This window comes from Equus asinus, chromosome 8, assembly GCF_041296235.1.
Source record: "Equus asinus isolate D_3611 breed Donkey chromosome 8, EquAss-T2T_v2, whole genome shotgun sequence".
NCBI lineage: Eukaryota > Metazoa > Chordata > Mammalia > Perissodactyla > Equidae > Equus > Equus asinus.
In genome coordinates this window covers 30,335,238-30,472,818 of record NC_091797.1, presented here as the reverse complement: position 1 = coordinate 30,472,818, position 137,581 = coordinate 30,335,238, and the positions used below count along the sequence as shown (strand labels likewise).

Genomic DNA, 137,581 nt, shown 5'->3' with positions numbered 1-137,581 from the left:
TTTAAGGGGCCACCCCCGTGGCGCAGTGGTTAAGTTCGAACGTTCCTCTTCTCGGCGGCCTGGGTTTGGCGGTTCGGATCCCAGGTTCGGACATGGCACTGCTTGGCAAGCCATGCTGTGGTAGCCATTCCACATACAAAATAGAGGAAGATGGGCACGGATATGAGCTCAGGGCCAGGATTCCTCAGTAAAAAGAGGAGGACTGGCAGTAGTTAGCTCAGGGCTAATCTTCCTCAACAACAACAACAAAATAATAATTTTAAAACATCTTAACTTGGGCTGCTAAATAAGTAAACAACTAAAAGTATCATAAATGATAACTCTCCATTGGCCAAATAGATACGGCCCATCCACACAGTGAAACACCGCGAGCTATAGAGAGAACGTAGTAAATCCACATGGAAAGATTTGGAGACACTTTCATGACGCCATAAGTGGAAAAACAAGTCAGTTGCCGTAAGTGGAAAAACAAGATTCAGCTTGATCCTTTTAAAAAATAGGTATTCATACATAAAATCTGGACGAATTCACTCTAAATTCTTGAAGAAAAGTATTCAGGTAATCACTTTCCACAATTTTTTTTTTACACAAAGAACTTGTATTTCATAATAAAAAAAACAAGTTTTCTTCCAAAAGTTTTTGTTATGGTAAAATATAAACATAAATGCATGCACGCATGTATTTTTTTTTCTTTAGCAACAGCACGTTAAAGAAACGTGAGGGCTGCAGTCAGCTAGTCTTTGCTCCCCAGCACCCAGGCTAAAAGGACAATCCCAAACGAGACTTCCTCATTGCCCAGCCCAGCCAGCAGCCACTCTTTCTTCAAATGCTGTGCTAAAATGTAGATAGCACAAAATTGATCGTTTTAATAATTTTTAAGTGTACAGCTCAGCGGCATTAAGTACATTCACACTGCTGTGCAACCATCACCACCATCCATCTCTTTCCATTTTCTCAAACTGAAACTCTGTATCCATTAAACAATAACTTCTCATTTCCCCCTCCGCCCACGCCTGGCGACCACCAGTCTACTACTCTCTGTCTCTATGATTTTGACTCCTCTGGGTACCGCATGTAAGTGGAATCAAACAGTAGCTGTCCTTTTGTGACTGTCTTATTTCACCAGCATAATGTCCTCAAGGTTCATCCATGTTGTAGCCTGTCAGAATTTCCTTCATTTTTAAGGCCAAATAACATTCCAGTGTGTGCGTGTGTGTGTACATATACACCATATTTTGTTTGTTTATCCATATATACCATATTTTGTTTATCCACTGATGGATACCTGGGCTGCTTCCACCTCTTGGTTATTGCGAATAAAGCTGCTATAACACGGCTGTGCCCATATCTACTGGAGTCTCTGTTTTCAATTCTTTTGGGTGTACACCAAGAAGTGGAATTGCTGGATCATATGGTAATTCTGTCTTTAATTTTTTTTTGAGGAACTGCCATATCATTTTCCACCGTGGCTGCACCATTTTACATTCTCATCAGCAATGCACAAGGGATCCAATCTCTCCATAGCCTAACACTTGTTATTTTCATTTTTTTTTAATAATAGCCATCCTGATTGGCGTGAAGTGGTATCTCATTGTAGTTTTGATTTGCATTTCCCCAATGATTAGTGATACTGAGCATCTTTTCATGTGCTTATTAGCCATTTGCATATCTTCTTTTGGAGAAATGTCCTTTGCCCGTTTTTTAATGGAGTTGTTTGTTTTCCTGTTGTTGAATTGTAGGAGTACTTTATATATTCTGGATATCTTTCAGGTTTTAAAAAAACTTTCTGAAAAAGCTTTCTGCATGGAAAATTTCTAAGATTCACAAAAGCAGAGAAAGTAAAGTGCAGTCAAAAACACTCTGCTATTCTTGTTTCATCTACTTGCTCTCGACAACCAAGAATGTCTCAAAAATATCTTTTTACAGCTGGATCAGGATCTTGGAGATTTTTAGTTTTTTATTTTGAAAAAACAATGTATTTACAGGATCTTACATATTTGTATGTGGCGTTCTATCAGAAATGAACTGCAGGGCCGGCCAGTGGCACAGCAGTTAGGTTCACGTGCTCCGCTTCTGCGGCCCAGGGTTCGGTGCTTCAGATCCCGGGTGTGGACCTGCCCACTGCTTATCAAGCCATGCTGTGGCAGGTGTCGCATATAGAGAATAGAGGAAGATGGGCACAGATGTTAGCTCAGGGCCAATCTTCCTCAGCAAAAAGAGAAGGATTGGCAGCAGATGTTAGCTCAGAGCTAATCTTCCTCAAAAAAAAAAAAAAAAAAGGAAATGAACTGTGACTATTAAAGGGACAGTTTTTTGGGGGTGAGGAACTGAGCTAACATCTGTTGCCAATCTTCCTCTTTTTGCTTAAGGAAGACTGTCCCTGAGCTAACATCTGTGCCAATCTTCCTCTATTTTTTGTAAAATGGGACACCATCACAGCATGGCTTGATGAGTGGTGTGCAGGTCTGTGGCCAGGATCCAAACCCACGAACCCTGGGCTGCCAAAGTAGTGTGTGTGAACTTAACCACTACGCCACCGGGCCAGCCTCTAAAGGGACAGATTTTTAAAAAAGCTCTTCCTATGTGATCTGAGCACCCTGTCAGAAGCTGCTAGTCACCAACCAACAACACCCTCTTCTTTCCTACTCACAGAAACACATTTGCATTCAGGGTGACAAAGTGCTTAGCTTAAAAGTCCACCTCTCCCAGCCTCCCCACAGTCAGGGCTGCTTACATGATACAGTTCTGGCCGAGAAAAACGAAAGCAGGAGTCACTGGACAGGGCTTCCAGAAAGCTCTTTACAGCCCTGTTATTAAAAAGTGAGATACTTTGTTAGAAAGGCAGAATTTGGGGCCCCAGTCCAGACCTACAGAACCGGAACGTGCATTTTAACAAGAGCCCCTGTTGACTCACAGGTGCATTTGAAGTTTTGAGAAGTGCTGCCTTAAGGAGAGTTGACGTAGTTACCTTCCTCTTTCCTCCCGCCTGGAATGTGAATGTGGTGGCTGGAGCTACAGTGGCCGTCTTTTGACCATGATGTGACCTTGAAGAGGCCATATGCTAAGGATGGCAGTGGACAAAACAGATGGAGCCTGAGGCCCTGATGGCATCCTAGAGCCACTATGCTGCCTGGGAGTGCCTACCTCCAGACCTCTTTAAGGTGACAGAACAACCTCTACCACATGCATTTACTACAGAGAAGGAGCCACTCCAGATGTACAGACTGGAAGAGAAACCAGAGGGCCCTGGGCAAGAAAGAGCACAGACGACCATTACCTGACTACAAACTATATATAATCATTTCATTTTAAGTTAACATATGTTGGCACATATACGTGTATAAAAATGTCTGGAGGACAGAAGTATACACATCAAAATGCTCATAGTGTAGGTGGTAGGGTTATGAATAAATTTGAATTTCTTCTTTATACTTTTCTTTATTGACTGAATTTTTTACATTTGCATGAGTTTTATTTTACAATAAAATTTTTTTTTAAAAAAAGATATGTGTACCCCACACAAAAGTACACCTTTCTTAAGAAGACAAAAAAAAAAAGGCACATGTCGAATGAGACAAAGAATTGCCTACCCTCTGGGGTGGGAGAGGGCTAAGGAGGAAAGAGGGAATAAAGTGAGAGGGACCTTGCTCCACCCGTGATGACAACGAGCCCCGAACTGAGTATAAACTGCACACCCTCTACTCTTAAGGTCCAGAAACTTCCCGCTCACATCACATAATTGCTGACTATGTATCTACTCACAGGGTCAGCAGTCCCTTGGTTTCCAGACTCCACTAAGTCGCTTTTAGCTACATTTAAATTAATATAATAAATAATAATAATATAAATAAATTAATGTAATAAAATGATCCTCAGGAAGTAAGGACTTGGCACGTCTGAGGCCTACATGTATCTATCAGCTTCCAAGGCAAGTCCAAACACACTGCAAGCCAGCCCAGCAAAACGAAACCAAGTACAGCTCCCCAGGTGCCCACACTTAGGGGGAAACGCTGAAACACACACACACACTTAAGACACACTGCAGGGTCCCGGTGCGCACACTGCCTTCTCTCCTTTTCCTTCTTGCTCTACTCTCCACACTCTTTATATATAAGAACACTACAAAAAAATTTTTAGACAACACTATTTAAGCTGTCTTTTGAACGTAGCTAAGTTAAAATGTCTACACAACAATTCAAACTGGCAAAACTCACACTAAACGAACACTGTAACAAGAGAGTGGCTAAGCAGATACTACCACGCAGTGAAATTCACAACACCTAAGCCCCACCCCACAGTATACAAACTCGTGAGGGAAGGGGTCTTGTCTTTTTTTTGTTCACTGATGATGCCAAGCATCTAGAACAGTACCTGGCACATACTAGGTGTGCCAAAAAAAAAAAAAAGTTGAATGACTAGAGATAGCAATGAACAAAGTCTTTGCTTGAATTAAAAAGTTACACACAGACACACATTAAATCAATCTGCAAATGTCCACAAGAGAAAAGGACACTGAATAGGTTCCCAGTAATCTACGCATTCATCTAATAGAGGAGGACGTTAAGACACGTGCTGTCAACCAAATACAGAGCTGTTACAAAGATATGGATTCTCCGCACACAAGACAATGAGACGTAAGTCACGGAGGAACAGATGACAAGATGTATGTGTCCATGGACAGCCACGTAAGATGTTCATGTGTCAGTCCACAGGGATGATGGTGACAGGCACTCAGGACCCTGAGAGAGGCAGGAGAGACGAGATTAATCCCAGGCAGAACCCATTGACCTCAGGGCACCTCTAAAGGTGTGGATAGGGGGACCCCGACACACACGATTCGGGAATCGTCTTTGATGTAACTCGGAAAGCTGCAACGGACGCAACCTTATTCAAACACGTCCAACTGGGTCTCAGCAGGCCATCACACGGCTTGCCGACCCAGTTATTAAGATCAACACCCCTTTTTGAGTTCTATGATATAGTTTGATTTTCTACCTACTTTCTTACAGGGAAAAGATGCGTGACCAACTCGCAGAAATAGTCTTGTTTGCTTGCCAGATATATTTCTCATTGTGAATTTGCATGTTGGTTCATTCCAACAGCTTGGAAGTTACATAAATGTCCAACAATAGGAAATTGGTTAAGAACAAAATTCATTATAGCGCCTGTGTATAAGACTACGCGGCCATGAAAAGCACGGTGTAGAAGAGTAGATACTGCCAAGGGAAAATGTTCACAACAGAGGACGTTTAAAACACCAGGCTATAAAACAGATGCAGCAAATGATCCCAGCTGTGCTTTAAAAAATATATACTCAGGGGAAAAAAAAAAAAAACCTGACAGAAACTTACAAAGCAAGAGGCTATGTCTCAGGGTGCAATTAGAGATGACTTGTTTTATTTTGTAATTTTGTAAATTTATGTCATAATTTTTCTCTATTTTCCATAATGAACAATAATTACTTCTATAATCAGAAAATAAGTGGCAGTAATTTTTGTAAAAATTATCATTCATTAAACAAATATATGGACCAAGAGAACAGATAAGTGGTTACCAGAGGGGAAGGGGGTTGGCGGTGGGCATAAGGGGTGAAATGACACATATATACAGTGACCAATAAATAATAAGGTAAAACTGAAAGTTCACAATGTTAGAAACTATTATGACCTCAATAAAATAAAAAATAGAATAAAAGTTATCATTTAGATGACCTTAGGCAAGCTAATCACCCTCTCCGTGCTGGGTTCTTTACATACAAAGTGGGAATAAAACCACCTCCCCATTAAGGTCACCAGGACAGGTAAACCCTTAGAACAGTCCCTGGCAGGTGGCAGTTGCTCAGTAAAGGTTGGCTATTAGCATGGAAATTTTTGCAAATATGGTGGTGTGAGGCGGTCACCCGTGGTGACCCCACTTGTAAAGCCAGCCTGAGGGGCCAGCAGACTTCTCCATCCCATTCCAGTGTGCACAACAGGTAACAAAGACGGAAGGGGAAACTTAGAACTGAGGTCACAAACTCACAAGTCCTTAGGCCCCAGACAGGAAACATAAATGTGAGCGAAGCAGCTGGGAGTTGGGTGGGGTGGGGCGGCTCTGGCTCCCTGAAGAGGGTGGACCCCCCAGAAGTACCTCAACTCAGCTCATTTTAAAGCCCTGCATGGGCCTGACAGCCCACACCTGCCCTGCCACTGCCCTGACTTGTGCATTCAAGTATTCACGGAAAACAACAATTTAAAGTGGTGTGAACTTTACGGGTTGTGGCACAGGACACCCCAGTCAACGCTCCATTTTCTTCAGGGTGTTTACAACCGGGTTTCAAACACTTCTCAGTGCTCCTTCAGGCAGGCTGTTGTCAAAGCAGAGAGCAATGAACAGTTTCACCCTCGCCCAGTGTGAGTGGCCACAGGGATGACAGAAACCAACTGCGTGACCAACCTGTAGCAACAGAGGGGTTCCTGGTTAGACAGTTGAGGGGCCTGTAGGCAAGTTAGTCCTACCGGTTCCAGTAAGAAAGAATGACTGGGGAGGGAATTCAGAGAGTAGGAGCTGATACTGGAGCAAATACGACCTGTCCTAGAACTCCAGGGACCGTATGATTTATTGTCACAATAAGGATACTTCTTATTTCTGGGAGTGAAAGGGAATGCTATTAATAACCACACTGGGACATGGGATCTCGACTGGAAGTGCCTCAAACAAATTGGGACATACCGCCACCCGGCCACCCGACTAAAATGAAAGTGTTCCCTACGGCCTAGGGTAAACTCCAGCTCCTCGCCTGAGAACTATCTATGGATGTGGCAGGAAACCTCTTCAAACCACTGTCCTAGTAAATAATCCAGAAGACCTATTGCAAGGGCTTACTACACACCAAGGTTTGGCATCTTCCTCTCTGGAATCCTGGAGAGGAAGCCGAGGGCCTCCATGGCCCGGGGGAGGGCCCTGGGAGTGGGGGCCCTGATCCCCAGGGCCCAGACGTGAAAAGTGCTTCAGGAGGAGGGGCAGTAGATGAGTTCATCTGACTCTCAGCCCCCTGGTCCCTCCCATGATACCACACAGGCTCCGGGGGTTGGGGCTCCACCTGGACTCAGTGGGGTCAGGTTCTCCCTCAGCCAGCCTCTGCTCCCGTTTTCTCACTGGACCCCAGGGGTTACAGGTCAGCCACTGGCTCAAAAACCGGCCGTGCAGTGACAGGAGAGGCCGTGATTACTGGCCCAAGACCCTGTGAGAGGCCGGGACCGGCTGGGCCTTCAATCTGATGTGAGTTCTGCCTAACAAGTACCCTCCAGATTCTGCAGCTGGAAAACAGGACCCCAGCACATTCCCACATTCTGCTGGACAATCACTCTCTTCAGCCCTTTTCCTTCCCACGCTGTGAGTTTTGAGCTCCTCAGATTTGCCTCTTTTCCCTCCTCCTGTACTAACAGGATTCCAAGTCCAGCCTTGAAACTGCAGACCTTCCCAACCGCTAGACGAAAAAGTCCCAGCGAGATCAGGAGAGGAAAAAGCTCTCTGTTCCCCCACAGCGGCAGAAGGGCAAGTGCTCTCCAACGTCATACGACCGCTCTCGCTGAGGGTGTTTTTAAGGAGTCTTTCAGGACTCCTGGACTTCAGAGTTTGTTTTTACATCATGGGAAAGTGATCTTTAACTTGAACTTTTAAAGTCTATAATTCTGACTCAATACCTAATAATTTGCAGTCCTGGTAGCACTATTCAAATAGATATGCTACGTTTTCTAGAAGGTGTGATTTCCCATTCTTAAGCCAGGAGAGGGTCATTATGAGCACTCTCTTCTACTCATAAGAGCATAGTGGAGCCCCGTGGCTGACAGGTTAAATTCACGCGCTCTGCTTCGGCGGCCCGGGGTTTCGCCGGTTCGGATCCTGGGCACAGACACGGCACCACTCGTCAAGCCATGCTGAGGTGGCATCCCGCGTGCCACAACTAGAAGGACCCACAACTAAAATACACAACTATGTACTGGGGGGATTTGGGGAGGGAAAAAAAACAGAATAAATAAACGAATAAAATGAATAGAAACAATGACTTTATTGGATTGAGTCTTTAAACAGAATTTGACAGTGTATATGTTTAAGTTAACCTTGTCTGTAATAAAGCTCCAACTGTTTAAATGTCTGGTAGTTGAAGTTATTCTTCTGCCTTTAGGAAACCAGGGAGAGTGTGCCCCAACTGTCTGGATGGCAAGGAGGGCATCAATCCTGTGCCAGGGCCAGGGCCCCGGCCCTCAGCAGCCAGGAGAGCATGGAGCAGGCAGGGGCTCTCGGCCCTCCCCAGCCAGGGAAGGTCTCGTCCTCAAGGGGGAAACAGCTCTTCCTGTCGAGACATCTCTCAGGTCCTCTTCCTATTCCCCTGGGTGAGAAGTCCCTACGATTTCACTAAGAGGACAGAGGTGAGGAGGGAGGGTTGGAGGTCTCATTGCCATCACCCAGACACCTTTTCTCATCCAATGTCAGCATACGGGCCACCGGCTTCAGCGTGGTGCTTATTTGAACAGGAGGGTTCTGAGAGTTTGGGGGTTCCAGATCCAAAGGCCCAGTCTCTGTTCTGCTTCCATTTCCAAAGAAAAAGGAAGATGCTGATTCTAAATAGGGCACATTATTTCTGTAAATGCTCCTCTGCCCACTTAGAAATCCTAAATCCACTGGGAACTGATGAGGGGCAAAGAAACCCATCTTTAGCCTCCCCTCACAGTAACTCTGAACCAGAGCAAGAGCTGAGAGAAAAAGGCTGCATAATCATGGGCAGTAGTAAAATCAACCAGGAGAAAACTAATTAGGATGAGCCTATATCTTGACCAACAGAACCCACAAGCCCTTAGAATTACTTACTATAATCAGTATGAGTCGAAGGCAGAGCAGGACAGGGGCCCCAAAGGCATTCCTGCACCCACCGTGTGGCTGTGGTTTTTTGTCCAGCACAGACACACGAGGCCTCCTCCCTTTCCAAAAGGCTCATCGCCTCAGGTTTATAAACTGAAAAGCCTACTAGTGGGCAAGGAAAAGGGTCAGCATGTTAAGGAATCAGAGTATCAGGGCACCTCTCCGCTGGTGAGCCCGCTAATCTCATGGCCCCAGGCAGGCTAACTCTCCTCTTGCTCCACCCTTGGCTCCTTCCCTCTGGTTCTAGATACTCCATCCGCTTCCTTCTTTCCTTTCTCCCCATGACTAGCTGTAGACCTCCCAGTTTTCTGCCTTCATGCTGTCCACTCTAACCTTAAAAAGCTTCGCAGATAAAGATTTTTCTGCTGATCACTAAACAAATACAGGCAACGGGCAGTTAAAGCCTGGTCCATAGTTCCGGTTTTCCTTTTTAGATGATATTCTGGGGATCTTTTTTCTATCACACTCTCATATCAAGGGTGGAGTTCAGCTCCATCCCATTCTTACACACTTTCTCCAACACTTGAGGTGGGAACTCCTTTTCTAACTACAAAGTATGAGGGGCTGGCAAACTCTAGGTGAGAGCCTTCCACCTTAATATCCCCCTGAACCAAATCTCACTAAATCGTTGATACAGAATTACAGGGACAAAAGGAGCTAAAGACTCATTTCATATATTTGGGGAAGTTGGAGAAATATGCTCTTTCTGGGGTCAGAATATATTCTCAGGCCTGGAAAGCAACGTGGCCCTTTTTGTGTGTCTGGGATGCCCTGAAAGGCAGTGGCAGAGGGCAGCTACCCTAGAAACCTACCAGTCAGTCCATCCCAGGCCTGGGATCCTGCTGTGGGGAACTCCAGGTATGAGAAAGGCAGTCATTGAGAACACTTAGAAAACTGCCCGCTTTTCACAGGTAAGAATCGGAAGACATGAGTCTAGAAGTGGAAATACCTTGCCTCAAGGCCCAGTAGCACCTCCAGGCTCTCCCTGTCAATATAGGGGGGATCAGGGACCGTAAACCTGGATTCAGCAACACTCTCACCATACCAATAAGGGACACAGCGAAATTCCAAGCCTTTTGTGTGACACACAAATAAGTAATATAAAGAAGAAATAAAGTAATACTAAGAAAACAAAAACAAACAAAAAACAGAAGAAACTTGAGCTCAGAGGTGTATTCGGACACATTCTGGAAGCTCTCCAGTCCCTGACACGTTCCACGACTCACGAGAGGGGGAATGCGGAGGAGGACCCCAGTAAGAAGCCGCAGTTAAGCCTTCCAGTCAGACCGACTGTGGGTCCCAGGAAAGGCCTTACTCAGTGCGACGACGTTTCCAGAAATCTTCGGCATCACGTCCGCGCAGAGCTTTCCCAGGGCGGACAGGCGCCTCCACTCTTATCTGAAGCCCACGTCCGCATCCTCGCAGGGCACCGGCTCCAGGAACAGGAGGTTTGTCCACTCTGGCCCGGGGTCATCCCACCCCTGCTCCTACAAGAGGAGCAGGGCTGGAAACTTGAGCAGCGCGGGACGGACGGCCTGAGAAGAGGAGGGCGCGGGGACCGAGGGTGGCGGGGCCCCAACGACCCCGGGCACCCGGCGATGCACAGCGGCGTCGACCCCGCCGGGGGATTCGGGACCCGCGCCCACTCTCCTCGGCCGCCAGGGGCATGGCTCGGCGAGGGAAACGGAAGGAGAGAGTGGCAAAGTGCACGGCATCGCCCCTCCACCGCTCGCTTCCGACCGACTCTCTGGCAGCCGCGGGGCCGCACCCAGCCGGCAGACGCGGAGTCTGCAGGGGCCTCGGACCCCGCCCCCAGCCCACTTCCGCGTCCTCTCTAGGCTCCGCGGAGGACCCGCATCTCTGTGGACGGCTGCCTAGACGCCTGGGTACCGCCTGTCCAGGCTTTTACCTGGCGCCCTCCGCTCCGCGTTAGAATGCGCAGGGGAGCTGGCCTCATCACTGTTCAGATTTTATGTGAATCATCTTTAAGAATACTTTCTTCCCATTGTATTCCCGTTGGACAGCTAAAAAAAAAAAAATAGAAGAAGAAAAGCAATCCTACTCCTAATATATGGAAATAACTACCGTTAACATTTTAGTGAATTCCCCCCATAATTTTATACACATAGTTTGATATTTTAGTGTTTTTGTCACCTTCAATTTCCCCACTTAAGTTTGTCATGTAAGCGCTCTCTTCTCCCCCCATACTGCTGCAAGCATTGTGATAGTCCATTAACTGGATTATCATCATTTATTTATTCATTTTGTATCAAAGCACCTAGAATGAGCCCGGGAATATCGGCCTTCGGGGAAGTGCTGTGAAGCTGTCGCTGTGTTTTCTCTCCAAGAAGCCGTTGAGGATGGTGCTCCTTCATTACACAGCCCCTCTATAATTACTCAACGGAGGACGTTCTTATGGTCTCGCTGTCAAGAAGAGTTTAACTTTTCTAGAGCAATTGCTTAGTTTTGGGCATATGGACCCTGCGGGTTTTGAATTTGGCTTGAGTTGGCTGCCACAAAGCTTAGGGCAAATCTTAAGGGGCAAGGACATATGACGTCAGAATGTGTATATTTTTATACTGCTAAAGCCACTCCTGGCCCCCTCCCAGTCTGCTATCTTGTTTTCCCTTTGCCTTATCTGTCTTGTGTTTTAAATGTATTTTATCTTGCTTTGGTTTAGGCCTCCGTAAGGCAGCTTAAATCCTTTTTAAGCAAGGTAGTCTACACGGGATAAATAAAATTGCTCAACCATTTTCCTACTGTTGAATAAGCAATCCTAATTTTTAGCTATTTGAAATATTGTTGCTTTTTATATTTAGGCTTTTCTGTAAGCTAAACTCCTAGAAAATACGGGATCAAGAGAAAGTATATTCAATGAGTATTGAGGCTAGTAGATGCTGTGGGATACAGGGATGACAGGGGAGGGGAATAGCTAACATTTATTGAGGGTTTACTTCACGCCAGGTACTTGCTAAGCCCTTCACGTGAATCCTGCCTTCAAAAGGCTCAGACAAAATGTGCATTCTCATAAAAGTTAAATAACCATAAAAATCAGGGCCCAGTAAAGAGTTGCCAGGAACGAGGGCTGTCGGAGCCCAGAGAAAGGAGAACACTGAGAAGAAGGTGTTCAGCTGCCAAGGAGGTAAAGATCCTAGAGACACATTTGAGAACAGAAAGGACTATTTGCAGTTGCTTATGTTTTAATCAATTTTCAATTAATTAAAGTTGTAAATTTACAAACAGATTTTCTTGAGTTTTTAAGTTCAACTTGCATAACTTTGATGTTCTATTTAGAAATCTTGTTAACTTTTGTATAAAAATAAGAGCAATAACTTGTTCCTTGATTAACGTTCACTTCGCCCATGGGCTTGACATATTAAATTTGCTTGAACATTACTCATGCCATTTACAAAGTTAGTTAATTAAATTCTCTTAAATATTTAAACTACATTTACAAATTTAATATACTTGATTTTTTCAAGGACTTCAAATTCCTCATAGGGCAGATTTACAAGTCAAACAAGAAAAAAATCTTCTTAAGCATATAAATAACTCTCATAAACCTGATAACTTAAACTTCTAAATGTGGCAAATCAAGTTATCTTAAAGATTTCAATACTGTTTACAAACGTAATCAAATTATCTTATACCTTACAGCTCCAAATCACAAGTCTAAAATAAATTATACAATTTAATTTGAAATCACAAGACTAATCTGTCAGATTCTCTAATATGCCAAATGCTCTTAAATATTATAGACACATTAAAAAACAAAAACACACAGATTATCTCAAGCTTCCAAAATCTTTTCCCTAACCTTTACACAAAGGAAGCAACATTATGGATTTGTTTTTATTTAGTCATTTCTATTTTCCTTCCCAAGGTGGTAGAAAAAAAATACTTTCTGTTCATATTTTTCTTGCCACAAATCTACAATCATTTTACTGATTTGCCCCTACAACTAAAGAAAAGTCTGATAATTACTCTTCTAAACGTAAACTTAGAGTTAAAAAAAAAACTAATATATTTATTAACGTATATTGTTTAGCTATGCAAAGAAACAAAATTAACACTTATGACAGAGTGAATGATGCAAGTAACGTTATACTGTATACAAACCTTCTACTATCATGTTTTCTTTTCTTTAGTATACTTTTTTCCTGCTTTTACTTAGATCTCTTTTTTTGCTTCATCTATAATTTGGGCATAACAATTTCTGCCTTAGACAGATGCACAGCCAAAATGACATGTCTGTCATAAGCATAATAACACATGTTCATTCCCTCTTTTCTCCTTTCCTTGTGCCACAATCTTTCCCCAAAACTCAGATTAATTTTGAGAAATGCCAGTGTCTCTTCTTCTCTTAGGAGGGGCCACATCCGGGAGGCAGTTTTGTGAAAACAAACAAAAATGTCTTTCTCAGAGAGGTACCCTTCTCCTTACTCTGATTCCTCCACTATTCACAGTGGGGTTTCAAGACAATATACCATTTTTTAAAAATAGAAATAGTGTGGGGGCCGGCCCTGTGGCCTAGTGGTGAGGTTCAGCATGCTCCACTTTGGTGGCCCTGTGGGCGGCCATGCTGTGGTGGTGACCCACATACAAAGTAGAGGAAGACTGGCACAGATGTTAGCTCAGGACAAATCTTCCTCAAGCAAAGAAAAAAAAGAAAGAAAGAAATAGTGTGCATATTTGTGTCTTTGGTTTAAAAGCTATGTTAAGAATTCTAAGAAAAACAAACTTTTAAAGAAGAAAATCTGCTTAAATTATTAGATTGATGATTTAAATCAAAATGGTTTAGAGCAATCTAGTTTCTCAAAGAAAAGAAAAATTGGCCAATAATTCGTGATAGATTAATTGCATTAACAATTCCAATTCTTCACCTCTGCCTATATCCACATCCTCTGCCATGTGACTTTGATTCCTCTCACAAAAGAAGCACAGGCCATTTCCCTGCCCCTTAAATCTGAACTTGGCCATGTAACGTGTGCTGGCAAATAGCCAGTTGGCAGGCCTGAGGCCAGACGGCAGACTGTGGTAGACTGATTGTATTGATGGCTCCATTTCTTCGCCCTTCCCTATATCCGTGTCCTTTGTCCTGTGAATTTGCAATTCCTTTCATAACAGAAGCTGAATGTATCTCTCCACTCTCTTGAAGAATCTGAGCTTGGCCGTGTGACTTCCTTTGGCCATTACAATGACGATGACGTTAGAAGACTTGACACAAATAGAGGTTTGAACAAGTGTCTATGTGTTTCTATTTCTTCTGTTACTTCTCTGTGATCACCATGACAATATGCTTAAAACATGGCCAGGTTAACCTGCTGGAGGGATGTGAATGACACATGAAGGAAAGGTGAGTTGTCCCAGTTGAGGTTATCCTAGACAAGCCAGCCCTCAGCTGTCCTGCCATCTGACTACAAACACATGAGTGAACCCAACCAACAGCAGCCACGCCTGGCCAATATCAGCAGAATTGCCCAGTTGAGCCATTGACTGTAAGGAACAATAAATGGTTGCTGTTTTAAGTTGTTAAGTTTTAAGATAGTTTGTTACACAGTGATAACTAACTGATACATAGTTATTGAATATGTATGTACAGTTTTAAAAGATTAGAAAAGGACTATACAAAATGTTGAGAAAAGTATGTTATAGTGATTTTTTTTTAAGATTTTATTTTTTTCCTTTTTCTCCCCAAAGCCCCCCAGTACATAGTTGTATCTTCTTCGTTATGGGTCCTTCTAGTTGTGGCATGTGGGACGCTGCCTCAGCGTGGTTTGATGAGCAGTGCCATGTCCGCACCCAGGATTCGAACCAATGAAACCCTGGGCCGCCTGCAGTGGAGCGCGCGAACTTAACCACTCGGCCATGGGGCCAACACCTGTTATAGTGATTTTTAATTTTTTCTCTATTTTCCCCAATAAATATGTTTCCCAATTATAATAAAAAGAAAGCAGAATAGTATAATGATAAAGATCATAGACTTCAAAAGAATCACAAGCACTAAAGAGATTTGGGTTCAAATCCTGGCTCATCCCTCGCACTCTGGGAGAGTAACTTAGCCCCTCTAAACCTCAGTTTATTGATTTGCGAAATGGGCATACTCACTAAACTTGTGAAAATTAAACAAGATAAAGTATGTAAAGGGGACAATAAGTACTAGGTACATAGTAAAAACTCAACAAGTCCTAGCTATTTTGTAAATAAAATATTTTTGAAGATTATAATGAGGGCCTATTATTTGATTAGCAGTATTGATAAGCAAAATACAATAGATAAAACTCAGAATTCCTACCCTCAAATCATATATATGACAAGCACAAATACTATAGCTCATTCCTAAGACCTTCTATTTGATTTCGCTTTATAGAGCCTTCCAGGTACTCAAGAAATGTTGAATGAATGAAAGGAAGTATGAATTCTCATTTGGTTTCATATTTAGAGGGACTGACCCAACAGCTATATAAGAGGCAGATCTAAGACTTATACTCAGGTCCCAAAATTTAAAGTGAAATGTTCTTCCTACCTGGACAAGGCCATTGCCTGTCAAGGGAGTAGATCAGATCCCAAGGGGCACTGGAGGTGAGAGGACAGAGAGACTGACCCAGAATTGGAGAGGTGGTCACAGAAGGCTTCCTGGCAGAGAAGGAAGTCGCAGTGGACACACAGGGGAGGAAAGATCCTTTTCCCTCTCCTCTTCTGCGTTCTTGGCTGAGATCCCTGTAATAAAAGACAGATTAAGCAGAGGAAAACAAACAGAAGTTTATTAACATGTATCCCTCGTGTGTACGTGGGAGATCCCCAGGGAAAAATGAGTAACTTCCTGCTGTGCCTTCAAATTCAGGATTTAATACCATCTTAATAGGGAAAGGGAAGGCATTATTAGCGGAAAGTAAATGATTTTTAGGAAAGATGAATGGGCCCTTAGAAGAAGAGATGAAAGACATGGTAGTTTGTGACAGTCTGTCTGGGTGTGATGTGGACTTCTAGTCTCCTCTAGGGGATAAGGGTCAACCTTCCCTGGTTGATGAAACTCCTGGGTGGGGGGATATATGACCATTGAGTTCCTTTTGGAAGATCTGTCTTTAGGCAGATACAGGAATTCAGAGAAAGCCTCTCCCTGCATTTGCTATTTTTCAAGTGCCTACAGCTCAAAATATACCGAAGTGGCATATTTGGGGACGGTATATCCTGCTGCCCTTTGGATGTTAAGGGATGAAGTAACTATGTTTAAACAAACAAAGGAGATGGGTGAGGGGAGACATTCCTGGTTAATGTGGGTTGGGGAATGGGGAAGAAGTGGGAAGAACTCTGAAGACGCCAGAGTGGTACGTGGACCATTTGTTAGGAGTAAGAAAAAAGGCTGGAAGCCATTGAGAAGGGCTCAAGGGCGTGTCTGACATGATGAGTTTGTTCCTTCCTCTGAGAAGTCTCCCTGGGTCAACCCCAGACCAGGCTTGGTGCATCTCCCTTGGTACCCCATGGCCCCCGGGCTTCCCTGACACTGCTCCCTGGGTCATCATCACTGCCTGACGCTCCTCCATTGAAGTGTAAGCTCCCTGAGGATAGAGCCCTTTTTTTTTTTTTTGAGGAAGATTAGCCCTGAGCTAACTACCGCCAATCCTCCTCTTTTTGCTAAGGAAACCTGGCCCTGAGCTAACATCCATGCCCATCTTCCTCTACTTTATACGTGGGACGCCTGCCACAGCATGGCTTTTGCCAAGCGCTGCCATGTCCGCACCTGGGATCCGAACGGGCAGACCCCAGGCCACCAAGCAGCAGAACGTGCGAACTTAACTGCTGTGCCACCGGGCCAGCCCCAGGATAGAGCCTTTGACTCTCCAGCGCCTCCACTGGGGACCAGCGAAGAGGAGGTGAGTGTAATGAGTAGAAGGAATCCCCTAGATTTTAAGTGGAAATGCGACATGATGAAGACAATGTTTTGTGAAGCCAGTTTGGCAGTGGTGGGGTGGTGGGAATGATCTGAGCAGGGCAGGACCCGAGGAAGGACTGTTAGCAAAACCTAGAACATTGAGAACCCACCCAAGGGCCTTGGTAGTGGGAATGGGAAATCAGAGATGGGGAGAGGAGGAGTGAACAGTGTACAGAGAAGAGTCTGACTCAGGGCAGCCGTGACAGAGGGAGGCACGGTGGTGTGAAGCCATGGTGGGCCCTGAGCAGCAAGGAAGAGACGTTCATTGAGACACAGACTGGGGTTCTCCTTCCCAAACCCCTCTGCCTCCTGCTTTCCCTCCTCCACCCTCTCCAAATTGCCTCTCCCATTGGACAAAACCATTCAGGCACTTGGGTTCGAGACCAATTCCACAGCATCATGCAGCACGGGAATAGGCTCTCCTGATATTGTGATTTATAGAAGAAATATATATTTGGTCTTCATCCCTGTTCCTGGCACAGACTTCCTAAAACCCTTGGAATTTCCTAAGTGATAAAAGTGGTATTTAGGGGCCGGTCCTGTGGCCGAATGGTTAAGTTCGCATGCTCTGCTTCGGCTGCTGGGCACAGACCTAGCACCGTTCATCAAGCCATGCTGAGGTGCCGTCCCACGTGCCACAACTGGAAGGACCCACAACTAAAATATACAACTATGTACTGGGGGGCTTTTGGGGAAAAGAAGGAAAAAAAAAGGTATTTAAAGGTGTCTTTAGTTCATCCCAACAAGCCCCTTGCAACCATACCTGAGTTTATGTTAATGATGTGACATTTGGAAAGCCCCTAAGGATGGGGGCTGGTTGCCAGGGGAACCTACCTTGATTAGAGGATTGGGTATTCCAGTGTCCTGCCCCCTCACCTCTGGGAAGGAGACGCTGGAGGTGAAATCAGCCACCAGTGGCCAATGATTTAATCAACCGTGTCTATGTAATGGAACCTCCCCAAGAATCTCTGAACTAGAGGGTTCGGGGGAGCTTCTGGGTTGGTGAACAAGAATGCATCCACTTGCCAGGGGGGTGACACACCCCAAAGTCCATGGGGACAGGAGCTCCTGTGCGCTGGACCCTTCCAGACCTCGCCCTAAGTATCTCTAAGTCTGGTTGTTCATTCGTATCCTTTAATATCCTTTGTAGTAAACTGGTGATCTAGTGAGTAAACTGTTTTCCCGAGTGCTATGAGTGGCTCTAGCAAACTAATCGAACCCGAAGAGGGAGCCGTTGGCACCTCCAAGCCAGTGGGTCAGAAGCACAGGTGACAACCTGGACTTGAGATTGGTGTCTGAGGAGGGTGGGTGGGGAGCAGTCTTGAGGGACTGGGCCCTTAACCTGTGGGATCTGACGGTATGTCCAGGAAGATAGTGTCGGAATTGAGTTAAATTGTAGGGCACCCAGCTGCTGTCACAGAATTGCTTGGTGTGGGAAAAACCCCATACATTGGTGGCCAGAAGTGACAGTAGTGCTGTGAGTAGATAGAAAACAGGAGTGTGTTTTTCCTTTACAGCTTTACTGAGGAAAGAGAAAACAAGGAGGTCAATAAGAAGAGAGGCAGCCGTGGGTCCCCTGACTCACCTCTCATCCCCGGGGAGGGGAGCCAGGGCAGCAGTAACTGGGCCTGCTTTCCAGTGTGCGTCCCCGAAGAAGGGTCTCCCCGCCATCACCCCGCCTTTGTATGCAACTGGCATGAGAGAGCAGCCTTGTCAACAGAGGCTGCTTGGCACCATGCAGTCTGGATTTGGGGTGCCAGCCCATTACAGGAGTTGTTGAGTTGAGGATGCCAGTAACTGGACACCTCGGGCCTGTGGATAGTACCGTGTCCCCAGCTGGCCAGGGAGCGGGGGGCACAGAATACTCAGAATACGGGAATAGCCCCCAGTCCCAAGATAAGCTGAGCTTGGGTGTGGGCCCTCTCACTGGGAGAAGGAAGGGGGGCCACTCCTGGCAAGCCCATTGTTCAGGCCACCCAGAATGAAAGTCCACTGTCATGTGAAGACAATCTTGTCCATCACAACTAGGGACATTCCCCCACCCCCTTACCAGGTAGCACTTGGCTTTCATGCTGCACACAGCCCTTCTCTCACAGCCTGGTACTAAATGTTACTCACGTTCCTGGAAACCTCATTCTTTCTCAGCAGACATGGGAACCCGCGGCCCTAAGTCTAGCCCAGCCCCTCCCTTGCACTCTGATTCACAACAAACACAATTCAGAGGCTCTGGACGTGCCAAATTCCCCCTGCCTTTCCCTGGCGTGGTCCTCCTGAGAATTTAGCAAGAAAATGTTCTCACTCTTGAGGAAGCCTAACCATCTGCGGGAAGTGAATTGGAGAAGCTGCTCTCAGTAGGGTCAGAGGTCAGGTCAGAGAGGGGTCAGGTGAAAACATGAGGAGGTTGGTGAGCCCAGCTCCCTAATTAGCCCAGCAGCTAATCCTCACAAAAGCCTGTGCCGTGAAGTCTGTAAAGTAGGTTCACCGCGTGATGTGATGGAGCAGACAACTTTGACGAACTGTTTTCATGCTGTGTTCTTAGCCAAATCTGGAAAAAGCTGAGGCACTGGGCACCAGGAATGATTCCAAAATTGCAAAGGGAGAATTGAGATAAGGGGAGAGGAACACTGATTTCCATGTTGATTTCAACAGGCGATGCCAACTCAGATGCACCTCTCCTGATGCCACGCACATGCACATCCTCACAGGCAGCCATGTGGTGCCCGCCGGCATCCACTGCCAAATCCCACATGCCATGTGGAAGGAGATTCTGTGGCTTTAGTCCCTTCAGGTATTAAGGGACTTTTCTCAGAAAAGTCCAGTTTCTGCCCACATTAGTCCATTACCTGATCTTGGGCTTGTGAGGCTGCCCCTCTACCGGATCATTCAGACAATTTGCCAGAGATCTGCTTCCGGTCATGTGCTCAACAGCCACATCACTGCTTTTCATCCTCTTATCTGGCGGGCTGAGTCCCTCCTTCCCATCTTTCATATCCGAGTCGTCTGGTGTTCACCTTTTTAACATGTCCGGCAATTGGTGAACATGCCCCAATTAGTTGATTTTCTGCTCCCTGACCTTTGGACACCTCCAGCAATCTTTGGTAGCTCCATTTCTCTCTCTCTCTCTCACAGAGGATTATAAACATCTGTTCTGCTTAGATTGAACTAAATCCCTAAATCCATATTTTGCAAGCGTCTTCGTCAGGGTCTTTACATCTGAGGTGTGTACAAGTGGGGCAGGGTATGCTGGTTTCATTTATTTTAATTAACAAATTAATTTTAATTTATTTTAATGGCATTCAGATAGTTAAGTCATTAAAAACTTGTTCAAACAACTTACTGAGGGTTCGGGCGAAGGAAGGATTTTCTCATTTGGATGGACACCCAGTGACCTAAAATAAACTCTCTTATAAGGGGTAAAACAGCAAACACATGAAGGTGAGCTGCAGGGTGGGGGCGAGGACGCGCTGGGTACAAGGCAGGGCAGGTGTTTATACTGACACGGCACAAAACTGAGCAGATGCCACCTGAACGCGCTCCTTTCCCCGGGCTGGTCTCCCGAACTCAGTGGCTCCATAGACTGAGGAATCTAGACCTCTTCGGTGGAAACGAAGCTTCAATTTCAGAACCACAAATTTTGAGAATTTGATTTAACTTCCTTAATACCTGCAGAACCCATGTGCTCCCTGTACACCCACAGCCCCAGCCTTATTCTGTCCCTCCTAAATTCTCACGCCCTGGTTTAGCCCTGGTTTAGGCAACTCCAGAATGCGCTTAGAGTTCAGTTTTATTTTTTTATTTTTTTTACTTTTTTGAGGAAGATTAGCCCTGAGCTAACATCTGCTGCCAATCCTCCTCTTTTTGCTGAGGAAGAGGGGCCCTGAGCTAACATCCGTGCCCATCTTCCTCTGTTTTACATTTGGGACGCCTACCACAACATGGCTTGCCAAGCGGCGCCATGTCCGCACCTGGGATCCGAACTGGCGAACCCCGCGCCACCTAAGCGGAACCTACGAACTTAACTGCTGCACCACCGGGTTGGCCCAGATTTCGGTTTTAGAAACTTCATCTTGGCAGAATAGAGGGTGGAAAGGAGGGGGCTGGGCTAGGCACAGGCCAAAACCTTTTGGGGCTCCCCAGGCCTTCCAGCATAGCGTTCCAATTCCTTTCTTTCAGGGGCCGAGAAGACCGCACCTCCCGCCACCACTCCCCCTCCTTTCCTCCAGCCTTGGAGGTATCTGCTCTTGTGCGTGGGCCTCCTCCTCCAAACCCTGTGGGAGGGAGAGGGAGGTGCGCTCGGAGGCCCCGCCCACAAGAGGGCACGCTTGCGTGCGCGACGCGGCGGCCGCCATCTTGGACTCGGGCAGCCCGCTCACTTCCTGCCGTCTTGGGGAGGGTTGCGTCTTCGAGCTGCGACTGCACCCGGGGCCGCAGAGGCGACCTTACACTTCCTACTCAGCTAACCCCTCGGCAGGCTTGTGCTTGAGACCAGTGGCGCCAGCTCCCATCCTTCCAGCCTCCACGTAAAACGTGGAACCAGCATCCTGATGGCGAGTGCCAGCTCCCTGCCCTTTCCTACCTGTGACTCTGGGCAGGTACCTCAGTTTCCCTATCTGTAAAGTAGGAGTTTGTTCCCCACCCCAGGTCACCAGCTGTATTACCTACTGATGGGGCTTGGATGTATGTTCTCAGCATGAAGCCGGTGCGTAGTGCGAGTTCCACAAATGTCTATGAACTTTTCCTGCAGGAGATTGCGAGGTGCCTCGTAGGCACCACCGTTCCGGCCACCACTGCTGCGAGGACCACTCTCCATGACTACATTTGTGCGCTGACTCTTTGAAGACCAAGTCGGAGGGGCGAGGGGATTGGCAAGACGCCCTCAGAGGAGTGAAAGTGAAGTCGAGTCCTTTAGGACTTCCATGTGACCGTTTAGGAAGGGTGTCAGAACAGAGACCAGGATGCCCGGGCCTGGAAAGACTTTGTAAATTTTGGAACATTTCAACGCCCCCACACTTGTTATTTTTATCACCCCTGGCTGCGTCCCCATAGGGACTCCCATGCAGCACAAAACTAGAATGAAAAGCCCTGTGTGTGTGCTAGCTGTGGGGGACATCCAGAAGAGGGAGCTGGGACAGTGTGTCCCAGGCAGAGCCAAGTGTGGGGGAGAAGAGCTTTTTGGGCTAGCGTGGGTGATGGCCCAAGGAAGGGAGAGGAAATCAGGCCAGGCCTAAGGTGGCCTGTGGGGGTCCCCAGGCATGTGCAGCTGCTCTACCACTCTGCAGCCGGAGTCCAACAGTTTGGGGTCCCCCGACTTCCTAAGGGAGTGGAAAACTTGCCTGGAACCCTAAGAGATGAGGGAAGTGCCTGGAGAAGGGGCTAGAGATTGGGGAGGAGCCAAGACCTTCTAGGGGTCTGGAGACCACACCCAGCTCTCCACAGGACTCTGCAGGCCCAAGATGAGACATTATTCAGTAATAAACCAGGTGAATGTCAGGCATGCCCAGGTTCCCCCATCCAGCCTGATGGAGAGGCGGGGGCGGGGGGGCGGGCAGAAGACAGAAAAATTAGCAAGCGGTTGTGGGGGGACTGCAGTTTATTTTCAGGCATAGAGGGTTGAGGGGTGGCAGTAGGCTCCATCTGCAGCCCCTCCATGCATTTGGCTTAATCAGTACTCTCTCTCCCCTTCCCCTAGGCTGTGCAAGATAGACAAGGCACCCCCACCCTGGCCCACAGGAGGGGCTTAGGGCAGGTGGGGGTGTAGAGGGTGGGGGGATTGGGGGTAGAGTTCAAGTATTCACAGTTCCCCATCCATTCCCCCTGATTACACTGTGCCCGGGCCATGAGGGAGGATCCCAACCCTGGGGTTCCTAGTGGTGTTACTAGCCCTTCTCTCATTCAGAAACCTCAAGATGGGCTCCCTACCCTCGTTCCCTGACAATCACACACCACAGTCCTAAACCCTGTAGTCTGGGCAAGGAGGGGGCCTGAGCCCTCCACTCATCCAAGGCCCCTGCTTCCTCATCTGGAGGGGGAGGGGTGGGGTAGGCTTCACTTGTAGTGAATGGGCTGGAAGCAAGGGGTAATAGGTGAGGGGAAGGCAGAGAACGGCGGCCCTCAGGAGGCAGGCTGGAGGGTGCTGGATAAGTTCACACAGCTCCAGTCTCCATCCCCACCCCAGCCCCCAGGCCCAGAATCCCTGAGAGTCCAACTGCAAAGGCAACATGGGGTGGGGGGAGTGGGAGCAGGGGCAGCTGAGCAGAACCTTGAGCCCCAGCCCCGGGCAGTCCTCTTCCTGGGGGACATGGGCTTAGGAAGGGTCAGGACTGGGCTCTGGGCTCAGGTCTCATCTCTGACCTTCCAGAGCAGCTGAGTCCCAGGGAATACAAGGTACGCCTGCTAATCCCCACAGCCCAGACATCCTGGCTTGGGCAGAGTGGTGGGGCTGGGGGAGGGTCCTCCCAAGGGTATTATAAAAAGCTAAAACCATTAACAACTTCTTTGGGAGAAGTGGCTCCCAGCCTCTTGCTTCCCCAAGTTATCAGTCTCCCCAACACCCAGCAGCCAGGGCTGAGGGGCTCCCAGAGAGCTGAGGGAGGAGGCTACAGCCCCTGTCTGACAGGATGGGGCCCAATAGCACCATGCAATGTTGGGGCACCCCTATAGCCTGACTGACCCCTGGGCAGGGACCCTCCAAGGTGGGAGTGCCACTTGCTAAAGCTTCTGTACACTTGAGGGGGGGACCCCTGCAGGGGAGGGGGTGAAGGGAGAAGGATTGGCTGAAGTCCAGGCAGGGGTCTCAGTTGGGACCCCAAAGGGCCCCTCCAGGAGTCATGACTTGAAGAATCTTCGTACCACATACTGGCCCAACAGAACCACAGCCAGAACTATCAGCACATTCCGGATGGGGCCATTTCCCAAGTCCAGAGCCGCCACCTGCCAGGAGAGACAGAGTGGTCATCGAGGGGCTGACAGTATCTGCAGGCTCCCAGGACCCAGATGGGGCCGAGAGAGGGGCAGCCTCAGCACAGGAAGGGGGCTGCCGATGCTTGGGCACTCACCCAGCCGCCCCTCTGTGCGATCCACCGGGCAATGCAGTGATGCAGCATGAATTCAGCCACGAAGCGGGTCAACTGGCTCAGGAAGCCGGTCAGGCCGCGCTGGTAGACATGCAGGGCCAGGCGGTAGCCGAACCCCAGGAGAGCCACCACTCGGCCCCAGTTGATGCCGCTCTCAAACAGGCTGTGGGCAGAGCATCAGATGCCATCAGTAGAGACCCCCGGGAGGCCCTTCAGCCTGCTCTCCCTCTCCCACCCCCTTCTACTCCCACCTCTCTCACAGCTCGAAAGCAAAATGGCTTAGCTGTGAATCGAGGCGGCAGAGGCTGCCCCAGCCTGGCCTCGATTCGGGAAGAGCCTGGGTCTCTGTGAAAGGAGAAAGCTCAAGGGGCACATAAGCGGGATGTTGCCGCTGGGGGTGGCCCCAGTGCTGTGGGCGCAAAGGGGCACAGAGAGGGCAGAGGGCAGAGGGCAGAGCGAGCAGGCAGAGGCAGCAGGAGATTACCTGTGGGTGTTGCTGCTGGCCTGGCAGCCCGAGGGACAGCAGAGAGAAAAGGACAGAAGAGGAGATTAGGACAGGTCCTGGAATCACAGCGGGGTGGGGGTGGCCTCTACGGACAAGGGGCAGGAGGTTGCAGCTGTGAGCACTAATTCTGCATCTGGTGCCTGCTCCTTCCTTCATGCCCAGCTTCAAATCTCCCTCGCCCAGATGGTAACAACAGCTAACACCTTGAAGCAAGGACACCGTCCTCGGCATGTTTCCCCTCTTTTATGGATGGAGGAGATTGAAGGCTAGAAAGTTTCACAAAAACAGTAAGTGGTAAAGCTGAGACTGGGCCCAGGCATTTGGTCTCTTTAAACACCATCCCAGATCGCCTTTCGGATGCCAGATAATAGCATCTGGAAGCCATTTCCAGGCCCTGGTAGAGGGTAGCAACCTTATCATCTTTGGTATGAAATGTAGTCCCAAATTGGAAGGACAGCTGAGTCCCAACTGGGCTGGGCAGCTCTGGGGACATCCCCACACAGACCCCGCTACCGTCCTGATCTAACCCGAGTCGGGTCCTCAGTGCCAGAGCTCACAAGAGCTGGGAGCCTATGCACAAACAATGAGGAGTCTTGGACCCAGAGAGAGAAAGATGGGGGCCAAGACCGCGTGTGAGTTAACCAGACACAGGGACAGCAAACATGTCTCCTGACACTGACAGAGAGAAGCGCGTGTCTCCCATCCCACGGGCAGGGCGCGGCGTGGTGACTGCACAGCAGAGAGGCCGTGGCCAGGGCTACCTCGAGGCGATCTTGGTGAACAGCTCATAGGCGTTCTCTGCTGTCGGCTGCAGGTGCTTCAGCATGGTCTGGAACTCCGAGTCGTAGCGCCGATTGATGTCGTCCCCGATGACGGCGAGCTGCCGCCCCACCTGCCCCATGGTGCTGGAGGAACGGGAGGCAGGTGAGGAAGCAGACAGGCGGGCGGTCAGGGCTGGGCCCGAGACCACAGCGAAGGGGTTCTGCCTGAGATGCCCCTGGCCTTGGGCACTCCTCCTTGGAGGTCCTGACAGTGTTCTCAGACGTGAGGGCTGGGCCCAGGGTCAAGGGGCAGGCATGTGCTAAAAAGGATCAAGGTCCCACATGGGGGTGGGAGCCCACAGTGAAAAGGGAGCAACAGTGGGAGAAGGACAAGACCCCCCAGGCTTCCCCAGCTCCCAGACCTGCCCAGCAACCCTGTGTCAGCCTCAGCCTCCCCGGAGCGGGGCTCGGGGGCTGCTGTCACCTGTTAGGTTCCAGGGGCAGGGTGTCCATCTCTGGGTCGGCGGGCGCAGCCGCCCCCTCGGCCTCCTGCTCCTGCTGGTGGCGGTAATAAACGTAGCTGCGGAAAACCTCCTCCGTGTCCCGGGCTACCTGCTCCTCTGAGGATCAAAGCCGGGGGTCAGGGAGGAAGGACAGCTCAAGGTCACAGCTGTCCTTGCCCGGGGACAGAAGCGTCCCTCTCTAACCCTCGGTTAACACCTGGTGCTTCCTCTGTGCAGGGCACTCTTCTGGCACTTTTCATTTAATCCTCACAACGGCCTTGTGAAGTAGGTGATCCCCATTTTACAGCTGGGGAAACCGAGGCACGGGGTATTTATGGAACTTGCACAAGATCATACAGCTAGAACGAGCAGTGGAGCCAGGATATAACCCCAGGCACCTGGGCCCCCGAGTTTGTTTTAGTGCGTACAACGGACCCGGCTCTGACGGCTTAGGGAATGTGGAGCCATAAAAGTCACATAGGGAAATAGGGACAGACCTGGGACCCGACCCCAAAGTCCAGGGAACAATACAAGGTGGGCTGTGGGCTGCAGGCCTCCCCGATGGTCCCCTTGGAAGAGGGAAGAAGGGCAGCCATCTTACTTCCTCCCCAAAGCCGTAAAACAATCCCACTCCCTGTTTAGCAGACCTGATTGGTGATAAGCCACCTTACTTCCTTATTCTCCTCCGGCAGGGATAGGCCACCCAGCCCAGTGCTTCTGCCCCCTCCCCCATCCTGCCCTGTTGCCCTGGGATGGCGCTGTGCCTGCCTCATGTTCACTCCCCAGCCGCTCCCAGCCTCGGTACCCTCCAGGGACCAGACTCCTCCCCACTCCCAGGGCATAACCTTGACCGAACTCCAGCTTCTGAGGCCACCGGGCCACCTGCGTTGGGTGGGGAGATACTTTTCTCCTTTATCCAAGGTGAGTAAACTGAGGCAGGAGAGTCTGCCCATAGGTCCTGCCTGACCCTGTCCACGTCTGCTCTCTGCACCCTCACAGAGGGCCCTGGTGGCTATGGGATGGGTGAGGGGCTGGAAGACCCTTACCAGAAGTGGAGGACGGGGCAGGCTCTCCGCACTCCTTCCCCGGAGGACCTGGGCCTTGCCCGGACGCCATTTTTCAGGTCCCGGTGGAGGACAGTGTTAGCCTGTGGGGATGGGTGAGAAAAAGCAGAGATGGGGACGCGCAGGGGTCACCAAAAAGAGGTTCCCACAGCCACACAGGAGGGAGGGGGGCCTCATGCCCAAAAGACCCCACAGTCCTAGCTCCAGCCTTATTTCACCACTCTTATTTCGCCACCTTGGTTCCTCATGCAGTCTGCTGACCAAATCGGAACTCAGAGAGTGTCACACTGGCAACCCGTCAAAGGAGACTGGGCAAGAGACAGCGAGGCAGCCAAGAGACACACCCAGGGATCTGCAGCCAGCAGCCAGGCCTCTGGGGCCACTGAGTGCCTAGTGCGTCTCAAGTCCCATTTCATCTCACTCCTGGGCGAGGGAGGCGAGTTTCAGAGGCTGGGGGTTCTTTCAGCTGCTCCTGGGGCCTCCTGCACCCCACCCAGCACACACTTACCGCAGGCTTGCTACCTTCCAGCCAATGACCCATGAAGGCCGTCCTCGAAGGTCCCACTTCCCCTTGGCTGGTCAGAGCACACCTGTTTTCCAACTCAGGCCTCTTAGCCGCAAACATTTCCTGAGCGCCTATGGTATACTTCTGCCATGTGTGAGCCCTCTCCGGGGGGTGCTGGACACTGAGAATACCCATTAACCCAGGAAGGTAAGCATCACCAGACCCACTTTACAGGTGGGAAAAGTGAGGCACAAAGGTTAGTGCCCGAGGCCACCTCGCTGGTCAGGGAGTCAGAATGGCTATCTGAATTTCCATGAGTCCATGTACTCAACACTCATTTAAGACTTATTTTCCAGTTTGTGGACCTCAGAGGGTGTCCTATCCAGGGCAACTTCCCCTGTTTACGCCTGGCCTGTGCTCTTCCCGTTCCTGCCCGGCAGTGAGCTGAGGAAGGCCTCAAGAGCCAGGGCCTTCTTCACAGCCCCCCAGCCTGCCTCACCCATGTACCCCCACCACCCGCCTGCTCGCCTGTCCCAGCCCCAGATTTCCTCTTCGCCCAGTCCCGGCCGCAGCCACGATCTGCCCTGTGAACCCTTGACAGAAGGAGTGTTTCCTGGACATAAGCTGTTTCACTTTCAATTTGCACCCCCTTCATTTCCCCTCCACCCCAAAGCTGCCTCCATCACCCAGGCAAGAAGTGCCCCTCCTCCCATCCCTGGGGAGGGCACAGCCCCACCCTGGCCAGCACCTCGCCCCTCCTCCCTGGGAGGCACAGTACCCTCCCTGGCCCACTTGCCTCCCACTCAGGCTTGGGGCCATTTCCGAAAGTGCCCCCAGAGAAGGCGGGGGGGGGGGGGGGGGCAGGACCACCTGTGCACTCAGCTCTCCACCCCTCCACCCTCTTGGGGCAGGACGGGGAGAGGGCAGATCCCCCTCCGCCCCGGGGTGCTCGGCCTGTGTAAAACAGACCTTTGCCTGGCACACCCCCATCCAGGCAGCTCCTTCCAGATCAAGCTGCCCTTCCCTCTCCCTGGTCCCTGAAACCCGGCACCCCAGGACAGCAGGGCCCCAGGATGCTGACTGTACTCCAGCTCCCTCCACCAGCACCCCAGGGGCTCAGTGCCGGGGAGCAGGTGGAACCTCAGAACGGCCCCCAGGGCCAGAGGCCTGATGCTGCCCTGGGCTCACCCCTGCCCAGCCCAAGTGGCCTCACTTCCTGGTAAAGGGAGTCCACTGCACCCCACTTGCTGGGCCCAGGATGTTCTTAGGGGTAGGTGACTGCCCGGGCTACCCACCCAGGCTAGGGGTCCTGGGGCGGCAGGAAGCGCCATCAAAGTTCTTCCCTGCCCTTGACCTTGGGTCTGACCTCCACTCCCATCTCCCGGACTGCTAAGGGACCCGGTTCTTTGGCACTCCATTCTCTGGCACCCAGGGCCAGGGCGAGAGGGGAAGCCGTCTGAGGGGCAGCCAGAGGGAGCCCTGGCTGGATCAGGCCCCCAGCAGGGGTTGGCAGCGCTGCCCAGGCAAGCCGCAAGGCCTCCCCCTCCTCACCCTACTGCCTGCGGGCTCCCTGCCCCACCCTGGGCCTGGGACTGCCGAGAGCGGGGTGGATGGGCAAGATCCTCCAGCTTACCTGCCCGGACCCTGGCCCAGGCCAGGATGGCTCAGCGGGGCCGAGGCCGGAGGTCCCGAGTGGCCAGCGGCTGCTCCCTGGGGTATGGTGCCCAGGGCTGGCTTCCAGGAACGGGCGTCAGTGAATTTCTGGTGCCTGGATGCAGCCTCTGCTTGTCCTGGCGCGCACGGCCCCAGGGACCCGCGAGGCTGCGCCGATCATAGAGGTGCCGGCTGCTCCCGGCTCCAATCAGCTCCCTCTAGAGGAAGTTGCTCTGTGGCCGCCGGATACGGATGCACCGGCCTGCAGCCTAGGGGGCGGTCTGGGCTGCCCGGCCCTGGGAGCCGCTCCCGCCCCCTACCCACGGGTCCAGGCCGGCGGAGCGGCTCCCTCTCCCCCGCTGCTTTTCCTACCCCTGATTCCCAGCCCTCCTCCTTGATCTTGCCCTCTCTTCCTTTGATCAATACATACCAATAAAACAATCAGGGTGGTGACACTTTTTAAGCACTGCCTGTGCCCTGCCCTTTAGCAACCATTGTCTCACTATATCTCACAACCCTGGGAAGTAGGTGCTGTGGACTACACCCATTTTACAGAGGAACAAAACTGAGGCTCCGCTGGTTTAAGGAACTCTCCCAGGGTCCCTGAGCTGGGTTTATAATCAGGTCTGTAGGTGCCCTGGGGAATAATAATGCTAAATTGAGATTCAACGTGTGGTTAAGACGCGTGCACCAGGCACCTCGTGTCTCTGGAGAGACGAGATCCTGAAGGTGATAGGCAGCTAAACAGAGGTGAAAACACAGTGGGGTCTGTGCTACCACCTGGGCGCCGGCAAGCTGGATGCTGAGAGGAGAGAAGAGTGAGGTCAAAGACTATCTGGGCGTGGGGAAGGTTCTCAAGGACAGCAGCAGCCTCAGCCAGAGGACAAGCCAGGTGGAGAGAGGAGTGTGCACGTCCTTAAGAGCCCCTGCCCCATTCTCGGGGCCCTGGTCCCCCCCAGCCTCCTCTGCCTGCCCCCCACCCCCACATCTCCTGGAGCCTCCCAAGCCACCCTCAGTCTGGCTCCCCATACCTCCTGCCCCTGCCTCATCAAACCCTGCCCTCTCTGCCCACAACTAAGCCCCACCACCAGGTCCTCCCCCACCCCCCAACATTCCCCTCGCCTGCCTGACCTTTGCCTTCTAGAACTCCTGGAAGTTTCCAACTGGAGGTTTTAATTTGAAAACTCCTCCTGTTCTTAAGCAGTTGGTCCTGGGGGTGGCTGCTGCGGCCCCTCCCTCTGAGTCAGGGTCCCCCTCAGGATGGAGGCCCCAGCTCCAACGCCTCGACCTCGAATTTTGGGCCGCTCCTCCATGTTGCGCTTTTTCCGTAGCCTGGTGGGGAGAAAGAGCAGCCCCAAAAGCTCCGCCAAGGCCCTGTCACGGGGTCGGGCGTGCCCGTCGCAAGAGCAGGACGCCATGCCCCTGATGACAGATCGCAAGGGAGGAGTGGGGAAGAAGCAGCCCAGGTCACCCGCCACACTGCCCTACGTCCTCTCTGTGGCCGTGCCACGGCACAGTCCCTCGGGGCTGGGGGACATGGGGACCCAGACCCCCACCCCCGTGGAGGTCCTGAGGGTTGCGGCCCAGGGTGTGGAGGTGAAGTCATTCCTGCCCAGAGGAAGCCAGGAGGTGCTGGACAACCTGTCTGAGAAGGAGGGGAGGGAAGAGGAGGAGGCAGCAGGCGAGGCCTCCGGGGACCCAGGGACCTCCAGCAGGTGAGGGGCTGGGCTGTGGTGGGAAGGGGCTTGGGATGGAGGTGCTGGGGCCGGTGAGGCCGGGATGTAAGCTGGGGGAAAGATATGGGCCTAAGATGCGAGGACCCAGATTGGAGAGGGTCCAGGAATGTGAGTCCTCGGATGGGCAGAGGACTGGAACCGGATACCTGGCTGGGGAGGAGCCCAGAGATGGGGGTGGTGGGGAGGAGGCAGAGACAGGTGGATGGAGGCACCAGAGATGGAAGGGGGACAGGCTGGGGACTGGGAAGGGAGCATGCCAGGGCCGACTGGGCTCCCATTGCTTCCAGCTCCTTTCTGGGCCCCGCCCCACCCTGCCTTCCCTCCCCACTCTCTCCCTCCTGGTTCCCACTCCCATTTGGACCTGGTGCCCACTCCCTGTGAGGAAGGGGGCCCACCTCTCCCTCTGCTCCCCACCCTACCTTCGGGGAGCGATAGCCCTCATCTATGATGAAGACCCCAGAGGGCAGAGCAGGGAGCTGTTGGGAGCAGGAAGGTGGAGGGGGCTGAGCAGGGCCTGGCGGAGAGCCTTGGGAGGGGTTGGGGGCTCAGGGGCCTTTGTTGCATCTCTGGGCCCCATGTGACTATGCTTTGGGATCAGAAGCCACTTTGCCAGAGCCCTGGAGGCGGAGCGAGGATGCCTGCGGAGGGCCACTGGGCCGCTGGAGGTCAGCCCCGAGGCCTTCACCAGGGAGGAGAAGGAGTGTCTGCTTGATGGTGAGTGTGGTGGCCACAGGCCTGGGGCAGGCGCCAGACACAGACCCTCTTCCTCTAGGTCTGGCAGGGTGTGGGTCCTGGGAGGACACAGGACAGTCTGAGGGAATGCTGGAGGCAGACTGCCTGGGTTTGAATCCCAGCTCCACTGTGCCGAGCTGTGTGACAGTGGCAAGTTGCTCAGCCTTTCTGTGTCTCAATTTGCTCGTCCATGAAATGGGAGTATAATAGTACCTATCTCAGAGGGTAGTTGAAAGGATTAAATGAACTGTTCTTTGTAAAGTGCCTATGCCTGGGCCTGGCACATAGTAGGTGTTTGCTAAAGAAAACAAGGAAACCCCACCTCAGTCCAGCCTTCCCGATGTCCCTGCCCACCTGGGCCTGGGCCGCCCCCCCATTGCTATCAGCCTGTCTGTGACACTGCCCCTTCACAGGAGACCTCAGGCTAGCCTCTTCGAAGGAGGGGGCCACCCCTTGGAACCGCCTCCTCACCTTGTACAAGCAGCTTCAGAAGTCAGCGGTGGTCAAGGTCTGTGGGGGGATGGGGGGAGCCTGGGTGGGCCCTGCTCCCTCCCCACGTCCGGCTGGCCTCAGGATGTGTGGCCCAGGCCTAGGGGGAGCGGTCCCCTTTCTTAACCTTTGGGAGCTGCTCCCTCCTGCGCTCTGTTGTAGGGGGTGCAGGCGGGTGGGGGCTGCAGGCTTGGGGCCCGCCCTTCTCACCTGCCCGGTGACCCCTCCCCCCCACGCCCTCAGTTGCCTCTCAAGGAAGGCTTGACCCCTGAGGAGAAAGGGGAGGAAGAGGAAACGGAGGAAGAGGACAGCTCATTCAAGTTCTGTGTCCCAGGCACCGTCACCCTCCAGTCCCCGCTGCATAAGACCTTTAGGTCGACAGACACCGTGGGTAAGTGCTGCGCCCCCACCTCGCCTCCTGCAGGCCCGGGAGCCCCACTGTGGCTAGCGGCTCACGGGTGCGATATCAGTTCTCACCAGCAGGTGGAGCCAGAGGACCTAAGATGACCACCGGGGATGGGGGACCAGCGTGTGGCTGGGCTGGGCACCACGTGAGGTCTCGCAGGGGTCCTCCTCCCTCAGAGTTTGGGAGGCAGCGAGGTGGCGGTTGTGACTGGGGCTGTGGTCTCCTGAGCACCACCTTTTCCCAGCCCGGAATTCTACCTCCTTCGCTGGCCACCTCCATCCCTGGTTTTCCCATCACACACTGTTGTGACAGGGCCCCAGGAGTCCGCTCTCCCAGTGCAGCCCCTGTGCTGCCCAGACAGGGTGAGCAGATGGCTCAGTGGTAATACCATAATATGGTAAAATCATTGTTGACATCACCATTCCCATGGGCCAGACTCTCTTCTAAGCACTTTTCATGAAATACTGCATCACAACTCTGAGGGAGGTCCTCTTATCATCTCCACTTCACAGTGAGGAAACTGAGGCACAGAGAGGTTAAGTAACCTGTCTGAGGCCACACAGTAAGGGGGCAGAGCTGGGACTTGGACTCAAGCAGTTTGGGTGGTTCCAGATCCTTGCTCCTGAGTTGGTGGCTACAGGGGGGCAGATGTCTGCTCCTCACATGCTCTGGCCAGGAGGTAGAGACTCATACTCATTGTGGAGCCCAAGGAAAGTGAGATTCCTGGGGATGGCAGGGTGGTGGGCAGGTGGTGTCTGGCTGGCTCCAGGTAATGGAAGAAGAAAGGGCTGTGCTGGGGGTGACCAGAGACTGCACAGGGCTGGCATGAGGTCCCGAGGCACCACCTTCTCCTTTGGTCCCTAGCAGGTTGCTGCTGCCTTCTCCCACATGTCCCGTGCCCATTTCTCTGGCTCTCAGGTTTCGTGGAGTCGGAGTTAAAGAAGCTTCTGATAGTACAGCGGGAGTCCCGCCTCTGGAAGATGGGCAGCCACGAGGGCCGGGAGCTGCTCACCCAGCCAGAGATCACCCTGGAGGAGGCGGGCATTGTGGATGGCCAGGTATGCCTGGCCCATCCCCCACATCCCCCACTGCCTAAGGGCCCTGGAGAGAGTGGGCTGGAGGCCTCCACCTCCACAGGCCTCACTGTCTGGGCAGGAAGGCACAATCTCTCCTTGGTGGGGGTATTTCAGAGAGTAGGACCCTGAGCCCCTGAACACACACACTTCTCCATCAGTCCCTCTGTCTCCTACTTGACCCAGAGTCCAAATGTCCATTTTTAAGTCTTAAGTTTGCCATTCGCTTGCTGTGTGGCCTTGGGCAATCCCTTTCCCTCTCTGGACCTCAGTTTTCTCATCTGTACAAGAGGATTTGTCTAGGCAGCTCTAAGGTTTTCCTGGGCATCTGTAATTCACACAGTGTTGCTCTTTTTCTCTCCAATTCACACCCACACCTACTCCCACAAGCACACACAGGCATGGGGGAGTTACCCCGCTGCCACCCCCCTTGACACTGGCCTTCAAGGTTAGGCCTGTCCCAGCTTCTCTGAGTGCACATTGATGGAGCTGTTGTTGAAAACCATGTCGATGTCCTTTTTGAGTTCATTTCCATTCCTTCATCAGCTCATTCATTCCTTCAGTGGCTATCTGCCCCTGACCGTCCGTGCGGTTCACAAAAGGAAGAGCACAGGGTTCCAAGGACTCCAGTCCTCTCCCTTCCCTCCAGAACGACTCCCTGAGCGCACTTGCCCTTGACCCAGGGGTCACAGTCCTGGAGTAGCCTGAGCAATACTGGGGGGCCCCAGGGGGTTTCTGGTGACAAGTGGGGGCCCAGCTCAGTCCTCACTTGGGGGACAGCAGCCTCAGGAATGCCTTCCTCCTCTGGGTGTTTCAAGGATCCTGTCCTTCTCACCACCCCACATCTCTCCTTATCTACCCTCAGGGACACCAAGCTTGGGGGGAAGGAAGCCGCCACCCCAGCCTTTGGGGAATGCTGGGGACTTGGGGGAGGGGCGCAGAGGCAGCTGCCATACCACCCTAGGCTGGAGGGAAGGGTACAGAGGCCCCTTGGTGTGGTGTTCAGCACAGAGGTGAGGGAAGGCAGGGGTTGGCTAGGGTGCCTGACTCCTGGGGCTTGCAAGGAACCCCCCAAGCTGGAGACAGAAGGGTCCCTCCATTTTATGGGAGGGAGATGGCTCAGGGTTGGTGGACCTGGACAAGCTGTGCGGATGTGGGGGAGGGTCTGAAAAAGGTGGCCTCGGGGTGCTTGTCTCTGGGGGATAGGTGGGAAGTTCTGGGGGTGCAGAGGAGGGAGGGGAGAGCCCGAAGATGCTGAGGCGTCTTCCTTCACTCACTCCTGCCCCCAGCACCTGCTCCTGGAGGAGATGGACGAGATGGGAAACTGGCCTCCGGAGTGACCCCGGTGCTGGCCGAGTCTGCCCCACCCCAGGGCCCTGGAACTTGCACAGGAATGTATCCCCCCTTCTAGGGCACAGCCAAGGAACCCCTGGGGCCAGGGGTCTTGGGATAAACAGTGTCCACCTGTCTGCAGGGTGGGCCTGCCCGGCAGACTGTCCCCACCCATCAGACTCAGGCCTCCGATGTTGTTAATAAAACCCAGTTTGACTCCGACCTCCTCGGCTGTGTGTGTGTGGACCTGCCGCTCATCCTCAACTCCAGAACAAGCTCATTGTGTCTGGGTCTGTCGTTTTATCTGTCTAGTCCCCAGTCTGTGCCCACGTAATGCCAGGACTGCCCCTGCTGCAGAGTCCTGGGTTCCAGCGGAGGGGCCGCGGGGTATCTGAGTGCGAGGACTAGGCGGGTTGATGCACCTGACCCTGGGTGGGGAAGGACCCCGCGGCCCAGAGCGCTATGGGAGGCCCTGCTGCCACAGGCCTGGCCCTGGTGAGGAGGAGTGTCCCCGACTTCCCTCCCTCCCTCCTAAGTTCCCAGGCCAGGCCTGCGGCCTCCCGGGGAGGATCCGGGAATTCTCCAGCAGGAAGTTCCTGCCCAGCCAGCACAGGGACAAAGCCAGGAAAGCAGCCCTGGGATGGGGGGACGTGCTGGGTGCCTGGGCTGGGGGAAGGTGAGGGGTCCCTGAGGGTGATGCTCGAGGGCCCGTGCTACAGGGGTGGGGCCAGGGCCCCATCCTGCTGCCACTGGTCATGGCCCGCTAGGTGCCATGCTCAGCACCGGGTGCCCCTGGGATCCGGGCAGAGGGAGTTCCAGACACCCAGAATGCCCAACTCTACCTAATCCCGGAAGCAAGGATGGGCTTGAGTTGGGGGCACACATGCTGTGCCCTTCCTGTCATGGAACGGGGCACCCTCACACCTGGCTTTGTGAGGATGCGATGGGAGGGAGGGCCAGGTCTGATGTGGACACCAGGAGGTGCTGTTCACCAGGAGGTCCTGCTGGCTCTGGTGGTGGCACCCCTGGTTCCTTCCCTTCTGGGTGGGTCCAGGCTCTGAGCATCCAGCATGCAAATGAGAAAGAGAGCTCACATGGCGCCCAAGTCCTCTCTACACAGCTGCTATTTGCAGAAGCTTGTCTGCTGTTCTCCACGAGCCCCCACTGTGTCTAGCCTGAGGCCGGTTGCCGAGCTGAAGTTCACTGTCGGAACAGAGGCATCCACTCTTAATGATCATTGTGATTGATAACAGCTGTCTGTTTGGACCCGTGGCTCGTGCTTGGGGTGGGGGTGGGGAAATGGCAGCAGCCTGGTCCCCCGCCCCAGCCCAGCAGGTCCAGTGGAGGTGGGAGTCTGCCGGGGTTGGGGGGGGTGTGGTGAGGGGGCGAGTCTGGAGAGGGTGGGTGGTTCACAGCAGTCCGGGGCCTTCTCCTGGGCTTCCCGGCTATGCCCCTGGAATCCTTGACTCAGGCTCTGAGCTGGGGGCTGGTGGAAGGGCCCATCTGGACTGACCCCTGAGTCAGCGGGGAAGCAGCCTGTGACCGTATGACTCACCTGTGCCTTAATTATGTCCTCCCAGAGTGCTGGCCGTTGGGAAGGGTGGGGCCTTGGAGGGCGGACTATGGGTTCGGGGGTTGCACCTAGACCCCCCTGACACCCCTACATGGACATAGCACTCCTCATGGACCGGACACCTGGCCTCCTTCCCCCTTCCTGATAGGCCCCGAAGCCTCATGCTGGCCAGGCGCAGGCTGGAGCGGGGACTCGCTGGGCCCAGAGCGCTCGAGGACAGAGCTTCTGCCCTGCCCCGTTGCCCTCTGGGTGGGGCCAACCAGTGGCTGCTGGGCACAGGCAGGCACCACAGTGGGTCGGGCCAGCCCAGGCCCCCGCTGCCAGCTCAGGCTCATAGGGCCCCTCATAGGCCACCTTAGCTCCTGGGGACAGGAGCGTCTCATCCTTGGACCCCAAAAGAGTGGGGCTGCTGGGGCGTGAGGGGGGCAGAAACCTTGGTTCAGTCTGTAGGACTCTGTGCTGACCACTCCCGTCTCTGCTCCTCGCTTTCCCTTTCTGGCACGTGAGGACCATGGCACCTCCTCGTCCACTCCCAGGGTTCCTATGAGCCACAGAGAGGAAGGGCTGGAGGCTGGGACATGTGGCTGCTGGTGCTGCGCTGGAGCAGGAAGGGGGGCTGTGGGCTGACACATGCGTGAGGACCCCTTCCCAGCCCCGCAGGGCCCTGGGTTGGTTTCTGTGGATGGGCCTGGCTCGACACTGCTGAGGGGCGAAGGCGGGGGTGACATGGCCCAAGGACCTACTGTGGAGGAAGGCCCAACGGGCAAGTCCAGAGGGCTGGGCTCAGGCTCATGGCCCACACCGAGCGAGCCCAGGCATTTCTGGAAGCCTTCAAGGGAACAACCCACACTCATCTGTGGGGCAGACCTGAGGACTGGGTGGCATTTAAAGTTGCCCTCCCATCCTGGGTATGCAGGATGCACGGGGGAGGGCTGCGTGCACTGCTGTGCAGGTCGGGTCCTGCACCAGGGTGCTTGGCTCAAGGGCGAGAGGGCTCTGAAACCCAGCCAGCGTGCCTCTCTCTAATTTGCTCAAAAGGGCCAACTGGGCTGGCAGTGGCCCTGGTCAGGCCTGCGGGTTTGAGTTGAGCCATTAGGCCAGAACTTGGCAAGTCTCTGCTGCTCTTCAGGTTTCTCTCTTCTCTCGCGTCTTCCTCCGTCTCTCTCTGTTGGTGTCTGCTGAATGTCTCTGTTTCTGCTGCTCTCTCTCTCTCTCTTTCCCCCTGTGCTTCTCTCTCTGTCTCTATGTCTCTCTCTTTCTCACTGTATCTCTGGTGGGACAGAGGTGAGAAAAGCAGCCTCTAGATCTGGCTGAGGGTATTTCGGGGCCAGTGATGGCTGAAAGGAAGGAGGTAGGTGGTGGGGGTGGGACTGGGGGTAGGGGGTGGGGAGCAGGCTGGGTGGCTCTGGGGAAAGGTGGGCAGGGTCAAAGCTGGGCCTGCCTGCTAGGGAGACAGTGGTATCTCCCTCCCCGTGGGCTCCTGGGCAGGACCTTCGAGGAAGATACCAGCTCGCACCCTGTCTAGAGTCACTGGTTGTCAGTCTTGCCCATCCCGGGTGAGGGAAGGGAAAAACCACCTGTATTCTCTTCCAGGCGGGACATGAGATGGAGAGCAGAGAGGCAGAGGGAGGGACCTGTCTTGGTTGGAGCCCCAGCTCCAACTCTGACAAGCTCATGTGTCTGCAGACAGGTCCCATACCGCTCTGAGTCTCAGTTTCCACATCCATGAAATGGGCGAATGATGGTCTTCTCGTGTGGGCTGAATGAAGTGCTGTTTGGCATGGAACAAATATTTATTAAGCACCTACTACATCTTGTTCCTGTTCTCGGCACTGGGGAACAGAGCAGTGAACAAGACATACAAAACCTTCACTTTTTTGAGCATTTATTATTGCTAGTAGGATAGACAACTGATAACATAGGGAGTGATGAGTACTTTGAAGAAAGATGAAGCTGGGTAATGGGATGCCGTTTTAGACACTGCTGGGATGGGAAAGGCCTCTCTGAGGAGGTCAAAGGTAAGCAGGGACCACCAGGAAGTGAGAGAGGGAGCCAGGGAGGTGCTGGGGAAAGGGCATTCCAGCAGAGGGAACAGCAGTGCAAATGTCCTGATGCCAGAGCAGGCCTGGGGTGTTTGAGGAACAGGAGGAAGACCTGTGTGGCTGGAGGGGAGTGAGTGGCAGCTGGCGTAATAGGAGGTGAGGTCAGGAAGGAAGATCAGGCACTTTGCGGATCTGGGGTTTTGGGGGGTTATTTTATCAGAGTGAAGAGTGACGTGATTTACATTTAAAAGTCTTTCTTGGCTGCTCAGTCGGGAAGAGACTGTAGGGGGCGGGGGCTGAAACAGGGAGGCCACGCAGGAGGCTGCTGGGGTCCTGGGGCGAGGTGGCCTCACTGGCCCTGTTCTTATGATGAAAAGGGTGCTGGGGGGGCGGTCTTTACCACTAGGGGGCGCCCCTTAGGCCGCACCTCCGTGCAGTCGGCAACCAGGCCCTCCCCCACCAGAGCGCGGAGAGGGGCGGCCTCGGGGCGTGGAGTCCGGGCCGGGCGTGCCGACGGCGAGCGGGCGCCGGCTCACGCGTGGGCCCCCGCGGCGGGGCGGCGGGAGGAGGCGGTTGGCGCCGGCTGGGCGTGTGCGCACCGAGGCGCAGCAAGTGCGTCCCGACCGCGACGGCGGCGCCACCCGAGGCTCGGCCAGCCCGGCATCCGTGCGCACCCTGGCGCGCGGCGGGGCCCGCGGAGCCGTAGGGTGCTACCGCTCTCCGCGGCCCTCGGAGGGCCCGGGGCCTCCTCTGTGAAGGCAGCTTGGCTTAATGTCAGTGGCCCAAGGACAGAAGACCCCTCCAGGCCCTCATGAGACTCACAGTCGGGGCTGTGGGGTAACCACAGACCCCCGCAATAAAGATCAGGTGATGACGTCGCTACGGGTTTGGAAGGCACAGAGGAGGGAGCAAGTGATTCCAGCAGGGAGGGACCCGGAAGGCTCCCAGGAGGAGGCACCATTTGTGATTTGGGGTCGCAGGAGGTGGAGGAATTTGACACAGGGAGTCAGGGGAGAAGGGCCTGCCTGCCGGGGGACCCCATGGTGAGGGACAGTGTCCCGTCTGCACCATGCCCCGACTCTGCGCCTCTCTGACCAGGCCAGAGCCGCCTGACCGCCTCTCTCCGGGCCTCCTTGTTCAGTCCTGCAGTTGATGTTTATTTAGTCCTTCGCTCCCTGCCATCCCTCCCTCTTCACACATGCTCTCTTGCCGCCTTTGCTGGGGCCCCGAATCACAGCCACAACTGCCGATCCTCCCAAAGCTTCTGCCCCACGGCCAGGTCTCCCCTGCTCCCCTCTCTAACCCCTGCCCCGCCTCTGTAGCTCATCCCGGGCACCGCCCTCCCCTTCTCCTGGGGTCCTCACAGCTCCCAGGCTTGGGATCCACATGGTTACCCGCTCTCACCTGGCCTGGACAGACATGGCTTCCCCTGGGGCTTTGTCTCCATGCCCGCAGAGTCCAGCACCATGACTGGCACAGAGCAGGCTCCATGCATGGTGCTGGGCTGACTGAGCAGGGGAGGGCAGGTGGGACGAGGGGGCCCAGGGGTGGAGCTGGAGAGGTGGTGGGGCGAGGTTGCACAGGGTTGTGTATGCCAGCCTGAGGGGCTGCATTTATCCTCCACTATCCACCATCCTCCATGGGCAGTGGGAGCCACAGAGGGCTGTAGAGCTGGGAGAGTGACATGGGAAGATGTACAGTGGAGGATGGAGGGGAGAGGGAGGGGGCCAATTTGGAGACTGTGACAGTTGTCCCAGTGAGCGGCTGTGGGCCTGAGCTGGGACAGTGGCAGATGGGGTGGACAGGAGGACCCTTGGCAGTGGTTCTCAACTAGAGCAATTCTGTCTGCCTGGAGACATCTTTGGTTTGTCACGACTTGGTGTGTTGGGGGGGGGTGCTACCCACATCCCCTGGACCCCTCTGGTGTCAGATTCCTCATCTTTAATAAAGGTTATTGGGAGGATTAAATGGGTTAATACATGTTTAGTGTTTAGAAAAGTGGCAGATAAATATGAAGCCCTAGGTAACATGAGCTACTGTTATTTTAAATATAAATCCTCTGTTCGAAGCCCTGCACTGGCTCCCCATCACTTGAGAGCCAAATCCTTCCCAGGGCTGACAAGGCCCTCACCATCTGGTTCCCTCTCCGTCTCCAACCCCTCTCCTGCAGCTCTTCTTCTTGCTCTCTGTGCTCTGGCCACACTGGCCTCTTTGCTGTTGCTCAGACACATTCAGCCCCCTCCTGCCTTAGGGCCTTTGCACTTGCTCTTCCCTTTGCCTGGAGGTTCTGCCCCTAGGAATTTCTGGGACTCACTTCCTTGAGGTCTTTACTTAGCTCTCACCTTCTCAGGGTATTTATTAACCACCCTATGTAAAAAAAAAAAAAGCATCTATCACCCCCCACAACCAGCTCTCTTCCTGTGCCCCTGCCCTGTTTTATTTTTCTTCAGAGCACTTTCATCATATCATATATAAATTATCGAACTTTTCATTTATGCAGGTGCTTATTGTCTCTCAACTGGAATGTCAGCTTCCCGAGGGCAGCACTGTTGTTTGCTGCTGTGTCCTTGGGGCCTAGAACCTCAGCGGCACACACCAAGTGTTCCTTAAATATTGCTCAAGTGAATGAATGAATGAATGGAGAGAGTGAGAAACTCCACCAGGAGTCAGGAGGTAGAAGGAGCATGGAGAGATGGTGAACTGTGGAGGAGAAGGGAGGTCTGAGTGGACCTCTGAGAGGGGCCAGGTCTTGGCACGGCCTGGGGCACAGAGCCTTGCTCATCTGCCTTCCCCAAACCTGCCATCCCCATCTGCCGCCGGGATCCTCCTGCAGGTAGCTTTGCATGCCCGGCCCTGGATGTGGCACCCCCGTCCAGGCGGACGGCCAGGCCTGAACAAAGTGTCCCTTCCCCTCTGATAAGCTGCCTCCTTCAGGGGCACATGGGGCAGCACATGTCCTGCTGCTCAGGAAGTGCCCAAGGCCTGGCGGGTCTCTGGAGTGGGTACCGGCTGGCCGGCTGCGGCAGCCACCGTGCGTGGAGGCCGAGCGGAGAAGCCAGGGCAGCGGCCAGAGCAGCCCCCTGCCCACCCCCAACCCCAGCATGCGCCCACCCCTCATTCATGACAGAGACCCCTGCTGGTCGGGAGGACAGCTGTGAACAGGACCCTGCCCGGGGATGGGGAGCCTGGGTTGACAGGTGGCCACGCTGGGGCGCTGGCCTGCCTTGGGCACTTGGTTCTGGGCTGCCACGGGACGAGGTTGGGCTGGAGGCCCAGGCAGCTTCAGGGACAGTGGGGACAGGCTAGGTACTGAAGGGGCGCCTCATCTCTTGGCCTCAGGGTAGGGGCTGAGGACCCTGGGTTTATCCAGGCTTCCCTGACCCCACCCTGTTCCCGCCCCATCCCCCTCCATCCTCTGGTCTCTCTGCCTGTGTTTCTGGATTGACTGTGCTGCCAGGAAGCTGTCACTGGTTTCTCATGATTCTCAAGAGCCCTGAACCCTGAGACCCCAGGACCAGAGTCCCAGCCCCTCCCACCCCCACAGCCTCCCTCTTTCTCCACACATACTCTTGACTCGGCCCCTCCCTCTGGAAGCCCCTTCCTCCCCACGGTCCTGCCTGGACTTTCCCATTGTACCTGCAAAACCTGGGTCCTGGGGAGGGGAGTTTGGTGATGGAGCACAGTATCTCCTAGTGGGCAGAGTAACCCTCCCATGTCCATCCACACGTGCGAGTGCTTGTACACACACGTGCACATGCTTAAACACCCCTTGGGCACTCGCGCCCCCACATGCCTGCCCAGCTTGCTGACCTGCCCTGGGCCTTGGGGCCTAGGAGCCCTTGGCCTTCCCCGTGGTGGACAGGCAGGATGGGGCAGAGGCAGGTGCTGAGGGCCCAGCTCTGCGCTTTTGGGGCCCTGGTCTTTGAATCTGTAGGATGGATGCTGGCTTCAGGTCTCTTGGTGTCCCCCAGGGCCTGTCACCTGTGAAGTCCCAGTTAGCACAGGGAGAGAGATCTGTTCTGAGATGTTCTCTGTGATAGTTTTAAAACACGGCCCTGACATCCTTTGGCACCCTTCTTGGGGAGAGGAGGCCTCTATGTCCTCCTCCCCTCGAACCTGGGAGGGCTGTGACGGCTTCCAGCAATAAAGTACGGTGGAAGTGATGCTGTGTGGCCGCGGAAGCGAAGTTATAAAAGGCCGCACAGGTTCCACCTGCTTCTCTTCCGATGCTTGCTCTGGGATGGGCCAGCCCCCGCCCAGGAAGTCAGACTACCCTGAGATTGCCCAGCTGGGGAGGCCACGTGGAGCTGGTCTCACCCACAGCCCCAGCGCCACCTGCCAGCCGTGGGAGGAGCCGCCTTGCACGTCCAGCCCAGCGGAGCCTTTCAGATGACTCCAGCCCCAGCCAACATCTGATGGCAATCACACGAGACCCCAAGTGAGAACCGCCCAGCCAGGCCCTTCCCGAATTCCTGACCCACAAATCTTTGAGCCAAATAAAATGGCTGTTGTTTCACATTGCTGAGTTTTGGATAATTTGTTATGCAGCAACAGTAATTGGAACATTGGCCCCAAACCTTTCCTGATCCTTGTTGGTCCCCTTCCCACCCTGTCTGCCACACTGAACCCCTCCTGGACTGGGCCCAAAGCCCCAAGATGGCTCCCTGGGCTCTGGAATGCAATGGGGAAGCTGGGGCAGCCCCACCCTCCCCCCAGGAAGTGCTGCGCTTACCCTGACGGCAGTGACCAACCACGCACCTGACAGATGAGCCGCCGGGTGGCACCCTCGCCCTGGTCCCTCCTGTTTGGCCAGGACCAGGGTGTTCCTGGTGCCCACCTCTGTGCCTGCATTGGCCCTCGGCCAGGCCCTGCCCTCAGCCCCTGGCACCCCATGTCTCCAAGGCCTGGCCTCCTGTCCCCCAGTGTGTTGGCTGAGCACAGCTGGAGCCAGATGAAGACAGGATAGCCCAGCATCAGAGCTCAGAGCTGTGGGACGCTGGGACCTTGGACATGGCTGAGGTTTGAGTCAATATTAGAACTGCTGACTGGTGTGTGGAGGGTACATACCTGTCATCTTGTTGAATACTCACCACGATCCTTTCCGGTTGGTACTTCATTATGCCCATTTGACAGATAAGGAAACTGAGGTCGAGGGAAGTTGTTTGTTCAAGGTGAAGAGCTGGGAAGCGGCAGCTGGTGGTCCCTGTCATTGACTGCCCCATGGAGAGCAGAGGTCCTGGGCACGTCCTCTTGGGCAGGGGGACATGTAAGCTGAGCTTTGAAGGATGAACAGACATGGGACGATGGAAAGTCCTGGAAAAGGCCTCGGGCCTCGGTTTCCTCATCTGTCAAGTGGACATAATAACAGTACCCTCTCACAGGGCCGTGTGAAGATTAAATGAGTTGATGGAGACATAGGGACTGTAGTAAGTGTTGAGTGAAAACTAATCCTTACTGGCTCTGAATGGGAACAGCGTGAGCGGTTGGGTGTGGTCCTGGCTGGAGGTCTGAACAGGTTCTGGAGGCAAACTTCCAGCTCAGCTCCCAGCACTCAGGCCCCGAGGGGAGGGAGCTGGAGAAGCCAGAGGAAGTTAAATTAGTCTGGAGCCCCTGAATTTGGATTTTCAGTCAGGCAGCCTGGTATATTCCTCTTTTAAAGAATTCCACCACCTCTGCCACCCAGTCCCCGGATCTCCCATCCCCGACAACACGGAAGTCCTCCCTGCCATCTAACCTCCTTTCCTCCTGCTGTGCATTTTGTCTGTTGGGACCAAGGGAGAGCTAATGAATCATGGCGGTTGGCGCTGGAGTCTGCTGGAATCAGGGCAGGTGCAGCCCCCATGTGGCCCACGGATTGTAGTACCTAGAGAGAAGCCGTCCTGGGTGCAGAGGCCCACCTGGCTCAGGGTGGATGGAGTTCCTCCCAGCCACCACCGAGGAGGAGTTCAGGGTAGGGTCTGTGAGGGCAAAGGGACAGCCCTCTACCAGGCATAATTTGAGTGACCCAGGTTCCCCTCCCAGATTCCCTGTCTGGGACCCTCCTGCAGAGTGAAGACTAAGCCAGCAGGTTCTGAGGTCAGGCACGTCTTAGTTTGAGTCCCACCTCTGTCATTTGTTAGCTGTGTGACGTTGAGCAGGACCCTGCACCTCCCTGAGCTTTCCTCATCTGCAAAATGGGGACGCCTTCCTCGCCGTACAACCTCCACCAGCCCGTTAGAGAGCTGAGTTTCCATTCCCTATCTGTGGAATGGGAATGATCCACTAGCCGTTTGATGCCCTCAAGTCCCCTCAGCTGCTCTGTGAGCCTCAGTTTCCTCATCTGTAAAATGGGAACAGGGCTGAGGCCAGACTAAGCGCACTAATGCAGCCACAGCGCCACCTAGGGGTGGATAACAGGTGTTGGCAATGATTGGTTGCTGTCAGCTTCCCCTTTCTGGCTCCCACCCCAAGACACTTGCCTCTGGGTGCCTTTCTCCCTGCTCCCCTTCCTCCCTGCTGCCCCTGATCAACCCTGGACAAACGCTGAGGGCTGGCTGAGGAGGGGGGGCCGCTCCTGGGAGTGGCTACATTTAGGAAGGGGGCGTAGAATGACAGCATGCCAACAAAAGGAAGGAGTCGCTGAGGTTCAGCTTGGCCCAACCTATGTCTGTCACAGGCCCGCTGGGGTCAGGGGCTGGGCAGGGGACGGGCCACAGCCACCAGGTGCCCAGGCCAGCAGGGAGCCCTCCCTCTCCCACCCTGGAGAGTGCCAGGCACACAGCACAGACTCTCTATTTGTCAAGGGACTGGATGCAGCTCCCCTCACCAGACTGCATGCCCCAAAGGTCCGGGGCTGGGCTTGCTCATGGCAGACCAGGAGCACCCCTTCCAGAGGAAAGCCCGCCCAGCCTTGAAGACCCAGACCCAGACGGGCTCCGCAGCATCTGGGCCTCAGGAAAGCAGCACCTTGGGGTGCTTCTGAACGTCCCGGGGCTGCTTCCAGAGGCTCTGCTGTCTGGGTGGGAGGGGGGCTGCGCTGCCCCAGGCCTCAGAGAGGCTCCTCTCTTCCTCTCGGCTGGCCCAGGAGCTTGGTGGGGGTGTGGGAGGAAGAGGCTGCGCTCAGCCCAGGAATCCCCCCCCTTTCTCCATCTGGCCAGCAGCCTCCCCCGCTGCCCCAAGACAAGGGCCCCAGTGTCTGCTCAGCTCCTGGGCAAACAGCAGGCCTTTCTCTCCCTCTCCCCTCCAGAGCGCCTCAGCTGTGACCCCTCCCTGCCCCCTCGGAAGGGCATGCACACCCCTCACTGCACAACCTCTTCCTTCTGAATGATCCAGAAGCAGAGGCTGGCAAACCTGGCAGAGGAGTAGGTCCTGTTTGGCAGGTGGACCCCTATATTTCAGCCATTCCCAGCTTTGGCCGGGCAGCCCAGGCAAGGGCCAGTTCGCGGGGCCTCCGTCCTGCCAAGGTGGGTGTGGGGCGTGGCTGGAGGCCAGGGCCCAGCCCAGGTGGACTTGACGTCATCCTGTTGGTCTCCCACCAGACAAAGGCTGCTCCCGCCTGGCCCTGGCCCTGGCCCCGGGGAGGTTTTTCCTGCTAGTCCCCTTTCCCAACAGGATCACAGGGCCGATGTCCCCCCTGCTCCTAACCTGCCTCCCTTGTTGGCAGGTGAGGTGTGGAGGTCCGGGCACACTCACAGAGGCCCGTGCGGCCTCCCCTTTCTGAGTGTGGTAGAGACAGGATCCCCAGAGGCCTCCCTTCTTCTTGGTGGCTCCTGCCAAGGTCCTGACCTAGACATCAGGATGGGGTGACCTCACAAGGTGTCCTGGAACTGTAATCAGACAGCCTCCACTGTAACCTCCACTCCCCCAATCTGACTCAGAACTCAGTGTGGGGGGATCACAGCCCAGCCTAGCCCCCTGTACTTCCTCCTCCGGGCCCGTGGGTGTGACAGGCACTCAGTACCTGATGACTGGGGAGGGGATTCCGAAGCCTCATTTGGGGAGATCTCAATAAAATCTGCCTCATCAACGTCCCCTCCTTGGTCATCCTCTAAAACAAAATTCCACCATTAGATTGTCCTTTCTTTAAATCTACAAGCACTTCTCGTTGTTGAGAACTCTGAGGACTATGCAAACAGAGACAATCACAGAGAACATGTGCTGACTGGGCTAAGTGCTTTACAAAGTAGTCACTTATGTTAGACAGTCTCCATTCACCGCCCCCAGATCCGCCGTCCACTCTTCTGTGCTTGCTCTGTGTCCCGGGAGGCCGGCCTCTACGGCCTGGCTGACCCAGGCTGCCTTGCCCTCTGAGCCCATGGCAGGCACAGGTGAGGGACTGCAGGGCAGGAAGGGAGAGAGGTCGGGGTGTTTGTTCCAGCGGCTCCTTCTCAGGCCTAGGGTGGTAACAGCTCTCTGCAGTGGCTGGCTCCAGGGTGCTGCGCCATCCCTCGTTGGGTCTCTTATGCCTGTCCACCCGTCTGCAAGTCGATCCATTCACTAACCTCCCTTTAATCACCCACTGGGGACGTGTTGCCAGTTTCCTGCCAGGATCTTACTAACACGGCTCTGTATTCTCATTTTACACATGAGAACACTGAGGCCCAGAGAACCTGGGACAGAGAGCTTCTCTGTACAGCTGGAGAGCGGTCAGAGCCAGGCCGCAGGGGTCCTGCTCCAGGATTCTGCTTTTCACTGTCCGTAAAGGTGCCTGGGGGGGAGGGGTCACACCTCACCTGCCGGCCAACACTCGGGGGAGAGGAGGAGGAAGGACCTGGAATAATTGGGCCCTTCGGTTTCAGGACCCCACAACCAGGGGGCTGCTCGCTCAAGAGGCCAAAATTAGAAGTGGTGGGGGGGCCCTCAGTCTTTCTACTGTGACCCGGGGGGAGTCCTAGCAGCAGACTTTTTTATCTCTTTCTTCACGAAAGCAGGACCACGTGTGGGGTTTGCTGGCCGTGGCTGGGCAGGCTGTTTCCTCTCTGGTCCCTTGCATGTGCTAAGTGGTCAGCAATGTCTGAAATCAATAGATAGGGCACTGGGGCTGGGGCCGGGGGGAGCGGGGAAGGCCAACAGAACAAGTTCTGTCTCCTCTCAGGCTTCCGGGAGGGTGAGTGGGTGTGAGTGTGAGGATGAGAGTGTATGAGGGAGAGTGTGTGTGCACGCGAGACTGTTGTGAGTGTGAGAGTGTTTGTGTGTGACTGTGCATGAGGGCTCCTGGGACGGGCAGCCCTGGCTGTGGCTAAGTGGTTGCTGTGGGCTGGGGTGCCCGCCCAGGGCAGCTTATGGCATGGGGAAGGAATTCTCTGGGAACCCCAGCGGGCCTGGGCTGGCACCCCACCCACGGCGGGTGACCAGGCTGGGTGGCTGCTGCACTGAGTCAGCCCTTCTGGCCCGGCTCTGCCCCGCCCCTCCTGGCCCCGCTGCCTATCAGGACCGAGGGGCAGAGGAAGCCCTTGGGAACTCCCTGTTATCGGCCCCACACCCTGAGAAGGCACAGCGAGCACGGGCAGGGGATTGCTCCTACCCCTCCCCATCACAGTCGGGGAGGGCCAGAAAGAGCTTGAAGAACAGTCAGAGCCAAGGATGAAGTCTGGCAAGGTGATGTCAACGCTGTTTAGAAGAAGGAAGCTGAGACCCAGAGAGGTCTGTACCCTGTGCCAAGTCACACAGCAGAGCTGGGAGAAAGTCTCCAGAAGGCAGTTGTAGTGGTGGGGAGGGGGGGCATACGGGTGGAGGAGGCTTAGGGTTCAGAGCTGTGGCCCCTCCCTATGCTACAATTCAGTCTTATTCCCTGCCACACACACACACACACACACACACGCATACATGCAGCATTCCCTTCTGTGCCCAGGGGGACGGTCTGAGCATCACCACCCTTCTTTCCTCATCTCCTCAGGCCTGGGTTGGATAGAGAGCGGAGGAGGCGGGTTTCCTGGAGGTCTTCCTGCTGGAGCTTGGAGCTTGGGGGTGAGCCTTGGAACATCTTTTTTTAAATCTATTTTTGGTTATAGGTTATATATCTGGATAGTCCAAAATTCAAAAGTTTTAAAAAGAGGTATGGTGAAAAGTAATTTCCCCCATCCAGCCCCTGCCACTCAGTTCCCCCTCCAAGAGGCCCCTGCAGTCACTGGCTTCCTGTGAACCCAGAGTTTGGGATTTCTGAGCAGAGCTTCCCATTCCGTTTTCCCTCTGGGAAAGGCTCCTTTGGGAGGTGGGGCTGGTGGGTGCGGGGAAACACCCAGCCACTGAGGTTGGGGCCTGGACCAGGCAGACCAGTGGCCATGGGGATGGTGGTGGCCTCCTTCCTGGGCCTGAATTTGGCTCCAGCTTAACAGTGTCCCACTCAGGAGGGGTGGGGCCCATCGCTTCTCCTTTTCAACTGCTTAGAGCATCCCCGGAAGCTCCCCACCTCCCACCTGGGGGACCCAGACACCTGGCACCCCGAGCTGGGGCTCCCACAGTCTCCCTTTGTCTCCTGGTATAATTTATGTACTTTCCCCACTCTCTTTCTCCTTGACAGTTGAATTCCACGCAGATTTATTAAGCACTTACTATGTGCCTGACCTGGGCTGGAGACCCAAAGAGAAGTGCACACAGCCTCCTCCGTCCAGGAGCTCACAGTCTGCTGGGGGAGGCCGAAAAGGAGAGAGAGGGTTACAATTCAAGATGGCCCACGATATGTTCTCCGGTGGTGGGAGGATCAAGACATTCCATGTGAAAAAGCCTGACAGTGCCCAGCGTTGGTGAGGGCGTGGTTCAGCGGGCACACTCCTCGTGGCTGGCGAGAGGGTGAGTTAGAACAGCCACTTTGGAGAGTAATTTGGCAGTTCTAGGAAGTTGACCAAGCATCTTCCCTATGATGCAGCAATTCCCCTTTTTGAGTTCTCGCTCTAGAGTTTTTCAGACTTTTTGACATGTATCCTCAATAAGCATGCTCTGGGATCCAGAATACACACACTCCACACCCATGATGGACAACTTCCACCGTAATAGTCACCCTGATGACTGGTGATGCACGATGATATTTTCTAAGCAATTTTGAGTTTTAAAAATGCTGATCTTCGGGGCCGGCCCCGTGGCCGAGTGGTTAAGTTCGCGTGCTCCACTTCAGTGGCCCAGGGTTTCGCCAGTTTGGATCCTGGGCGCGGACATACCATTCATCAGGCCATGCTGAGGTGGCGTCCCACATGGCACAACCAGAGGCACTCACAGCTGGAATATACAACTATCTACGTATTGGGGGGCTTTGGGGAGGAGGAGGAGGGGGCGGAGGAAGAGGAGGAGGAGGAGGAGAAGAAGAAGAAAAAGATTGCCAACAGATTTTAGCTCAGATGCCAATCTTTAAAAAAAAAATGCTGATTTTCACCCACTAAATTGATTTCCTGACCCATTCATAGGTATCAATGCATAGTTCGAACAACGCTGCCCTAGAGACACTCATGCATGTGCACAAGGAGACGAGAATGTTTACCTCAGTGTTGTTGTAACAGCAAAAACTTAGGGCTTTAATGGTCGTCAGCAAAATGCATAAACAAATTGTGATGTGGTCAGGAAGTGGACTGTCACCCTGCTGCTCCGTGCATCAAAGAACACACACAGGGCGGCACCATTTCTATAAAATGTAAAACCCTGCAGGATGCGATCATCCATTGTGTGTGGAGACATCTGTCTGTGGGACAAGCATCAAAATGACGTGCAGTGATTCCCACCCAAATCAGGAGCGTGTTTACCTGTGCGGGGGGTGAGGGGGGGGCGGGGAGGAGGGGAATGGAGGGGGGAAGGAGGGCATAAGGAACTTCAATTGAATTTTTAATTTAAAAAAATACATTGGAACCAAATTTTGCAAAATATTAAGATTTGAGAAAGCTGGAAGAAAGGTAAAGGGCACTCACTATAATTTTAATCTATTTATTTTTATTTAATATTATTATTTCTTAAAGTATTTCATGAAAATACTTCCAAGACTGGTGTTCCAGTACATCAGGGAAGGACGCTTTACTCTGCCCAAGGGAAATGGAAAGGGGGCAGTGTGGAGGGCAACCGCATGAGCCCAGGGATAGGGACAGGAGTGGATGAGGTCCTGGGGAAACGAGAATGAAGACGCCCAGTCCTGCCTCACTGGGGATGCTGTGCTGATGGCTTTATCCCGCTTCCCACACGTGTTGGTACTATACTCTCCCCATTTAACAGATGAAGAAACAGAGGCCTCCTTATGTAACAGATGGGAACAGAGGCTGAGAGAGCTGCCACTGGACAGTGGCAGGGCTGGGACTGGAACCCAGGCCTGCGAGAGCCAGAGCCCACGCTCTCACGCAGTCCACGGCGTGGCTCCTCCTTGAGGACCAACCTTTGCGCCTGCCCAGGGTGCAGGGGTGGGGAGGGGAGGGACAGAGGGTTCTGGTGCGCCGAGCTAAGGTGTGTAGACTTCATGCTGTGGTGATGAAGAGATACAGGGCAGTTTCAAGAGGGGAGCAGCGGAGCGGACTCGCTGGAGCTGTAGCATCTGTTTCTTAAATTTTTTTTAACCAACTGAACCTTTCTTCGAACAAACTCTAACTCAGAACCCATATGTACAAAAGAGCTTACGGTGGAGTTGATTTAGCAGAAGCAGATGAGGAGGGCCCAGGGCCCAGGAGTGGCTCCTCTGGGAACACAACATGGGCGTCAGGTTCCATAAAAATACCTAGAAGCAGTGCGTGTGGCAGGAGGCTGGCCATGGCATCCCTGCCAGGACTTCTCCCGTGGATGGGAGTTGTGCTCCCCACTCTGAATCCTCCCGGTTGGTGGAGGGACAGGGGCTCAGAGCACTCCCAGGCTGGGGGTGGAGGGAGAACCAGCGGCAAATGCTTTGGGTGAGATAGGCCTGCCCCCCACATCCTGGCTATGAGACCTGGGCTGAGCTATGGAACCATCTATTTGAATCTCAGGAGGAAGGACATGGCCCCTTGGATGTGGCTGGGGCAAGGAAGGCACAAGGCCTGAGTGCCTCCACCGGAGAGCATGTTTCCAGCACATCCCCCTTCCTCCTTGCTTTCTGGGGTAGGGGAAAAGGCAAATGGGCTGAGGCTGGCAGCTTAATCAGAGCCTGGTGCCCAGCCGAGGCCAGGCACGTAGTAGGCTGTCAACTGCTTATGGAACGAATGCATATATTTCCCTTGTACGGGGAAGTCAGCAGAGGCCTGACTTCTGGGAGCAAATGAGCTGTTCCAGGGGCTGGCCCTTCCCAGCAGGGCACCAGGGATGGGCAGCTGCAGCTCCAGCGCAGTATGGGGCAGTGGGGAGAGCACCCGGCTGGGAGTCAGAGGCTGGGCTCCCTGCTGCAGTTGCCATGAACCTGCTGTGTGACCTTGAGGTTTGATGCTCCCTTTCTGGGCTTTGGTCATCTCTTTTTGGCAGAGCAGTCTGGATGAGGTGTTTCAAACTGCACTTTGCAATCCGTCTGGTACATTAAAAAAAAAAGTAATTTAGTGGGTCACAATCAGTATTAAAAGAACAAAACAAACACTGAAATAGAACAGAAAGCAGAAGAGTGCATCACAGGTCATAAGGGTAAGTATTGTTTTCTGAAACTATTGTTTCCTTAAATATAGATAAGGGGTGGACTGGTCTGATGTGAAATGTATTTGTTATTGTGGGTCTGGTGAAAAAACTGTGAAACCCTGAACTCAGCAATCCTGGAGCTGTGTTCCCTTGCCCCGTTCTGGGGGTCTTGCGGGAAAAACCACACACCCAGGGGCTCTTCTTTCCCTCCGCCGGTGGGTCAGCCGCTGTCTGTTCGTTCTTAGCTGCCTCCCCGGGTCTCTTCCTCCTGCTTCAGACGAGTCCCCTCCTCCCTTTCTCCCAGGGACAAGCCTCCCCAGGAAGTCAGGGCGGGGGTGGGGGTTGGGGGGGTGGGGTGGGGGTTGGGGGGGTGGGGGGGGGTTGGGCAGGGAGTAAATGTGAACGAATGGGGGTGGCATGGGCACTGGATCTCAGGAGTTCAAATAAAAGCACTAGGAAGAAAACACCCGAGGGCCCGGGGACAGAACAGAAAGTAGGCGAGCTGGAGACGTGAGTCTGAGGGCAGGACTTCGTGAGCAAGAGCTTGGCGGCGACACTGCAGCGGGTCCCTCCCAGAGGGCCGGCACCAGCCTTGTCATTGTTGGCGCTCGGGTGCGCTATTAACTAGAGAAGGTGGCTTTCTCCCCCGCCCCCCTCCTCCCTTTTTAAAAAGAAAGACAGAAGGAGCCAAGAGTTCTGGAGCCAACTCCTGGAGAGGAGCGGCTGAACTGATTCGGAAGTTGGATCTCTTTGTACACAGGAATGCGGAGAGAAAAAAACAAAACCCACCCCATTGCTTCATTTCCCCTCCAAGCCCGAACACTTTCTATTGTGCAATGAAAAGGCTTTTTCACGTAGAGAAAAATGAATCCCGATTTGCGCCGCAGGAATGAGACGGCTCTCAGCTGGGCGCGGAGACGGCGCGGTGGCCGTAGGGCGGCCGCACCAGGGCGCTCCGGGTCCTCCGCGCGCGGCTTCAGGTAGCTCCTGAGGGGGCGCTGGGCTCCCCCTTCCGCGGGCGCCGCCCCGGCTCTCGGCGACCCGGGGGCCTAGGAGCAGACAGTCCGGGGAACCCCGAGGGCTGGGCCTCCCAGGGATGGTGGTTGCACGGTCTGTTTGAGGGCTCGCTGGAGCTGGAACTCCTTCCCGGGGAGCCCGCCGGAGGCCCGAGACTCCTTGGAGTCGTGCGGGGCAGGCGGCTCGCTGGGTGTCCGGGAGGCCGGGCCCAGGACGCGCGAGGGGCGCAGGGCGCGGGGGGCGGGCCGGCGCACATGGGTGCCGGCGGGCGGGCCGCGGATGGGGCGCGGGGGACGGGGTGTGGCTTCCCCGCCTCCCGGGCGGGATTTGCATGTGTGTGTGGCGGCCCCAGACTTCCTGCTCCTTCTACGCTGCAGGTACGCGCGGGCCGGGCGGGCGGGCGGCGGGCGCGCGGAGCCGCGGGCACCTCCTCACCCGGACGCCACCACCGGCTGCCGGGCCACGCCGCGCCGCCTTCAGCTCGGGTGGCCGCTAGCCCGTCCCGGCCGCGCCGAGCGCTCTGCTCGGAGGAGGGGACGCGCCCCTTCCTGCCCCCTGGGTCATCTCCGTTCTCCGCACCGAGCCTGGCCGCGCGCGCCTGGGCGCCCCCACCGCCCCGGCTCCCCGGAGGGCCGTAGCCATGAGCGAGATGTCTAGCTTTCTCCACATCGGGGACATCGTCTCCCTGTACGCCGAGGGCTCCGTCAATGGCTTCATCAGCACTTTGGGGTGAGTGAGCCGAGTTCAAGTGGGGCGCAGGCGGGGAGGGGGCGCTGTGGGCCTTGGTGCCACTTGCGTGCGTCCTGCCGTCGCCTCCCTCAACAGAGAACCTGGATGTCCCCAGCGTCAAAGAGCGGGGGAACGGCTAACCTCCTTCTTTTAGAGAAAGGAAGTGAAATGTTTGCCCAGGTAGGAGTCGGGCGCCCTGCCGCAGTTGGCAGGAGGCGCCGGGCTCCGCGTAGCCTCCAGCCTTGCGCGCTCGCCTTTCTTCAGAGGGGTCGGAGAGGCCGAAACTTCCTCTGCAGGTGGTCCCGGGGCGGGGGCAGGTGGGTGGCTGGGGCCTGAGTTGGGGAACGGCATCTGGGTCTGGACGTGACCGGCTCTGGGGGTGGGACGGAGCCGTGGGTGGTGGGTCCTCTAGTTGCGGCTGTCGCACCTTTGAGGGGTCGCACTTTTTCCTCTTAGCTCTCTCCTGTCCTGCCGCCCTGTGGTAGGAGTGTCTTCTCAGCCCTCCCCTTCCAGGGGTCCCAGGTTCTGGTGCGCTGCCTCCCTTCTCCCCGCCTCTCTCTGTCAATTTCCTGCGCAACTCATCTGGCGCCCCTGGGTCCCTGGTCCCAGGATCTCTCGGGCACTTTACAAACATTAATTAATTCTGGCTGCCACCCCCCAGGGTCTGGGCTGGATAAGCAGGGAATCAATTCAAGTCCCTGGGGAGGGCCAGGCCTGAAGCAGGCATAGGGCACGAAAGGAATTAGGCAGAGAGAATAGGTTTGTCTTTAGAGGAGCAGTTGGGTGAGTCTTGAGGCTGGGGGGGGTGGGTAAGGGGGAAGGGAGTAGAGTGGTTTCTCCACCTCTGCAGCCTGGCCGGAGGGCATGTCCTGCTATCTTTGTCCCATTTCAGTCTGAGGACCTGTGTTGTCTCATCTTCCCACCACACCCAGCTGCCGTTTAGGATAAACCCACCCTCCTCTGCTGACCCTGCTCATCTGGACACCAGCCAGCTACAAGGTGCCCCCTCTCTGGGGGCTTCGGAGGACAGCCCTGGCCGCCTCAGCTGGGGTCTGGCTCTGGACTTGCCTGGGAGGTGGGGTCACCTGGCTCCTGGTGTCTCGCTGGGTTGTTGGGAGTTTAGCTGTGGGAAAGGGAATCCAGCAGGGGGTTGGAGGGCGGGTGGGCGGGCTCTGCCAGCAGGGGAGCCTGACGACAATTCCACATACCCTGCTCTCCTTATCTCAGCGCCCTCCAGGCCGCTCCTTCCCCTCCCCAGACAGACGTGGAACCCCGCGCCTGTCCTCTCCCCCATTAGATTTGACTTTACTTGCTCAGTTCCCCAGAGGATGGGGGTGGAGCCACATCTGGGCCATCTGTGCAGGTCTGCCCCAGAGAGCAGTGACCAGAGCCCTGGCTGTCCCTCTGGCCAGGCTGCTGCTTGAGGCCAGGGCCCGCACATAGTAGGTCCACAGTAAACACCTCTGATAATGCTGAGGGGAGAAGGAGAGAGTGTGGGGGACCTGGGGGCAGTTGGTGGAAGCTCCCTCCTAGTGTCTGAACAGCAAGGGGGGCTTTTGGGAAATGACCATCTTCTCTGTTGCTTAGTGCCTGGCTCAGGGCTGAGCGCACAGTGGGTGGTTTTGAAGCTCCTGTGAGATCTATCAGAATCAGGGAAACATCTTATTCCGCTCTCCACACAGGCCTCATCCGTCACAGAGAAGGGATTCCCTCTGTTGCTTCGCGATGTAGCTCCCTCCCGCCTTGGCCCTTCCTTCCCCAGGAGGCGGCTTCTTCCAGTCCACTCTGATCCTGGGGCAGGACCTAGTGACCTCTGAGAGCCCTTCCACTCCAGGGCTTTTACTCCCGGGTGCCCGTTCCCCATGCAGACGCCTCCGACAGTTCCCCCACTTCCCACCAGTGGACGCCCGCCCTCCCAACCTGGCATTCTAGCACTGGCCTGTGCTGGCCCAAACTTCACTTTCCGGTTTTTTTCACATCCCCCTTCACACCCTCCGAAGCTCCAGGTGCACCACACTCCTCCCAGTTCCTGGAACGTACCTACCCCCACGCCCACCATCTCTTTACCTTTGCCCCTTCAGCCAGTTTCCACCTGGGTAAATCTGACCTGGTGCCAAGTGGCTTCTTTTGAGACCCCCCCCAACCCCGCCCTGCAACCTGGCAAAATTAACCCTTTTTCCTCTGTGGTTTGCACTGCTTTGTACAAACTCCCCTCTGGTGTTAATTGTGTTGTCTTACAATTAGTTGGAGGTTTCTCTGTAGGTCCATCTAACACTGGCACTTTGCCAGGATTAGCTAATTAATTACACCATTCATCTACTCGGCAGGTCCACAGGCACTGTACTGGGCACGGGGGACGAGGTGGTGGATGAGGGAGCTGTGCGTCCTATCTTCTGGGAACTTAGAGTCAATGGAAGAATGATTTCTGGGCACTGTAAGCCTAGATGGCTACTCAGAGTGTGGTCCTCAGTCTGGCAGCACCAGCATCAGCCAGAAGCTTGTTAGAAATATAGAGTCTCAGACCCCTGATGGTCCTACTGAATCAGTCTGCAGGCTGATCCCCAGGGATTTGGTGCCTTAAAGTGTGAGAAGCATTGCTCTAAGTGATTCTTTCTCTGCTCCCTTGTCCCCTCTGGTCCCCTTTTGCCTTCACCCTGGCTTTTGGTGTCCCTGTCTGTGAACTCTGGAGGCCAATTTGACTAAGTTCCCAGGTTAGCCCAATGCTTGGTGACTAAGAGGTGCCCAGTGAGGGCTGGATGAAATGAATTTGGTGAAGACAGGGCAGCCCTGGTGGGCAGAGGGTTGTTCAGCTGGGAGGTGGGAAGGGGGCACTGGGGGAGGAGGGAGTCTGGGGCGGCCTTCAGATTCCGGCCAGGCTCTGCAGGGCAGCGTGGAGGAGGCCACTTAGAGCCGCCTGGATAATTAGAGCTCCTGGTGAAGATTGTACATTAACTCTGGATTGGGAGGGCGGGAGGGGTCTGAGGGGTGGATCCTGGAGGAGGTCGAGACCTCAGCTGGGAAGGGAAAGCAGGCCCACGCCCATTCTTGGCAGGAGAGCATGGTCAGGGCCGCTGCCTCAGCCCTCGCCCTAAGTGGGAGGCTGGAGAGGCCAGGGCTGGAGCGACTGATCAGGGCCAGCGAAAGGTGGAGGATCTAATGTGGCTCCCGGCCAGTGGCTGCGGGGAACTGGCCGTGAACGTGCAGGGTGGACCCCTCAGAGTCTCACATCCAGTTCCTTGGAGATCTCTTGAGTGGCCAGAGGGGTGGCACCAGGCCACAGGGAGTAAGTTGGGGAGTGCAGGTGAATGGGTCTTGAAGCTGAGCTCCTAGCATTTGTCCAAGTGGCTCTGCCCACCCCCATGGCCTCTGGGGGCTCCCATGGCCCCTGGACCTGGATCCCCCAGGGCTGGGTGATCATGGGAAGTAGGGTCAGAAGGGGCCCCCTTGGGGTTCCCTGTCCTCCTTCTAGCCTGATCTGCTTTCCCGAGGAGGGTGGGCACTGGAGGTCGGGACCCAGGAAATGTGACGGGGAACATGGAGGAAGCCTGGTCCCCAGCGACCTGGCTTTCCTGCTCTATCATTAACTTGCTGGGTGATTCTGGCGAGGCCTTGCCTTCTCAGAATGTTTACTTCAGCCTGGGTGTCCTCTAAGGTGCTCTCTTTGTACCTGAGGATCCCTCTGGAGTCTTTAAAAAAAATTCCAGCTCTGAAGTCGCAGGTGAGACCAACCTAGAAATGTCAACATTCTAGGGCTGGGTTTGAGGGCTGGATTTTTTTAAAGCTCCCAGTGATTTTAATGTGTACCTGGGGTGGGGATCCCTGATCTGAGAGCCCTCCCAGGCTGACAGGCTCTGAAGGAGCCTACCTGTTGGGTCTGCCTGCCTCTTGCTCCAGAAAGCTAATCTCTTAGCTTTCATCAGACTTCATTAAGTCATTCAACAAACACTTATTGGGCACTTGCTTTGTGCCAGGACTCTTCTAGTCACTGGGGAATCAGCAGTAACCAAGACAGGGTGCCAGCCTGTTCTAGTCTGTACAGTGAGGAGCTGGGAGGGATGGTCTGTAAGGGCCTTTGAGCCCTGAGTCTCTGAGACACGTGTCATTCCAGGAGCAGGGGGCACAGGCCCTCCAGTGCAGACTGCATTCCCGGGTAGACTTCAGACCTGCCCTTGGCTTTCATTTGACTGTGATTTCACTGGAACGAGATGTTGAACTCACCCCTGACCTGTGCCCCAAGGCAGGGTCCTAGCCTCAGGTAGGCTCATCCATGCAACTCCTTTTTTGAAAATACATATTTTTTTTAATTAAAAAATAATATATGCCCCATGGAGAAAACGTGAAAAACTCAAATAAAGAATTATCTGGAATACCACTGTGACTTATATTCATATTCTGGATACGGACCTTCTAGCCTTTTATGTACACAAATAGACATTTACAAGACGATAGCAAACTGCAGAAAGGACTTTGTATCCTGTCCTTTTCGGGAGATACATTAAACTGTATTTTCCATGCCAGCACGCCACTGTGACGGCTGCGTAGCATCCCATGGTGTAATGTCCCGTAATTTATTTAAGCAACTCTAGTATATTTAAGCAACTCTAATATGGGGTATTTAGATTGTTTCTAAATTTTTGCTGTTCTAAACAGTCCACACTGAGCATCCTAGTCCATACACGCCCGAACACTTGTCCACTTATTCTCTCAGGATAAATTCCCAGAAGTGGAGTTCTGAGATCAAAGGGGAGGCATGGCTATTTTTGTTTTTGGTGAAGACAATTGTCCCCAAGCTAACGTCTGTGCCAGTCTTCCTCTATTTTGTATGTGGGACACCGCCACAGTGTGGCTTACCTCGTGGTGCTAGGTCTGGGCCGGAGCCGAACCTGGGAACCCTGGGCCTCCGACGCGGAGCACACACACTTAACCCCTCCGCCACCAGGCTGGCCCCACAGCTTTTTAACTCACAGTCTGTACCTCTGCATGTCTCCCTGGGGGTGGAGGCTGCAGAAACGGGGACCCTAGGCCCGGCAGGTCTGGCACACTTCATGTCATAAGTTTGAGAGTGTCGTCCTAGGAGGTGGGGGGAGTAAGACCAGCCTCCACCCCCAAGGTTGGGCATGGTGGCAGTGATCCGAGGGGTGAAGTGGGGAGAGGGGCTGTGTGGGGGTTGCCTGAGGACAGAATCAACCCCAGTGTCCCACCGTGGGACTCTAGGGACCCAGGCTGCCTCCAACTCCTCGGCCTTAAAGAATCTTGCAGTGGCCACTTGCTCACACTCTGCCCTGCCCTACATTCCTGACCCCATGTCCCCTCCCCTCCCTGACTTGGCCCAGTGGGGCTGTGGGGTGGGTGGGGCCATGCCCTGGATTTTAGGGTGGGGCCACACCAGCCTTCTGCTCTCAGCTCAGGGGGAGGTTTCTGGGTTTCGATTACCCTGGGAGCCTCTGGAGTCCCTGTGGTGCACCCCCGGGCCTGCTTTCCAGACTTTACCGTGTGGAGCTGGGGGGCTCTTCCCGCTAGGTGGAGACTGTGAGAGAGGAGGGAAGGAGGCATGGGGGGAGGGGAGGAGAGCCGAGCCCAAATCTCCAGTAAGTTCATCACAGGCCTCTGAATGGGAGCTCTGAGCCCCCTGAGGGTGTCACACTGGTCATCCAGGAGTGGCAGTGGTACCCAGCATTTGCACCTGCAGGCACAGTTTCCTGGAGTGAGGACCCTTGGCTTAGGGAGGCTAACTGACTTGCCTGGTGGTCACATAGGGGGTCCTCAGAGAGGAGGCTGCAGAGTGTTTCACACCAGGGACCATGGGGGCAGAAATGAGGCTGGGCGTGGACTACACGGTGAGCCCAGGGTGTGGGCTGCAGAGGGGTTTCCAGCAGGGGAGACAGGCAGGAGGGACTCATTGCAGGGGACTGAGTGGGGGAGTAAAATGATCATAGTGGTGTGTAAAGCTGGTATGTTTTGGCTGGCAGGTGGGCAGAGCCAGAAGAGGCCGCAAACACAAATCTCAGCCCGGGCAGCTGCGGGTGCTCCGGGCAGACACCTGTGCGTCATTTGGTTCGCAAATCCCTTTCCCATCACTCACTCGGCCCTCCAGCCATGAGCTGGCCTCTCCAGGGTGAGATCAAGAAATGGGTGATGGGTGATAGAGGTCAGGGGAGGGAGCATGGAGTCGGTGCCCTGGAGCTGCTGTTGCTGCGGGAGGTGGACTCTGCAGAGCTTCCATAGCCGGCTTGGCTGTGGCCTCTACCTCTGCTGTCACTCTGGCCCCTCAGCACCAGCCTGAGGCATAAATATAATGCAGGAAAAGTAGAGAGAACCTTCTAGAACACCCATATACCCACTCCTTAGACTTAATAATTGTTCACATTTTGCCATGTTTGTTGCATCTATTTTTTGCTGAAGTATTTTCTGGTAAGTTACATCCATTGCGTGGTTTCACCTCTCAGTACTTCATTGTACGTCTCTGAGAAATAAGGGTACGTTCCTGTGGAACCACAGTACTGTTATCATGCCAATTAGTAATTTCCTGATAGCACCCAGTGCCCCATCCGTAGTCACATGTGCCCTGTTGTCCTCAGTCTGTCTCCAAACACTGGTTTCTTTAATTCAGGATCCAGTCAAGGTCCACGTGTTACATTTGATTTTTATGCCTCTTAAGTCGCCTTTGATCTAAAACAGTGCCAACAGTGCCCTGCCCCCACCTCTTTCTTTCCCCTGCCCGGTGATGCTGAGCTCCAGACGAGACGAGACGGGGCTGGTTATGCAGGAGACCGTCTCACTTTCTGGATTCATCAGGGCTGTTGCTGCCGTTTCCCAGAGAGCTCTGCAGGCCTGGGGCCGGGCGGGCTGGACCTCAGGGCCTGCTGTGCTGACGCTCCGAGAGCCTCAGTTACTACGTCAAGTAGGACAGGCTGGGTCCAGCCGGCGGCTATGGAGAGCCGGAGAGGCCCGGGCCCAGCGAGGCCAAAGTGTGAGGCGGGGGCTGGCTGGGCGGCCCCTGGCTGCACCGCTTCTCTGTCTCTTCCCAGCATTCCTTCCTGTCTCTCCTGCTCCCCATCCTTCTTCTCCTTGGCCTAACAGCTCAGTCTTCCCCTGCCCCCAGCAGCACTGTGGAGACCCCAGGACTCACTGGAGCCCCCAATCCTGAGAGCCAGAAACCCAGACCCATGGGCAGAGGGAGCGCCCTGCAGGCTCGTACACTAGCCAGGGACCTTTATTTCTGTTGGTCCAAATTCCATCCTTTTTCTACCTCCATTCATCACTGGAGAGACTCTGGGGTTCTCTGAGTGTGCGGCTTCCTGTCCTTTCTAGATTTAAGCTCCCTGAAGGGCTGAGCCATGCTTGTTTGAAATTCCATACACTGGCCCCTCGGGTGGCACAGGGTGGGTCCATGGTAAAGGGAGAGAAGTAGAGGTTACGTAAGTGGAGGTTTCTACAGGGATGCACAAGTGAATTGCTTTTCTCTGATGAGCCAGGCGACCCTGGGTTCCTCTCCCAGCATTCCTCCCCACTCCCACCTGGTGGGTGTGACTTTGGGTGTCTGGAGGGGACTACCGTCCACCTCCAGCCAGTCCCAGCGTCTGACAGAGCCTGCATTGGGAGTGGCCTTCCTTGGGTCTGGCCTGGATCTGTGGGGTCGTGGCCAGTGCCCTGGGCTGGGAGTCAGGAGACCTGGGGTCTGGAACTGGGTATTCCTTTAACTTGTTGTGTGACCTGAGCTAGTCAGTTTCCCCTCCACACCTTGGGTCCACAGCCGGATGGCGGAGGGGCTATTAGGGTCCGTGGGGCATCTCCCCAGTGTGTGATTCCTCCTCCCATGGCTGTGAAGCTGGCCAAGCTGGCAGGTGCAGGCTTTGATTCAGGCTCCTCTGATAGTCCCCTGTCCCACTTCTGGCGCCCTTCTTCCTCCTCCTTATCTAATCTTTCCAGACAGCACTGACGCACCCCACTGCCTTTTCCGTGGCTCCCACCTGCATCTCAAAGTCCACCCTGGGCAGGGCCCTGGATGCATCTGCCTTCTCGTCTTCCCTCAGACCAAGGTCCTGGGGTGCAGACCCCAAGGGCATTTCAGGGACAGCGCCCTTCTCCACTCCCTTCTAGAGCAGAGTTGTCAACCAGCTCCTCTCCAGAGTCCAGGGCAGCCCCACCCACAGGGCTCATCCCCTTACCCCCATCCCTGCCCACTCTGCTGATGCCCTCCTGGGCCGGAACAGTGCAGCCTCAAACTGGTCCCGTGCCTCCCAGTGGATGGCAGGCTCACCGCAGGGACTGTCCTCAGCTCTGTGGGGGTAGGGAGGATGGGAGTATGGGGGGATGCACTGGTAGAGGGCATGGCTTCTGTCCTCAGGGCACTCAGCATGATGGGCATCAGCTTCCTGAGGGTGGGGACCACACCCAGTGCATTATCGGCTGCATAGTAGACTGGGAGTAAGGTTTCGTTGAACGGGTGGAGGCCAGGGTTGTATAAGTGGCCCCTTCTGGTCAGTGAACCTCACACTGGACTGTGGTAAGAAAGGAATGAGGTATTGGATGTAAAAACGATTCATAAATTAAAACGTGTTCTGCACATTGGAGGGTCGGTTTTTCTAATGTGATCTTGGCTGGGGTGCAGCCAGCCTTTAGAGGGACGATGCCCGTGGGGGAATGGGCAGTGAACTCTGCGGGAGCTTAAGCGCGGCCTTGGAGCCGGCGGGACTCTGACAGGGCTGCTGCGCGTGCAAAGGTGCGGAGGGCGACGGTGAGATCAGCGGCCTGGCGGAGGGTGGGAGCAGGCCCGCCCCCGGACCTCGGGCGGAGATGCAGGAGCTCCGGAGGGGGGTGAAGCCACGGGGTCACTTCTCCCTGGAGAGCTCGGCTCTGGTTACAGCGCCAGGTGCGCACTCGAAGCCGGGCACCTGTGCGCGGCGTTTAATAAACACAGATGTTCCCCGCCACGAGGGAGGGTGGGGGGCTGCGGCCCGGGACATGGGTGCCACAGGTGGGGAGGGGTCCTCGGGGCCGCCCTCTGCGGGCAGCCGGGGAGGAGAGGGAAGCGCGGGTGCAGGCGGCCGGACGCCGCCCCCGGCGCGCCTGGCCGATGCCCAGCGTCTTGGCAGCGGCGCGCAGTCGGAGGCAGGCCGGGGCGAGGCCTCTGTAGGCGGCGACGGCTGCACGTGGGTCAGCCAGTTTCGCTCGGCGGCGGCGGGGGCGGGGCAGGGGGCGGGGTCTCGGGGGGCGGGGCCGGGAAGCCGAGCGTGCACATCAGCCTCCGCGCAGGGCGGGTTCTCGGGGGCGGGGCCGGGACGCTCGGCCAGCCCTGCTCTGCCGCCCCCTCCCCCGTCCTCCCCCGCCCCCTCCCCCGTCCTCCCCCACCCCCTGGTAGGCCCGAAACGGAAGTGCCGGCCTCGACCTGTGACGCTCCCCTCCGTGAAAACTTACCTGTCTAGTGGCCCTGCCTTCGGGCCTCCCTCTGGGCTCAGGTGTCCCCGTAGCCCATCTGATAAGGGCTTTCCTGCTAATCTGTTAATGGCTTCACGCGACACCCCTGCCACGCCCTCCCGCCCGCTGGCACCTTTGTGGGATGCCTCAGTCCTAATGAGTATACACAGGAGGAATGGAGGGGAGGCGTGTGCGGGGGCGTTTGGGGACATTTGGGACTCTAAACATCCTGCCGAGGGCCGCCCTCTTTGCCTACAGGCGAGGTGGGGAGCTGCCGTAAGCACCAGACGGGAAATACAAAGATGAGGAGGGCAAGGCGCCACCCCTTAGAGGTTCTTGGGGAGGGGTACGGAATGTAGCCCAGTGTTCCCAGGTGACGTTGATTCTGCTAGCTGGGTACCCACACTTGGAGCTCGGAGGGTGTGGAATGCCGGAGCCAGGAGGAACCAGAGAGCCGCATCTACTGACCGTGTGTTCCTGATACCTCCGGGGAGCCCCCTAGCTGTTCCCACCCGCAAAATGCCTTGCTTCTCCGTTCTGGTGCCTCATGCAGACCATTCCTGTCCCCTCTGGGCTGCAAGCCTGGGATGTTTTCTTTCCCCACCTTATTTGAAATTCTCCTCCTGGTGGCCATGCTCCCCTCCTGACCAATCCCTCCCCTTCTCTAAGTGGCTTCGGCTTGCGTTCCCAAAATGTGGCTGCTTTGTAGACCCATGGGCACTGGGGAGGGGCTGAGTTGGAGACATCAGGGCTTCAGAAGCTGTGGCAGAGTGGGTGGGGACAGAGGGACATCCACATCGTGACCAGGCATATTTGTGCCGGGGGGATTAGGAAAAACATGCCAGGCATCTGAATTTGCATGTCTTTTTCCTGCACATGTGACCCAGACAAGGAGCGTCTTCCCAGGGGAGGTGAGGAGGGGTCAGGGGTGAGGATGGGTTTTCCCTCAGACAGGGAGTCTCTGAGGAGGGGGCTTCCACAAGGCCTTGTGTACTGGTCAAGATGGGGGCTGTGGGGGCCACCCCCGCCTCTCCTCAGCGGCACCGACTTCCGGGATGCCCTATGGCTGCCCAGCACCCCCGGCAGTGCCAGGTCCCAGGCCTGACCCACGCTTTCTCCCTCCTCTTCCAAGACTTACCCGTCCTGTGTCCCCTCCCCTTGAGCTTTGGGAAGAGACAACCAGCTCATCTGATTCACTGGAGTCTTACAGGAAATTCTATGAATTATTCACGACTCTGCAGGGCTCCTGCCTCTTCTTTCACACCTGCCCTGATTGGCCCAGCTCTGACCTCTCCCTACCCTGAATTCGGACAAAATCCGCAGCGGTACCACCAGTTGGCAGCAATGCATATTCATTATATCATTAACTCCTCCGAGTGTGTGACTTGTCTTCCCAATGAGGTTTTAAACTCCCTGAAGCAGAGACCTTATCTTTTGCTTTTCGTATATTTTTCTCAGCAGCTAGGAAAATGAATTAATTTACTCAATGTGTATTTCTTCTGTGCCCGCTGTGCACCAGGCAGTGGTCTAGATGCTGGGGATACAGCAGGAAGCAAAACAGATACATCCCTGGCCTCGTGGGTCTTCCATCCCAGGTGGGGGGAGAGTAACCAAAATAAGTAAGTAAAACGTCTAGCAGGCCAGGTGGTGATATGTGCTGTGGAGAACAGTGAGGCGGGGGGAGGACAAGGAATGTGGGAAAGAGCAGTTTACTGTTTTAAAAGGGATGGGAAGGAGGGTGTCCAGGGAATGGGTCATATGAGCCAAGATCTGAGGGAGGTGATGGAGGGAGCCGAGAGGGTGTCTGGGGACAGAGGGTTCCAGGCAGAGGGAAGAGCCAGTGCCAAAGGGCCGGGAAGGTTTGAAGAGCCTGGAGGAGGGCTGTGGCTGGAGCAGAGTGGGCAGGAGCCCCTGGAGGAGATGAGGTCAGAGAGGTGAGGGGGCGGATCATGTGGGGTCTTTCAGGCCATTGAGAGTTCCTGGCTTTTACTCTGAGATGGGTGGTTCTGAGCAGAAGATTGCGGTGATTTGCTGCTGTGTGAGGAACAGGCTGTGGGGATGAGGGGGGACATCGGGAGACCAAAGAGGAAGCCGTTCCTCACATCCAGGTGAGTGCTGGAGGGACCTGGACGGGGTCGGGGGGAGGTGTCAGTGATGAGAAGAGGTCACGTTCCACACTTATCTTGAAGGTAGGCCTCACAGATTAGGTGTGAGAGGCGAGTAGAAGAGAAGCCCAGGATTGGTCCAAGGTTTTTGGCCCAGGCACTTGGAAGGATGGAGTTGCCATTGACTGATGCTGGGAGGACCTCAAGAGAAGGCCATTCAGGGGGCTGGCCCTGTGGCGCAGTGGTTAAGTGCGCACGTTCCGCTTCTCGGTGGCCCGGGGTTCGCCGGTTTGGATCCTGGGTGTGGACATGGCACTGCTTGGCAAAAGCCATGCTGTGGTAGGTGTCCCACATATAAAGTGGAGGAAGATGGGTATGCATGTTAGCTCAGGGCCAGTCTTCCTCAGCAAAAAGAGGAGGATTGGTAGCAGATGTTAGCTCAGGGCTAATCTTCCTCAAAAAAAAAAAAAAAAGGCCATTCAGGTGGAAGAGCAGGAGCACAGTTTTGAAGATGCTGAGTTGGAGGTGGAGGACATCCGAGTGGAGATGTGGAGTAGGCAGTTCGACGCGCAAGCCTGGAGTCAGGCGAGGAGGAAGGGCAGAGGTGGATGTGGGAGTCATCCTGAGGGTACAAGTGGTGCTTTGAGCCCACGAGTGTGGCCGAGGTGCCCATGGGCCTGAGTGCAGATGGAGAGGGGAAGGGGGCCAAGGACTAGGCCAGTGCTGGAGGTGGGCGAGAGGGGAGGAGACTGAGAGGGTCCCTGCAGGGCAGGCCACCGTCTCCCTGCGCCATCACTGCAGGGTCCCACTCAGCACCCGCTCTGACGCTGCACGGCCTGGCTTCCAAGCCCAACTCTGCTGCCTGCTGGCCGTGTGTGCCTGGCCAGGCTCTTTAACCTCTCTGTTCTCGGCTTTCCCTGCCTGCGAAAAGGAAATAATAACAAAGTAGGTTTAGAGAATTAGGAAACAATATATGAAGACGTTAGAAAAAAAATCCTGCTTGCTATTGTTATTACTATGGACCGCACTGTGCAAAGTGCTGGTGATTCCAAAGGGAGAAGCACTGGGTCCTATCCTCAAGGAACTCACAGTGTAGACACTACGGGTGTTCGAGGTAGAAAGAGGCCTGGCAGCGGGAGAGGCCAGGACCACGTGCTTCGGGGCCATGGGGGAGGGAGGCCGAGAGGGAGGGAGGGCACTGGCCAAGGAAGGCTCCACAGAGTAGGAGAGAGGGGCTGAGAGTGGAATGGAGCTCTACTGGGCCTGGGGCTTGGAGGGGAGCCAGGGTGGGCTGGGCATGAAGGGCCTTGTAGGCTGCCAGCACCACCTCTGTAGAGATGAGAGCTCCGGGGACCTTGGGATCAACTGGAGGTTTAGCGTGGCTAGGGCAAGGAACTTGTGAGGTTAGCGAAGGAGTGGGTGGAGGTCAGATCACAAAAGACCTTGTTAGCCAATCCAAGGAGGGGAGGAGCAAAAGAAGGCTTTAGAATCAGCTCTGTAACTTCAGACAAAGTATTTAACCTTCAAACTCAGTTTCTTCCCCTATAAAATGACGCTGTGACTAGCCCCTTGTGGAGAAGTTGGTGAGAATTCAGAGGCAACAGTTGTGAAGTGCTGAGACAGAGTTGGTGAGAATTCAGAGGCAACAGTTGTGAAGTGCTGAGACAGAGTTGGCCTCTGAAGTGGTGGATCCTCATCATCATTTTTCCTAGAGGCTGGGGTGGCACTGAAGGGTTTTAAGTGCAGGAATGAATGGATGGCTGATGGGTGGTGGGAGGATGCGTGCGTGGGTGGATGTCCTCTAGAGATTTGGGGTTAACCCCAGCCATGGCTGTAAGTGGGGGAACTTCAGGCCCAGGATGGGCTGGAGAGGAGGGTGTGCAGTGGGGCCTCACTGAGGCTGGGAAGGCACAGAGTTCATTGTCCTGTCTTTGAGACCCAAAGGCCTGTCCTCCTGGTTTGGTGTCTCACAGCTTCTCTCATCGGTCTGTCTGTGTCCGGCCCTCTCTACCTCTGTTTCTTATCCTGTTTATCCCTCTGACTCTGTCCTGTCTCTCGCTGTCTCTCTCGCTCGCTCTAACTTGCTCTCCCTCCCTCTCTGTGTCTCTCTGACTTTGTCTCTGTGTCTCTTGCTCCCTTTCTCTCTCCCTCCTCCATCGCCCACTGTCCTCTCAGGTCTGGGCAGCCAGGTCTCAGGGCCGTGACAGGAGTTGCACCCCTGCGTGTGACAGCCTGGACTGGCAGCAGACCCCACAGGACAGCTCCAGCTCTGGCTCGGGGGTTGGGGGGGGCTGGGTGTGTCTGTGCTCTTGCTGGGGGCTCCCCTACCCCAACCCCGAGAGACCTTGCCTTGCAGTGGTGCCAGGAAAGGGAAAGCCTTGATGGTGGGGTGTGATGGTGGCGGAGTGCTTTCTCTGGAGGCCTTCCTGGTGTTTTGGAATCCCCTGCCCAGGGGAGGGATGCTGTGGGGAGAGGGGTCTCTGCTCTCCCGCTGACCGGGCTGCCTTGTTCCCAGGCTGGTGGATGACCGCTGTGTGGTGGAGCCTGCGGCCGGGGACCTGGACAACCCCCCTAAGAAGTTCCGAGGTAAGACCTTCCCCCCCCCCCGCCAATTCCCCTCCTGGGCTGCCGCGTCCTGGGCCCGGGGCTGTTGGACGAGGAGCCCGTGCACGCTCACACTGCTGTCTGCGAACCCCCAGCTGCTGCTATCATGGCACTGATGGCCTCTCCCTGGGTGTTCCAGGGGCCACACCCCACTTCTCAGGGGCACACCCACTTCTGGCGGGGGGCCTGTTCTCCCCCGAACTCCCCACCAGCCACAAGACTTTCTTTGTCTGCGTGACTGGGCGTTTTCTGTGGGAACAGGGGTGGAAAGAGAATTTCCCCAGGCGTTAGGAGGCCCAGGGTGGGCTCCCTTCTCTTCCTCACATCTCATCGGTGGTGAGGGAATTGGAGCCCCTTCTCCTGAACCAGGCTGTGTCCTCAGCCCCACGTGGTGTGGACGACTCCTGCCCTGGGGGAGCCTGTGGAGCTCAGACCTGGCTCTGCTGTGTGACCCTGGGCAAGTGCCTTCCCTCTCGGGGCCTCTGTGTGCTCCGTGGTCAGTGGGCTTCTCGGCCCAGCCTCACAGCCCTGCAGGCCCTTGTGAGAATTCGATGATACTCTGCTGTCGCTGTGCCCAGCCTGGGCATGGTGTTATTATTGTCATCACCTGTGAGGCTGAGGCCGACAGTCAGACAGACGGATCCTGGGTGTGGTGGGCAGGGTGGGAGCAGGCAGAAACACGCCGGCCGCCGCCGCCCCGTCTGCCCACGTGGCTGCTCCTCTTGGGGAGAGTAGCTGGGATTGTTCTGGAGAGGGATGCTGAGAGGGGAGCGGGATTTTAGATAATCTTGCGGCATCCTTGGCTGGCTGGCTGCTGGGGCCTTGCCCATCCACTGGAGCATGGAGGAGACAGAGGGGGGTCCTCCCAGCCCACAGAGGGGCCCTGCTTCTGTTGTGGCCTCTGAGTGGGGCTTTACCTTGGAGTCTTAGGTCGGGACATGCCTGGTTATGTGGGAGCCACCTCGCGCGCTGGACTTTCCTCACCGCTGTGGACCCCTCTGCCCAACACCGTCTGGCCCCGCTGCCTCTCTCTCATTCCTTCCAGCCACGCTGACCTCCCTGTTGTTCCTCCTATTTATCTCCCATGCTCCCGTCTCTGCACCTTTGCACTTGCTGTTCCCTCTGCCTGGAAGGTTCTTGCTCCAGTATCCACGTGGCTCGCGCACTCAGTGGCTTCAGGTCTCGTATCCTCAGTGGGGCGTTTCCTGACCACTCAGTCGAAAATGCGCCCCCACCTCCCCTCCCTGCGTTCTTCTTCTCCGTAGCGTGAATCTGACATACTCCACGTGTTTTAATTATTTGTTTATCATCTGTCTCCCCTGACAGAATGTCAGCTCCCCCGGGACAGGGATTTCTGGCAGTTTTATCTGGCTGTTTTGTCTGTCCCATAGTGGTGCCCATCTGAGGAGTAATGCATGCATCGGGGCCCCCTCGGGCTTTGTCCTATCCCTGCCCCAGGCCTGGCGGCTCCAGGTCCCATTGATGTGACCCACCCAGAGTCCCTGGTTAAGCCCAGCCTCGAAGGCACTGGGCCCAGGTGCTGGGGGTTCCAGGGCGCTCGTGTGGGCCGCCTGCTTGGAGGCACAGCTCTGACCACGCCTGCCCCTGGGTCCTGAGGTTGGGAGTGGGTAGTGAGCCTGGAGCCGGAAATCAGAGAGCTGCGGGCTGATGGCGGGGGCAGGGTTCCGCTGTAGCTGCGATGATTTAGGTGGATTCTGGGGGAGAACTCAGTAAGGGAGGCAGTGGTGAGGGTCCTGAGGGTAGGCTCTGCCAGGGCAGGGAGGGTCTGGGGCTGAAAGGAGAAGGTGTGTGCGTGTGTCGAGATATATGCAGTCTGCTTTGTGGTGCGACAGCTGGGGGCAGATGGGCGTGGCTGAGGAAGACTTGCCCTAGAGTTCCAGTGGGCAGAGTTTGGGGCCAATTTTTGACAACAAAAAGCCACTTAGCAGAACAAATGCTCCTCTGACTTCTTGCTCTCCTCCATCGCTCCTTCCCACTCCCTCCTTCCTCTTCCTCTCTGTTTTCCCCAAGCCGGTGAGGAGGGCCCACCCCAGGATCCGGGGGCTGCCCCGTGGTCCCCATGGCCTCACCGGGCCCAGCCAGCTCAGGGAGACGGAAGAGCAGACTCAGCCTCCAGCCTTCTCCGGCCCGCTCGCCCCATGTCCTGGCCTGTGGTGTCTTGGTGAGGCAGATAGAGGCCCCCCCGGACTCCCTGTGGCCCTGTCTGGACCTGAGAACAGCCCATCTTCTGGGGCAGACCCGGGTCTCTGTGTGGCCCATGGCTGGCAGGTACCAGTTAGAGGGCTAGGACTTCAGACAGAGACACGGACTCCACCTCTTCAGTTTTGAGGCTGACGTCCAGAGAAGAGAAAGGCGGAGCTTGGCCTCAAACCCGGGATCCTGGCTCTCATTGTTCCTTGTCTCTCCTGCAAACACCTGGCCCTGAAGGGGGCTCCCAGCAAGCGTGTGGGGGTCATGGCAGGCATTATAGAAGGTACCTAGAGGTCATCAGAGATGGCCATGTCCTGAGGCCCCCACAAATGCTGCCCCTCCATCCTCTGGGGGCCCCAGCTATTGCTGGGGGCTGTGGTCTCTCCTTGTCTCCCCCCACAGCCCACTACCAGTTCCCTGCTGACACCCCTTCACCTGCTGACCCTGGAGGCCCCCAGGCTGGGCTGCCCAAGCCCAGTGAAGCCCCCGCCTGCCTTGTCAGCCCCTGACTGGCTCCTTGTTTGTGGTTTCAGCTCCTGCCATCTTCAGAGGCCATCCCAAGCCCTGACATGCTCAGGACATTCTTTCCAGAGTCTGCAGGGCCCTGGAGGCCCAGGCTGCCGGTGCCCCAATGTACAGGGCACCCCATGCCAGCCCAGCCTCCCTCACCTCTGCTTTGCTGTAGGGGTCTTGGGTTATGGCTGCTCTGAGACCTGCTCATTGACTGGCCTGGGGTCTAGGCATGTTCCCTCCCACATGCCCTTTCTCTTTCTCTGCCCCTGTGCTGGGCACAGGGAGACCCCATTCAGGACTCGGGCAGCTCTGGCCTCCCAGTCTCCCTCAGGGAAGCACAGAGCTCACACCCCAACTACGGCGACCCCAGGAAAATGTGTGGGGTCACTTACCCACCTAGACTGGTTGGGGACAGGTGCCGGGGAGGGGGCTGATGACGTGTCCTCCCCGTGCTTGCATGACTCGGTGCCCGCCCCCACCCTGAGCCTTACGCCTCTGCTCTTCCTGTCCATCTTCCAAGGCCAGTTGATTGTTATTTTTATTATTATTAAGACACACTTCAACTCTACACAAAAGTATAGAGATAAATAACACACACCCGTGTACTCACTACGGAACTCTGTCAAATCCTTTTTGTTGTGTTTATTTCAGAGCTTTTTGTTTTTAAAGAGATACCATCTTACGCCTGGAGCTGAAGCCCCCTGCATCACCCCCATCCCCCCATCCCTTTCCCCTCCCTCGGTCTCCAGAGGTAAACACTTATCAGAAATTGGTGTGCGTCATTCAGGGGCCCGTTTTTATATTTTTGTTATTAATACTTAGGGATATATCCATATAGGGTGTTATTTCCCATTTCTGCAACCCCGTGTATTATCGGTAGTCTTCTGTGTAAATCTTTCTGCACTTCTTTTATTCTGCACTGTTTTTGAGATTTATCCATGTGGACACGTGTGGCTGTAGTTCATCTGTTTAATTGCTGTGTGATATTCCACTGGGTGAATAAACTGCCATCCATTGTCGCCTCTCCTGGTGAGGGACACGTAGCTCATTTCCAGTTTTTGGTACTTGCCAGCGATGCCACGATGAGCATTCGTGTACACGTCTCCTTGGGTGCGTGTGTACAGGCTTCTTGGGTGCGTTCCGAGGAGGGGGAGCCCTGGTGGGAGGATGCTAGCTGTTCTGTGCCTGCCTGGAGGGCTGTGTGTGCTCACCCCCGACAGACTGTGGCTGCGCGCCCCCTCGCTCCACCGCTGTCCTTGCTGCCCTTGGTTGTGTCCCACTTAAATGTCTTCCAGCCCGCTGGGTGTGAAATGGCATCTCACTGTGGTTTTAATTTGCATTCTTCTGGCTCCTAGTGGAGGGGGCGTTTTTCCTATGTTATCGGCCACTTAAAATTTTGTTCTTACTCCTTTTTTTTTTCTTTTTATAAAAGTAATACAAGTACATGCTCCAGGATCAAGATGACAGCAATGGTGCGCCCACCTCATCCTCACTCACCTCCTGTCCCCATCTCCGGGGGCAAGCATATAGAAAATCTGACTAGGAAATTTATTCATACGGTTAAAACATCAAAACATTGTAGAAATAGATACTGAGAGTCTGCTCCCACGGGCCGCCCTATCTGTTATCCACTCAGGTAATCACTTTCTTTAGTTTCTTATGCATCCTCCAAATTCCTTTATGCAAATACAAACATATATTCAGATTTCCCTCTCCTTACACAAAGATAGCATTCTATATACACCGTTCTGTTCTTTGCTGTTTTTACTTTATAAATCTTACGATGGCTAGATCCTCTTACTGATCCTTTCACATTAGTATAGAGAACTCTTGGACTCTTTTTGTCTTTTTTTTCATTTAAAAACTCATTTTTGTTCCATATCTTGAACTATGTGAAAATAGTGTTCCTACAAATTACAGTTTTAAGCATTTAAAATATGTTTATTTTTAGGGGCCGGCCTGGTGGCACAGCGGTTAAGCATGCACATTCTGCTTTGACGGCCCAGGGTTCGCCGGTTCAAATCCCGGGTGCGGACATGGCACCGCTTGGCAAGCCATGCTGTGGCAGGCGTCCCACATATAAAGTAGAGGAAGATGGGCACAGATGTGAGCTCAGGGCCAGTCTTCCTCAGCAAAAAGAGGAGGATTGGTGGCAGATGTTAGCTCAGGGCTAATCTTCCTCAAAAAAAAGTTTATTTTTAAATTGTGGTAAATATCCATAACATAGAGTTTACGTCTTAACCATTTTTGTGTGTGTATTTGAGGAAGATTGTTGCTGAGCTAACATCTGTGCCAGTCTTCCTCTATTTTGTACGTGGGATGCTGCCACAACATGGCTTCATGAGCCGTGCTGGGTCCCTGCCCAGGATCCAAACCTGCAAACCCTGGGCCACCAAAGCAGAGCGCGTGAACTTGACCGCTATGCCACCGGGCTGGTCCCTCAGCTTAACCATTTTCAAGTGTACGGTTCAGTAGCATTAAACACATTCTCTTTGTGCAGCCATCGCCACCATCCACCCACAGAACGTTTTTCTTCTTGTAAAACCGAAACTCTCCACCCGTTACACAGTGACTCCTCATCCCGCCTCCCCGACCCCTGGCAGCCTCCACTCTACTTTCCACTTGTATGAATTTGACTGTTCTCAGCCCTTCATAGGAGTGGAATCATACCGTATTTATTCTTGTATGACTAGCTTAGTTCGCTTCACGTAATGTCCTCAAGGTTGGCCTGCCTAGTAGCGTGTGTCAGAATTGCTGACCCCTCCCTCTCCTACAGCCTCAGAGCATTCCACTGTGTGGCTCTGTTGTAATTATTTATCCTGTCCCCTCGGATGGACACTCGGGCTCTTTCTAGTCTTTATCATTCCTGACATGCTGCAGCGAAGACCCTGTCCCGCTTCATTTTGTACGAATGCGCGTCTGCTTAGAATGAGTGACCAGTGGTGAGATCATGGAGTCCAAGGGCAGAGCATCTGTGATTCTGATCAGGACTGCCAGATGCTCCCCACTGGGGTGGCACCACTTTGCATATCCTCTGGCAGTGTAATAAGAGAAGGCAATCCTAATGCACTCCTTTGATTGTTTCTTCTGCCAGCGACCCCCATGTCTCCATAGGTTTTGCTTATTCCATGAGAATTTAGCTCCCTCGGCCCACTCCTCCGCTTTCTCTCCTCCCACCCTCCTGACAGCATCCTGTCGCTCTTGCAGATGCTCCATTATCCCCTTTAGAAACCCAAGAATCCTAGCTACCCCTTTATTTCTCCTTCCGTCAGCTCCTCGGGCGCCTGCCCCCATCTCCCTTCCACCGCTGCCACGTGCACTCTTAGTTTTACGTCATTGGGACTGAATAAGCCTTACATCCTCTTCTGGAACCACAATGGGGTCTTTGGTGTTTTGTTGGTCTAAATGTTGAAAGAAAGTAAAAACAGATGTTCGCATTATTTATACAGCACTTATGCATTGTTGCAAGGGTATAACTTTATCCGTTGTGTTCTGTTCTCATCTCCAGTCCTCCACACTGGTGCTTTTCAACCTTGGTTGAGCAACAGAACCATTTAGGGTCTCAGGGTGTATATGTGGGGTGGGGTGGGGGGTCGGGGCCTTTACAAATGCATATTCCCGGGCATCACCCTAGACCTGCCAATATCTATGGGGGACCTGGGAGATTGTTTTATTTATTTTTTTTTAAGGAAGATTAGCCCTGAGCTAACATCTGCTGCCAATCCTCCTCTTTTTGCTGAGGAAGACTGGCCCTGAGCTAACATCCATGCCCATCTTCCTCTACTTTATATGTGGGATGCCAGCCACAGCATGGCTTGATAAGCAGTGGGTAGGTCCATGCCTGGGATCCGAACTGGTGAACCCCTGGGCTGCCGAAGCGGAGAGTGCGAACTTAACCGCTGTGCCATGAGGCCGGCCCCTGGGAGTTTGTATTTTTTAAAGCTCCCACCACCCACGGTGATTCTGTGCAGTGGCAGTAGCCTTTGGGGTGTTACACACCTTAGTCAGTTTCAGGGAATGTCACTTGCCTTTATTTAATAAATGAGTGTCTTCTTTCTGCAGCCTCACAAGCCCCATGCCCCCCTCACCGACAGGCCCAGACCCCCAGAACACACAGGCCTAACTGTCGGAAACCCCCCTGGACTCACAGTTTTCTCTTAGCCTTTGCTGCTGCTGCTGTCACGTGGGCCCAGTCTCCCTTCCTCCTTTCTGCCCTCTGCCCTGCTTGTTTGATGAGAAGGAAGGCTGTGACCCCTTCTGGGGTTCTGCAGGGCTGCCTTTGGGCAAAGAGCACAGTAACAGCATGGAGATGTGCACAGAGGTGGCCCACAAACATTTAAGAGAGCTCAAATCATTTATTCATTCAACAAGCATTTTCTGACATGTATTGTGGGCAAGGCTCTAAGGGAGGATCTATGTGAGAGAAAAAGGTGAATTTTGACACGTTCCAGGTAGTAAGTTTCCAAGAAAGATATAGAGGAGTCGAGAGCAGGGAGGGATCGCTTCCGGCTTCATCCCTCTCCGGGGACGCCCCAGGGCGGCACGATTCATTCAGACACAGGTTCTGACCCATTAGTGGTTGTAAAGTCCCTGTAATGGGGCTCAGCCATCCATTAAAAAGTTGAGTAGAGGGGCTGGCCCGGTGGCGCAGCAGTTAAGTTCATACGTTCCACTTCGATGTCCTGGGGTTCAGTAGTTCGGATCCCGGGTGTGGACTTCCGCACTGCTTGGCAGGCCATGCTGTGGTAGGCGTCCCACATATAAAGTAGAGGAAGATAGGTACGGATGTTAGCTCAGGGCCAGTCTTCCTCAGCAAAAAAGAGGAGGATTGGTGGCAGATGTTAGCTCAGGGCTAATCTTCCTCCCCCCCAGCCCCCCGCCCCCCAAAAAAGTTGAGTAGAATAGAATTAGAATGCCTCAACCACAGTCAGGTTTGTTACTGTTTTACAAATTCTTTCTTCAGCTCTGTCTGTTCTCTTAAGTATGTTCAGTGAGTTTTAAATTTGGTTATTGAAGCTTTTTGATTTCTAGAAATCCCGCTTGGCTCTTTTTCAGTCTGCGGTGTCAGTTTTTCTGATTTGCTGTTCTCTGCAGGGGTCCTCGAGCTTTCCTCTTGTGGATGTAAGCAGAGTGGGCGCAGCCGCGTTACAGATGATGTCTGTGTCTGCGGTCTCTTCTCTTCTGCTTCTAGCTTCTGTTTTGTGGTTCGTTCTGTCTCGTGGCGTCGAGCTCCCAACAGTTCCTGGTTGTCTTTGACTATATACTGGTTCTTGCATTTGAAAAGTTTGGTGTGCGTGGTCGTGGACTAGGAGGAAGGCACCTTCTTGCCGGGAGGGTGTGCGTATCCTGTCACCAGACTCCTGGGGCCGCCGCCTGGCCACAACCACCTGAAGCTCAAGTTTGGGGTTTCTTGCACCATGCAGGGGATTCCAGGGGGCTCTAGTTCCTGGGAGGAGCTGTTTTACTCCGGGTCAGCCCTCACCTGGGGGTGGTGCTCTTTGGGGTCTCAGCTCATTGAGGGCCGTTCTCCTACACCCTTCCTGGGCCTGGGCTCGGATTTCCGCCCCCGTCACCTGGTAAAGCTGTCCGAATAAAAGTTCATGTTTTCTGGAATCAGCAGATACCCTCAGGGCGAAAGTCGCTGGGGTGTTTCTGTATCTCCCAGGTTTTCCTTTTGTTCTTCTGTTCTCGCGGGGTGATTCCTCATTCTCTCGTCCATTCTTTAAGTCTTAAAATAAGACGCATTTGAAAAATCCGGTTGTTTTCTAGTTGGGTTGGCCCAGAACGGATTACAACCGTGGTTCTCAGCCCTGTCAGAGGCACAGCCTGCCCACCCTCCCAGGAACAGGAAGTCCCCGTATTGTTTTCTGGAATGGTGATCCAAAAATGTATTTCCTAGGGCTTGAGAACCTCGGCTCTAGGCGACCTGCGGTAGCATCTCTCTTTCCTCCTGTCCTCGTCTCTGGTTCGGGGTGGAGGGGAGGGGTGGGCTGTGGAGAGACCAAGGGGTTCACGATCCATCGCCAAGGCCTTTGGGCTCCCGGTCACGCTGCCCTCCCCTGGCTCCAGTCTCACTCAGACTCAGCCCCGACTGCCCCCTCAGCCCCCTCCCGTCTCGGCTCACCAGACCAGCTGGTGGCTCCCTGCCTCCTCCTCCTCTCTCTTCCCTTCCCTCCGCTCGCAATACCTCATCCCTTTCCTCCCTTCAAGGCTAAATTCAAGCCCCGTGTCCTCACACACGAGGGAGTCATTTCTAGATTCATGCGTTCGTCTAGCAGACATTGACTGATCCCCGGGCTGGGGGCTGGGGACACAGTGACGAGCTCTACTCGGCCCTGCCTCCCTGCCCCTCAGAGTCTGGTGAGGGCGGCGAAAAAGGAGCAGATCCACTCTCAGACTCAGAGCCCCCTTTAATATTAGGAAGTGGAATTCAAAAAGGCTATAGTCTTCATGTAACAGGAAAGGGCCCAGGGTCTGAGGAGCCCGGAGACGGGGGAGGGAGCGAGGCCAGTATAAATGCCCTAAGCGTGACAAAACAGAGAACTAAAAGGAAAGCGTTTATAGTAAAGGAATATATATGGTGGAAGTAAGTGTGGGGCGAATAAAGGAGGCAGTCAGGTTAGCTGCTGAGTCATGAATGCCGCAGCCACAAGTGCAGGCATTCGGCGTGGCTGTGAGCGATGCATTTTCTAAAAGAGCAAAAATCTCGTGGTAGAGTTTGAACAACACAAATTCCCTGAGTTTATGTCAGAGTTGCATTCCTGGGAAATTCAGTGTTTGCTAAAACCATGCAAAAAATGCTTTGTGTGTCTGTGCCCCCCCGGGTCAAGAGCACCGCCTGCAGTGTCCACCTGTGAGCACACGGGGGATGCTCGCGGCAGGCGTCACATGGGCAGTGTTTATGGTGCTGGCGTCCGGCCTCCCTGTCCTGCCCACTAAATGTCAGCTGTGACCTCAAGCCTCGGGACAACCAAAATTTCACCCCTACTTCCAAAACACCCCCTGGTGTGGCCCCACTTCCCCTGCTCCTGCTGGGAACCAGAGGCCTCTAACAAGGCAGTGAGATCGATGTGGTGACCAGGGGACCTGGGGGAGTCCTGAGAGCTCCAGCCCGGCCTGAAGAAGCAGGAGGACTTCCTGGAGGGGGTGACACCGCAGCTTCTTCTTGAGCGCTGAGCAGAACCCCTTGAAGACATACTCTCTCCAACACACTGAGTGCTTGTTTCCAGAAGTGATGCCCACTCGTGCTGGTGGTGCCAAGGTGGGCTAGGCAGGGCAGCCCTGGGCCGCTCCATCTGCTTATGGAATTGTGACTTTCTTCCCTCCCCTCAAGGAAGTTCTCTCTTCTCTGAACTGTGACTCACTCAGTTTCTCCTGATGGCACCAGGCGCCTCTGCCAGCTTTGCTTTTACTTCCCAGGGGCTGGATGACCAGCTTTGACCAGGGCAGGGACACAGCCTTCCTTTTAGATGGTGGAGGAGAGGACGTGTGAAAGGGGGCTCCCGGGCTCTGTGACCTGCTCCCCCAGCGGCCCCCCTCCCGGTGCCCCAGCACAGCCATCTTTCTCCTGCATTCCGTGCTGCTGGAGCACCGTGCAGTCACGGAGGCACAGCCCTGCTGCATTAGAGGGTCTTAGGCGCCATGAGCCCAACCCCTTGCCCAGGGTGGGATTCCCTCCTGTGACGGGGAACTCACTGCCTCACAGCACAGCCCATGCTCTTGTCAGACAGGCCCAGCATTTCCCCGTGACCCGGAATCCTCAGTCCCCTCCTACCACACTTTAGGATTTTTCAACTCGTGCCCCCTTTCGATAAGGAGAAAAATCTGATGCCCTTTCAGGAGTTTGGGCTTATGAAAATCGTAGGTATTTTGTCTGATTTCCAAAATAAAAATTGTAAGAGTGAACCTGTTTCTGGAATTTTGGTTGGCTCTGTCTTAGGTCAAGTCCCCTAGAAGCAGAGCCGACAGGGGGAGAATTACTGAGGCGAGCTCTCCGGAGAAGAGGGTGAGGGAGCCTCGCTCACAGAGGGCCAGGGAAGAGCTGAGCAAGGATGTGGTTTCGGGGGAGAGAAGCGTCACCCTGACCCCACAGGGAGCCGGGCCATGCCTGGCACCGCAGACAGTCTCTCCGAGGCTGGGCTGTTACGGGCCTGCGTCAGCTGCTGGATGCGGCTGCCCCTCGGGAGGGGGCGAGGGGGTTGTAACTTCCCAGGCATCTGTGGGCAAGATGGCAGTCGGCCAGCGAAGGATGCAGGTGTGAGCTGTCAGCCGCTAATGTCCGCAGAGGCTGGGCACAGACAGGGCGTAGGGGTGGGGCCAGGAGCCTCTGATAGCTCTCCTGTGGGGGCACGTGTCTGCCTCCCAGGTGCCATCCTGCTCTTAAACCTGCCTCTGGGACTCTCCATCCTACTTAATCCAGGATGCGCCAAGTTCTCCGGGGTTTTTCCAACTGCTGCCTCTCTACCCTCCATGGGGCAGGAGGAGGGGGAGGGATGGGGAGAGTGGAGGTGGGATCTGGGGGCGGGGCTGCTGGCTGGGTTTTCCCACATGAACCCATCTCCCTCTCTTTGCCGCCCTGCTACAGACTGCCTCTTCAAAGTGTGTCCCATGAACCGATACTCGGCCCAGAAGCAGTACTGGAAGGCCAAGCAGACCAAGCAGGACAAGGAGAAGATCGCTGACGTCGTGCTGCTGCAGAAGCTGCAGGTGTGTGCGCACGTGTGCATCTGTGTGTGCGTCAGGAACCTGGGCGCGCACGCAGGGCTGCTGCTAGTCAGGGCCAACAGGGGCCCTGTGGCTGAGCCCAGCGGTTTTTAAGACCCTAGTACGCTAGAGATTGGTGTGTGTTGCTGTGAATGAGGTGAGGTGGGGGAGAATAGTACCCTCCCAGTGACCCACTCGTCTACATGACCTTTTGTGCCAGTTAGAAGAAGGTGCCCCTTCCTGCAGGCTGGCATAGCCCTGTACCAGGGCACATGCTCAGTGAGTGGAATGTGGACTGGATTTCAGCTCCCACACAGCCCTTCAGCTGAACACCATGGTGCAGTGAACAACTTGTACAACTGTACATGGAGTTACCAGTGGCTCCCGGAGACAGTGGCTCCAGGGAACCCGATTTGAGAATTAGTCTTAACCTCTCCCCTCATTTTACAGAGCTGGAGCCTGGGGCCCTCAGAGGGCACTGGGCTGTCCCTGGTCATCCTGTGAGTTTGCAGTAGGGCCTAGATGGCCCCCGGATCTCTGACTCACTTTGGGTTCCTTGGACACGTGGTGCTAGGGCCCAGTGGGTGCTCACAGGCCTCAGGGGCCATGGTTCACATCCTGGGCAGTCCTCTCTGGAAAGAGCTCAGGGCCCCAAGCCCAGTCACCATGGAAAAGAGAGTGGGAAGATTCGGCTGTGGTCAGCGGCTTTGCAGCCTGCTTCTGAGACCCTCCCTCGGGCCCGGTGCCCCGCGCCCCGTCATGCAGGCCTTGCTGCCTTGTGTCCCCTTCCCCTGGCTCCCGGCCCTGAGGAGGATGTAAAATTGGGGAAGGGTGGGCCACCCCGTGGCTGTGAACAGGGCTGGAAAGAGGGGCTTGGGTGGGCTGCCAGAGCTCTGTTATAAATAATCCCATCTTTCTTCCTGGGCTGGGGGCCGTCACAGGCTTCCTTCCTGTTGCCGGCGAAAGGCCGAGGCTGAACTGGGCATTGGGCCTGGGGGTAGGGCGTTCACATGTGCACAGACACATCCTCAGAACCACACGAGGTCACACAGCCAGACACGATAGGTCCGTGGAAATCCACATGGTATGTGGCAACACTCCCCAGCGGCCACCCTCACCCGGGCCTCAGTCCTGGGTCCTGAGACTGAGGAGAAGGAAGGGGCAGAGGGGCCAGTGGTCCCAGGGAGTGCCAGTCTGATGGAGGAGACAGAGCCCCTGCCTGCAGGGACCCCTAATCTGATGGAGGAGATGGAGCCTGTCCTCAGGCAGCTTCCAGTCTAATGGGACAGAAGTACCTTAAAAGGTGCCCTTAATAGGATGCAAATCAAATTTCTGAGGCCACCAGAATTCGATCCATCAGAGTTGGACCTGGCCCGTCAGGGAGGGCTCCCAGGAGGCAGTGGGCTGGGAGCACACACAGTTTTGGGAGGGAGGGTCACAGAGGAGTGGGGGTAGAGGAGGAGGAGGAAATGGCAGCAAGCACACCTGCCAGCGTTTGCGCTGGGGCAGGGCTCCCGTGTTGGGGGCATCAGGGGTCTGATGAGGTGGGGGTAGTGAGGCATAGCTTTAGGTGCCTGGGGTGTCAGGGGGCATAGGGGCCCGGGGGCCTGCGGGCATGCCCCCTCCAGAGGGAGGTGAGGGCAGGGGCTAGGGGTTTGGTTCCCTGGGCTGCATGCTGTACAACGTCGGGCTGCCTCTCCACCCTCGGAGCCTCAGTCCCTCATCAATAGTGGGAAGGGACAGGCTAGATGGCCTCTGAGGATCACTGTGGGTGCAGTGCCAGGAGCCGTGTGTGTGTGTGTACCCACACGTGCATGTTCAGGGGTGGGGCTGCCCCCCTCCAGGAGGAGGCCTCTAAGCTGCCCTCACCCCTGTGTGTGTCCGCGTAGCACGCGGCCCAGATGGAGCAGAAGCAGAACGACACGGAGAACAAGAAGGTGCACGGGGACGTGGTCAAGTATGGCAGTGTGATCCAGGTGAGGCCCGCCTCCTCCCCCTGCAGAGGCCAGGCTGGTGTTGGGGGTGAGGGGTGCTCGCTGACATGCCCTCTGGGGTGTGTGTCCCCAGGGGGTGGCTCCAGCACCGTCTCTGTGACTGCACATCTGCTTCTGTGTGTGCCACTTGCTGTGTAGCCTGAGCCCAGGGGTGCCCAGGGGTGTACTGCCAGCACGGTGGTCACCAACACAGATTCTGGAGCCATTTGATCTGGGTTCACATCTTGGCTCTGTGACGTGGACAAGTTATTTGACTTCCCTGTGCCTCTGTTTCCCCGTCTGTAAGATCAGGCCGGTGATAATACTTCCGTCTCGGTTATTGTAAGAGTGCATGAGCTAATACACGTAGGTATTTGGAACAGTGCAGGCTTCTTTTTTTTGTGTCACTGGGGTGCCCAACTGGGTGTGGGTGTTTGTGTATGATTGTGTGTGTGACTGCGTGTGTCTGCGTGTTTGTGTCTGTGTGTCTGACACTGTATGTGCGTCCAGCTGTGACCAGGGGTCCAGTGGGCCCCCCAGTGTCCACCTCCCTGGTGGGCTGGCCTCCTGGGGCCGGGTGACCTGACCTGTGCCCCGCCCGACCCTCAGCTCCTGCACATGAAGAGCAACAAGTACCTGACAGTGAACAAGCGGCTGCCGGCCCTGCTGGAGAAGAACGCCATGCGGGTGACGCTGGATGCCACGGGCAACGAGGGCTCCTGGCTCTTCATCCAGCCCTTCTGGAAGCTGCGGAGCAATGGGGACAATGTGAGGACAGGGCCGGGTTGGAGGGGCCTGGTGGAAGGTGCAGGCCACAGCTCCAGAGGGGCTGCTGTGGGATCTTTGATGTGGGGACTGCATGAGGTCTTGCCCATTTCTTAGAGGGGCAGACTGAGACCAGAGAGAGGGCCTGGAGGCCTGGCCCTCCTCCCCTCACCCTGCTCTGCCTGTCCCCATAGGTGGTTGTGGGGGACAAGGTGATCCTGAATCCCGTCAATGCAGGGCAGCCTCTGCATGCCAGCAATTATGAGCTCAGTGACAATGCCGGCTGCAAGGAGGTGAGTGGGGTGGTGGGGCCAGCCGTGCAGAGGAGGGGCGTCCACAACCCCTGAGAGTAGAGACACCCCCTCCCCACCAGGGTCTCTTCCTTCGTCCCATGTGGCCCTCTGGACGAGCTGGGCCTCACTGCTCCCCCACTTGTCTCCCACCATCTGCCCCCTTTCTCTACCCGACAGGTTGGCAGCCCGAGGGCAGCTGGGCTGGGGTCAGGGGCCCTGGCTGGGGGAAGTCACTCCTCCTTGTGCTCTAACGTGGCTGGGCTTGCCCTCCCCTCACCCCCTCTCCGGGCCTTCAGCACTGCCCCTCTCCCCAGTGGCCGGGGGCTGCTGGCATCATGGGTCTCTGCCCTTCCCCAGGTCAACTCTGTGAACTGCAACACCAGCTGGAAGATCAACCTGTTTATGCAGTTCCGAGACCACCTGGAGGAAGTGTTGAAAGGGGTAAGAACTGGGAGCTCCCCCCACCACCCCACTGCCCTCTGCTTGCTAGCTGCCCTGCCCCGCCCCCACAGGTCCCCCTTCCTGCCTTCTCCCACCTACCACGTACCCAGCTCTGCTTCCCGTCTGACCCTCCCCTCCATGCGCCCCTGTCTCTGGCTCTGCACCCCACTCCAGCCTCCCTCCACAAGCGCAGGGCCCCACCCACAGGCCCCAACTGGGCTGGGGTCTCCATCCCCCCACCTTGAGGTGGGCCCAGACCCTTGAACACCCCATCCCCTCCCAGAGGCCTGCTCCGTGGATCCCGGCCAGGCCCCTACCCTTTGCCCTGTGCCCTTGTAGACAAGGGTGTGAGGTTGCTAGGTCAGGGCCTGTGGCCTGGTCCGGACCTGCTGGCATGGGCACTAGGACATAAAGGATTGGCAGGTGGGGAGGGGACGAGCCTGCCGAGGACAGGACTGCTGGGAAATACCGCAGTAAAGACTTTGGGAGGGACCAGAGCAGAGGGTGGCAGGAGGGCTGGAGAGAGCATTAGAGAAACCCCGAGACGCGGGAGAAGAGAGGAGAGGTCAGAGGTCACTCAAGCGGGGCTGCAGTGGATGGAACCAGCCTGTTGGGGAGCAGGCGGCACGTGGAGGGGCAGACTTGGGGTAGCGAAGAAGGTGGGGGTCCTCAGCTGGGGGGCTCGGCAGGTTCACTTGACCATGATACCTGTTAGAGGGACAGGTGACAGGCCCCTGAGCAGCCACCTCAGGAGCACCCTGTGCGCTGCGCCCTCCCCTGCTCAGACACCTGCAGTGGCTCCATTTACCCTCCTCTCCCAGCCAGGCTGCTCTCTCAGACTTTCCTGCCCCCTAGGGCTGCCTCAGCCCTTCGCCCCCCGCCTCCCTGCCACCTCCCAGGCTGTTTCCCATCCGCTCGTGCTGTGTGCACATGCCTTTCCCTCTCTCCCTTAAGGCTGCACATCATCCACACATGCATCAAGGCCCAGCCCATGTGCCACCTCCCCCCAGAAGCCTCCCCCGATTACACATTACATTCCCAACTCTGTGCAGCACTCAGAAAATGAAGCATCACTGGCCAAACCCCGTGGTGCCGTCCGGAGTGGTTTCGGTGACTCTGTCGTGGCTCTGCGGTTAGACTCCAGGCACCTCAGGAATGAGATTTGAGTGTACAGAGCCCCTTTTTCGCTCTCACCCAGCACTGCCTGGCTACAAAAAGTCAGTAGGTTCTGCCATCGTCACCGGCCCAGCCTGTGTACATTCATTCGTTCCCTCGGTCACTCTCTCATGCCTTAGTGCACAGATGTCGACTGAGTCCTTTGTGTCCTGCAAGTGTAGGGAAGACAGAAGATGTTATTAGTGATGATGCTGGAAGTGCAGCCTACACTGAGGGCCTGCTGGGTGGCAGGCCCACTGCAGGAGGATGGGAGGTGGAGAGATGAGGATGTGGGCACTGGAGCTGCGCCTGGATTCTTGTCCCATTTGTCACTAGGTGCGTGACCCTTGGCAGGACACTTACCTTCTCTGTGCCTGAGTTTCTTCACCTGTCAAATGGGGATAATGGTGTCTGTCCCCAGAGGGTTAGTGCGAGGGTTAAGGAGAAAATTCGTGTAAGGTGCTTGCACTGTGGCTGGCATGTGAGACGTGTCCAGTGTTACTTCATTATACAAATTATGATCCTCACAATTTCTGCCAGGAGGTGCTAGTATTTTACAGGAGAGGAAACTGAGGCTCAGAGATGTTAAGGGACTTGCCCAAGGTCACACAGCTTGTAAGAGCAGAGCCAGGATTGAAAGTTGATCTGTGTCCAAAGCTATGGAGATCAACAGGCCACAGTCCCGGCACTCCAGCTGCTCCAGGCCGGTAGGGAGCCAAAGAAATGGGCATGGTCTCCTGGTACTCAGACAGCAAGGGCCTAGGAGAGGTGCAGCCATGGGCCTGGGGAGACCCCAGGAGGAGCGAGCCCTCCTGTCTGCCTGGAGGGGTGACTTCGATTGGCCTTTAGAGGTCAGGTGGGGTTTCTAGAGGTACATATCAGGGAGGGAGGTGATCAAGGGCAGGTTCAAACAGGAGAAGGCCCGAGAAAGCTCTGGGTAAGAGCACGTCCCATGCCAGCTGTCCGTCTGGATGTTGTGGCCTTGGGTCTGGGCTGAGGGCTGTGGGTGGCGTGCCCCGTCCTGGCCTCCCTCAGGTGGGGCTCAGTGCGCATCTCACCCTCTACTTGGCGGCTCTGGAAGAAGCAAGAGGGGCCCAGCCGGCTGCGCCTGCGTCTCAGGCGGGTGAGGTTGGTCCTTGTCCATCTTGAGCACCCACCCGCTGCCTGCAGGGAGACGTGGTGCGGCTGTTCCACGCAGAGCAGGAGAAGTTCCTGACATGTGACGAGTACAAGGGCAAGCTGCAGGTGTTCCTGCGTACCACGCTGCGCCAGTCTGCCACCTCGGCCACCAGCTCCAACGCCCTCTGGGAGGTGGAGGTTAGAGCCCTGCTTCCGGTGCCCAGGACTCAGCCCTTTTCTCCGGCCCTGGGCTCCACCCCTCCCTCTTCCCCGTCATCCCGCAGGGTGGGAGGCCAACCCGTCTCTCCTCTGAGCCCCTGCACAGCCAAGGGGCCAGGGAGGGTCCAGGCGCTACCCACCCAGAGCTCTCTAGGCCTCCTAGTGCCCTCCCTCCCGGTCTCCCCAGGGTCGGAGCTCCCCCTCCTGGTCAGTCTCTTCTTCCTGCCTCACCCCTGCACCCCCCAGGTGGTGCACCACGACCCCTGCCGTGGAGGAGCTGGCCACTGGAATGGCCTGTACCGCTTCAAGCATCTGGCCACCGGCAACTACCTGGCTGCCGAGGTGAGCGGGAGGCACGGGCATCCTGGGAGCTCAGGCTGTGCGTGCATGTGCGTGTGCACGAGCATGTGGGCCTGGTGCACGTCTGCACACATAGACACGTGTGTGTCTCATGCATTTATTTAACAAATAGTATCAAATAAGTACATGACTGTCAATGAGCCTAATCAATGTTACTGCGCCCCCACCCTGTGCCAGGAGCAGTTCTAGGCACTGGGGGTGCAGCAGTGAGCAAAATGCCCAGCCCTTGTGGGACTTAGATTTGACGTCCATGTTTGTCCATGCTGCACAGGCTTATGTGTATTGGGGTATTTGTGTGTGTGTGTGTGTGTTCATCTGTGGGCCTAGGGAGGGGGCCATGAAGGGTAGGGCTGGGGGCTATCATGGGGTTTTGGGGCTGGGATGGGCACCTTGGGAGGGTGGGGGCTGCCTGACCTGACCCTGGGCCACGTGTGGACCTTGTTTTGTGGTGGGGGTCATGTGGGCACAGCTTGGTGTCCAGTAGCTCCCCCATCTTGTATTTCTGTCCAGGAGAACCCCAGCTACAAGGGTGACGTGTCTGATCCCAAGGCAGCAGGAACGGTGAGGCCCGAAGCAGGGCTCCGGGGCCGGGAGAGGGGTGACTGTGAGCCGCTCTGGGTGTGGGCGGGGCAGGGGGCCCCCGAAACCCTGGGAGGAGGGCTGGAGGGAGATGGCCTCTCAGGTGGGATCCCCGGTGGTTTCAGGGCCTCTGAGGGGAGGGAGGGGCTCCTGCCTGAATTGGGGTCCTCACCCCAGGGTGCCCAGAGCCGCACAGGTCGCCGGAACGCTGGGGAGAAGATCAAGTACCGCCTGGTGGCTGTGCCCCACGGCAACGACATCGCCTCCCTCTTTGAACTGGACCCAACCACGCTGCAGAAAACTGACTCCTTCGTGCCCCGGTGGGTGTGTGCTGCGTGCCTTGGGGCTGGCTGGGGGTGCCCAGGCTGGGCCATCCTGTCCTTGGACTCCCCGCATCCCCAACTCCTCTGTCCTCCTGAGGTCCTTTGGCCTCGGGATCTGCACGACCCGTCCCTCTGGGGCTCCAGCTCTGAGACCTGGAGGGAGCTGACCACCATGGGACGCCCGCCATGGGCCGGGCCCTGGGTTCTGTGCGCGGGGTGCTGCCTTGTGCTGGTTGCTCTGTCAGAGGCCTTCTTGCCAGTGTTCTTTAGCAGCCACTCGTCCCAGCCGGTCTGGGTGCCCCGGCACAGGCTGCACGACAGTTTGTCCAGGGTACACTGGGCAGGGGAGCTGGGCCCTGACTTTTAAAGCCCCCCAGCCCTGAGATTCTAGGACGAAACATCAAGAAACTTCTGAGTGTCACTCAGGCTTTAGCATTTACTAAGGTGTGACCTCGGGCAGCTTACTTTGCCCTGACATCCCCCCACCTGTAACATGGGAGTAGCAAGTCTGCCCATCAACAGGGCTGATGGGAGAATTAATTGAGTCACTGTAGGCCCGTGACCCCTTATCTGAAATTCTTGGGCCTGATGCATTTGGAGATTCATAGTCTTTTTCATTTCGGAAAGGTAATTCTATTTCATAATCACAGACATGAGTATTTCTGCTGTGAAACGGATGCACGTTGACACTAAATGGGATAAATAGTGTAAATAGCCTCATTTGTCCAAATGAATTTTGGTCCCACGTTTATGAGCAAGCCTTGGCTTAGGAAGCGCTCTGGGTCTGGGGAGTGGGGAAGGCCTGTGGGCCCGGGAAGGGTAGCTGTTAGCACACGGCTGGTGCGTTTCTCTGGCTCGGGCTCCTCACCTGGAGTGGACAGTGCCCCTGCCCCGTGGCTGCTGGTGAGGAGTCAGGTGGAAGGTGAAGCTGTTGGGGGTACGGTGGGTGGACAGCAGGGATGCGCTCCGGGACGCCGTCTGCAGCCCTGCCCCCGCCCTACCTGCAGGAACTCGTACGTCCGGCTGCGGCACCTCTGCACCAACACGTGGATCCAGAGCACCAATGTGCCCATTGACGTGGAGGAGGAGCGGCCCATCCGGCTCATGGTGCGGGCCGCCGGGGCGGGGGCCAGGGCTGGGGCCAGGCTTGTTCCTGGGTGGCCTGCTGACCTCTGTCCTTGCAGCTGGGCACCTGCCCCACCAAGGAGGACAAGGAGGCCTTTGCCATCGTGTCGGTGCCCGTGTCCGAGATCCGAGACCTGGACTTTGCCAACGATGCCAGCTCCATGCTGGCCAGCGCCGTGGAGAAACTTAACGAGGGCTTCATCAGCCAGAACGACCGCAGGTGGGCCGGGGGGCAGGGTTACTGAGGTGTCCCGAGAGGCCTTGTCCTCCAGGGGTCTGTAGTTCATGAACAAAGGAGCCACAAAGCAGGAGCCGGGCAGGCTGGCTGGGGCGGGAGAGACAGGTGGGGACTGGCCCCTGCCTCACTGCTCACATACTGCCAGAATGAACGGTGTGACGGAGCCATCATTACCCCTGTGTTACTGATGATGGGACTCAGGCTCAGAGAAGTTAAGAGACTTGTCCAGGGTCACACAGCCAGTAAGTGGCAGAGTCAGGATGGAAACACAGAGCCCTTCACACCAAAAATCGCCCCCCCTCCTTGTGCCCTATTCCTTTCCAGATTGGAGTACCCTGAGATTCTTTGTCTTGGGGGCACTTCGGAATGCAGGGTGGGTGGGGGAAGGGGTGTGTTTTGAGAGCAGATCGGGGTGAAGCTGGGAGAGAAGCTGCAGGTGGATGATGGGCTCTGTGCTTTGGACAGCAGGGCCTGAGAGCCATGTTTGGGGAAGGGCTGGTGTCCCACGGTGGGGCACGTGATGCGGGAGTCCTGGGGGGGTTTCCAGGGTCGGTGCCTCACACTCATCATCCCCGTGTCCCTTTGTGAAGGTTTGTCATCCAGCTGCTGGAGGACCTGGTGTTCTTCGTCAGCGACGTCCCCAATAATGGGCAGAACGTGCTGGACATCACGGTCACCAAGCCCAACCGGGAGCGGCAGAAGCTGATGAGGGAACAGAACATCCTCAAACAGGTGCGTGTGCACGGGTGTGGGGGTGCGGCCGGCGGCATCTGGACCTGCAGCGGCAGGCCTGTGGGAGGGGGAACAGCATGCCTTTTTCACGAGTTCGCCCGCCCGTCTCGGGTTGAGCTGCAGTCTCCCTGCCCTTTCTCATCGCTCCCTTTCAAAAAACCAATATTTATTGAGCACTTACTGTGTGCCAGGCTGTGCTCTCAGTGCCCTCCATGTATTAACTCATCTGATCCCCTCACCCCGTGAGGAAACTGAGGTACACAGAGGTTGGCGCAGCCGGACCGAGAGCACACAGCCAGGAAGCAGCAGGGCTGGGATTTGAACTTAGGATGTGGTGTCCAGAAGTGTGCTCTTTGAAACTTTTTTTTTTCTAAGTTTTTATTATGAAAATGTTCGAATACTTGGAAAGTCTTGAAAGAATAGTGCTGTGAACACTGTGCGTCCCACGCCTGAGTTCAGTTGTTACCATGTGGCCAGTTTGGCTTCATGGACCCACATCTACACACGCATCCTTCCATCCGCGCATCTCACACAGGGTGCGCCTCGCCCTCAAGTGCTCAGTGTGCACCTCCCGAGAATAAGGGCGCTGGCCCATATGACCTCAGCACCTTCATCACACCTCAGAAAATGAGCAATTACACCCAATCCGTATGATGTTTCTCAACATGTCTTTTTGAAGCTTGTTTTTAGGTTTTCTCCTTCCATTCGATTCTCTTTGGCCTGTTCTAGAACAGTTTTTCACCCCCATCCCACCCCCCGCCTTTCTGAGTTTTGTAATTACATTTTTTTGTGATGCGACTGGCCCGGGTCTCGTCTCTTAAGCTCTGGCCACGCCGGCCTGGCCTGCCTTTTCACTTAGCCTCAGCCCCCTGAGCGTTGGTGACCCTCTGCTCTTCCCCCAGAGGCTGAGCCGGGCCCAGGATCTGAGCTGGGATTAGAGTTCATGTCGGGGAGTGAGGGCTGAGGCCGGCCTCGGGATCCCGGCCAGGAGTAGGGCATGAGGGCTGGACCTGGGGCTGATGGGGTGGGCTGGGGTAAAGTCCAGCTTAGAATCAGCCGGGGGTTAATGTCGGGGTGGCTTTGGGACAGGGCCAGTTGGGGCTTAGGGTTCCTGGGATAATTAGGGGTGTGGGAAGGTGTGGGGGACCCCTCCTCATCCTCCCTGTTCCCCCAGATCTTTGGCATTCTCAAGGCCCCATTCCGCGACAAGGGGGGTGAGGGCCCCCTGGTGCGGCTGGAAGAGCTGTCAGACCAGAAGAATGCCCCCTACCAGCACATGTTCCGCCTCTGCTACCGCGTGCTGCGCCATTCCCAGGAGGACTACCGCAAGAACCAGGTAGGTGCGCTGCCGCCTGTTCCCTGTGACTGCCTGCGCCCTCTGCCCGGGCCGCCCACCTGCTCGCTGCCTGCCTCCCTCGCTCGCTTGCTCATGCTTTCATTTACTCAGTGAATATTTACTGTGTGCAGGCATGGTGTTAGGCCCTGGGGCTAGTAGGGAGGCACACAGTAGGCCAGCTTCAGGGCGTACCACCTGGCTCCCTGCTCAGAAGGGCCGCACACTGGGTTTAATGCTCTGCTTTTGCCATCTTGAAATCTTAACTATTGACCAAGGCTCCCACTATTTCATTTTGCACTGGGCCCCACAAATTATGTAGCCGGTCCTGCCACACAGACAAGGTCCCCGCCTCGTGGAGGTTTTGCTCTGGTAGGGAGACAGACCGCGAGCTGAACAACCGTATCATATAAACCCATTCTTCCACCCAGTGCTGGGTCGGGGGCCCCTGCCAGTGTCGGGGCCCCGTCTTGGGGCCTGGGGGCAGTGTCCAGAGCGGAGCTGGGCCCCCGTGACCCCCAGCCCGTGTGCCCCCAGGAGCACATCGCCAAGCAGTTCGGGATGATGCAGTCCCAGATCGGCTACGACATCCTGGCCGAGGACACCATCACCGCCCTGCTGCATAACAACCGCAAGCTCCTGGAGAAGCACATCACTAAGACCGAGGTGGAGACCTTCGTCAGCCTCGTGCGCAAGAACCGAGAGCCCAGGTGGGCCCACCCGCCTCCCCTCCCGCGCCCCTCCCTCCTCCTTCCCACCCCTGCGCAGGGGAGAAAGTCAGCCGGTGTTGGTTGTTAAAATTCGGAAATACTTCTGCCTCTGTTGGTGAACTGCCGCCTCTCTGAGGCCCTGGCCTCCCCAGCCCCTCCCAGGGCCCCCTCCCACATTGGGCCCAATGTAGCAACAGGAGGGTTGACTCCTGGTCCGGCAGGAGGCTCCAGACCCTTCTCTGGTGACAAAGTCAGTGCCTGTATTGAACCAGTTGTTAAGTATTTTGAATATCACTCTTGTCCTTGTGCCTGACCCCCTGCGTCCCTGTCTACCTCCTCCCTGCCCCAGGTGTCCATGGGTTGTCCCTCCCTGGGCAGCTGGGAGTCCGTCACACCTGTCTCCAAGCTTTGGAGAGGGAGTAGGGGCAGTAACTGGTCCAGGGAGCCCGCCGGGGAAGGAGGAGGGTGGGCTTCATCCCCACCGGGCCAGCCTCTGAGCCCCCTCCCCCACTGCTGTCACCATCCCAGATTCCTGGACTACCTCTCCGACCTGTGTGTGTCCAACCACATCGCCATCCCCGTCACTCAGGAGCTCATCTGCAAGTGTGTGCTGGACCCCAAGAACAGCGACATCCTCATCCAGACCGAGTGAGCCGGCTGCCCCGTCTCCCACCCACAGCCAGGGCTCCACCCTGGCCGGCTTGCCGGCCTCCTTAGAGCTTGGGCCCCGTCTGAGTTCGGGGTAGAACTGGCACCACGCTCTCTGCAGATATGTGCCCAGTGCCTGCCATGTGCCCAGCTCTGTGTGGCACTGTGTGGGGGAGAGGGGAGCACAGAGGAGAGAGAGTGAGCCACGGCCCCTGCCCTGAGAGGCTCATGGTCTGTTTGGGGTCCCAAGCTGGGAGGCAGCATGGGAGCCTGAGCTGGCACTCAGCCCAGCTCAGGGAGGGCTCTGGGAATGGGAGGAGTCCTGCCCCGGCCCCCCACTCCCTGTGATGGGTGGCGTTGGTCTGCAGGCTCCGGCCGGTGAAGGAGATGGCCCAGTCGCACGAGTACCTGAGCATCGAGTACTCAGAGGAGGAGGTGTGGCTCACTTGGACCGACAGGAACAACGAGCACCATGAGAAGAGCGTGAGGCAGCTGGCCCAGGAGGCGCGGGCTGGCAATGCCCACGATGAGAACGTGCTCAGCTACTACAGGTGCCCCAGCCCCCGCTCCGTCCCCTCCTCAGAGCTTCCCGTGCCCTTGGCCTTCTCAGAGGCCTCGGCCAGTCCTGCCATGGCCGAGCTCCAACAGCTTCAGATGGGGCTCCTGCCTCCACTCGCCTGCCACGTGGCCTCCACCAGGGAGACCAAGGGAAGGCCGCCAGTGGAGCCCAAGGAGCACAGGGTGGCCCTGAGGCCGGGTTCAGCACAGTGCCCAGGCCTGAAGGAAACCCAAACCTGGCTCCAGACATATGTTTTAAAAGCAAGAATACTAGCTAACAGTTATCAGATGCTCCTATATGCCAGGCCCTGTTCAAAGCACTTCACCTGATCACTCATTTAAGCCCCACAACAACCCCGGGAGGTAGGGACTGTCATTACCCTGATTGTAAAGTGGGGGAGACAGGCACCGAGAGGTTCAGGAACTTGCCTGAGGTTACCCAGCCGTAACTGGTGAGCCACGGTTCAAACCCAGGCCGCCTGGCTCTGGAGCCCGTGGTCGGTAATGCGGGGCTCTGAGGAGGAAGCAGAGGGCACAACATCACCCGGGCCCCACAAAGCTTCCTCCCGTCCTCCTTTCTGTCACTCCTCCATCGTGGTCTCGCCCCTTCCACCAGCAGCTCACTTCCCCTCTCTCTCCCGGCCTTGCCCGCACCATTCCTGCCTGGGGCTGGTTCCTTCACTGCCCTCTTCTCCCCGCCTCTCCCGGCCTTTCTCTGTGCTGTCCCTCTTCCCAAGAAGACCTGTGCTGGCTGAGCCGGAAAGCGTTTTCCTCCGTAGCCAGGAGGGGGAGATTTACAAATACTCCTAATTCCTCTCTTCCTCGGAACTGGGTCCTTTCTGTCATAGTGGCTGGTGCATGGTTTAACCTGAGTCCCTTTGCCACTTTCTCGAGTCCTCAAAAGCCCAGGCCCAAGCGCTAGCAGCCCTTGCCAGCCCCCACCTGCCGTGTCCTCACCTTCTCCCTGTCCGCAGGTACCAGCTGAAGCTCTTTGCCCGCATGTGCCTGGACCGGCAGTACCTGGCCATCGACGAGATCTCCCAGCAGCTGGGCGTTGACCTGATCTTCCTGTGCATGGCCGACGAGATGCTGCCCTTTGACCTGCGCGCCTCCTTCTGCCACCTGATGCTGCACGTGCATGTGGACCGCGACCCCCAGGAGCTGGTCACGCCCGTCAAGTTTGCCCGTCTCTGGACTGAGATCCCCACAGCCATCACCATCAAGGAGTGAGATGGGTGGGGGCAGGGGGGCCAGGCAAGGCTGGGATGGGAGGGTCTCAGGGACCCTAACCCTCACCACCTCCACCCCCAGCTACGATTCCAACCTCAACGCCTCCCGAGACGACAAGAAGAACAAGTTCGCCAGCACCATGGAGTTTGTGGAGGACTACCTCAACAACGTGGTCAGCGAGGCCGTGCCCTTTGCCAACGAGGAGAAGAACAAGCTCACCTTCGAGGTGGGCTGGGGCTCAGCCGGGATCTGGCTTGTCCACTCCCCGGGCCTCTGTCGCCTGCAGGGGTGGGCTGTGGGGTCCACCACCTCCCTTCCCTCAGTGCCCTCAGCCAGTGCAGGGGGACTGCATAGACCGCTGGGACTCTGGTGCTGGGGGAGCGCTGCCTGCCCCAGTCTACTCATCCCATCAGCCTGGGGCTGTCACAGGCTCCTGGCGGGACCCCCCCGCCCCCCACCTTCCTGCATTTCTGCCCTATCCCCCTCATGGTGGCCTCCTTTGCAAGCCTGTCTTTCTCAGTAACCTCCTGGGTGGGGCTGGCCTTGTCTGAGACCCTTGGTTCCATGTCCACGCAGGCCACCCTCCCAGAGGTCACGCCTCTCCCCGCCTTAGCCCAGGTTCCCGTCTTGGCCCCGCCCATCACTCTTTGGCCCCGCCCACGCTCACCTCGGCCCCGCCCCTCCGCAGGTGGTCAGCCTGGCGCACAATCTCATCTACTTCGGCTTCTACAGCTTCAGCGAGCTGCTGCGGCTCACGCGCACGCTGCTCGGCATCATCGACTGCGTGCAGGGCCCCCCGGCCATGCTGCAGGCCTACGAGGACCCCGGCGGTGAGGCCCGGCCTGGCCCCTCCGCTACCCGCCCCAGGGGGCGCCTCAGTCCCCTCCCAGCCCTGGAAGCCCTCTCTGGTCAACCCCCCTGTGCAGCCTGCCTCCTGGCTCTGCTGCAAAGGGGCGTGTTTGTGCTCGATCCCCTCCAACCTCGGCTGGCCGAGCCGGGCCCCCTGCCCAGGTGCTGTGGAGACCCCGGGTCTGGGCGAGCTACCTTCCAACACAGCTTGATCTTGAGGGACATGGTGGGGGAGGAGGGGAGACACAGGCCCTGCCTGGGGAGCTCCCAGTCAGATGGGGGACACAGCCCAGCTACTGGGGAGTGTGAGGAGGAAGAGGGCAGTCTGAGGGGTGAGCCACAGTTCTTGCCCTCGGGGACAGCCCCAGGTCGCATAAGGTCATCTAAACAAAAAGTGCATAGAGACTGACACCTGGATTTTGGTGCTCCCCACACTGTCCCCTCAGTCCCCATGCTCTGTAGCAGCTCCCATGATTTTCCACCTGAGAATCCTCACTGATCTCCCCACACAGTTTGCCTTTGCCCTGGTTCTCTGTTTTTCCCCCAGATTTGGCTTAAAGCTCACCTCCCCCAGGAAGCCTTCCTGGGTTAGCCTTGTCCCTTCCTTAGCATGGCTTTGCCCTGAAGCTGGCAGAGACAGAGTCAGACTGGGGGCCCCTGCTGGTACCCTCTGTGACCCACTCCTGCTCTCCACTCTGCAGGCAAGAACGTGCGGCGGTCCATCCAGGGCGTGGGCCACATGATGTCCACCATGGTGCTGAGCCGCAAGCAGTCTGTCTTTGGTGCCCCCACCCTGTCTGCTGGGGCCGGTGCCGCTGAGCCCCTGGACAGAAGCAAGTTTGAGGAGAATGAAGACATCGTGGTGATGGAGACCAAGCTGAAGATCCTGGAAATCCTGCAGGTGGCTGGGCCAGCACCGTGGTGGGAGGTGTCAGGAATAGGAAAGGAGAGTGGAGGCAGGGACGGGGAGGTTGGGCCGGGTGAACCCCCCTCAGATCACAGTATCTAGTCCTGGAAGGCTCCACGGTGATCAGCTGTCTAGCCCCATGGTTCTCTAAGTGTGGTCCTTGGACCAGCAGCATCAGCCTCACCTGGGAACTTAGAAATGCACGTTCTCGGGCCCCACCCAAGTCCTACAGATCAGAGACACTGGAGGCCGGGCGCGCAGTCTGTGCTGTGACAACCCCTCCCGGTGATGTGGCATGCACTAAAGTCCAGCTCTGACCTCCCATTGTACGAATGAGGAAAGTAAAAGCAGGGAGGGGACATGGCCGCGGTCACACAGAGATTTTGAAGCAGAGCCCGTTTCCCGGCAGGGCAGACCCAGTCATCCCTATTCTGATCTCGTCTGAGACTCCCCAGAACACTTGGGGAAGGGGCTGGTAGCATCCTGAGGAGGGATGGGGACCCTTACTTTTGCCTCGCTGCCGCCAGAGGACGGGAGGGGTAATGCAGTGACCTCCTTGGGGACCCAGGCTGGGCAGGGCCTGTTCAGGAGAGTCAGAGGAGGGGGCTTCTGACTCATTCTGGGGCCTTTCAGATCTGAGTCCTGGCTGTGTCCAGAGGCTCTGCGCCCCATGAGGACAGAGGCCAGTGGGAGTGTCTGCAGATGCAGTGTCCTCACCCCAGACCCCACAGGGGCCTCTCCTGCTCCCTCACAGTCTTGGGTTCCCTGCCCTCCCCCCCCACCAGGAGCCCCAGGGTACAATGGGGAGAACAGGAAAGGAAGATAAGGGTTGGCCTTTGGATGTAGGGAGCTTCATTCCCTTTCCTGTCAGCGTCCAGCCTGGGAAAGAGGGACTGAGTGGGCCGGGAGGGGAGTCTCTGCCTCATTCTGAGAGGAGGTGCTATCCCCTATCACTGGGGTGGGAGCTGGGGAGAGGGCACCCTGGAACCTCCCTGGGGAGAGCGGTCTTGATTTTTATGGTTGGGATGTCCGGGGGCATCGCTGAACATGTGTTCTGAAACCCCCGAGTGCTAGAGCTCGTTCAGGGTACCTCTCTCCCCTCCTGGAGCAGGATAGGCCTCCTGACCCTGGGCTGGTCCTCACCCCATCCTCTGCCCACTTCTCCAGTTCATCCTCAACGTGCGCCTGGATTACCGCATCTCCTACCTGCTGTCCGTCTTCAAGAAGGAGTTTGTGGAGGTTTTTCCCATGCAGGACAGCGGGGCCGATGGCACAGCCCCCGCCTTCGACTCCACCAGTGAGCCCCCACCCCTGCCCTCAGGCCCAGGGATACCCAGCAGTGGGGTGGAGCCTGCTCCCCAGCCCTGGCCCTGCTTCCTCACCTGCAAAGGCTTTTCCTCTCCATTGTCTCATTTAATTGCCACAGTGAGGCGGAAGGGCAGGGATCGTTCGCTCCATTTCCTAAATGGGGAAACTGGGGCCCGTAGAGGAGTAGGGACTTGCCCAAGGTCACAGCCAGTCAGAGGCTGAGCCAGACCAGGGCCCAGGCCTCCTGACCCCCAGCCCAGAACTCTGCCCCAACACTGGCCTGCAGGGCAGTGGGGCTGCTCTGGTCTTTGCCCTGGTTGGTTCCCTCTCCACTCCAGGAAGCAGTGGGCAGAGGGGCTACCACCCAACCAGTGGGGAAGGGGTGGTTTGGGCATGTCCCTGTTCCCGCACCCCTGTGCTCCCCATCTTTCCAGCACATGGACCTGCCCCCTGCTCCCATCTGTCCCCTCTTGCTCCCCACAGCTGCCAACATGAACCTGGATCGCATCGGGGAACAGGCAGAGGCCATGTTTGGAGTGGGGTGAGGCCAGGGTCGTGTGGGGGATTTTGGGGGGGGGTTGGGTGGTGAGGCTGGCACAGGCTGGCAACCCCCTCTTGGGGTGGTCTGTTTCCCAAGCCCGGGGCTGGCCTCTCCCTCCCTCACTGCCCTGTAGCCCCTTCCCAGGCTCTGGGGCGGGCTCCCCGGCTTTGCGCTCTGACCCTCCCTTTCCTGCCCCACCCCACTGTCATTCTGGCCATTCCCCTGCCTTCGCTCGGGGCAGTTGGGCCTCTGTTGGTGCATCAGGACTTGGCTGGGGCCTGGGAAGGACACCCCCGTCCCAGAGCAGAGAGGGGGTGGGGGGTATGCAGCCTGCTCTACAGAGGGCTGGAGTTGGGGGTCTCCCAGGAGGTAGGGGCCCTTTACCGTTTCTGGATGCCCTTGGCGTCCAGTGAAGCTTTTGGACCCCTTCTCAGAATGGCGTTTTTAAATTCATAAAGCAAATAAAATTAGAAAGAAAACCAATGACATTGAGATACACTTACCACAACATTGAAGAAACCAAATTTGAAGTGGCAGTTGTGTGTGTGTCTCTTTATTAACACATTAAACAACGAGCTGTGCCCGACGTGTCATTAGTGCCTTTACTTCCGAGCAGTGATGAGTGTAAACGATGTTTCGAGATTTCTGTCACTGCTCTGAGGTGATGTGAAAACATCAGTGATTTTTAGTGGTGACAAAGTCACAGGTAACTGCTCCTTTTTTCTCATTGAAGGAAATGGTAGCTTTTGGTTAGAGGTTGGTAAAATAAAGATGCAGTCTTTTCCCCATCTCTGCTCACGGCCCCAACTTCTATCCAGGAAACCCCTTTGGGGGGCTGCGGATCCCATATTAATAGTCTTTGCTTCAGTTGCTTAATCCGGGGGAGTCCTGCGGGACCTTAGAGGACGTGGGGATCCCGTGGGGAGCTCAGGGCAGTGGGTGTTTACAAACTGGTGAGAAATGGTTGATACTTTTAGCAAATAGTACCCTGGGCGCTGCAAGTGCTAGCGGGTGGCAGGGAGTGCGCTTGTCCCCTTGGACAGCGGGGAGCGCGCCAACCGTGCCCGCCCGGTGCTGCAGGAAGACCAGCAGCATGCTGGAGGTGGACGACGAGGGCGGCCGCATGTTCCTGCGCGTGCTCATCCACCTCACCATGCACGACTATGCGCCGCTCGTCTCGGGTGCCCTGCAGCTGCTCTTCAAGCACTTCAGCCAGCGCCAGGAGGCCATGCACACCTTCAAGCAGGTGCCGCCCCCTCCTGAGCGCCCGGCCCTCGGGGGGTCCGGGAAAGAAGGCCTGAGGGGGCTTCCTGGGGCTGCCCCGGCCACGCATTGGCCTGCACTGGGCACTGGGGGTGAACAGTGATGGAGAGCTCACAGCGCAGGGGGGAGCTTAGATGCACATTCGGGGTTCTTGGCTTTGCTGAGCTCCTTAAAGGTGTTAGGGCCAAGTCCTGGCCGCCCTCATCTCCTCTCAGCCTGGCTGAAGGCCTGTCATTTCGTACGACGTGGACGGCACTGATGGTTTGCAGACTCTGTCATGTGCACCTTTGCTGACTGCTTTAGGTCACGCCTGGCACGCCCTCAGCCCCCACTAAGGCGGCTGCTTTTGTATCGTGATGTCACCTGGGCTCGACAGCTCCCTGTGCACTTCGCAAGAGCTTGCTGTGTCCCAGGCACTGAGCGTTGCAATTCTCGCAGCAGCCCTGACAACGTGGTCACTACTCTCCTTCCTCTTTTACAGAGAGGGAAATCGAGGCCCAGGGAGCTTTCCTCCCTTACCCACTGACCCACAGCGGGTAAGGGGGGAGTCAGGGTTCAGGTCCCTCTTCAGCCAGCATTCAGGGGTGTCACTGCGCTTTGCCCTGTCCTGTTCAGGGTCCAAGTGAGCAAGTGACAGCCCATAGCAGCATGTGACACGAGTCTGAGCAACTGAAGCTAGGCGACGAGGCTGCTCATGACAGCACAAGGAGGCCTGTGACCATGAGGGAAGGCTTCCTGAAGGCGGTGGACTTAGGCAGGGCCATAAACATTGAGTAGGATTTGGCCCAGTGAGGAGAAATGGTGGTGGCGTGGAGATGCCAGGAGAAGAGGCCTGGAGCAGGGAGGGCGGCGGGAGTCTACGAGGCAGTGGCCCCGGCGGTGCCCCTCTTACCAGGCAGCCCTGTCCTCGGCCATCAGGTGCAGCTGCTGATCTCCGCCCAGGACGTGGAGAACTACAAGGTGATCAGGTCAGAGCTGGACCGGCTGCGGACCATGGTGGAGAAGTCAGAGCTGTGGGTGGACAAAAAGGGCAGCAGCAAGGGCGAGGAGGCAGAGGCGGGCGCCGCCAAGGACAAGAAGGAGGTGAGTGGGCTTGCAGGGAGCTGGGCCGGGGCCCCTACGAAGGCGGGGCCCGGCTGACCCCAACCCCTGTGCCCCCAGCAGCCCACAGACGAGGAAGGCTTCCTGCCCCCACCCGGGGAGAAGAGCAGTGAGAACTACCAGATCGTCAAGGGCGTGAGTGGCGGGTCCTGGGGATGGCTCTGCAGCCCGCCTGTCCTAGGGGCCCTGGGGCCCGGCCTCTGCTGACTCCCCGCTCTGCCGGCCACTGGTCCTCAAAATAGTCATCTTCTGGCTTTTCCTGCACGTTAAAAACAACCCTGCTAAGGTCCAGATGGAATGATTTTAAAGCTGAAGGAATTTAATGAAATTCCATTTCAAAGTCATCTTGTTCTACTTACTTTTATGGGTGGAATTGGGTTTTTACTGCTTCCCTGCCTCGTTGCAGTGATACGATTCACTGGCCATGGCCTCCTTCCTGCTTCCTGGCCCTGGTGTGTGCTGGGCCTCGGAGCAGCCTGAGGGGTGGGCCAGGCGGGGGGAAGCTGAGGAGGAGGGAGGGCCCTGGGCTCAGCCTCCCTGCCCCCAGATCCTGGAGCGGCTGAACAAGATGTGCGGCGTCGGGGAGCAGATGAGGAAGAAGCAGCAGCGGCTGCTCAAGAACATGGACGCCCACAAGGTCATGCTGGACCTGCTGCAGATCCCCTACGACAAGGTGACCCCTGACTTCTGACCTCTGACTCCCTAGTGCAGCTTCACCTTGAACCCTGACCCAACCCAAGCCGCACACTAACCCCCGATGCTGATCTAACCCAGTCTCACCCTGACCTTTTCCCCTGATCTGTCTTTAGACACACCTTGACCCCTGAATCCAATCTTAGTATCATCTCAACCTTTGACCCTCTGCCCCTCATCCTCATCCACTTGGACCTTCATTTGATCCCAGCCTCACCCTGAATCTTGACCCTGACCCCAGCTTCTGTCTCCCTCTCTGGCCTAATTCTGATAATCTCAGCTTCATCTTAACCTTTCACCCTCAGCCTCCTTTCTTTTGACCCATGTTGACCCTAATCTGACCCTAGCGTTTCCTTGACCCATGATAGCAACTCTGGCCTCATTCTGACCCCTGACTTTGATTCCTCGCCTAGCCTCACCCTGACCTGTTCCCAGGCCCATCCTGGCCTCTGACTCCAAACTTACCTCATCTCAACCTTTGACCCTCCACCCCTCACGGTGACTGACCTTGATCTTCTTATGTCCCAAGCCTCACCCTGACTGCTGACCCTGACATCACCCCAACGTTCACCCGACCCTCACCCTAGCCTTGCTCCCCGACTCCAGCCTCATCTCAACCTCTGACCCTCAGCCCTCACACGTTTCCATATCCTGACCTAGAGGCCCGGCTTTCACTTTGAACCTGGCCTCCTTCTGGTCCCAGTCCCAGGCCCTGACCCACCCCGACCCCTGTCTAGACTCAGGCCCTAGACCTGGCCTCACCTCCCTGCTGTGGTGGGGCCCAGCACCCTGTCCGCTCTCTGTGCCCAGGGCGATGCCAAGATGATGGAGATCCTGCGCTACACGCACCAGTTCCTGCAGAAGTTCTGCGCCGGGAACCCGGGCAACCAGGCCCTGCTGCACAAGCACCTGCACCTCTTCCTCACGCCGGGGGTGAGGGCACGGGGCTGGGGTGCCGGGGCGGGGCGGGGCGGGGCCTGGACGCCCTCTCTGACGGATGCCCCCCCCGCAGCTCTTGGAGGCAGAGACCATGCAGCACATCTTCCTGAACAACTACCAGCTGTGCTCCGAGATCAGCGAGCCCGTGCTGCAGCACTTCGTGCACCTGCTGGCCACCCACGGGCGCCACGTGCAGTACCTGGACTTCCTGCACACCGTCATCAAGGCCGAGGGCAAGTACGTCAAGAAGTGCCAGGACATGATCATGACTGAGGTGAGGGGGGGCCCGGGGGCACGGGAACTCGGGCGGCGGGTTAGAGCAGTCAGACAGTGGGTCACAAAGGAACACTGAGGTGCTGGACTGTGGACGGGGCTCAGAGGGAGGTCTGAGGTCACAGAGGCGGGTCTAGTAGAACTCAGGCTGCGGGACTAACAGCACTCAAGCAGGGCCCAGTAGAACTTAGGCATCTAGTAGAACCTGGATAACAGGCCTGAAAGAACTCAGACACTCATTCCTGCATTTACCATTTATTTAAAAATCATGAAGCACCTACTGTGGGCCAGGGACCGTGTATGCCTGGGGAGCTCAGTCGTGTGTAAGCTCGGGGGGCAGGGTCGGGGCCCACTGCTAGGACCCCAGTGTCTGGCACATAGTAGGTACTCAGTAAACACCTGTTAAGTGAAGGCATGAAGGATGAAGGGCTGAGTCTAAATCTGGAACAGACATGGTCTCTGCCCTCGAGCATCCTACAGGGTGGGGGTCAGGGGAGAAAGGAGCGAACCCCAAAGAGAGGTTAGGGCCCTGTAAGTGAGCCCCTGTGAGCGGGAAGTGCTGAGCCATGTGAATTCCTAATTGCTGTTATTATATTACTGTGAATAACATAATCACTGACACGAGAGAGAGGCAGTGTGTGCTTTGGGAGGGTTTAAATTACATGCGGGAGCACAGGGGAGGGACGGGTGAGCCGGGTGGGCGTGGGATTAGAAAGGGCTTCCTGGAGGAGGCGCCTCTGAGACAAGCCCAAGAGGGACTTCTTTCCTTTGAGGAGGAGGGGGTACTTTCTGGGTTCAAGGTCTCTGATGGCAGAGGGCCTGAGACATCAGCCTAGGGTCCGGAGGTCCAGGGAACCCCAAAACTCAGGCAGGGTGGGTTTTCCTGAGCGTCGGGCGATCTTCCCTGGTAAGCGCAGGAGAGGGGTGGGCCCAGGGCCTGCTGGGCTGAGGGGCTCTGACATGTGCCCCCCTCCTGCCCCGCAGCTGACCAATGCCGGTGACGACGTGGTCGTGTTCTACAATGACAAGGCCTCGCTGGCCCACCTGCTGGACATGATGAAGGCTGCGCGGGAGGGCGTGGAGGACCACAGCCCCCTCATGTACCACATCTCCCTGGTGGACCTGCTGGCTGCCTGCGCCGAGGGCAAGAACGTCTACACGGAGATCAAATGCACGTCCCTGCTGCCCCTGGAGGACGTGGTGTCCGTGGTGACACACGAGGACTGCATCACCGAGGTGTGGGCTGGGTGTCGGTGCACAGACACTGGGGACTGGTGGTGGGATGGACAGGCATCGGGAGGCGTGGGGAGGGCAGTGGGGACATGGGCAGAGGAGCCGGGGCAGGTTGGGAGGGTCAGGTGAGGTGCAGAGGGGGAGAGCCCGGGCGGGCGGCCCTGCCAGCGCCCTGACCTCCCGGCTGCTGCCCAGGTGAAGGTGGCCTACGTGAACTTTGTGAACCACTGTTACGTGGACACGGAGGTGGAGATGAAGGAGATCTACACCAGCAGCCACATCTGGACGCTCTTCGAGAACTTCACCCTGGACATGGCTCGGGTCTGTCCCCGTGGGGGCGTGGCCCGCGGCCGGCCCGTGGCGGGGCAGGGTCGTGCTCGGGGGCCCAGGCAGCCTTCCAGGGCTTGGGAGTAGGGGTGCCCCACGTGTTGGCCACCCCCAGGCAGCTCTCTCTCCCGCCCCAGGTCTGCAGTAAGCGTGAGAAGCGCCTGGCGGACCCCACCCTGGAGAAGTATGTGCTGACCGTGGTGCTGGACACCATCAACGCCTTCTTCAGCTCCCCGTTCTCTGAGAACAGCACCTCCCTGCAGGTGAGCGCCTGCCCCGGCAGCCTTGGGGTAGGGAATGGGGGATATCAGAATGTATACGCATATCTGCTTGTAGTGGGTAAAGATACAGCAGAGGATATACAAGCGTATGAGTTATCTATGCTGCGTAACAAATTACCCCCCAATTTAGCAGTTTATAACAGCAAACATTTATTACCTCTCAGTTTTTGTGGGTCAGGAATTATAGTGAGAACTGTACCGTAGAACAGGAATTCCTGAATTCACTCGGTCTGGTGGACCCTGAGGGGCAGGGGCTGCCTCGCAGCACTCACTCAGCCGGACAAGGTGCACGTGCTTACCGCAGCGGACAGCAGAGCCGAGGCGGTTCTCAGGAGGGGCTGACGCTCTGAGGTCTCTGGCGTTGGCCGGTTGACCATGTGCCCCTAGAGCTGAAATGGGGAGACAGCCTTGTAACGCCTTACTTACCTGTCTGAGCAGAAGAGCTCGAGGCTGGTGAACAGGACTTCAGCTTGAGTCACTGGGAGAGTCATAGCCCCTCAGTCAGTCCCACATGCCCAGACTCGAGCCAGTTCACGGCCCCCGAGCCCTCTGCAGGAAAGAGCGCCAGGTCCCTTGAGGAAGGAGCTGCTCTACCCCCTAAATCATAAAGAAACACTGGAAGGATCCGCAAGAAACCCACAAAAGGGGCTACCTGTAGGTAGAGGGATTGGGAGCAGAGTGGGGATGGGGCTTCTGAGAGTGGTACAAAATGTTGGGTCCCACTCTCCCAGCAAGGGAGGGCGTTTGGCCCTGGGACTCCTTTGGGCCTATGGAACTCTGGTAATTTATGTCAGCTTTCCCACATCAGCAGCCCCCGGGCAGAGTGTGGGAGAACAGGGGTGATGGGGCCAAGGGTGGGGATGAGAATTCTCAAAGTATGCCTTTTGATGACCTTTTGGTTTTTGGATCATATAACTATATTACATTTTCACAACACCAATTTATTTAGAAAATGTTTTAGGGGAAGAAAAGGGTCAGCAATAGGGCTGTAAGCCCCAGGCCTGGATCTTGGGGAGTTCTCCCAGGGCTGCCATGTACAGTTAGGCAGGTTGTGCACTGCTGAAGGGAAAGGGGGTGGCTTTTTCCAACTGGGACAAAGGCACCTGGTAGCTACGGGAGGCCCTGTCCCTCCACCTGTCGCCATTTTCAGTGGGCCCTGGTCCCTGGGCCTGGGCCTGCCCAGTGTGGAAGGTGGGCCAGGCTGCAGCAGTAGGCGTGTGGCCTCTTGCAGACGCACCAGACGATCGTGGTGCAGCTGCTGCAGTCCACCACGCGGCTGCTCGAGTGCCCGTGGCTGCAGCAGCAGCACAAGGGCTCCGTGGAGGCCTGCATCCGGACCCTCGCCATGGTGGGTGAGTGTGCCAGGGCCCTGGCTAGCTCCAGCCCCCCACCCCTCGCCGCAAGACGTCTGCCCTCACAATACACATGTTATCCCTAAGCTCGCCCATCATCTGCTCCCAGGTGGTTCTCAGTAAGTCCTTCTTGTTGTCTAACTCATATCTTGGCAATTGAGAGAAGCTGTTTGCTCCTCCGAGTCAGTTCCCCAGAGGACAATGCTGGTGACATTCCCCAACCAAAGTGCCTGCAAATGGTCTCAGGCAGGAGGGAGGCCTGTAGATTTTTGGGGGCCTTGGGAAGGGGACAGGGAAGTTGGGAGAGAGGAGGAGAGGGGTCAGGGTTAAGCCAGGGGGGAATCAAAGAGACAGAAATTCAGTCTTTTTACCCAAAAAGTGGAAGAGGGCACCTCAGTCCCTCAAGGGTGGGCCAGGGCGGGGGTCCCTGCACCCCAGACCCTCAGTCGGGTTCACCCCGTCCCCTGGTGCAGTCGCCCTGAGCCCGGCCCCTCTGGCTGGCTGAGCCCCAACCCCCACCAGCCCTCCATCACCCCATGCCCTCTCCCCGCAGCCAAAGGCCGGGCCATCTCGCTGCCCATGGACCTGGATGCCCACATCAGCTCGCTACTCAGCAGTGGTGCCAGCTGCGCAGCTGCCGCCCAGCGCAACGCTTCCAGCTACAAGTCGACCACGCGGGCCTTCCCCCGTGTCACCCCCACCGCCAACCAGTGGGACTACAAGAACATCATCGAGAAGCTGCAGGTGGGTGTGGGGCTGCCTGGTGTCCACCACGGGAGCCGCTTTGGGGGGGCATGTTCTCAGGCATGTCCCTTCCTGTGCTGCCCACACTCCCCGGGAAGGGGCTGGTCAGCTCGTCCCCCGCTTAGGGGCTGCTCAGGGAAGGTGCTGGGCAGGGAACTGAGGGGCATCATTCCAGGGTTGGCGCTCATGTAGGGAGTCAGGACACCCCTCACTCCTGACAGCAGCTTCCCGTTTATGCAACACACTTCTGCGCACTGTCTCATTGGCCTCTAGAGGCCCAGAGAGGGCAAGGGGTTTGCCTAGGGTCACACAGAGCTAGAGGAGGGTCTGGGAGAAAAGCCAGGGCTCGCGGCTCCCAGCCAGAGGCTCCGAGCAGACGGACGCCATGCTTTGTTCAGGGCCATTCTGCGGGCCCAGGCTGCAGGGCAATCCATGGGGCCGTTTGGTGTTGGGGTCAGAGGAATGGTAGTCAAGCCTTGGTCATCTCTTGAGCCTGGGTGGCCTGTATCTGGCCCGGCGGTGACCCTGCCCTGCCCACCCCAGGACATCATCACAGCCCTGGAGGAGCGGCTGAAGCCCCTGGTGCAGGCTGAGCTGTCCGTGCTGGTGGACGTCCTGCACTGGCCGGAGCTGCTCTTCCTGGAGGGCAGTGAGGCCTACCAGCGCTGCGAGAGCGGGGGCTTCCTGTCCAAGTGAGTGGGGTGCTTGGCCGGGGCAGAGGGGCTGCAGGGGCGCAGTGGCCTGGGACAGGGAAGGGACAGGGAAGGGCCCCGCAGGGATTAAATGGCCCACAGAGTCAGAGGGCCAGGGGCTGTTCCTGCCCGGGACAGCATGGGGGAAGTGGCTGGAGGGAGGCAGCGGGGGCTGCCTGAGCGTGTGCCCCCTCCCCACCGGCCAGGCTGATCCAGCACACCAAGGACCTCATGGAGTCGGAGGAGAAGCTGTGCGTCAAGGTGCTGCGGACCCTGCAGCAAATGCTGCTCAAGAAGACCAAGTATGGGGACCGGGTGAGTGCCCAGTGGGCTGGACGCCAGGCGGGCCGGCCAGGGGGTCTGGGGTCTGAGGACCAGGACTGTCGGGCCTCTGGTTAAATGGTGACATGCGCCACTGTGGGCTCGCTCCCTCCCCCAGGGCAACCAGCTGCGCAAGATGCTGTTACAAAACTACCTCCAGAACCGCAAGTCCAGCTCGCGGGGGGACCTTCCGGACCCCATGGGCACCGGTCAGTGTCACTTCCCTGCTGCCGTCCCTCCGGGTGGCCCCTTAGCCCAGGCCCGGGTCTTCCCTTCTGCTCCCCAGCCCTACCAGCTCCCCCTCAAACACGTTCTCCCACTCCAGGCCTGGACCAAGACTGGTCAGCAATCGCGGCGACCCAGTGCCGGCTGGACAAAGAGGGGGCCACCAAGCTGGTGTGCGACCTCATCACCAGCACCAAGAACGAGAAGATCTTCCAGGAGAGCATCGGCCTGGCCATCCGCCTGCTGGACGGCGGCAACACGGAGATCCAGGTGTGGAGTGGGTGGGGGTGCTGGGGGCTTACCTCCTTTGGGCGGTCCCTTCTACTCAGGAGGGGGGACAGTGTGACAAGTCACTGAGATCGAGGGGGCTATGCTGTAGGGGTGGGTGCTTGCGGCCAGGGTGAGTCTGGCTGCCCATGGGCGGCTCCATCTTCCTATCTGCTCCACGTCACGTGGCCCCTTCTCTATCCACGCACAGCCCCCTGCTCCACCCAGGCCTCAGCCTGTCTCCTCACCATTCTGTCCGCCGTGTCATTCATCATTCTCGCCTCTTGGTCTCTGCTCAGGCCTCCTTCCTCCTATTTCACATCCCCCTCAACCTTTGGTCTACCTCTTCCAGAAAACCGCTTCTGATTGCTTTATCCCTGTTCATTCATACATTCATTCACAAGTGTGCATTGAGTGTCTTCTGTGTGCCTGGCAGTGTTCTAGGCACGAAGGATTCAGTGGTGAACAAGAGACAAAATTGGTACTTAGGTTTCAGTGGGGACAACAGTCAGTAATGGTAATCCCCCTGTAATGTGGAGAGCATGCTGGACATTGATCATTCAGGCGAGGGGCTTAGGGAGTGCTGGGGCCAGGCTCTGTGAGATGAGGTGATGGAGGAAGGTCCCTCGGAGGAACTTTGAACGAGGACCCAGCAGTGAGCATGCGGACAGGTAGGGCGGGCGCACGGGGAGAAGCAGGCAGCTAGGCAGAGGCCGTGCAGGGGAAGTGGCTGATTGGCTGGAGGGGGTGGAGGAGGCGTGAGTGGCAGGACCTGGGGTCAGAGAGATGACGGGCCATCATGTGGCCTCGTGGGCACTGTGAGGCCCGGCTTTTCCTCTGGGCCACATGGGGCCACTGCAGGGCTTTGAGCAGAGGAGGGATGTGCCCTAGACTCCAAAGGGATGCCTGTGCCGCTGTGTGGGGAGCAGACGTGGGGCCACGGGCAGACGCAGGAGGCGGTCAGGACACTGGTGCAGGCCTCCAGCATCGCAGTCACAGGCCTGGCCCCTCCATTCTGACAGTCCTGAATGTCCCCACCCAGCCTAGCCACAGGGCACAGGGGTGTCTCTGTCTCCCCCAGCCTCAGTCTGGTTTGGGCACGTCTGGTGGCCCATCTGGGCCCCATCCTTGTCCCTGCAGCACAGGACAGAGTTCCTCCAGGGCCTTACCAAGGGCTGCTTTGAGCCAGGCCCTGTGCTGAGGCTGCGCCCCATCTCACTGTCCACCCCAGAAATCCTTTTACAACCTGATGACAAGTGACAAGAAGTCAGAGCGCTTCTTCAAGGTGCTACATGACCGCATGAAGCGGGCCCAGCAGGAGACCAAGTCCACAGTGGCTGTCAACATGAGCGACCTGGGCAGCCAGCCACGGGAGGACCGGGAGCCAGCAGACCCCACCATCAAAGGTCAGGGGTGGGGCCGGGGGCCCAAAGGACAGGATGGGGGTGCTGGGCAGGGTCAGAGGGTACAGGATGGGGGAGTCGGGCAGGGATAAGGGCTTGGGGTGCAGGGCACAACGTGCAGTCAGGGGGCTCATGTGGGAACATAGGGTGAGGGCGAGAGTCTGGCCGCTGCTAGCAGCCCCAGCCTCACGAGGCCTCCCCCCGCAGGCCGTGTGGCCTCCTTCTCGATGCCTGGCTCCCCATCCCGCTATTCGCTGGGCCCCAGCCTGCGCCGGGGGCACGAGGTGGGTGAGCGCGTGCAGAGCAACGAGATGGGCACGTCCGTGCTCATCATGCAGCCCATCCTGCGCTTTCTGCAGCTGCTGTGTGAGAACCACAACCGGGACCTGCAGGTGAGGCCACCCAGCATGCCTGCCCTTCCCTGGCTGTCCAGCTAGCATGGGGACCCCACCCCTGCCATCTGGCCACGCACCCCTGCTGTCTGCCTGTCATCTGGCCTGGACACCACTGCCATGTGGCTGGCAACTCCCCCACCCCTGCATGTGCAGGATCGTGGTCCCAGGCCGGCCTCTCCCCGCTGGAGGTGCGCCACGCCCACCCCTTCTGTGCTCTGCAGAACTTCCTGCGCTGTCAGAACAACAAAACCAACTACAATCTGGTGTGCGAGACGCTGCAGTTCCTGGACATCATGTGCGGCAGCACCACGGGCGGCCTGGGGCTGCTAGGGCTCTACATCAACGAGGACAACGTGGGGCTCGTCACCCAGACCCTGGAGACCCTCACCGAGTACTGCCAGGGCCCCTGCCACGAGAACCAGGTGAGCGTCGGGGTGGTGGAGCAGCCACCGAGGGGGCAGCGTGGATGTGTGGGTGGACGGGGCAGGCTGGGCTGGGGAGAGACTGAGGCTGCTGCGGCTGCCACGGTTCTGAGGGGCCTGGGCCCCGTGTCCCCTACTGCCTCCTGCCAGACCTGCATCGTGACGCACGAGTCCAACGGCATAGACATCATCACGGCGCTGATCCTCAACGACATCGGGCCCCTGTGCAAGTACCGTATGGACCTGGTGCTGCAACTCAAGGTGGGGCCATGGCCGCCCGCGTGAGCGTGCATGGGTGTGCCTGTGAGCGTGTCACATATGCATGCGACATGTTGAGTGTGCGTACTGGTGTGTGTGATGTGGGCACCACATGTGCAAGTATGTGGTGATGTGTGGGTTGCATGTGTGTAATATGTGCATCTTATAAGTACACGAGTGCACACATGAGTGAATGTGTGAGCAAACACACTCAGTCTGGAAGCACACGGGGTCTGGGTTTATCCAAGGGCCCCCGTGTACATGTCTGCTGTCTGGGAGTGGAGCGTGCTGCTGCAGGGTGGGGTGAAGGTGTCCTGTCGGGGGGGCTGGATATGCAGGAGTGGGGAAGGCCATGGACATCTTGTGGGCGGGGAGAGACTATTACAGAGTAGTCAGTGGCAGGGGTTGTGGCTGCGTGATGGGGGCCCTCAGACTGGCCTGTCTCCCACTCCCCCAGGACAATGCCTCCAAGCTGCTCCTGGCTCTGATGGAGAGCCGGCACGACAGTGAAAACGCTGAGCGCATCCTCATCAGCCTGCGGCCCCAGGAGCTGGTGAGGCGGCTGGGCTGGCGGGCGGGTGGGAGGGTGTGGCAGGGTGGGGTGTGTGGGGATGGGGGTTAGGATCCAGCCCGCCCCACGCCCCGGGAAGAGGCATTCGAGCAGGCACTGCCCCGCCAGGTGGACGTCATCAAGAAGGCCTACCTGCAGGAGGAGGAGCGGGAGAACTCGGAGGTGAGCCCACGCGAGGTGGGCCACAACATCTACATCCTGGCGCTGCAGGTACCAGCCCCACCCCACGGCCCCACCCCCGACGGCCATGCCCCCCCCCCACCCCGGCGACCACGCCCCGTGACCCTGCGCTGCCCTCTTCTCGCTCAGCTCTCCAGGCACAACAAACAGCTGCAGCACCTGCTGAAGCCCGTGAAGCGCATCCAAGAGGAGGAGGCTGAGGGCATCTCTTCCATGGTGGGGCCCTGGGACCAGGCTGGGAGTGGGGCGGGACTTAGACAGGGGCGTGGCTGGGCTGGAGATGGGATGGGCTAGTATCTGGGGGGCAGGCTGGGAATTGAGGGCGGGGCTATGGCCCGAGGGCGGGGATGAGGGCAGAGCTGAGGCCTGAGAGCTGCTTGGAATCCAGCATGAGGCAAGGGGCGGGGCCGGGGACTCAGGGCGGAGCTTCGGCCCGAGGGCCCGCCTGAACCTGAGAGCTAGGATCGGAGAGCAGGGCTAGAATTGGGAGGCGGGGCTCGGGGCGGGGCTCAGGACTATCGGGCGGAGCCCGACTGGTGGCTAGGGGTGAAACCAGGGCTTAGAAGGGGCAGCAAGGCTGGGGTGGGTCTGGAAGCCTGAAGGAGGACGTAGGGTGCATCTGAACAGGACTGCGGAGGGCACTGACTGTCCTATAGGATTGTCCGGACATGGCTCTCCAGCTACCCCCCTCCCACTTTGGGGCTGGGTCCTGGCTGGGCTGGGCTGGGCAGGGTCTGGTCTGGTTGGGGAGTCACTGGCTGGGGCATAGTTCAGAGCTGGGCTCATGCCTGGCAGGTGGGGCTTGGGTGCAGGCCTAGCGGTGGGGGCCTGCTGGGCTGACCTCAGCGCCCTCCCCACCCCCAGCTCAGCCTCAACAACAAGCAGCTGTCGCAGATGCTCAAGTCCTCAGCGCCCGCACAGGAGGAGGAGGAGGACCCGCTAGCCTACTACGAGAACCACACGTCCCAGATTGAGGTGGGGCCTGAGGGTCAGGGGCCAGTGAACCAGGGCTGTGAGCTTGGCCCTTGGTGGCCACGGCCCAGGTGTGACCATGTGCCTGTGTGCCCCCAGATCGTGCGGCAGGACCGCAGCATGGAGCAGATCGTGTTCCCGGTGCCTGGCATCTGCCAGTTCCTGACAGAGGAGACCAAGCACCGGCTCTTCACCACCACCGAGCAGGACGAGCAGGGCAGCAAAGTGAGCGACTTCTTTGACCAGTCGTCCTTCCTGCACAACGAGATGGAGTGGCAGCGCAAGCTCCGCAGTGAGGACCGTGGGGCGGGAGGGTGGGCTGGGGCTTGGAGCTGCTCACAGCTGCCCCCTGATGCCTCCTCGCCTGCTGGTGGGTGCCCCACCCCCACCTCCGCCTCAAGTAGTTTTCCTCCTGAAGGGGGGCCTGGAGCTTGTGCGGACGGGGGGGCAGAGGTGTTAATCGGGGGCTCCCTGACACTGGCCCCCACCACCCTCCCCCCTAGGCATGCCGCTGATCTACTGGTTCTCCCGCCGCATGACCCTGTGGGGCAGCATCTCCTTCAACCTGGCGGTTTTTATCAACATCATCATCGCCTTCTTCTACCCATACGTGGAGGGCGCGTCCACAGGTCAGGACACAGGGCTGGTGGGCAGGCGCCTTGGGGCCCCCCATGCCCCCTCCTCAGGCTTGGGCAGAGCCTTGGGGCCAGTCAGGCTCTCAGGGACCAGACAGATGCAGAGTGGGGAGAAGCATCCCTGTGCTGCTCTCTGGGCTCTGCACCCCATCATGGGGAGACAGGTGTGGTCCAGCGGGACAGACGGGGTCCTTGACCTCGGGAGACTGTGTGTGTGTGCACGAGCCAGAGGCTGGATGTAATAGCAGCAACTGGATAGGGGCTCCTGCCACAGGCCTAGAGATGCAGGTGTGGTTGGGGGGCCCTAACACCAGGTGACCAGGAACTTAATAGGGAAGGCTTCCAGGAAGGGGTGGCTTCTTCGGGTCTGTTGGGGCTGTGGTGAGCTTGAGCAAGCCACACTCCTCCCTGCTCCCCTGCCCCAGGTGTGCTCGGCTCCCCGCTCATCTCGCTGCTGTTCTGGATCCTCATCTGCTTCTCCATCGCGGCCCTGTTCACCAAGCGCTACAGCATCCGCCCCCTCATCGTGGCGCTCATCCTGCGCTCCATCTATTACCTGGGCATTGGGCCCACGCTCAACATCCTGGGCGCCCTCAACGTGAGTGCCAGAGGGAGCCCCCACCCCAAACCACCCCCATGCTCATCACACAGTTGGACTTGAAGCTGGCCTGCTGCCTCGCAGCAGCCACTGCTCTGCTCCATCCCCCTCAACCTGGGTTGGGATCCTCAGCTCATTCTAGACCTGCAGTTGGAACCACTCTGTGCCGCCTCCATCTCCCTGGACAACTGGGGTCAGCAGGCACTCAGAGCCAGCCAGCTAGCTGGGAGTCACCTTGGAGCACCAGCTTCAGGGCTGCTGTGCACACGGTGTAGTTGTGCACTGATCAAAGGCACTGTTCGCATTGTAGACATCAAAGATTTGTCTATTGTGATGATTTCCTGACAGATGGAAAAAGTGCCTTGAGCAAGGGGGCACCTTTTCATAAGTCACCCCATCCCCATAAAGGCCAAGGGCGCTCTTCTCTGACCATCCTCCTCTGTGTCTCACTGTCTTCCTGAAGCAGAGGGACCCATGGGGCTTCTCCTCTGTTCTAGGCCCGGGGACCTGATGCAATTCTGGAAGCACTTTCATTAATGCTGTGCCTGCCGGGCTGACATTCCACTGAAGGCTGGGCCTCTGGGCTGGGCACTGGGTGGGCGTGGCGACAGGGAGTGGAGATTCATGGTGGGCGGTGGGTTACTGACCCCCAGGCTCTGTACTTTGCCCCCAGCTGACCAACAAGATAGTGTTTGTGGTGAGCTTCGTGGGCAACCGTGGCACCTTCATCCGGGGCTACAAGGCCATGGTCATGGACATGGAGTTCCTCTACCACGTGGGCTACATCCTGACCAGTGTCCTGGGCCTCTTTGTGCACGAGCTCTTCTACAGCATCCTGGTGAGGCCCGCTGTGGCTGGGGCAGGGCGGAGGTGCAGGGCAGCTGGGGCTTCCTGCGAGTTGCTAGCAGTTCCCTAGCACTGGTCTCTCTGTCCAGTCCTCTTGCCTCTTGCTGCTGGGCCGGGAGGAGTGGATTTCCAGAGTTGTCCTCCGCCTGACCCCAGCCTGGCCTTCAAGTCCCTGATGGCCACTTCTGGCCCCTGTCTGACCCATCTCCCTCGTACAGTGGTGGTTCAAGCCTGGACTCTGGAGCCAGACCACCTGGGTTTGCATCCCAGTGTGGCCCCTATTAGCTGTGTAACTTTGGGCTTGTTTCTTAACTGTCCTGTGCCTCAGTTTCTCCACTGTAAAACGGAGATAATTAACAGCACTTACCTTCTAGAATAACTGTGAGGATGAAATGAGCTAATGCACAGACATCACATAGAGTGTGTCCTGGCATGAAGCAAGCGCACTGTAAGAGTTGGCCATCCTTCTCGCTCGTGTGTGGTGCTTGCCTGCCCATCCGACCCCTCACGCCATCCCCTAGGCCCCTCCCTTTCCTTGGCCTTAGAACCCAGGTTCCTCCGAGAAGCCGCCTCGCCTGACAGGCCTACCGGCCTGGTTACACCTGCCTAATCACAGACCCTGCTGGAGGAGGCTGTGGGAAACCACTGGGACCACGGCCCTTTGGTCCAGCAGTGTCCCCAGCCCCTCAAGGCCCCGTCCCTGCCCTGCAGCTCTTCGACCTCATCTACCGTGAGGAGACTCTGTTCAACGTCATCAAGAGTGTGACCCGCAATGGCCGCTCCATCCTGCTGACTGCCCTGCTGGCCCTCATCCTGGTCTACCTCTTCTCCATCGTCGGCTTCCTCTTCCTCAAGGATGACTTCATCCTTGAGGTCGACCGGCTGCCCAGCAACCACTCCAGAGGTCCGGGCTCCTCTCCTGGCGGGTGTGGGGATGCGAGGGCCTGTGCACGTGACTGGCGTCAGGACCAGGACCTGGGAGTGCTTATCCCTGGCTCCCTGCCTCAGTTTCTCCTCTTGGGTTCTGGGGAGGTCTAGCTCACACCAGTCTGCCCCCTCCTTCCTGGGACAGACTGAGGGAGTGGGAGAGCCTTGGGTCTCTGGCTCCCTGAGGAGCCACTTGCTTGCAGACCCTGTCATTCGTGTTTAACTCAGTATTTGCGGGGGCTACCTGTGTGCTGGGGTTGAGGACGCAGACCCCCTTCCCTGCCCTAGGGCACAGCCCAGCGTGGGTAGGGGCGTGAAGACCCTTCCTTTGTAGCCAGAAGGAGTGAGGGGATGTTAGGAGACACAACCATGGGGATGATAAGGCCAGACATTTAGAGCTCCTGGTGACTTTGTCATTGTTGCCTCCAGCCAACCCCCTGGGGATGCCACATGGAGCTGCCACATTTGTGGGCACGTGCAGCGGGGACAAGATGGAATGCGCCTCGGGGGTCTCGGTGCCTGAGGTCCTGGAAGGTGAGGGCTATGTGTCTCGGGAGTCCAGGTGGGGTGGGGGCGGAGACAAGTGGCCTGGCCTGGGTATGAGCAAATGCTCTGCTTGCAGAGGACGAGGAGCTGGACAGCACGGAGCGGGCCTGTGACACTCTGCTGATGTGCATCGTCACTGTCATGAACCACGGGCTGCGCAATGGTGGTGGTGTGGGCGACATTCTCCGCAAGCCTTCCAAAGATGTGAGTACCCCCTGCCCCACCCCCAAATCTGCGTGGCCCAAGCCCTGGCCGGGTCAGCGACGGTGAGGGTCCTGTCCTCAGATCATGACCAGGCAGAGTCGCTTGGCCTCCCTCCATCTTCGGTGTTCCAACCCTGCCTCCCCACTTGTATCCCCCTTTTCCGGCTTTCCTACTGAGTCAGTGTGCAGTCACATTGTTGCTGAGCTGTCCCCAGCCCGGCTGTCCCCACCAGCTCACTGTAGATGCTCTAAGGAAAGACCCTGGCAACCAAGCTTTGCCCCGACTGGGGAAGGCATGAGTCAGACAGCAGGCCATCCCAGGGCCACACTGGCTTCATCTGTTCGGCAGAGCTCAGCCCACAGTGGGGGAGGGCAGAGTGGGGAAGCTGAGTTGGACTCATAAGGAGGCCTCAGGATTTGGCTCAGGCAGCCCAGCATTCCCAGAATGTTGGTCTGTCCCTAGTCCCATGGGGGTGAGCCGCCTCCCTGGCCAGACAGAGGGTTTCTAGAACATGTGAGGCCAGGCGTCCTGAGGGCGGGGCAGGGAAGTTCACAGCTGGCTCTTGCCCTAACCAAAAGCTAGGGGCAGACACAGCCTAGACCCACGGCCTTAGCTCCCCACACGTCTCCTTCTACAAAGCTTCATCCCTGCTGGTCTCCTTTCTGAGTCCGCTCTTTGCTAATCCACACCCGGGGCTTGTGGTTGCAGTTCTCGCTGCATAGAGTGAGGTTGGGTCTGCCCTGCCATCCTCAGGGGCCTGAGAGCCAGAGGCCCTCGTTTCCTTCTGCTGGGGGCTGGGCCCCCTCCATCACAGTCCCAACGCCCCCTGCCCAAGTCCTCCCTGCTGGTGAACTAGGGGACTCCTGGGCCCAGCCTCCCTGTCCCACACCTGTAGGAGTCTCTCTTCCCGGCCCGTGTGGTCTACGACCTCCTGTTCTTCTTCATTGTCATCATCATCGTGCTGAACCTCATCTTTGGGGTGATCATCGACACCTTTGCCGACCTGCGTAGCGAGAAGCAGAAGAAGGAGGAGATTCTCAAGACCACGTGCTTTATCTGTGGTGAGGCCTGGTCCCTGTCCTGCGGAGGCTGCCGCAGGGCTGGGGCCGCCTGTGGACTGGGACATCGTCTGGGCTGTGGCAGCCTCAGTTTGGCCCTGCCCAGGTTCCTGTGGCCACTGGGGAACACTGCCCTGGGTTGGTTGATGGCTGTTTGCTCACCCAGAACTGGGAGAACAGGACCCTGCCTGAACCTGGAGTAGCAGGAGGGAGCGGGAAAGGCGTCAGAGCCCGTTCCTTTAAACCCTATCGGTTTACAGATGAGGACACTGAAGCCCAGTTGGTGGCTCAAGCCTCTAGTTCCAGCCCAGGGCTTTTCCCACCCCTGGTGTGAAGGGCTATCCTCTCTCCAGCCACTGCAGGCTAAGGAGCCGGTGTCACCTGGAGGGAGATCCCTTCTCCAGCTCTCCCTGCTCCCCCGGGTTCTGGGAATTCTGGCATTTGCTCCCATGGCCCTTAGCGGCCATTGCGGCGGGCCGCAGTGTGACAGGGCGGCATCTCCACGGCTAAGTGGCTGGTGCTTTAAATAGAAGTGACCTAAATAGCTCAGAGTGGCTGTCACGCACGTTCATCAGACCTTTCAGCCTGAGAACAGATGACATGTGTCCCCGCTGCATCGAGAGGCGGTGTCTGCCCCCTTGGGGGACCCCACAGTGGCTCTTGGCTGCTGACGGCTTCCTCCTTGCCCTCTGCATCCTCAGGTCTGGAGAGGGATAAGTTTGATAACAAGACCGTGTCCTTCGAGGAGCACATCAAGTTCGAGCACAACATGTGGAACTACCTGTACTTCATCGTGCTGGTCCGCGTGAAGAACAAGACGGACTACACGGGGCCTGAGAGCTACGTGGCCCAGATGATCAAGGTGCGGCCCTGGGAGGAGCGGCCGCGTCGGCCTGCACTGGCCCGGGTGGACACTTGTTGACAGGCCAGCAGGGGAGTGGAGGAGCGCTGGAGCCAGCCCTCAGCTACGCCGGAGCCCTGCCAGCTGCCTGTGCCGCAGAGGGTACCCCACGCTCCACCCTCTTCTGCACAAGCTCTGTTGTCAAGAAAAAGCCTACGGCAAACCCATCGGCCCCAAAGGACATCCCTGGTGTCCCTGGGTCCGTGGGTACATGATGCCGAGGAGGCGTGGGAACAGGGCAGGCCCTGCCGGTGGCCGCTGCTCTGTGGACCATTCGGAGGGAGACTTTTCTGACCTGGGCACAGGAAGGGCAGCTTCCCGAAGCCTGGATGGTCCCAGGCTTGGAGGGAGCCCGGAAAAACTTTAAGCTCTCAGACTTACGAGGAATCAAATTTATTCTCTGTCCAATTTCTATAGTAATGAAGGGAGTGAAGGCAGTGATTAATAAAAAAGGGTCTTATAGCATTTGGGGGACAGGAAGCCCATCAGTTCCGTCAAATACAGCGCATCTTCACATTACTGCACAATGATAAATTGCAGGCTAAAAGGAAAGACTATTTAGTGAAAAAAAAAAGGGAGTTCTATTTGTTTTTTAAGTCTGTAATTTGAACTGATCTTTGAGTACAGATTTATCTGTTGGTCTGAGAATTCACAGCTTGTGACAAGGAAACAGAAAACTGCTTGGTGGCCCCTTCCCCACTCCTCTGTCCCAGGAAACATGGCTTTGCCTCTCAGATGTGTCAGACGCCAGCGTCCTCAGCAGAGCCTCCGGCTCCCTCAGTGTGCCATCTGTCTGACTCGAATCTTCCTGGGGCATGGGGCGTGTATGGCGGGGCGGGGAGGAAGGAAGGAAGGAGATTCAGGGTCTGGGCGCAGAGGCCTCCCCTCCACCCCTTGCAGGGTGTTATGAGAGTAAACAGATGGTGCCGATACCAGTGAGGCCGCCTAACGGAAGTCAGCCTGTCACAGTGCTGTCGCCTTAACGCCCACAGAGGGTTCACTGCCAGCTCGCTCTGGCCCGGCGAGGACCCCAGTCAATTCAGATTTTCCCATGACGCATCCCGGGGGAGTAATTCTGTCAAGGGTGTGGCAGGAGGCTCCCCCCACATTACTGCTTTTCCAAACGGGGCCTTCCGAGGCTGGGCCCAAGCTTGCTCATCCTGCTGATCTTTTTCAGAACAAGAACCTGGACTGGTTCCCCCGGATGAGGGCCATGTCCCTAGTGAGCAACGAGGGGGAGGGGGAACAGAACGAGATCCGGATTCTTCAGGACAAGCTCAACTCCACCATGAAGCTGGTGTCCCACCTCACCACCCAGCTTAACGAGCTCAAGGAGCAGGTGTGCACCCTAGCCCTGTCCTGGCCCTGCCCTTAGGGTCCCACACTGGGCACCCTCAGTCACGGGGGTGGAGGGAGAGGATACTGGGGCCTTCATGCCACCCCCCCTTCCTGCTGGCCCTCCTTCTTGGGTCTGGGGTGGAAGACACGTTCCAAACACACTTTCCTCTCCGCGGAAAGCTACACCAGGGTTGGCAGCCCCTATCCCTGCGCCCCTGAGACACACGGCCCAGGGGGACCTTGGTTTAGGTGTGTGGGGCCCTCCCCTTACTCTGGCAGCTGCTAGGAGTCCCTCGGAGGGGTTCACTGGCGACAGGGCAGGTCAGGCATCCTCCCGCTTCTCAAGATCCCCTCTTGCCCAGAGCATCCTCCTCTCCATCTGGCAGTGACTAAATGAGGTTCGGCAGCCCCTCTTTTAGGTGGAGTGAGTTTCCAGCTGCACCAAATCAGGGGTTTGTGACACACTAATTGAGGAAGAGGGTTTTAGCCTGATATCCTTGCTGCACCCTGAGGAGCCTTGGCCTGCTGCCAGTGCTGAATGGCAGCTGAGTCCGTGGGGGAGGGTGGGTGCCAGCCCTCGGCAGTACCCGTGGAGAGGGGGTGCTGGGCGGCCTGACCCGACCTGCTGGCATCTGTCTAATCCTAGATGACGGAGCAGCGGAAGCGCAGGCAGCGCCTGGGCTTTGTTGACGTCCAGAACTGCATGAGCCGCTGAGGAGAGCCATCGAGGGCCCTGACAGGATGCCCGTCGCTGTAGAGCTGTGATTGGGAACACTGTCCCTTCCCTTGGGTGGCCCAGCCAGCCCGCCAGCCTCTCGAGGCCAGGTGCTCACCCAGCCTCTAGCTCCCACTGTGCCAGACAGCCTGGTGCCAACCCAGGTGCTGACCAGCATGGAGAGGGGAGCCAGAGCTGACAGTGCTGCCCAGAGCCCTGAAATGACGCAGAAACGCACCGGGACTCAGCTTATTACCTTCACACTTTAGAGGAAGATAAGTTCTTCTGAAGGACTGTTGCTTTGTCCCTTAAAGCAGTAACTGACATTCCTTCGTATTCCTTCCTGTGGGTGATTAAGATGGGGTCACCTCTTTATTCAAGCACTACAGTCGGGACACTGCCCGCCTCGGGAGGGGTGCGGCAATGCAGTTGCCAGTCATTTTAAGGCTTCCTTACGTAACTTATTCACGGGTGCTATGCTCAGCCCTGCCGTGGCCGCAGAGCTCCCTCCGTGCTCAGATCTGCTGTAGACAGTGTAGACCTCACCGTCCGTGTCAGGGCCACCCTCTCTGGCATGGCCCCAGCCAGACTGTGACCCGAGGATGGAGAGCCTTGCTCCAGGGATCTGCCTCTTCCTGGGCCTCCTGGGGAGGAGTCACACGCCCAGGTGATAGAACTGGGCTGTGTTTGAGTGGCTGGTTTTTGACTGTTTGTTTTTTCTCCTTTTGGTGTAAAGTTTTACACATCCTTTGGCCTTAGAACTAATATGTTAACTGCCTTAAATAAATTAATAGAAACCTAGTCCATTAGAGGGGGATGCTGTTTCCTGTACCCCCCAAGGGCTGTGAGGTAACGTGGCATGCTGGTAGAGCATGGAATACAAGCCCTTGGCCACTGGTCCAGGCTCTGCCTCTCTGGAGATGTTGAGTGACATCCTGTCTCAAAGTGATTCTTGACCAGGGGTCCCTGTTCAGATTTGTATTCAGTACAACTGGCTTTTGTCTAATCCTGTGTATTTCATCATGTGCATTTCAAAACATCATGAGGAGTCTAGGTACAAACGAGGTTAAGAACCTACTTCCACTTCTTCTCAGGGAGGGGTGCTGTTGGCTCTGCTCCACTCCTCCTCTCAGCTCTGTTCTTGACAGAAGAAAGCTCAAGTAGGGAATGTAATGTCTACTAGTTAAGAGCTAAGGTTCCATGGAGTAATAAGGTAACCCTGTGTGTGTCCCTGCCAGGGGGCCTCTGTCCTGTGGCCTCCCACAGAACCTGCCCATAGGTCTGAAGCCAACCACAACCTGAGGCCCCACCTGGCCAAGGCCTGTCTGTGGCTCCACTCTGTCCCTTAAGCCAACTTGGAACGTGGGTTTTCTGCAAGGTCAGGGGCAGAGGACCAAGCTCCATCCTTCTGAGTCAGTAGGAATGAGGGCCAAGCAGGCTTTTTCTCATCTGCCATACCACCTCCTGCTGCTTTCTGTTTGCAACAGGATGCCTTCTTCGGTATTTACTGCTATTTTTGGCTATCTTCCAGGAGCTCCTACAACAAAAGGGAGCCTGAGAGTCTTGCCACGAGCCGCCAGACCCCTGTTGGCAAGGTGGGGCTCCTGTGGCCGTGCAGGAAGCACCTTGCCCAGAGGCCCCGTCACCTTCCCTTCTCAGGCCCAGACGAGACCCACGCTTCCTCTCCCTGGGAGGCCTCCCTCCCCTGGCTGATGGGCAGGGCAGATGCTCAACTGGCATCTCTGCTCAGGCTGCAGCTTTCTTTAGAGCAACAAGGACTTCCTTTCTGTGGAGGCTAGATGAGATTCCCAAACTGCAAGGACAGGGGAAATCAGGGCGGTTTTATTTATGATGGCAACATACAGGACTCCACGCTTAGGTACGTGGGCGAGATAAGGCCCGAGCCCAGGCCTTAGGCTTCTCCTCGGGACTCCTGGGGGCAAACTTCTCCTGCAGTTTCTTCCACATGCCTTTATTCATTTCTTTAAACTCTTCCAGGGTGTCTGCAAAAGGGGAAGGCAAAAAAAGAAAGAGACTGATCTGAAATTTGATTATGTAGCTTGGCCCCCCGGGGCTTTGGCCATACAAGCTTGCCTCGCTTTTCAGTGTGTTCCTGAAAAGGGGAAGTGGAGACCCAACTTCTGATAAGCAAGCCAGATAGGGTCAGAGAAAAATAACTGCTGGTGTGGACTGAGCACTGGTTGACTAGGACTGTGCCTCACAGTGGCCTCTGCTCACATCGAAGCATCAGTCAGCATCTAAGCAGGGCCCTCACTGCCCTGCTACACCCGAGTGGGTGAAGAAATGGCACTGCAGTGTCAGCCACACAACCCACAGGCCCAGATGCTTTCTCTCAAAACTTGGCCTGCGCTGCACAGACCTTACTCTCTCCGTTTCTCAGATGTGGAAACTGAGGCAGAGGGAGTTTAAGCAACCTGCTGTGGAGTTGAGCAGGCCCCAGGGAGTGAGATGGACCTGGGCCCGAATCCCTGCCCAACATTTCCCCAGTGGGTCCCGGTCCCCTTAAGCAAATGTCTTCACCTTCTGGGCCTTGGGTTCCTCCTCTGTCAAGTGGAGATAAAAACGCCTGTCTCGGAAGTTGTGGGAATGAAAGGAACTAGTGGCACTCACCTGCTTGGCACCTGGACCACACTCAAGAAAATGTGGCCATTGTCACCGCCATGAAGGCAGCAGGGAGCTGGAGGGAGCCAGTGGGGCCCTTGTCTGAGAACGAACACGCACATGCACACAGTCCAAAGGAGCCAAAGCCGGGCTTCTCAGTCTTGCCATTACTGACCTCTTGAGCCAGACACTTCTTTGTTGTGGGACTGCCCTGTGCACTGTAGGATGTTCAGCCTCCACACCCTAGATGCCAGTAGTGCCACCCCTGCCCTTAGCTCTGACAACTCAAAGTGTCTCCGGCCACTGCACATGTCCCCTGGGAGCAAAATCACCCCCAGTTGAAAACTACCGGTCTAACGTCTCTCTAGCGTTCAAGTTCTCTGATACCTACTTTTACTTGTGTTTTAAATTTAGATTTTCACATAATATTTCAGTTTCATAGCTTGGATTTTCATCTGTTAACACAATTTCTGGAGAAAAAGAGTAACTTTTCTGAACAAAAAGCTAACTTACATTATTGTCAGTGGGCTCTTGACTGAATTAGGACATGTACTGTGCCTCAGCCACAAGCCATAAGCCCAGCATCCCACCCGGGGACTTTTCCAGAAGTCCAGGTTCTCTTGTGGGGCACAAACTCAGACGCGGAGGGTTCCCTGTCCACTTGTAAGCCATGAGGCCTCCTTTAGAGTCTCCCGTGGCCGCAAGCCCGGGATGGACACACTCGGGACCCAGACTGCGGCCACACTGCAGACTCGCCAGGCCCTCAAGTCCTCTCACTACAAACACGGCAAGGTGTTTTCTTGCCCTGTCAGAGGAAATGTTCGGTAAGCTTATTCCACACAGTCGCAACAAAAACAGGAGACTTGCTCTGAGAACAAATTATCAGCAGATTTCCTGGGGCTGAACTCCCAGCCAGAACAAGCTGCAGCCCAGGCCCGTGGCCGGGAGCCTTCCAGCTCCCCTCCTCCGCTGCGGCCTCTTCCCCCCCACTCACAGAGGGTTAACCAAGGGGCCAGAGCCTCGGGCCTCTGCAACTTAGCTTCATTCTAATTTCTCACTTGGAATTTCAAGTTCAAACTTGGCTCAAACTCTCCAAGGCCCTCACAATGACACTGTGCATTAATGCTGGTAACTACATGGGCCCACAGACATGGGAATAAATTGATATATATATATTTTTAATTGCCAATAAAGTGATTCTGCCTGGCCAAAATATCTCTACCCCAGTTTTCCAGAGAGTTCTGTAATAAAAATAGGATCAGACTTGAGACACAATAGCAGGTGACACTACCACGTTTTAATCTGCTCAGAACGTGAGAGCTTTCTAGAAGGCCAAATCCCCAACACTTAGTTCCTGAAAGCTGCCACAAGAATAGGAAAGAGAAATTTCTAGAGTACCAGAAGGTGAATGTTTCAGGGCGATGCCTTCCCAGAAAAGGTTAGCCTATTTTTGTATACAGTATCCTTGGCATTAAAAATAGTAATTTTCCAGAACTTGCCGACAACCCAGGCTCCCCCTTCGGTGACAATGGAGATGGGGAAGCAAGGAGGGAGTGGGCTAGGCAGGGTATTTCCTTCCTGGTTAATTGGAGTAACCAATGACTCCAACCTACCTAGTTAAGCCTGTATGTAACCCACAGACCACATCCCCTGGGTTGGATAACTCTTAGGCGGATATTCCCATACACGTTTACTGAATGGCTTTTTGTTTCAATTAAAACCCTCATTGTTTATAAAGCCCCCTTAGGACCATAAAAATAAAATTATTTTCCTTCCATCCTGATTTCAACTACTTCCATTTGGCAAACACGTATTCCCTCGGTTCCCTGCTGCCCAGCCTTGAACTTAAAAGCTCTAAAGATGGATTTTCTTTTTTTAAATAATGCCTCTGACCTTCTCCATAGTCTTTGGCCAAAAAGCATGAGCCCTGTAGCTTCAGAATTTCCTCTGGGCTATTCCACAAGACTTTCCATCAAGCAATGCTGTCTTATTCGACAATTCCCCTTGGCCACTCAAACTCAAAGAATCATTTGCAAACCAACCAGGAAAGGCAACTGTGCTTTCAATACCTGTGGACAGGATCAGCTTGTACTCTTCCACCGACAGGCCACTGAAGCTTGTGTCTCTGGGGCGAGGGTACTGGACACACGGGCCAGGGAGGAAGAAAGAAGGGAGGGGAGAGGTTAGTTCTGCAGCACAACCTGAGACCTGACGATCCCAGAGGGAAGCCTTGCTCTCTAACCGCAGTCCCTGGCCTTCTCTGGGCAGTGGGTGGCCTGAAGCCAGCAGCCGGGCAAGGAGAGCAGCGCCACCCGGAGGTCAAAGACTTGGCCTCGCAAGCACTGGTATCTCAACCAGGCGGCTCCAACTTCAATGCACATGAACCCTCTCTGAAAACGCAGGCTGGGATTCAAAAGGGCTGAGTGGGGCCCACGATGCTGCATTTCTAACCAGCACCCAGGTGATGCCCGTGCTGCTGCTCACAAGCCACACTTTGAGTTTCGAGGATTTAGAAGAAATTCCTTTTCCCTGTAAGCTAGGCACTTGGCCATGTATATCTGGGGAGTTACTGGACACATTTTCCAAGCCTGGGAAAAGCCACGCTAAATGGAATTTGACAGTCATCATGTCAGGGCCAAGGAAAAGCCAAGCCCTGTCTGATGGGACTTTCCCAATCACCCTGTCTTTAGCACCAGAGTGAGTGTGGGGAAGTACCAATTCCACCAGAGTGGATGGGAAAATATGTCTAAGATCCGGCAGTTGTCAGGCACACCCAGAAGACATACTGGCATATCAAATAATGGTTTTTACTCAAAATTATAAGTAGCTCTTATTTAGGGGACCTCAAAACCTCTACCAGGCACCTTTGTTAGCTTGGTTGAAATTACTGGTTGCGTTTGAAAGTAGCAAAACCACAATTCTGTATAAAACATTGCATAATCAGATTTTCACTCATTCTCATTGATTGTCTGCAGTCAGAGAGCTGGGGCTATAAAGACTGTGGCTCACTCACCTTGTGTTTGTAATAGTTTGAATGGAGTCGTGCTAAACTCTCGTACATCTGATCACAGGCCTCAGGCTCGGCAATCTGGAAAAGAGAGAAGCCCCGAGGCAGTGAGCATACAGCCCTGCCTCCCACCTTGTCTGCAGCTGAGGGAGGACCCCACTGACAGAGGCCCTCAGAGGAAGCAGGCCTGCAGCCCAGCCCTCCCTCCTGGGAAGCAAACTCAGCCTGCAGCTCCTGCTACCAGAAACCACCTTTGTCAGCTCCCCAACCTGCAGAAAAGCCCGCTCAGTCAACTGGCAACACATGATTACTGAGCACCTGTGACCTGTGCGCCACAATGAAAACGTAACACTGGCAGGGCCCATCTCAGAGAGGGAGCGCTGGGGGAGTGTGGGTAACAAGAGTCAGAGGGGGCTCCCCGCGGGCTCAAGCGGTCAGTGCGGGGCGGATGCGAGACTAAGCTGGGTCTCAAGGATGACAGGAGTTGGGGAGCAGAAGGAAGAAAGGGGAACATTCCTGGTGGAGGGGACAGCATGGCAAGGCAGAGGCGGCTGGAATGCCACCTGTGCTTCCGACCAGCCAGCCTGGCCGAGGCCTGAACATGCAGGTCAAAGAGCCTGGCAGGAGAAAAAGAAAGAGCTTTTTGAGTTAAACCTTCAATATGAAATGTATTAAATAAAAATTCTTTCATGAAAGGTAAAAAATCATCTGAGCTTTCATCTGTGCTAAGTGGACAGCAGCTGAAATTTTACAAGGAAACACGAAGAGAGCAGTATTTTAGGATGAGAGAGGTGCACTGAGGAGAACCAGGAGGGAGAGTCCAGTTAGGTACTGCTGGAAAGGACAAGGCCCCAACGCCGCGGCCTTGCGAACAGAAAGGGGAAAATTACTCAGGGTGCCTGAGACAGCGGTGCCCCTGCTGGGGGTCCCAGGGAAGCTAGCAACACGCTCCCTCACACCTCTTCTCAGTTTCCCCTCCTAGGATATATCTATAGTTCCTTACAGTATTCTGCCAAGAATTCTGAAAGCTCCCCAGAACAAAACTTTCTCTTTTATGTTTTCTCCCAGAATTCAAATGATGGATTTTTTCCAATTTAAATCCTTTCTCGAAGAAGGCAGAGCATAAATAAATCAGTGGTTAAGCGTTTTAATAAGGCAGCTCCACTTCTGCCTCCATATGTGTCAAACGAGGTCCCCACTTTACAGCAAACAAAAAAGACGACCGCGTCCTTTCATTCTACTTGATCCATCTCTGGATTCACGTCACTAGTCATGAAAATGCCCAGCCAGCCATATCAGGAGAGAAAGGACAATGGACTGAGGAGGGAGCCAGTGTTTGTTGAATAATAATCAAAGGCATTATTTGGATTGGGGCTATTGGTGAAAGAAACAATGGATGGAAAACTCCAGGCTGGTGACTGAGTTCTGACTCCCTGCTGAGCAGCGTTTCCAGGGAAAGTCCAGTTGGAACAGAATTCTGCAGCAGGCTCTTGGGAGGAAAGCATTTTGAAGATTACGTCTTCAGCAGGGCATGCAAGACCAGGAGCTCACACAGAAGACAGAGGGTACAAGACACGAGGAGAAGAATAACCCCCTCACGAAGTTCTGAAGAACATCAGAAAACTGTGCATTGCATCTTTGGCTTGCTCTTTTCATGCCTGTGCACACGTGCTCACTCATAAATTTAAAAGACATGCACTGAGAACCTACAGCACGCTGGGCCCTGTGTACTGGGCCTCCACAGCTGTGACAGCAGTGCAGTCAACGGCCTGAGTTGACACCATCACTTATCAGCTATGGGATGCTGGGCAAAAAACTCAATCTCCCCTGAGACTTTTAGAAAAGTTGCCACATTTGCTTGATCGCTCTGTCTCTGTCTGTCTGTATCTGTCTTCTGCTCCAGCTGAGAGCGAGTTGGGGCATCCATCCCTTCACTCCGTAATATTTCAGTATGTATTTCCTAAGAACAAGGACACGCTCTTACATAACCACAGTTCAATGATCACATTCAGGACATTTAACACTGATACAACACTTTCATCTAGTCCATCATCCACAGTGCAATTCTGCCAGCTGTCTCAGTAACAATCTTTAAAGAAAAAATTCTTTTGGCCCAGGATCACCTCCTGCCTTTATCAGTCATGTAGCTGCTTCTTTCAGTTGGGGCAGCGCCTCGGCTTCTCTGTCTTTCAAGTCTTGACATTTTTGAAGCATACTGGCCAACTTAACCTTTAAGAGAAAAGATAACAATAGTCCCTATTTCTGAGGGTGGTGCGAGGATAAACGAGGTAGTGCCTGGACTGCTCTGAATCCGGCGCCTGGAACACAGGGGAATGTGGTGATTAGTTTTTCTTACTATTACTAGCAGTAAACAGCTGCAGCAGTAAACACAGGTCTCTCCCTCACAAACTCCAAGGGGGACAGAGGACAGCTTAGGACAGTCCCGGTAACGGTGGAATGAAGGGTGCTGGGGGCTCCCCTCCAGCTGCCAGGGGAGCCAGGGAAGGCCAGCCAGAGGGTCGGGGCCAAGGAAGAGCGGGAGTGACGAGCAGGAAGTCGGGGCTCACCAGGCACAGGACCAGCATAAGTGGCTGCCCAGGGATGGCGGGTAGGACATTTTCAGAATGGGAGTTGCGGTGTGACTGCCGGGTACGGCCAGAGACGGAAGCAATGAAGGGACCAGAAATTGCTGAAGCTCCCCTCTGATCTCAGCCTGATGGCTCCCGGCACTCACGTCACTCCACGGTGGGCTCAGCGGGTCTCAGACACCGACCCTTGGTCTCTGCCGAGTGAGCAGCCGTTTGCTGCCCCCGTTCTTTACTTAATGGCCACTCATCTGGACCTTCCCTTCCTACCACCATCCAGCTACCTTCCCAACAAGCTCCTAGGAGAGGCCCTGCCTTCCTCCTAGCGCCTCTCTCCTGGGCTCCCACTGCTGCCGCGTGACCAAGACACCACTTCCTGATCAAACCTGCATTCCCGCCAGATCCCCACCCTCAGAAACCTTGCAACGCAAGGTCCCCTCCTGCTTCTCCTCCAAATTCTCCAGCGGTGAGAATTCGCCAGAGGGCCACTCAGCCACCTCCTACTGTACCCTCCAGGGGGTGAGCAGGGGGTCCTCTTCCTTCCATCTTTTCCCATCTCTGACAGGGCAGCAGGGCACAGAGAAGGGGCAAAGAGGGACGTCAGGGTCACCACTGCAGAGCGTTGCTCCTGCGAGAGCAAACAACAGAGGGTCTGAGTGGGAAAAACAAAGTGGCCCTCTGGCTCCCTCAACCTCTTAAATTCCCTCAGGGTTAAAGAGACAGTCTCCTAGAAATTTTACATAATGCCTGGAGCTCCCTTAATAATCTGAGAGGGAACCAAACCCCTAAAAACAACCAAGCACCCAAAAATGAAAGTGTCACCCAACTTCCCATATGAAGTGAGGTGGTGACTACATGAGGCTGCAAAAGCAGCTCAGGGGACACGGGAGTGAGGTACGCCAGGCTCTAGCTGAGTTATTACGGCCTAAAAGAGACAGGGCCACGGCCAATCCTGGGTTCCTAGTCACACCCGACCCAAGCTCGGCAACTAGGAAACTGTCTTGCTTACTACTTAAAAGAACCTCAGTAGAAATACTTGTCTAATTCCAGAAGCCTCACCACATTCCTAGATCCTACACTTTATTCAGACTCGACCAAAAACATTCCTGAATTTTGAAATATAGTTTTCCTGATGGAATGTACTGTGCACTTCTAGAAATATTCTTATATACAAGCTTTAAATTACCTGATTTTGCATTCACACCTAATGAGATTACGGACATTTTGGGACTAACAGAGGCACTGGGTTTGAAAAAGGTAGCAGTGGGACATTATGAAAAATTCAGCTCTGCTCCCTAAATGTGAATAAAATAGATGTTCAACTGACAAAGTGTCCTTTATGGCTCTATTTTTGCTCCTTTTGCATTTCCCCTGCTCAGTCGTCAGTAAATTTCTCTTTACCATATTAAACTTTTATACATACAAATCTACATCACTGCCGCAGGCACTGTTTTCGATTTTCAAAATTGAATTTTGGGTGGTGACAGCAATTGGTACAGCAGCCCCTATTCTAGTCACACAAAGGGACGCATAAGCACTTTTGGGAAAGGGTGTCGCAAATTGCTTTGCTAATTAAGGTAGAGCTGGATTCAGTCCAGGAGGATCTATGAAAAAAGGCTTTCATGACTTGGTAATGAACTGCTGGAATGAGTTCCTTCCGTTAAGGGAGCCTATTCCCTGCAATTCAATTGAAAATCTATTTCTTGAGCACCTACTGTGGAGAGTGCTCTGCCAGGGGGCTGTGGAGGGACAGACGGGAGACCCAACCCTGGCCCTGGAGAAGCTGTCAATCAAGCTGAGGAGACAAGACATGCATGCACTAAAAATCAAACACGGCCCGGGGCAGTGCATAACCGAGTGACAGAGTCACAAGAGACCAGAGGTGGGAGCAGGTCAGCAGGCCTGCGGACAGGGCAGGTGTGGTGAAGGTCTTGAGTTTCACTGCGGTGACAGTTCAGAGTGAGGGGAGCCAGAGGCCCTCACTCTGAGGAGTGTAGACTTCCGAGCTGGACCTGGGCCTGGGCGGATGGGAGTCAGAGGAGCGCCTGAGAGGAGGCTCGAGAAGGCAGGGGGACAAGGATGTTTCAGGCAGAGTCTGAAGCCGAGCCAAGGAGTACTTCAAGGGCTGGGACACCAGCAAATTCTTGGCAAGCTGTGTGTCTGGGCTTTCTGGGGAGCGAGAGGGTGTCCACAGTGCACTAGATTCTCAAAGGTTAAGAACCACTTATAATATGGCCAATTTGGGAGGCATGAGAAGATACGCTCACTGAGGCAGAAGCATGTGCCAGGATGTGGTGAGAAGCAAAAGAGAGGTTGGGGCCAAGGACCAGAGGACAACGAAGGCCTCACAAAGCTGTCCGCCACTTGTCCAGGAGGCAACAGGCAGACTCGAACATCTCTGAGTGAAGTGGAGATCCAATGACAGCGGTCCGTAATTTACCCTCTGGGAGGAGCACCACATCTTTACACATGCAGGAAAACCACATCCCCTCGTCTAAACACTGCCTGAACTCACTTTAGCTCCATCCAGAAGCAGCAGAGAAAAGAGATGGAGATGTTCGTACTCCCTCTGAGATGGTTCTGCTCACAACTCCTGTTTCACAGCAGGGGTTCAAGATTATTACAAAATGGCGTAATCTGTTCTGAGGCCATCCCTCAAAAACTTGACTTCAGGGGGCCCACTGAGGCAGGTGCGCAATGTTGAGATGGCGTCACCGCCGTCAGCGCGGGCCACGCAGAGTGGAGCTAGCTGTCCGCCACCCTGAGGAATGCCAAAGACTGGGCCTCAACTGGATGGCAGAGAAAACAGCACCATATAAAACCTCTGTTCTCTGAGGAGCTAGAAATATCATTTACATTACTGCAAACCTCAAAGTCCAACTCCTTTCAAACAGGGCCAACATTACTGAAACCTGGATACAATACAATTACAAGAACTCTCTGGGGGGTGAGCCCTTCCTGGGTGGCAGCACTTCCAGGCTGTTCCTCAGAGCTGCCCCCATGCTGGCTAAGTGGGTGCTAGTGTACAGGCAGGGGTCTTTTAGGGAGCTGCCTGTGCCCCTAATGAGCTCATTAGAAGGCTCGGCTCCTTTCTCTGCACTGAAGTCAACAATTACAGCTGTTCTGCACCTTGCTCCACGCCACGATTCTTTTATTAAGCTCCCGGGCTGCAGGTAACACGTGTTCTCTTCAGGAAACCGTATTCGAAGGGGGTAAAATCCATAAGCATTAACTTGAAAAAAATTGCACAACAGGATGGAGGGTGTAAGAGGTGTTGTGTGTTCCTGCTTCCCACCATCACTCCCTCTCAGTGGGTTTAGGGTGGACGGGGAGACTCCCCAAACGGCACTTTCAGGTGGAACGAACATGGCAGTGATTTTGTACTCCGCTTTTGAGTCTGAATGATCAATGTGCTTTCTCGTGAATCTGGCTTTTCTGCACTGCTGTCCCACCTGAGGACCATGTTTCTTCCCGTGCACCCTGGGGAGGTAGAGCCTGGGGCAGAGAAGCAGGTGGGTGAACACAGGGAGCTGTTTAGTTCTTCATCCAAACTGTCCATGGTCCAAAAGCGTTTAAGCAGGGAAAGAGGGGAAGGGAGTGGCTTGATAGTGAGGCCTTTCTAACAAGAAATAACTCGGGAGGAGCGGCCACTGAGGGACAGGCAGCCAGGGGGCAACTCGAGATGCGGGCCGGGAGAGCTGGGCCTGATGCTCCTTGTCTTGTCCTGCCACTGAACTCCAAGGGCCCCCGAGTTTGTTGTTGTACTTTTTGGATTTTGTTTCTTCACCTGTAAAATGGGAATAGTCAGGGCTACCTGACTCGGCTGCACTGAGGATTAAATTAAATGAGATCACGCATGCAAAAGAGTGCCCTGCATGTGTTCAGCGTTACTGTCAAGATGCAGGAAGCTGAGAGGCCAAGACGACTGCTGCCTCTCTCCTCAACAGGAACAAAAGGCTGCGGAACAGAGCCGCACCCCCGCCAGTCCTGTCTTTTTGGCAACTGGCATAACCAAGGGGGAGCTCCACAGCAATCAGCCAACCGGGTCTAACACCCGCCGGCTGCCAGCTCAAGGAGGAGTCTATCAGAACTACCTTTCTTCCTCCAGGTCTTTGTAAATGGTCCGGGGGTGTCAGTGGGAGTGACTCACGCTGCTGTTCTCAATTCCAGCAAGGTGCTGCTCCCTCCCAAAATTATCACAAAGATTTACTAAGCCCAGGCACTCAGTTCTTAGGTGTCATGAGGATGAGGGAGCATGACAGTGGTCCTGAGTGATGCGCCTGCTGCCATCATGACGCACTGGCTTACTCTGCCAGGGACACATTTATCAGCCACTCTGCAACCATCAACCGAGCCATGACTTGCCTCTGCAGCCATGACTCAAATCTGTGTGGGCCTCCGACGGATCAGAACTATCTCCCTAGGTGATGACAGAGGATGACAACTCCCAAAGACAAAGCTCTGCCTTCCTTTTCTGGCTCCTCTTACGCTAACAGTCAAGTAGGTGACCGTCGCTCTCTCACCTCCTTGATGAGCGAGAGCCTCTGCTGGCCTCTCTGCTGGCCGGTCTCACCGCCTGAATTTCCTCAGAGTGGCTCACGGATCTGCCTGACTGTAAGCTCCCTCGTGGGCAGGACCAGGTGAGGTCCCTCTTCTGCAGTTCCTGCAGTTCCCGCGCAAAGTAACCTCTCAAACTCAGGACACAGAAATATCCCCTCCTCACTCTTCACTACTTCTCTCCATCTAGTTCTGCTGCGTCTGCAACTATATTCAAATGATTCCTGCCTTATGAGCCATAACCAATCATTTATTTATCTATTCCTTCAGACGTTTACTGAGTGTCTTTTATGTGCCAAGAACTAGACTAAAAACTGGGGGAGAAAGACAACAGCACCATCCCTGTTCTCAGGAAGCTCACACTAAAACAAGCAGGGAGCAGGGCCCTAGAAAGTCTCTGGGACTTGCAGAGTTGGGACTAGGCATGATTCTTGCCTTCAAGATCCTTACGCATCGGGCAAGTGCAGAGCACTGTAAAAGGTGTGAGGTGCACTACCCTCAGTGTAGTGCAAGCCCCCCAGCCTCCCCAGAGAAGCCTGGGCCGGACACTCCATCCATGCCCACCATCCATGCCCTCCACCCAATCGGCGATCTGGTTACAATGCCGCCACTGGGCATGTTCTTGCTCCAGTAGGCGAGCTGGCTTGCTTCTGTGTTGGGCTCACTTGTAAGAAAATATGTTCCTGCTTTGATAGGTCATGGCCAAGTTTTGCAAGTCATTTCTTCACGCTATGTGTCTATGTATCTCATTTCATATCTCTGATCTCTTGCCTGAACCCCAGGCAAATATCCCACGGCATCCTTGACATTTCCACTTGGAAGTCAGGCCACTTGGCATCTCAAGTTTAACACGTCTAACTCCAAACTCAAGACGTTCTTCCCACAGCCCACCTGTTGCTCTTCTAGTCTTTCCCATCTCAGTAAATGACACCATCTTCCACCCAGCTGCTCGGGCCAAAATAATCTAGGTGTTGTCCTAGGTTCCTCTCTTTTCCCTTACATCCAATATATCAGCAAGTCCTATTGACGAAACCTTCACACTGCAACTCGAATCCAGCCACTTCCATCTGCTGTGCTGCCACCCTCAGCCAAGCCACCATTTCTTCCCTGGGCTACCAGAGCAGGCTTCTTATTTCCGTCCTTGCCGCCTATAACCCATTCACCATATACAGCTGGAGTGATCTTTTTAAAAAAGTAAGTTAGGTCACCTCAGTCCCCTGACTAAACCTCCCCAATGGCTTCTCCCTGGCCTTATGATAAAACCCAACTCCCAACCAGAGCCTGTACGGCCCTCCTGTGCCTGGCTCCCGTTCTCCTTTGACCTCAGCTCTTAGCAAACTCCCTCTTCCTCATTACCCTCCAGTCACTCTGGCTTCCTTTCTGTTCTCTAACATACCATTCTCATCTATATGTCACCTCCTCAATAAGGCCTTATCTTATTAACGTTACTAATATTACCCTTTTATTATGCTACTCTATTTTGCATCCATCATGGTACTTATCTAAACTGTCTTGCATATGTCTACTTGCTTACTATGTCCTAAATTAGAATGTAAACTCAAACTTCACGGCGGCAGGACCTCATGTCCAACTCAATGCTGTCTCTCCAGCATCTAGCGCAGGTCCTGGCACATGGTGGGCGCTCAGTAAAAATGTGCTATGTGAATGCATGAATCCCAGAGCGGCTGCAGCACCAACCTGGAGCAGAGCAAGAACGTAGGTCTCCCACTCACACACACACAGGGGTGGAGGCTGAGAACCCAAACCTGCTGCCGGGGCGTACAGGGGCCCCGGAAGCACATGAAGGCTTGGCGGGGGCCCTGCAGAGCTCCTTGGGGATCAGCTCGGTCAGTGCACAACACTGCGAGGCAAGGGCACCGTGTCAGGAGAGTAAGCCTGCGACTGTCACCCGCTACACTTGGTGCTGTGCGTCTCGCCCCCGCCCTCACGCGGAATCATCTCGAGAGCTTTGAGAAAACACTGAGGCCAAGACGCCACCCCGGAGATTCTGGTTCAGTAAGGCTGAAGGGTCCCAGGCACCTAGGCTTCTAAAACGCGTGTCCAGTAATTCCACGGTGCAGCCAGGGGAGAGCACAGAGGAGGCGGCGGAGTCCTCGCTCCCGGCGATTCCCGGGAGACCAGGGGCCCGCGCGCACGTGCGGCCAGGAGGCAAGGCGCGCGCATGCGCAGGCCCGACGCTGGCCCGCTCGAGGGTCCCGCCCCTGCCTTGTCCTTTCCTCCCCTCGCCCCAACCGCCTCCCCGCCGCAGGCGGACCCCACAGTCCGGTCACCTGGGTGTTCTCTCCCTCCCGAAAGGCCTGTGCTACCCGCTGCCGCAGGTAAGCGCCCAGGTCCCGGCCCCGTTTGGTCTCGTCCACTGGCCATTCCTCACAGAGTTTAAGAAAACGCCGGTAGCGGCTGGCCGCCATTTTGGGCCCCGCTTTTCCCCGCCCCTGAGGGAGGAGTCAGCGCGGACAGATGGCGCCTGCGCACTGAGGCTCGCAGCCCTCCTAGGCGGGGCGGGAAGGAGTGAGCATGCGCGACGTCGCGGGCGCCCCGCTGCTCTCCGGGAGGGGGCGCTGCTCGCCTGTCTCTGCGAGACGAGCTCGTTCAGTCTCCGTCCTCCTGGAACCGGCCCAGATCCCGGGGGCGAGTCAGATGTGGGGACCCCAGGGACAGCTTTGCTTCTCTTTTTCAATGACTGCACAAGCTCCAGACTGAAAAAGCCTCCTCCGAGACCTCTGCTGATTTGCATAAGCGAATATATTTGCATGTAAATACCTGTTATTCGATGAAGATGTGTTTGAACTTAATCGCGTAGCACGCACACGTGGTTCGCACCCCCACCCTTCTCTCTCCTCACAGCACCTGTACGTGTCACCACCACTTGGTACTCTGCCACAGTTCCTGCTTTAGTGCTCCTCAGCTCTTCTCCCGCTCCCCGGCGCCTATTAGTACCCTTTCTGAGCGCCCCCTCCCCAGGCCGGGCGCTACCCCGCCCTCCCGGAAGCACGCGTTTCCTAGCTTAAGCAAGTCCGCTGGGAAAAACTTGATTCAGCCTGGAAAAACTTTTTTGTTTTACCAAGCCCTCTCTTATCCATCTCCAGCTGCATCCTCATGTGGAATGTCCTGATTTTTCTTTTGAAAAGATACCCCCACCTTCCAGATTTTCCTTGAGAAAGCCTCCGCCCCTCTCTGCGTCTTCACTGTCCTGCGTTTAGCCAGGCATCCCATGCATGCAGCTCTTGGCTTCCCCCAAAACCTGTCCCTTCATGCCCCACCTACTTTGTAAAGGTGAGTCCAGGAGACGCCTGCCTTGAGTAGGGAAGTGAACACACAACCAGAACACAGATTTAGAGTGACAAGGGCTTCAGCTGAAGTGTTAGAGAACGCTTGGGGGTTTGGGGAAAGCAGTCTTGCTTCTAGCTGTTCAGGGAAGTAGGGGGGAAGATCAGGGATGGCTTCTGAAGGCCGTGGCATTTGGGCCAGGCCTGGAAGGATGGTTAGGATTTGGATAAGTGGGAATGGAGGGACCTTGAGGGGCAAGAGCCAGGCCCAGGGCAGGAATGAGAGAGAGTGGAAGAAGGGGCGGTTTAATCTGAGGAAAGATCACTGGGTGGTTTTAACAGGGAACGGCTTTGAACTGTTCTGAAGTCTCAGAGTAAAGACCTCTTGAAGAGAACCTCCGGGGACCCAGGGTATGTGGTGCCTGCTTGAGGTACATGAGGTCAGGGGGTGAGAGCTCAGGGGGAGGGGAAAATGAGGCACTCACGGGTGCCTCCACCCCGTTGCCAGCACAGCAATACCTCTCTGATCCATCCTCACCATCAACTGTATTTATAGCCACAGAGTTTTGGTGGCTGCCCTGAGGCCCAAAGGGCAAGGAATCTGTCTATTTGCTCTCAAGCTCCAGGCAGCTGGGGCTGTGCTGCGTGGTTCTCCTGAGGCCCCACCACAGCTGTGGCTTTGAAGAGCACCTGGCTGGCCCACAGCTGTCCTGGGAGGCAGGGACTGAGGTCCCTCTGTCTTCAGCAAGAGGAGGAGTGACATTAGGGGGCCGTGGATGGTTTTCATCCCATTTGAGACCAAGTGCAGTGAGAGATTGAGAACAGCTGGACACCAGGGGACACCCAAGCCAGCGCCTCCTTCTGAGGCTCCCCCTTCCCCAGCAGGGCATCTTCCTCTGGGTCAGGCTGTGGTGGTCCCGGGTCAGGCTGCCCTCCCCACCTCCCTTCCCTCCAGAGGCTTGTGTGGCTTGTGGTTCAGCAATGAGGCTTTGGAGTCTGACAGACCTGGCTTGGAATGTGGGCTTGCTCATTCATTCATTCATTCATTCGTTTGTTCATTCATTCATCTAGGACCATCTATATAATTTGTGGGGGCCCCAGTGCAAAATGAAAATGTGAAGCTCCTTGTTAAAAAATTGTTAAGAATTTCAAGACTGTAACAGCAGAGCATTAAACCAAGTGTGGGGCTCTTCAGGGGGCAAGGCCCTGTTGTGACTCCACAGGTCACACGCCCATGAATCCAGCCCTGAGCTCCTTCCACGTGTGGACAAGACAGGTGAGGGCCTGACCCTGGGGTTTCACCTTTCTGTCAGGGAGGCGGACAACGACCAAGCAAATGCACAGCAACAGCAGTGGTAATGCTTATGTGTATGACGTCACTTAGTAAGTGAACAAGGTAATCAGATGTGATGATGTCAGGGAGAGATGGGGCCACAGTGACTGGGGCAGGAGTGGGTTCTGGGTGGTCTGGAGGGGCTTGGGTTTGAGAGTGATCTGAGTAACCTGAGGGGCAAGAGAGGCTTCCAGGAGAGGGGTGGCAAAGGCCTTGGGCGCAGCCAGCCCGGGTGGGTTATTTAATTGCTCTGAGTTGCAGTTCTTTACCTTAGGATGGGAGTTCTAATTATAATCAGCACTTACTGAGTATTTGCTCTGTGCCAGGCACTGTTCTAAACGCCTTACACAGATTGACTCGTTTATGCCCCACGGGGGCTCTCAGAGAGAAACGAGTGCCACTGTTATCCCCATTTTACAGAGGTGGAAACCGAGGCACACAGAGGATAAGGACTTGCCAGGGTCTCTAGCTAGTAAGCAGCAGAGCCGGGCCATGAACCCCATGTTCTCAGCCATTCCATCGAGATGCCTCGTGAGGCCTCCCTGCCGCGTCGTTGCCGTGGACCACGTGCTTGGTGTGTTTCTGTGTGTGTTAGTTTCCCCAGGAGCTCTCGGGTCCTCTGGCCTTGTGTTACCTGCTCCCCACATGCCTGCGTGTGGCTGGAGCCAGAGTCTGGGCTCATGGCTTGTCAGTCACGCAGTGCGGTTCTGGGCACATTAATAGGCACTGCCTGGAATGTGGCTCTGCGGTGCCAGCCACTCAGGGAGTTGATGACCATTTTAACACCCACCTGCCGACTGTCACTCATTCCCCACCAAATGCAGCCTCCCCTGGCTCATTGAAGCCCCCCGCCAGGGCCGCACCTCCTGCGCCATTTGGAACTGGGTACTGGGGCTTTGTGGAGCCCTGATCACTCTTTGTAGAAGCAGGCACCATCGGGGGAGGAGAGAAGGGGGAGGGAGCGCTGCTTTAGTTTTTCAAAATATAATGATCCCAGTAATTGAGACGCCGAATTGCACATTTAAATCTCTTGAAAGTAAAAATATCGTTTTGTAATGCTGGTGTTAATAATGTAAACATTAAAAAGGAATTAAATACTTAGCTGTATTGTGGGGCACGATTGCCTGATTTTTCTTCTTTCAGCTCATTCAACCGGAGGAAATGATTGGCTGCAATACCAGATATGTTACCATAAAAAGTGGGTCTGGACTTGCATTGCTGCAGTTTGTCATTTAATGTCCCCATGTAAAGGCAGCCAGAAGGGTCACACGGGCAGTAGATTGCTGCCTTATTCTGGAGATGAGCTTTTTTCAAGATGTACAGGCCTGCCTCCCTTCACTCTGCTCTCTGGTCGATGTCACCTTAGCGGGGCCTTCCCAACCTCAGACCCCCCCTCCCCCCTGCTAAAGTAGCAGCCCCATCACTTTTGGTCCCCTTTTGCCTTAAAGCACTGTCACTGTTTGACAGTAGGGCCTGGCGCACAGTAGTCCCTCACTCAGTGAATCTGAACAAACCAGACGACATTAGAACACAAGCCCAGGTCTCCTCCCCTACCTGTTCCCACCCCCATCCCTGCCCATGTAAGATGCCCACCCTTAGGGGGTTGAGGGAGAAGGGTGAAGGGCGAATCAGGAGCAGGTAGGTTTCTGGATTTTGCTCTTGGATTCGCTCTCACACTCTCTGTCCCATTTCAGGGCAGCTTAGTCACAGAAGGGAGAAGTTGGGAACAATGCATAATGAAAAGCACCCAACCTGGCTGCAAGTCAGCCTGCCTGGCTGCTGCTCAACTTGGTATTGTCCCAGAGCTGCTTTTTTTCCCTCCTTCCCTCCCCTCTAATTCTTGGCACCCACGCCTCCATTTTCGTTCTTTCCCTCATCTTCTGTTTTATGTTTTTGGCCACAGAGGATGCAGATTTAAATCAAAAGTCAGAAGTTTAGATCATTTTGAAGAGCTGCTGATGAGTGATCTCGCCTTGCCATTTGTTTTATTATGCCGCTTCCTGCCC

At 55.9% G+C, this 137,581-nt stretch overlaps 4 protein-coding genes and 1 long non-coding RNA gene across 12 annotated transcripts; 3 read left to right on the top strand and 2 right to left on the bottom strand.

The window, feature by feature from the left end:
• Nucleotides 1-22,403: 22,403 nt before the first annotated feature.
• On the bottom strand, nt 22,404-29,306 carry BAK1 (BCL2 antagonist/killer 1). Of its 2 annotated transcripts, none has more exons than XM_014846300.3 (6): nt 28,879-29,306; nt 26,723-26,823; nt 25,658-25,793; nt 25,174-25,317; nt 23,890-24,070; nt 22,404-23,764 (listed from the first exon to the last, which is right to left on the bottom strand). In XM_014846300.3, the coding sequence occupies exons 2-6, from the start codon at nt 26,790-26,792 to the stop codon at nt 23,660-23,662; spliced, it is 636 nt and encodes a 211-aa protein (XP_014701786.1). In that variant the 5' UTR covers nt 26,793-26,823; nt 28,879-29,306; the 3' UTR covers nt 22,404-23,659. The 2 variants fall into 2 exon arrangements, with proteins under 2 accessions (XP_014701786.1, XP_070371190.1); XM_070515089.1 differs by lacking the exon at nt 28,879-29,306 and adding an exon at nt 27,249-27,385 and having other exon boundaries at nt 22,408-23,764.
• Nucleotides 27,315-34,889, top strand: LOC106834585 (gametogenetin-binding protein 1-like). 3 transcript variants are annotated; one of them, XM_044776414.2, is made up of 7 exons: nt 27,315-27,452; nt 30,230-30,613; nt 31,236-31,348; nt 31,780-31,874; nt 32,099-32,246; nt 33,180-33,319; nt 34,624-34,889. In XM_044776414.2, exons 2-7 carry the CDS (start codon nt 30,315-30,317, stop codon nt 34,672-34,674), a joined length of 846 nt encoding a protein of 281 aa, XP_044632349.2. In that variant the 5' UTR covers nt 27,315-27,452; nt 30,230-30,314; the 3' UTR covers nt 34,675-34,889. The 3 variants fall into 3 exon arrangements, with proteins under 3 accessions (XP_044632349.2, XP_070371189.1, XP_014701785.2); XM_070515088.1 differs by having other exon boundaries at nt 31,233-31,348; XM_014846299.3 differs by lacking the exon at nt 27,315-27,452 and having other exon boundaries at nt 30,013-30,613; nt 31,233-31,348.
• Nucleotides 34,890-47,675: 12,786 nt separating this feature from the next.
• LOC123288225 (uncharacterized) lies at nt 47,676-50,094 on the top strand. The gene is made up of 3 exons (XR_006531853.2): nt 47,676-47,902; nt 48,156-48,226; nt 48,780-50,094. It is a non-coding gene; the product is annotated as an uncharacterized lncRNA (long non-coding RNA).
• A 2,533-nt stretch (nt 50,095-52,627) lies between these two features.
• Nucleotides 52,628-118,985, top strand: ITPR3 (inositol 1,4,5-trisphosphate receptor type 3). 5 transcript variants are annotated; one of them, XM_070515086.1, is made up of 59 exons: nt 52,643-52,779; nt 53,194-53,545; nt 67,583-67,653; nt 78,980-79,101; nt 80,988-81,074; nt 81,681-81,839; nt 82,031-82,129; nt 82,487-82,570; nt 84,896-85,042; nt 85,310-85,405; nt 85,934-85,984; nt 86,180-86,322; nt 87,333-87,432; nt 87,510-87,670; nt 88,279-88,420; nt 89,595-89,756; nt 90,291-90,463; nt 90,992-91,111; nt 91,480-91,662; nt 92,644-92,895; nt 92,981-93,125; nt 93,588-93,729; nt 94,450-94,649; nt 95,823-95,952; nt 96,447-96,504; nt 97,585-97,750; nt 98,686-98,850; nt 98,929-99,003; nt 99,416-99,541; nt 100,372-100,494; nt 100,574-100,774; nt 101,758-102,009; nt 102,202-102,327; nt 102,471-102,596; nt 103,846-103,966; nt 104,520-104,710; nt 105,254-105,402; nt 105,609-105,717; nt 105,842-105,932; nt 106,049-106,218; nt 107,447-107,621; nt 107,826-108,010; nt 108,235-108,435; nt 108,586-108,696; nt 109,151-109,246; nt 109,373-109,474; nt 109,574-109,660; nt 110,309-110,419; nt 110,516-110,708; nt 110,920-111,045; nt 111,477-111,649; nt 112,323-112,487; nt 113,207-113,399; nt 113,852-113,956; nt 114,045-114,172; nt 115,068-115,233; nt 115,932-116,092; nt 117,309-117,470; nt 118,116-118,985. In XM_070515086.1, the coding sequence occupies exons 2-59, from the start codon at nt 53,457-53,459 to the stop codon at nt 118,182-118,184; spliced, it is 8,016 nt and encodes a 2,671-aa protein (XP_070371187.1). In that variant the 5' UTR covers nt 52,643-52,779; nt 53,194-53,456; the 3' UTR covers nt 118,185-118,985. The 5 variants fall into 5 exon arrangements, with proteins under 5 accessions (XP_044632353.1, XP_044632351.1, XP_044632350.1 ...); XM_044776416.2 differs by lacking the exon at nt 53,194-53,545 and having other exon boundaries at nt 52,630-52,779; nt 98,932-99,003; XM_044776415.2 differs by lacking the exon at nt 53,194-53,545 and having other exon boundaries at nt 52,630-52,779.
• Nucleotides 118,986-120,004: 1,019 nt separating this feature from the next.
• On the bottom strand, nt 120,005-133,709 carry UQCC2 (ubiquinol-cytochrome c reductase complex assembly factor 2). Its single transcript, XM_014846298.2, has 4 exons — nt 133,247-133,709; nt 123,820-123,894; nt 122,876-122,945; nt 120,005-120,187 (listed from the first exon to the last, which is right to left on the bottom strand). Exons 1-4 carry the CDS (start codon nt 133,382-133,384, stop codon nt 120,060-120,062), a joined length of 411 nt encoding a protein of 136 aa, XP_014701784.1. The 5' UTR covers nt 133,385-133,709; the 3' UTR covers nt 120,005-120,059.
• Nucleotides 133,710-137,581: the final 3,872 nt, after the last annotated feature.

Excerpts from the sequence above, each read along its gene's own strand:
- BAK1 (XM_014846300.3), bottom strand. The coding sequence starts at position 26,792 with ATGGCGTCCGGGCAAGGCCCAGGTCCTCCGGGGAAGGAGTGCGGAGAG. Across the intron at positions 25,318-25,657 it reads CTGCCCCTGGAACCTAACAG|CACCATGGGGCAGGTGGGGC; the intron begins GTGACAGCAGCC and ends CCGTTCCTCCAG. Across the intron at positions 24,071-25,173 it reads TTCACCAAGATCGCCTCGAG|CCTGTTTGAGAGCGGCATCA; the intron begins GTAGCCCTGGCC and ends CTCTGCCCACAG.
- LOC106834585 (XM_014846299.3), top strand. The coding sequence starts at position 30,159 with ATGGAGGCCCCAGCTCCAACGCCTCGACCTCGAATTTTGGGCCGCTCC. Across the intron at positions 31,875-32,098 it reads AGAAGTCAGCGGTGGTCAAG|TTGCCTCTCAAGGAAGGCTT; the intron begins GTCTGTGGGGGG and ends CCACGCCCTCAG. Across the intron at positions 33,320-34,623 it reads CGGGCATTGTGGATGGCCAG|CACCTGCTCCTGGAGGAGAT; the intron begins GTATGCCTGGCC and ends TCCTGCCCCCAG.
- ITPR3 (XM_044776415.2), top strand. The coding sequence starts at position 52,664 with ATGAATCCCGATTTGCGCCGCAGGAATGAGACGGCTCTCAGCTGGGCG. Across the intron at positions 89,757-90,290 it reads AGGACTACCGCAAGAACCAG|GAGCACATCGCCAAGCAGTT; the intron begins GTAGGTGCGCTG and ends GTGTGCCCCCAG. Across the intron at positions 111,046-111,476 it reads CGTGGAGGGCGCGTCCACAG|GTGTGCTCGGCTCCCCGCTC; the intron begins GTCAGGACACAG and ends CCCCTGCCCCAG.
- UQCC2 (XM_014846298.2), bottom strand. The coding sequence starts at position 133,384 with ATGGCGGCCAGCCGCTACCGGCGTTTTCTTAAACTCTGTGAGGAATGG. Across the intron at positions 123,895-133,246 it reads GGGAGGGAGAGAACACCCAG|ATTGCCGAGCCTGAGGCCTG; the intron begins GTGACCGGACTG and ends TCTCTTTTCCAG. Across the intron at positions 120,188-122,875 it reads CAAGCTGATCCTGTCCACAG|ACACCCTGGAAGAGTTTAAA; the intron begins GTATTGAAAGCA and ends CCCCTTTTGCAG.